Genomic DNA, 144179 nt, shown 5'->3' with positions numbered 1-144179 from the left:
GGCAGCACAGAATTTTGCATAGATGAAGACACATCTCACTTTACTACAGGTGGAGCTGGTAGCAGAGTTTATGCTTCAGGTTGACAAACACTTTCCATCATAAGATCCTGGTGTCACTTGCTAATAAATTCACCAAACTTAAGCTTCTCGGACTGAAATTTTCCATGCCAAGTGGTTGCTTCAGTCTCAACTTTATTTTTCGAAAGTTTCATCGAATGATTTAGCCATTTCTGAGAACCAGGGATGAGTACACTGTTCTGTCCAAGCTTACATTTATTTTTATAAACATTTCATTGAGAAGCATTACAAATTTGTCTTTGGAACAGGAACAAAATTTGGCAGGAGCGCTGCCATTGTTCCAGGGCTCTTTCTGTGGCATTTGTTTACCAGAGAGCCCTCTCACACATTTGTATGGTGCAGCAATCACTTGATCTCCACTTCCCAAGCAGGCCTTTTCTTGCTTCACCCAGCTTCATGTATATTTTGGGTCATGGAGACTTAACCCTGTGGTTGGATTACCCCCTCCAGGGCACTCAAAGACCAAAACAACATAAACTTCCCATTCCTTCAGGAGATCTACTGGGCATCTGTCTTCTGCAGCCCCAGGCCCCAGCCAGCCTTTTCTCCCATATTGGCCGTGTCTACACTAGCCCCAAACTTTGAAATGGCCATGCAAATGGCCATTTCGAAGTTTACTAATGAAGCGCTGAAATACATATTCAGTGCTTCATTAGCATGCGGGCGGCCGCGGCACTTCGAAATTGATGCACCTCGCCGCCGCACGGCTCATCCCGACAGGGCTCCTTTTCGAAAGGACCCCACCTACTTTGAAGTCCCCTTATTCCCATCTGCTAATAGAGCTCTTCTTTTTAAGCCCCTCTCTGTAAGCCAGGCACCTGCTTCAGTCATCTCAGTTTGGGCTGACTGGTCCTTCAGTAGCCCATTAACCCTTTCCTATCTACGTGGAGACTTGTGTGGCCCATTACAGGTGTGTCTTTTCTTGTCCAATGAAAAATTACCCCACTTTAGCCAAAATTAGTTCACAAATGCTCATACTTCGAGTGTGGCAGCTCAGGGTTCCAAAACTTATTTCTGCCACTATTATGTTCCAGCTCTGAGCTTCAAGGGGCTAAGCGAGGTACATCCCAAATTTGCTGCCTCCAGATGCTTTGGGCAGGCAGGAACTGAGAGTATAGAGCCTCTCTTTTAAAGACCACCCCATCGCTACCTGTCTGCACCCAGGCAGCACTGAGAAGGCCAGGAAGCCAGTGTGGATGGTAAAAATACTGCACCTTAGGATGGAGGACAAATCTATCCTTACCCATACATAGAATACGCACCTGCGGAGGCACCTGAAAATTCAGGGCATCGCTTGGGTCCTAGTGTCCATCCGCCAGCCTTTTTCTATCCCTGTTCTGAGCTCTGGTTCTTCCAGAGAGTCTCTAGTTAACTTAAAAGTGAAGAAGCCTGTCAGACCTACTAACAGCACACTGAACCTCTAAAAGAGCTGTCCAAGTGGTTCTGGGGTCATTTAACAGGCATTTGCCACCCCCAGGTACATGCTGCCAGTTTCTGACTTTACTGGGTCTACAGGACCTTAGTTTAAAATAGTCTTTAAAATACCTCATTAGTGTGTAGCTAACAATTATAAAATCACATCTCTAAAATAATCATCCCCACTTCTCTGGGCTGCCATTGGGCATAGGGGTCCCCGTTTAATAGTACTGCATAGGGCCCTATAAATCCTAAGGTTGGCCCTGGGTGGGGGAGTGTGTAAGGAGCACCAGGTCACCGATGCTGAAGGATGTACATTTTTACTGTCACCCAGTGATAACCCTTCCTGCCCCCGACCCCTGCCTGACTGCTTTTCCCACTGCCCTATCTCCTGAGGGAGAGCAGCCAAGCAGGGCTGCTGCGGGAAGAAGGCAGAACTCTCGCCAGCTTTGTACAGTATCTTCACAGGAGGGAGGGAGAAGCGGGGACGGGGGCACAGAAAGAATCCTGAAGCTCAGGTCAGTTCTGATCTCCCTTTTCCCACACATAAGCAATGAGGGGAGGGTGGGTTCCTATGCTCCCCTCCTCCATCAACAGCTAGCCTGGGAAGGGGTAGAGAGGCCTATTCTGTGACCTCCCAGCTTGGGGAAAGAAGGGAAAGAGCCTCATGAACTGTAGTGGGCATAGAGGTGAGACCAGGGAGGCAGAAAAGATGTGGAAGTGGAGAGTGGAGGACTGATATGGTGAAGAGTATGGGGCAGAAATGATTTGGGAACTGAGGACAGAAATAATTGCTGGGCAGAGGGACAGGCAGATGTGGCAATGATGAGAAATGCCCTCATTTTTTCAGGCCACCTTAAACATTGGTGAGATGGTGGTTGCAGTGGTAGAGGGAGTAAATTAATGACCACCTTTGAGAAGTTTGGCTTAAAGGAATTACCCAGTGCGATCCTGCGGGGTTGGATGGTGGTGTTTGTTGCATTGGATAATTCACTTAAGCCACCTTCTCCCAGTTGGTTACTAATCATTTAATCATTCATATAGTCTTCATTTTCTGGTTCTCGAGCCTGTGATCTTGGCATCTGATTTGCTGAAGAGCTGAGAACATGCAGCTCTAATTCAAACCAATTGGGTCTGTGCTTTGAATGTAGAAAGTACTCTGACAAGCTAGTTCTTTACGGCTACGTCTACACGTGAAGCCTACATCGAAATAGCTTATTTTGATGTAGCAACATCGAAATAGGCTATTTCGATGAATAACGTCTTCACGTCCTCCAGGGCTGGCAACGTCGATGTTCAACTTCGACGTTGCGCAGCACCTCATCGAAATAGGCGCTGCGAGGGAACGTCTACACGCCAAAGTAGCACACATCGAAATAAGGGTACCAGGCACAGCTGCAGACAGGGTCACAGGGTGGACTCAACAGCAAGCCGCTCCCTTAAAGGGCCCCTCCCAGACACAGTTGCGCCAAACAACACAAGATCCACAGAGCCGACAACTGGTTGCAGACCCTGTGCATGCAGCATGGATCCCCAGCTGCAGCAGCAGCAGCCAGAAGCCCTGGGCTAAGAGCTGCTGCCCACGGTGACCATAGAGCCCCGCAGGGGCTGGAGAGAGAGCGTCTCTCAACCCCTCAGCTGATGGCCGCCATGGCGGACCCCGCTATTTCGAAGTTGCGGGACGCGCAATGACTACACGGTCCCTACTTTGACGTTGAACGTCGAAGTAGGGCACTATCCCCATCTCCTGATGAGGATAGTGACTTCGACGTCTCGCCGCCTAACGTCGAAGTTAACTTTGAAATAGCGCCCAACGCGTGTAGCCGTGACGGGCGCTATTTCGAAGTTAGTGCCGCTACTTCGAAGTAGCGTGCACGTGTAGACACGGCTTACGTGTCTCAAATTAGGACCCCCAAATTAGTGGATGCTTTGGATTTTACTCCTCTGGCTATGTCTACATTACAGAAATCTTTTGAAAGAAGTTCCTCCAGTAGATCTCTTCTGAAATAACTTCTTTTGAAAGAGTGCCTCCAGACGCAAAAAAGCAATCAAAAGAGTGATCTGCTCTTTGGAAAGAGAGAATCCACACAGCCTCTGCTCTTTTGAAAGAACGGGCCAGGGACTGAAAAATCAGACACCATGAAGACTGCTCTTTCAATAAAAAGGGTCTGCAGAGCATCCATACATATTATTTTTTCAAAGAAGCTTTCAAAAGAAGGTGCTGTTCCCAAAACCAGAGTGGAAGAGCATTTTTGAAAGGAGTGCCGCGTTCTTTCAACTTAACTTCAAAAGAACGCATTTTGTGTGTAGACACTTTGCTGTATATTACGAAAGAGCCCCTTCTTTGGAAAAATATTTTGAAAGAACTTGCTAGTTTAGACGAGGCCTCTGTGTGCTTCACTTTCAATAAAATAGGAAAAATAGTATTTCCTTATCTCAGATGGGACTTTGTGAAAAGATAGTCATGTGTGAAGCAATTAGATGCTAGTTATAAGCACCATAGAAAAACTCATAAAAAATGAATTCTTTATACAGAGTGAGGTTTGTGGGCAGTAAACAAGGCCTGGGGACATTCACTGAATAATAGGGATAAAATTAAATATTGAATAGCTGCTTATGAAGGGAATGCCATCCATACTGGGCACTGAAAGAAAAAAGGGATCTTACGGAAGAAATATTATGTAATCTTGTAACTAAAGACTTTGTCATAATTCATGTGCATGAAGTGGCCAACTTGAGCTTGCATGCTTTTGAGAATTTGGCTTTGCAACATTAATGTTCTCTTGCAGTGAATTTTCTGCATGAATCAAATTTACATCTTATTGTTACCTAAACTTCACGTTATGCATAAAATATATTTGTTGAATAAAAACATCAGAGTCCATTCCCAAAAGGACACAAATGAATACTGTTTAACGATAACATAGATGCATTATTTCAAAATAAAGCTAAAATCCCAATATTTGTTTTATGTTCATATTGTAGTTCTTAATTTGGTAACATTTTAATTTAACTGATATTTCAATTCGTTAAACTCACCCAGGTTTTCTGGCCACAGTCCCAATCACATAAACCTATCAGTTTGCAAAATAGCCCACAAAGAAACTCCAACTTCATCACAATCAATTTGGCTTCTCTCAGGGAAAAACTGGAGCAAATAAATTAGTCTTTCACCATGGATTGAAAATCATCAGAGTTATGCTGTTGAAAAATGGAGGAAACAAATCTCCACACTAATGGCTGACAGCCTGGCTTGTGCCCGATGATACCAATGGTACATTTAACTCAGTAAAGCAGGCTCATAAGAACATAAGAATGGCCATACTAGGTCAGACCAAAGTTTCATCTAGCCCAGTATCCTGTCTTCTGACAGAGGCCAATACCAGTTGCCCCAGAGGGACTGAATGGAATAGATGATCATCAAGTGATCGGATCCCTCGCCAGTCACCCATTTCCTGCCTCTGACAAACAGAGGCTAGGGACACCATTCCTATCCATCCTAGCTAATAGCCATTGGCAGACTCACCTCCAAGAATTTATCTATTGCGTTTTTGAATCCTCTTGAAGTCCCTCCCACTCCACACCCCAGCAATGGCTCAGGCTCCGTGGTGGTAGAACTGTCCGCCTTGCTTGGGGTAAAAGGGGTTATTGCCGCTGCAAGCGGCCCCAAGATGGCTCAAGTCCTTACTTGCCCCGTTGGGTTATTCCTTCGTGAGTAAGAGGCTGTGATATTGTATTTTGGGTCAAGGAAGAAAATAAGAATATGGGGCACCCCTTGTCAATCATACCACCACTATGTGTTATTCCCCTCTAGCCTCTCATTTTATTGCTTTCTGGAAAGTAGCCAACAGTATAATTGCTGCTTGGGAAAGCCTCTCATTTCAATGGTAATATTCATTTCTGAAGCGTAATACAGATCCCAATGCAGCAATCAAAGTGCGTTCTTCAAATTGCAGGCTTAATTAATTCCAGTTAAGGCCACATGCTCTGCAGAGTTTATTAAATTTACAGGTACAGGAAAACAACATCTGGGCCTCTGAAGGATGTTTGAGTAAAACAATTATTTGCTATAGTTACTGCATTGTTACCCTCTATATACTGGGTATAACCTCTAATTTTTGTTCAGAAATTGTATTTATTTGTGAGATGAAGCAAAATAATCAGTCTTTTAGTTTCTTGGAAGAATATTGCTGAGCATCTTCTGTTATTTTCAGTAAGGTTTAAATATTGCTAACTGTATCACTACTAATAACCTTACCGTATAACTCTAGCCACTGTTTGTCACTCATATATACAAAAATCAATTTTCAAATATAGTGGTGGAAAATGAAGTATGTAGTCTGAATATCAACTACATCATTAACTTAATCTTTTCCTGGATTTCTTGCTAAATGAGTTTTTGACCAATTTTAATGTGTCAGATAAGATCTATTGAGGGAATAACGGTATTTCCCATGGTACTTAATAGACCATATGATGATGTGATGCAAGAAAGCATGGGCTGAAAGGGTATGGAGAAGCACCCACAAGCATGAACAAAGAAAATGCTTCCTTGTCCTTGTTGCCCTTTAGATAGCTGCTCAAACTTAATGATGCATGGATTACAAAGGCAGAAGGGAGTACTGTGCCCATCTAGTCTGACCCACTGTATAATACACCCCACAGGACTTCCCTAAATTAATTCATGTTTGAACTATGCAGCAGGCAGACAAGTACAAAGAGCAATGCCTTAAGCAGCAACCAGAAAACCGCCTGATTAGAAAATTCCTATGTTTACTAAGCATTCCTTGTAACACCTCCTGGTCCTCTACGGGAACTGTGGAGGACAAGAAACCCTACAGTCTGTCTACAACTCCCATTGTGTGTGTGTGTGTGTACACAAGGGTGACCATATTTCCCTATGCTGAATATGGGACACCTGGTAAAATTACCTGTATCCAAGAGAGAACTATACAATGCAAACATTCAAATTAATATCAAGCTGATTGAACCCCTGTTGAAAAGAAAAACTGCATAGTTGGATTCATTTTGTTTACCTTCTTATCATTCAGGCTTTAGGGTTTAAACGGGACAGGGTGACACACCCTCACCCACTCCTCCTAGACACTCCTATATACCTCTCTCACGCAGGAGGGGAATGAGCCTCTGACCCAACCCTCTCTGCCTCAAGACTCCCCACTTTCCAGGTCCAGCTAGGCCCCAGATGGATCTGCTTCTCCTGGCACCTGCAACCACATCTTTCTGAGGCAAAAAGGCGGGGCGGGGGGGAATGCAGGGTCACTTACTTATCCGCCCTAAGTTTCTGCCAGGTTCACACCAAAGTGTGGTCAGCAGCAGTCTTTAATGCTGTGTGGGAAGGAAGGGACCGGAGCTTCTTCCAGCTACCAGGGAGGATGGGGGAAGAAAGGATGACCTGGCCTGTGCTGTGTCTTTGTTGCTGAGTTCATCTCTTCTTTTCCCCTCCCTCTTCAACTCTGTGTTCCTGCCCATACAGTGTCAAAAGACAACTAACATTTTCATGCTGCTGTTGGTCAACAATGTAACCCAGTCACTGCCCATCCCATTTCCCCTCGCACCACCTGTGGCTACAGTATGGGCAGGAAGGAGTAAAGAGAGAAGTGGTGGATCCTCCATCCCTCGAGGTTTTTAAGTTCCAGCTTGACAAGGTCCTGGCTGGGATGACTTAGTCGGCGGGTTGATCCTGCTTGAAGCAGGGGGCCAGACTAGATGACCTCCTGATGTCCCTTCCGGCCCTAGGATTCTATGATTCCTAAGGATGCATTGTGCCCCAGGATCCAGAGGCCTGACTGCAGGGGCTTCAGTAAACCTGGCCAGAGAGGTGGCTCAGCAGAGGAAGGGTGTTTATGGGGTGGAGCAGTTCCATGCTCCCTGAGAGCAAGAGTCAGGGCAGAGCTGCTATAGGCCCTGCAGGTTCTACAGCAAGAAAAGGATGGAAATCACTCCTGACGCCTGACCCCCCAGTTCAGGACATAGCTGAGGTCAGAGAGATGTTGCCAGTCCTATGGCAAATTGTCTTTGGCATAGGAACTGAAGTGCAACTGACCTGGGGTAAGCGACTGGGAAAGACTTGAATATTGTTGTTATTTCTGGCAAGAAGAACCATCTATCACAAAGTCAAGCTGACCTGAGTGTCAAGGTAAATCAGCATACCTGAGGAGGTAGTCTGTGTCTCCATGTTAAGTGCCCCAAGAGTTCACACACAATGTTTGCTCAGTGAAATCTAAGTGTGAAACTCACAACCAATTTGGGTTGTGTGCCCTGCTTCTTAACAGTCTGGCCTGTGGGCTTGGTACTCACACCCCTGAATCATAGAATCATAGAATCCTAGGGCTGGAAGAGACCTCAGAAGGTCATTGAGTCCAATTCCCTGCCCAAAACTCCAGCCTCCTGCCCAAATATCACCCTAGGTAGCTTGCCAACTTCCTTTACCGTTGTCTGTATCTCCTGCCCCCTGTTGCCACTTGCAGAACTGAATGCAAGCCCTCCATCTTCTTATCAAAAGCCTCCGTATTGGGCCTGATTCTTCTCTTACTCCCACTGTCATTTTACTTCAGCATAAGTCCATTCACTCCTCCTGATTTACACCGGAAGAGGCATCTTCGACCTATGTGCTTCCTTAGGAACCACTATAATGCTCACCTGTGGACTGAGATGTGAATTTCCACGACTACCTTCTTTCACCGAAGCCCACAGCGTTCATCTACTATTTGCTAAACACAGAAGTCCCTAGAGTTCATGTGAGGATTGCACTCCTATGTACCCTCGCTTAACTGGAATTTCATGTAAATTGAGGGGGAAGCTTTTTTCCCCCAGCAGAACAAATGTACTGAAGCCAGGGAAGCAGAAGGAGCACCTGGAGCTCCTTTTGAAAGGTAAGTCCTGGGGCGGGGGCAAATGGGGAGAGTTAAGCCTGGTGGTGGGTTAGGGCCATGAGAGTTAAGCCTGGGGTGGATTAGGGGTGCAGGGCATGTGGAGTTGAGCTGGGGCCATGCAGCCCTGTGGAGGGTTGAGCCAGAGGTGTGTGCTGTGGGGTGGGGGTGAGCTGGAGCCGGGGCTGGAGCCAGGAGTGATGGAGGTAAACCAGGGCGTGGGGCGTGGGGGTGAGCTAGGGCCATGGGGTGGGGGGTCGAAGCAGGGCTTTGTGGGGCGGTGGGTGAACTGGAGTTGTTCCCGGGGGGGGGGTGAAGCCTTGGGTGTGGGGGTGTGGGGGAGCCAGAGCTGGGTGTGTAGGGTGGGTTGAACTGGGGCTGCACAGGGGGTTGTGAACAAGGGCTGCACAGGGCCGAGGTGGCGGGGGGAGCATTGAGCCAGGACTGGGGAGGGGAGGGATTATGGTACAGACAAAGACCATTTTTTTTATCCTTTTACGGATAGGGCTTGTGCCTGGCTGCTCCAGAGGTCCTTCCTTATGCCCCCAGTAACAGCAGCTACTCTCTTCCAGCTTGCCTGAGGAGATGTTTTAATGCTGCCAGGCTGCAATGTGGAGAGCAGTTGCAGGCACACAGATCTTCCGACCCTTGTCGTGGTGAGCAAGTGAAGAATAATCAGGAAGTCTGACGTGTCGCGGGTGTTACGTAAATGAATAACAAGATGTCCAGTAATGAGGCTAAATCAATTTTTGTATCAGAGTATTAGTCAAAGATTAATCATAGAATCATAGAATACGAGGACTGGAAGGGACCTTGAGAGGCCATCGAGTCCAGCCCCCTGCCCCAATGGCTGGACCAAGTACTGTCTAAACCATCCCTGATAGACATCTATCTAACCTGTTCTTAAATATCTCCAGCGATGGAGATTCCACAACCTCCTTTGGCAATTTATTCCACTGTTTGACCACCCTGACAGTTAGGAACTTTTTCCTAATGTTCAACCAAAGCCTCCCTTGCTGCAGTTTAAGTCCATTGCCTCTTGTTCTATCCTCAGAGGCCAAGAAGAACAAGTTTTCTCCCTCCTCCTTATGACACCCTTTTAGATACCTGAAAACCACTAAATCATGTCACCCCTCAATCTTCTCTTTTCCGAACTAAACAAGCCCAATTTCTTTCAGCTTTTCTTCATAGGTCACATTCTCTAGACCTTTAATCATTCTTGTTGCTCTTTTCTGGACCCTCTCTAATTTCTCCACATCTTTCTTGAACTGCGGTGCCCAGAAGGGGACCCAATACTCCAGCTGAGGCCTAACCAGCGCAGAGTAGAGTGGAAGAATGACTTCTTGTGTCTTGTTCACAGCACACATGTTAATGCATCCCAGAATCATGTTTGCTTTTTTTGCAACAGCATCACACTGTTGACTCATATTTAGCTTGTGGTCCACTCTAACCCCTAGATCCCTTTCTGCTTTCCCTTAATGCAGCACAGGGAAGAATACATAGCATTACCAGACCTTCTGGAGGACAGCAGCTGCTGCGGTAAAACTGTTGCAAAGATTTTGTGCTTACCCCCACCATACTTCTACCTTGCTGGAGGAGTTTTCCTGTATTACAATTTTTCCTGTATTGCTTTACCTCATACATCTTTCTTATCAATCTTCTCTGACCTGTTTTTCATAGACAGAAGACATCAATAATTGCCTGCTGGGTACTGGGGCAATACATTTCTAGATGGCATACATTATACACTTTGACAGTTTTACAGAGCCTTACATTATGCAAAACTAGAGCTGCACGTACATAAGGTAATTTCTCTTGACTGTGACAGGCATAGTATGGCAGATATCGCTAAGCTATTTGCTAAGCTAAAGAGCATCTGCTTTTCATACCGTGACCTGAAATTACAATACTTCACCTCTCTCTTAATTAGCAAGGATAACATTAGTAAAAATATAGTAGGAATATTTTAGCATGAGTACGATTCCAAAAAATATGTGATATCCTATATAATGTTCATATTTTTCATACCAGGGGTGTGCAACCAAAATAGCAAGAAGAGCCATTTTGTTCAAATTCAGTTACAAAATCAATAATTCAAGAGCTGCAATGCATGTGAATATGAGACAGTCCTTAACAAATAACATCAAACCATACTTTGTCACCCCTATTTGAAGAACAGTGCACACACAATGGCTGGGTCTACACTACAGTTTTGTCGACAGACGTTACTGTCGGGACATATTTCCTAGCAGAACCTCTGTTTTCAGAATGTGTCCGCACCTAATAGAGGTTCATTCTGTTGACACACTCTGTCGACAGAGAGTGTCCACACACCCCAACCCCTCTGTCACAGAGTGGGCTTCAGTGACCCAGAAGTCAGGATCTCACGGATGCCGAGCCCTTCCTGTAGCAACAGCACTGCTCGTCCTTAAAGGACGCCCTCCACCCTCCAGGGCCACGTTGCCTGCCCATATAGAGGCTTGCATACCTCTTGGAGGGACAGCAAAGCTAGTGTAGGGCTCCCAGGCCTTCTGTGTGAGAGAGTTCAACCTTTCCAGTGAGCCATGGCACCACAGCAGCCCCAGGGCTTGTGCTGGCCTCACCCATTGCTGCTGCAGCTTCTGCTGAATCTCATCCTGGCTGTCCTCCTCCTCCACCTCCAGAGGGATAAGCCTGACACCTCCCATGAGGAGGACACCCTCCTCATTGTTGCATTGAGTCACCAGCACCCATGCCTGCAGCTCATCAGGTGTGTTTGGTGATACCAGCTCAGACTGGTGGGACCAGCTGGTAAATGGGCGAGTGGGACAACCAGTGGTGGGTCCAGAATTTCTGCATGTGGAAGGACACCTTTATGGAGCTATGTGCCTGACTCACCCCCACCATCTGCAGGGAGGACACCCACCATCCTACTGGAGAAGAGGGTTGACATTGCCCTCTGGAACCTGGTGACCCCCAACAGCTATTGATCCATTAGGAACTAGTTTGGTGTGGGGAAGTCCACTGTCTGTGCTGTGCTTCTGCAGGCAAGGCACTCCTGGGGCACAGGCCCTGCCCAGGGGAGAGTGGGGTGCTAGCCAAGGGGGACCCTTGGGGAGCAAGGGTGGAGGTGGGAGGAAGGGAATGGGAAAGACGGGGGTGTTCCTTCCCTAGGGGACTGTGCTGTCTCACCCTCACACAGCTCTGCTTCACAGGGGATGGCCTCCTGGAAGGGGGCCTGAAAGGCTTGAGGGAGAGGACAGGGGCATGGGGAACAGCCCAGGGCCAAGGCCCAACCACCCCGGTCTCTCACCTGCATGTCCTGTCTCCTCCTCCCACAGGTTGTGAGGGCCATCATCTCCCTCCTGCCGCAGAGGCTCATCCACCTGGAGGATGTTGATGCTTCTGTGGCTGGATTTGATGCCTTGGGGTTCCCCATTGTTTCTGGGTCTTCAACGGGACCCACATGCCCATCTGTGCCCCGGATCACAGTGCGGCATGGTTTGTCAACAGAAAGGGATACCAGGCCATGGTGATGCAGGCCCTGGTCGACCACTGTGGACACTTTGTAGAGATCTATGTCAGGTGAGCTGGCTGGGCACATGACGCAAGGGTGTTTCGCAACTCTGGACTCTTCCAGAAGATGGAGGTGGACACCTTCGGACCATGCTGGGAGCTGGCCATCACGGATGTGGCCATGCCTCTGTGCATGGTGGGGGATGCCACCTGCCTTCTCATGCTCCGCGGCCCAATACCGGACACCTGGACCCCACCCAGCTGTGTTGGGGTATGCAGGCACCCTGTCAGCCTCTGGTGGGGCTGGCAGTGGGCCAGTGCCTGTGCCCTGCAGCAGCATGGTTGGACTGGGTGGAACACGGCACCTTGCACACATGTGCAGGTGCTGCGTTTTGCAGGGTGGCATCCTGGCCGAGCCGGCCTGGTGGGGATTGCAGCATGCCCCACCCTTGTCCACCCCTGCCCTGGGGTGTATGCCCCATGGCGTACTCACTGGCAGGTACCTTGAAAGGTCAAGCAAGGGCCTAGAGGTGACTTTGCTGGAGGAGGGGCCCAACTCTTGGTTGCTGATAATTGTCTCCTCGCTGGCCAGGGATGTGCTGTCACCCTTGTCGTCAGGCTGCTGCTCCCCTCAGTGGGGCTCTGTATCCTGAGGTGGGCCTTCCCAGATGTGTCCAAGGGGCTCATGGTGGCAGGGCTGTCCTCTGCCTGGAGGAGCTCACATACCTCATGGTAATAGGGGCAGCTTAGCCTCATGCCCCTGACTGGAAGCCTTCATCCCGGGCCTGGCCTTCATCCCAGGCCCTGCTGCAGCTTCTTTACTTTTGCCTGGACCTGCTCCATGGTCCGGGGAGGGTGTCTTCCAGCTGCCAGGGCTGTTGCGACCTGGCTGTAGCCTGGGGTGTTCCTCCTTTCGGTGGCTGGGTCCAGCATCATGGTTTCTTCAGCCTAGAGGCTGAGCAGGTCCCGTATTTCAGGGTCCATCCAGGACGGGGCATGCTTCCTTCTGTCCGGGTGTGTCCTGGGGCTCCTCTCCCCGCTCTCTGGAGGGGCCGGAGATGTCCCTGGTGAAGGGGAGGCTCTCATTTGCCTGTGCCAGATGCAGTGGGTGTCTGTGAGCAGGCTGCAGGCACAGACGCTGGCTGGGCTGCTTGCATGCTTCCTACTTCCAGGTACGGTGGTTCCAGATCTCCTGTGCTTTCAAGGTCGGCTGGAGGGGCAGAGCATAGAGCTCTGCTTGCAGTGGACAGAATGCCTCCCAGCTCCAGGTGGCTGGCACCATGGAGAACTCCTTTGTCAACAGAAGACATCCCCCTGCCCCGCGCTGTGCATCTACACTATTTTTTTGTTGACCGAAGCATTGTACCTCAGATAGATACCAGCATGATAGAACTCTGCCCAGGAAACTGCAGTTTCTCAATGGAATGCATGTGTAATGTGGATGCACCTTGTGTTTTGTCAACAAAACTTGGTAGTGTAGACATGGCCAATGATTTGTATCAGTTAGAAAGTAAAGTTACCCCCATTTCCAGGCTCTATGTGCCGCAACCTCCATCCCCACCCCCCCATTCCCTAACTTTACACCTCATTCCACAACCCCCACAGCCCCAGGTTTAACCCCTTTAGCCCAAACCACCCCACTCACCCCAGGACTTACCTGCCTCAGATGATGAGCTCCACACACGGCTGCTGCTCCCCCTGCCACCTCCTTCTCAGTGCAGCTGCGCAGCTCTGGCTGGGGCAGGCTTGGCTGCCCTCTCCTCCCAGCTCTCTGGCAGGCTGACTTCCCCCATGTGGAGCCCTATCAGCTTCCTCTTCTGGGGCTCCCTGCCCCGCCGGCTTTCCCCAGCCACAGCTGACTGCTCCACAGCTCAGAAGGCTGCTGCCGCTTGAATAAAAAAACCAAAGTGGTGGCAGCCTCCGGAGCCGCAAGTAAAGTCAGCGGCAGCAGCATTTGGAAACTCAAGCAACTCCTTAAAGACTGGCATGTAGCTCCAGAGCTGCAGGTTGCCAGCCCCTGGTCTGTATCATTAATAACAGCTAACGCTAGAGGCCTTACGGCTGCAATGGGCAACCTACGCTAGTCAAAAACAACGAGAAGTGCTGTGGCACATTATAGACCAACAGACGTTTTGGAACACAAGCACTCATGGGCAAAGACCCGCTTCATCAGATGCACTCAGGATGGCGCTGAGGGAAAGATCTGAGATGTATCTGATGAAGCAGGTCTTTGCCCACGGAAGCTTATGCTCCAAAATGTCTGTTCGTCTGTAAGTTGCCACAGGACTTCTTGTTGTTTTTGAAGATACGGACTAACACGGCCACCTCTCTGATACTCCACTAGTCAGCGGGTTGTATGAGGGGCCCCTCTCAGAGGGCTTCAATATTGTCAGAATCGAGACGGTCTCCTGTGTACTGAGCATTTGCGGGGTGTTCTGACTGAACTGCAGGAGCACTTTGATTGGCTGCAGAGGGAGTGCACGTCTCTCACAGTCAATGTTGTATGCCAGCAGCATGCGCCTCACTTCATGTGCCCTTGATTTACATGCCAGTCACTTTAGTAATGCCAGTAGGAAAAAAAAAAACTTATGCAGGTGGAAACCAGCAGAATCTGGCAACCCTGCACATGGGCAGCAGTAAACATAATGTCTCACAGGCCACACATAGAACCCTGCTGGTGCCCACTGCTGCCTTACGGATTTTCCATCTTCTATCTCAGTATATATTGTAGTGTCTTTGTCCAACACAACAGCTGCAAAGTGTTGCATTAAACATATTTTACAAGCTTCTCACCTTACTTTTTCCTCAGGTTGCATTCCGTAGCACAAATATAAAGCAGGAATTCATACAAAGGTTGCAGCTTTTATCTGTTCCACAGTTTAGAGAATTCAGTATGAATAGAAAAGATTTCAAATACAATATTGTATTTCAAAGACAATATACTGTATTTATTTACTTTTGACTATGTTCTTCTTTTGGTTACATAATAACTCTCTTCCATTTATATTTACAGTCACTGCAATAGCCAACTCCCTTATTTGAATCAATATTTTTCAAATTTTTGCTTCCAAGAACTGATTTCCCAATACATTCTGTCCAGACGAACTGGTAATTTCTGAGAAAGCATTTTACCCTCTTGGTGAGTAGTTCTGTTTGTGAGAGCTCTGGTTTATACATTTAAGATAGCTTTGTTTTCTATGTGATACCTATCACTGCCATACCAGTTCTGTGTTTTCACAAGCTGTATTTTTTTCAATTTGTCTTTCCAGCTGAGCCAAAGATGTACAGATTCAGTCCAACCACTAGCCAATCACAAAACACTCTGGTTCCGTTTAGTCAGCTGGTGTCATGAAACACTGTGAATTTTAACTTAATTGGGTCAGATGTGCAATCTCACTCCCACTGAGATCTCAATGAGATGTTTGTTAAGGACCCAGACCTTACCAGGAGCAGCCTGAAGGTCATCACTCTTCATGAGATGATCGTGAATGAAGCCTTCATGTGTTTGTACAAACTATTATCCTCGCTGTCTTTTGACAGATGCCTGAGCAGACTGATGGCCAGTGTGCTAGCGTGGCCTTTCTATTTGTATTTGATTGAGCATTGTCTCTTTCTCTAAAATGGAACGCATGTGACTCTATCAAAAGTGAGAATTCTAGAATAGTCTTAAGATATGAATAATTCAGCTCTTCTGGATGTGTGTCTGTACGTTAATCAGCTTCTACTCTGCTTCAGAGTTAGAGATGACAGTGCTCCTTCTCTGAAAGAATGCATGACCCATTTGGAAGCAGATTCTTTTAGGCTAGCTGAATAAACCTTTGGCTGACATAAACAATCACAAATGCTTCCTGATGTGAGGAAGATTATTAAGAAGGTTGTGGTGAAACTGTTGTCAAGGATATTTCCTCATGTTTTTAAGTCTGCTCAACCATCTTCTTCAATGTTTTAGGCCAAATTATGTATCAAAGATGGCTTTTGTTATGTGGGTTATTGATTTCCTTCTGGTGATGGGCAGAAACCAAGTGGTTGGGCAGCCATATTTGGCTTTGTTGTGTGTTTGATGCTGAAGTGGATATATGGACTTGTTTATGCAGTGGGGTAATATGTCCTACAGAGGTGTAATTTTTAAAGGTGCATTCTAATGTGCTGTGCATCAATCCATCCTTGCAGACCTTTCTGATGTGCACTAAAAGTTCTCTAGTGTGCTTTAACGTGGTGGGGTTTCAAACAGATAAAGTATGCTAAGTAACCATTAGTGAGCACCACCAACATCTGCACAGATCAACTAATGCATAACACATCAGTGTGCTTTGGGAATCTCACCTTTGTATGGTGCATTTCCCCACCATATTCCTAAGCAAGTATTTGAAGAGTACATGGCTAACCATGCCTGAGTGCAATGGTTGGGAAAAGATCAATAAGGATACCACATCAGTTATAGCACACGCTCCATTTACTGAGATTCTAGCCTGCTATTCCCTATATAGAAGTATAGAATATGGAAACTCTATAAGGACAAACTAGGATTACATATATACTACCATTATGATTTGGTGAACTGTATCAATAATTCTGTGCCTCAGTTCTCAGTCAAAATAATGCACAAAACACATTACAAAGTTTTAGGTGCAAACCATTTTCAAGTTCTCAGCAGACAAAAAATAGGATTATAATACTTTTAATTAGCAGAAAGTTAACAGTAATTAATATAAATCAGAAGTTAGGAAATATAGAAAAATAACCAGGTAAGCAAAGAGACATGGCCAGAAATGTAAAAACAAGAAGTTTTCAGAAGGAGATAAGGAACAAAAATACAGTAGAGATATCATCAGAAATGCAGGACAGGCAAAAGTATCCAATACATTTCTGTTCTGTATTTGGGGGAAAACTAGATCATACAGTTTCATCAGATGGTGATGATAACACTTTCCATTCCACTTGCCCCTCTGATGGATGTTGAACAGGGGCTACTAAATTTAGCCTTTTAAATCCAGATAACCTACATACAAGAGTGTTAAAAGAGTGGCCTGATGTGCTCAATAAATTATTAATGTTGCTTTTTAATAAGTACAGAAGAAAGATAACATCCTGCCAATTTTTAAAAAGGGAAAATTATCAGATCTGGTTTATTATAAGCCTCTCTGTCTGACATTAATTCCTCCTATATAATGGATCCAAGAAGAGACTTAATTACAATAGCGAAGTAAAGGAAGGTAATGTAATCAATGCAAATCAATGTGGTTATATGGAAAACAGATTCTGTCAAACTATCTTTTTTCATTAATCGTACAGATTTGGTTGATAAAGGTAATGCTGTTGACATAATATATTTAGACTTCTATAGGACACATGACTTGCTACTGCACAGCATTTTGATTAAAAAACAGAAAGATATGGAATTAAGGTGAATCATTAAATGGATTAAAAATGTGGCTAACTGATAGGTCTCACAACATAATTGTAAATTAGGACTCTTAATGGAGTGAGTATTTTACAGTATCATCACTGATAAAGTTTGCAGATAAAAATTTGGGGCGGAGTGGTAAATAAAATGGACAGGTACTGATTCAGAGCAATTTGCATAGCTAGTTAAAATCAGCGTGCATAAAAATACATGTTTTAATATGTCTAAAAGTAAATGATACATCTAGCCTACGTCTACATTACAGGGGTTCTTCTGGAAGTTCGCTTTCAAAAACCTTTCTTTTGAAAGAGTACGTCCATGCACAAAAAAGCAGATAAAAAAATTAATATACTCTTTTGATAGAGAGCATCCACAAAGTCCCCGTACTTTCAAAAGAACGTTCCAGGGATAGCAAAATCCGGTGCCAAAAGGACTACTCTTTCACAGAAAGAGCCAGCAGGGCATCTACACACTTTTTTCTGAAAAAGTCTCTTGGAAAAAGATACTTTTTCTCATCTGGGAGCAGAAGAGGGCTTCCAGAAAAGATGCTGCATTCTTCCAATTTAATACTGAAAGAACATTTTGTATATAGATGCTCTGTGGGACTTTTCAAAAGAGACCCAGATTTTTTGAAAAACAAACCCAAACTCACTAGTGTCGGCCATACTTATGGGATGGGGCACACTGTCCTGGAAACTCTAGCTCTGAAAAAATGTGGAGGTCATGCTCAGTAATCAGTTGCATCTAAGGATACTGAGGCCAAAAGGCCTAATTCTGCCCTCGGACAGAATCTTGATAGGAGGTTATTTTGCCTACTTGGCACTGGTGTGACTGCAGCTTCAATACTGTATCCAATTCTGGTGTCTTCATTTCAAGAAGGATATTGATAAACTGGAGAGGTTTCAGAGAATAGACACAGGAATGATTAAAAGGTTAGAAAACATGCCTGATAATGATAGATGCAATCTATTTCTCTTAAAAATGAGAAGGTGAAGGAATGACTTGGTTATAGTGATTTGCTACCCAGAGAGCAAATATTTAATACTGGGTGCTTCAATTTAGCGTATAGAGGCATAGCACAATGCCATAGCTGGCACTTAAAACTAGAGAAGTTCACACTAGAAATAAGGCATACATTTTTTCATAGTAAGAGAAATGAGCCGTTGGAAAAGTTTACCAAGGGTTGACGTAGAGTCCCCATCTCTGTCAATTTTAAATTCTGATTGGAGTTTTTAAAAGAGCTATACTCTAGATTTATTTTGAGTATGTTCTATGATCCGTGTTATACAGAAAGTTAGATTAGAATCACATAATGGTCCTTTCTGGCCCTGGAATCTATGTATACTCAGTTTAATTGACATTAAAAACTACCGTAACTGACTTCCTATGTTCCCTCTCAGGTTATATTTTGCACTATCAAGTTCTAGTTGTGTTTTTAGTTAAGTACGTGCTTATCTGTCGATGCAGTCTAGGGATATGTCTAAGGGTAGCTAATTTTGAAATGCCACTGCTACACACAAACATGCATTTTGAAATAGCACTTAGCTATTTGGAAATGCAGTGTCTAGACAGATAGACCCTATTTCAAAACAGAGCCATTGAATGCACTATTGGCTTATTTTGAAGTTGGCGTTTTTTCCTGTCTTAACAGCACCTATTTTGAAATAGGCGCTATTCCTCATAGAGGCCATGGCTACGCTACTCCTCCCTTTCAGAAGGGGCATGTAAATTATGGCCATTTGAAATGAATGGATGAATACGAATATGAATGGTTGAACAGGAATATTCAGCACCTCATTTGCATAACGTCAGCCACATGGCCAATTGAAAGTACTGATTTTGAACTAAAAATAGCCGTGTAGCTGGGGTTCCTTTGAAAGGGATCCCTTATTTTGAAAGCACCCTTCTTCCCAATTTTTTTAAGGAAGACCTAACCTAAGCAAGTGAGCATGTGAAAGGATGCTTGAAAAATAAGACAATAACATTTTTTCTTCTTTTTGGCTGTAGATAAGAGATGGAAGTATGAAGTCTATTCATGGTTCCACATAAAGCAAGACTAAGAGAAGTTTATACTGTCTACAGAATAGTCCCACCAGATGTTGATATATTGTTTAACATTGTAAACATTGAAGTAAATTGTGTGGATGGTATAAATATTTTATGTTTGATAGCTTCAGCTATTAATTAAATTATGAACCTCTGTGTGACTCTTTCCAAACAGTTTTAAGAGTTGATCTTTAAAACATTGACAATTTAAGCCAAGAATCAAATAATTATTACAAAGCCTGGTATGAACTCTTAAGAAGTATTTATCAAAGACATGAAAAGTGCCATGGAACATTCTTTTCCAGGCCTTGTACTCAGATATTGAGGCACCAGATTTATTATTCTGATACTATACTGAGATGAGAAGATAGGATGTTTAAATTCAATGGCAGTAATTACATAAAAGAGGGACCTTTGTCACCTGTGTGTCAACATGAAAAAAAAAGCAAGATTCATGAAAGGAGCAATGGGAAGATATGTTTTTCTTTCCATATTTTTAACAAATTACACTCCTATTTGTCACTTATCTAGTTTGAATAGCAAATAAGAAAATGGTCTGTTATATCAGATAGTTGGAGCAATATTTGCATTCTTGTTATGGATTTTATGGAAATCCACAAGTAGGAAATATGGATATTTGCAAAGAACAGTAATTTTATGTAAACTGGAATCTGTTACTAGATAAATATGTTCATCACAGCTTATTTTTCAAAATTCACATGGAAAGTAAAGAATAATCAGCAAAAAGCATTACTTGCTGAATTCTTGCAAATGGCAATTATCTCCATAACATTTTTCCGATGAATGTGACTCCTTGCGTCTCAGAATACATTCAGAATAGTTTAATTTTGGAGCCCTTACTCGATAAGTAACCTCACATGTATCAGTGTGGTGACTTATATGAAGAAATAGGGAAGAAATAGGCTTCTGGGTTGGGTATTGTCAAGGTTGTTCCCCACTCTGGCACTCTGAGTGCAGACAGTGGGGGCCCACAAAAGACCTTAAACATACTTTGTCACTCTTTTTCACAGGTAGTCCATTGTGTCTGACCATGACGGCTTGAGCTTGCACAGGCTCATCGGTTGTGGACTCGCATGTGGCTGAGGAGACCAAACTTTCAACAGCATGGGCATTCACAGTGGGGGCAAGGGAATTGTCCTGGCTCTGTTGATGTGGCTGTTGCTGTTGCTTTCTTCCTCTCACAAGCATCAATGAAGCGTACATGTCGCTGCTCTAGACTTTGCCACTCTAGACTTGTGCTTAAAAGCCTCCCAAGGTCACAAATCCCCTGCCCCTGGGAGTGGCTGCCATCACTGAACTGTTGTCTTTAAAACCCAGGAAGACACACTTGGGATGTCTCCTTTTGGGGTAACCCCAAGCTCTTAACTCTCCCTTAGGAGAGAGCTTGAAAACCAAGAAGAGAAAAGAAAAGAAACTGCAATCTCTGATAGCTGACCTTTCAGTCTTAGGCATACATATGAACACATCCTTCTTTATGACATAGGAATTACATCATTGTCTTAAAAAGGTGATTTATTAACAAAACAAAAAGATACATGTAATAAAGCATACTTGGTTGATAGGTGTTGCAGAACAACAACAAAAAAAAAGGTAGATTAAAATGCAGAGAATTACTTCCCTGAGATTCAGTTGAAAAGTTACAATGTAGCCTGAGAAGTCCACACCAAAGTCAAAGTTAAAAAAAAAAACCTGATCGTGTCTGACTACACATTTCTGTTCTATTTACATATCTGTATTCCAAGACTACTCCCGAGGCCTAGATATTACAAATTCTCCAAACCTGGCTTCAGTCTTAGTTCATCTCTGCAGAGCTCCTCTGGCCACACAAAAGACTCTCTCAGCAGGTAACTGCTTCAATTAAAAAATCCCCCCCTCTTCTCCCATTGACTCACCTGGCTGCTTGCTAACACAAAAATCACTACCTTTGGGTTTAATCTTTTACATGAAAGGTATGCTATTTTTTTAGTTGCTTTATGATTTTTTCCCTGAGGGGGAAAATAACTATTCTGGAATATCTTATTTCAAAATAATGCTGCTACACAGAAAACTACATTTCAAAATAGCTATTTCAGAATACAGTAGCCCCTTGAGTTATGCGAGGATTCCATTCCACACACCCTAGTGTAGCCCAGATTTTGTGTAAGTGGGGGGGTCCAACTTTTTTCCCAGAGGAACACACGTTCTGCAGCTGGGGAAGCAGCAGAAAGGTAAGTCCTGGAGTAGGAGGGAGCAGTTGGGGAGGGTTAAGTCTGGTGGTGGGTTGGGGCCATGGGCGGCAGGCAGTGGGGGGCTAAGCCTGGGGTGGGTTAGGGATGCAGGGGGTGGAGGGGTGGTGAGCCAGTCATGGGGGGTTGAGCTGGGGCCGTGCATGGGGGGTTTAAAACAGGATGTGGGGGTGAACTGGAGCCGTGCGTGAGGGATGGTGAGCTGGAGCCAGAGCTGGGCCTGTGGGGGGCGGGGGTGAGCCGGAGCCATGCACAGGTGGTGAGCGGAGCTGGGGGTGGGACGGGCTGAGCTGGGGCCATGCAGAGCCAGTGGGGGTTGAGCCAGGCCCGGGGGGGGGGTGGGGAGCAAATTAAGCACAACTGGAAAGAGCGCATTTCCAGGGTTTACTATAGGCATTGAGGGTCAGCCGCATAGGAGCAGGGGTCAGGTACTCTGGGTTCACTTACTCGGAGACCTTATTGCACAGTGCCTACACACATAGGCTACATCTACACATGCCCCTCCCTTTCGGAAGGGGCATGTAAATAAAGTGGGTCAGAAATACTAATGAGGCACTGATATGAATATTCATCATGCCATTTGCACGATGATGGCCAGCTGGAGCGTCGAAAGTGCTGCTTTCGAATTGCAAATGAGCCGTGTAGACCCCCGATTTCAAAAGCATCCTTCATCTCATTTTTTTTTTTTGGATTTTTATGCTGATGAGAGGGCATCATCACATCATCAGAGAGTACCTTCAGCAGCTCCAGTGCACTGGGGCAGCTGCAACAGTGCTACTGCAGCGCTATATATGTAGAAGTGGCCAAATTTTCTGTTTCAGGATTAAAGTACCTAACATCTTGTGTGCACCCTGGCCTATATTCCTAAGGACAAAGTCAAAAATGATAAATTCTCTATAAGACACAGAGGAATGGCAGAAAAGCATCAATTTCTGCTCCTTTTACGATTGTTGAAATTTCAAAGGATCCAGAATGATAATTTTCTTAAATGAACTAACTTTTGCAAAAAAATAAGAAGACTGCATGCAGTAAAGTGAAGCCTTTTCCTTTACATTCATTCTCCTCCTTCATTTGCTTTTGTTTTTTCAGGTTTTTCATTTTGTTTTCTTCCCATTTTCTGTCTTGGAGAATGATCACCAGTTACATATTTGTGACCACCAAGTATGATTATGTTTTAGAGATGAAAGTAATTGGAAAGGTTTCATTTTATATTTTTAGTTTAACAAACATACGTTTTATACATTCAGAATACCATTAGGGCAAATGTGATTACTTTAATCTTCCTCACGTTTGCAAGGATAGCCTTTATTTAGAAGCACTGTGTTTAAGTCTTGGTTTGAAGCATTGGACTGGGCAGCAATATTGTTCTGATTAATTTTCCTGGGCTGCGTCTACACGTGCACGCTACTTCGAAGTAGCGGCAGTAACTTCGAAATAGCGCCCGTCACGTCTACACGTGTTGGGCGCTATTTCGAAGTTGAAATCGACGTTAGGCGGCGAGACGTCGAAGTCGCTAACCCCATGAGCGGATGGGAATAGCGCCCTACTTCGACGTTCAACATCGAAGTAGGGACGTGTAGACGATCCGCGTCCCGCAACATCGAAATAGCGAGGTCCTCCATGGCGGCCATCAGCTGGGGGGTTGAGAGATACTCTCTCTCCAGCCCTTGCGGGGCTCTGTGGTCACCGTGGGCAGCAGCCCTTAGCCCAGGGCTTCTGGCTGCTGCTGCTGCAGCTGGGGGTCCGTGCTGCATATACAGGGTCTGCAACTAGTTGTTGGCTCTGTGTATCTTGCACTGTTTAATGAAAGTGTGTCTGGGAGGGGCCCTTTAAGGGAGCGACTTGCTGTTGAGTCCGCCCCGTGACCCTGTCTGCAGCTGTGCCTGGCTCCCTTATTTCGATGTGTGCTACTTTGCCGTGTAGACGTTCCCTCGCTGCGCCTATTTCGATGTTGGGCTGAGCAACGTCGAAGTTGAACATCGACGTTGCCAGCCCTGGAGGACGTGTAGACGTTATTCATCGAAATAGCCTATTTCGATGTCGCAACATCGAAATAAGCGATTTCGAAGTTGGGTGCACGTGTAGACGTAGCCCTGATGTGCTGTTAATTGCTTGATCTATCTATCTACCTGCCTGCCTGCCTGCCTTTATGCTGCTGCCAAACAATAGTATCTGAGGCTACGCCTACACTAGCGAGTTCTTTCAAAAGATTTTTTGAAAGAGTGGGGCTCTTTCAAAAGAGCCCAGGGAGCGTCTCCTCACAAAAAGCATTCGTTCGATAGTAAATCCAAAGAATGTGCTGCTCCTTTAGAAATCGCTCTTCCTTTCCTGTTTCAGGAGAGCACCCCCTCTTGAAAGCTTCTTTTGAAAGAAAATACGTATAGACATTCTGCAGGGCCCTTCTTTTGAAAGAACAGTCTTCATTTCCAATCCTTGGCCTGTTCTTCCGAAGGAGCAGGGGCTGGGTGGCCGCTCTCTTTTGAAAGAGCAGATTGCTGTTTTGATCCACTTTTCCTTGATGCACACTCTTTCGAAAGAAGTTCTTTTGGAAGAGATCTTCCAGAAGAGCTCCTTTCGAAAGCTCTCTGTAGTTTAGACATAGCCAGTGTGTCTTGTATGCAAAATCAATAATAGGTTCAAATTCACTACTAGGCTTTTTGAAGATTCTGGTGCTTTTCCCTTTTCAGGTCAGAACTCTGCTTTGCATAATTTTTTTTTTTTTTTTTAAATTAAGCCCTTGTAAATCTTTACACGCTTGGGAGTGTAGGTGCTTATTTGTCTCTGTATGTTATTGGCATTTATAAAAGTAAAAATAGCACTGCTGATAGACTCAGGGTGCTAGCGTGAGAGATTGAACCTGCCATCTTAGGGGCTAAAGCCCTGTATGCTAACCCATGAGCTAAAGGCCAACTGTCTCTCAGCTAAGGCTGTAGAGCAGAGATTTCACTCGCCCTAGTGTGAGGTCTCCACGCCTCTGGGTACTACATATGTTTAGAGTGAATTATGTGGGCAAGAGGAAATCATTCTAATTTAGAATGGTTAACTGCAAAACAGGCAGCTGGGAACTGGGGAGTTCACCAAAGAAGTATACACCAATATTTGTTTCTCACTTGATTTGTGGGGGAGGGAGGGTAGACAGGAGGGCACAGGGCCCCAAGTGGAGCCTCTGTGGGCTGCTGTGGCTCACTGGAGTGAAGGAGGGAGAGTCATGAGGCCCACTCACTATCCATGGTTGTCCATTGCTGCTCTAGACCAACATACTATATTAGGTAATGGCAGGTTGCAATTAATAAATATTGTACAGCACACATTAACAAATGCTGTTGCTTAAAGTCTGCTTCAGTTCAGGGCTTGGTTTAATGGAACAAGATGTGAAATATCCTGGCACACATAACACACTGCTGGCAGAATTGTGTTGTCATTATCTGTATTCTGGATCCATGCCCCTTGTAGAGCCAATTACACTTGTAAATTATTAAATTATTACAAATTCTAGCTGCTTTCTGTATTTTTCAGAACTCCTTAGGCATTTACTCCACTCCAGACAAGCTCCCAAAAGTACATCAGATAAGTAACAAAAGCTGCTAGACACCGCTACCTCCTCAAACACACCTTACTGGAATCCTTATTGTGTTTTCAAACAAAAAGAAAATGAGCAGAGAGTTTCCCAAAATAGTTCATGTCTGCTTGTTGCTTTGTTAGTGGTAGCTCTTGCAATTAGATCCTAGCTCTCAGCATGTTTAGTGAACTCCCGACTCACAGAATAAAGCAACCTCTTGAGAATCTTTCAGACAAAGCCCATTTCCAGCCCTTGTAGTTAATGGAGAAAGATTTGAAAATGTGACTCAAGTGAACTTTGAAGGTGCAACAGCCAAGTAAAATAAATAAAGCGAAATGACTCCGATGATGTTTAAATGGTCTTGTGATATTTGGGGACCCAAATCATGAATTTGAAATGTGTAGGTTTGGCAGTCCATCTAGTTAATCTCTGTGTGTTTCAATAGCCAGTCCTGTGGTTGTTGCACAGCAATTACGGACTTTTTGTTGCAGTGCTTTTTCTGCGTCGCTGGATGATGAAGGAGCCATACATGTAAAAGAATGGTGCTGCTGGAGTAACTGAACACTGTCCAGAAAGGAACCAGCACAGCCAGAAACAGCTGAATGGGACTCAGGAGTGGGAGGGCATGGATGAAAAAAACAGGTGAATTTCCCAGTGTTTTTTCTCTGAAGACCAGGAAAAGCTAGATGCACACACCCATTGGTGATGGTAAAGTGTCCTGTGTAAATAATGAATACATAACACAGGTTGAACCTCTCTCGTGTGGCACTCTCTTGTCTGGAAACATCCATAATACAACATGATTTTCATTAGCTGTCTGACCAATTATCTTGGTTGTGGCCAAGTTTCCTGCTGTCCCCTAAGGTTTGTTTACAGTCATCAGACCTGGCTCTTGGTGCTCTGTGCTGTTATTTAGCTCCAATTTACCCTTAAATGTCTTCTAGAAGCCTAGTAACAGAGGTAGCTGTGTTAGTCTGTATTGGAAATAAAACTTATCTGAAGAAGTGGGTCTGTCCCACAAAAGCTCATCACCGAATAAAAAATTTTGGTAGTCTTTAAAGTGCTACATTTTGCTGCTTTGTTTTCTAGAAGCCTATTAAGCTGTGGAAGTGTTGGTAATGGGCTAGACAATATTGACCTCCTGTGGCCTGACAAATTCTCTCATTTGGCACCAGTCAGGTCCTGAGGGTGTCAGGCTAGAGAGGTTCAGACCGTATTATCACTAAACTGAGATAATTGTCATGCTATTCTATGAGTGGATACATAGCTTGATGAAGGGAGCTAGTCCTGCCACCCAGTGTACTGAAGTGACATAGCAGGTTTTTTACTAACCTGAGCTTTTGTTCTGGTTCTAGCTTAGAATCATACAATCACAGAATCATAGAATTCTAGGGCTGGAAGGGACATCTGGAGGTCATCTAGTCCAGCCCCCTGCCTAAAGCAGGATCAGCCCCATCTAAATAATTCCAGCCAGGACTGTGTCAAGCTGGGACTTAAAAACCTGTAGGAATGGAGGTTCTACAACCTCTTGGTAACTCATTCCAGCCCTTTACCACCCCCCTGGTGAAATAGTTCTTCCCAATATCCAACCTACACCTCTCCCTCCGTAACTTCAGACCATTGCTCCTTGTTCTGTCATCTGTTACCTTTGGCAACAATCTCTCCCCATCTTCTTTAGAGCCCCCCTTTGAGAAAGTTGAAGACTGCTATCAAATCACCCCTCCGTCTTCTCTTCCTCAAACTAAATAAGCCCAAATCTCTCAGCCTTTCCTCATAGGTCATATGCTCCAGACCCCTAATAATTTTCATTGCCCTCCGCTGAACCCTCTCCAATGTGTCCACGATGTTTCTATAATGGGGGGGCCCAGAACTGGACGCAGTACTCCAGGGCTACGTCTACACTAGCCCAAATCTTCGCAATGGCCGTGTAAATGGCCATTTTGAAGATTACTAATGAGGCACTGAAATGCATATTCAGCATCTCATTAGCATGCCGCTGGCTGCGGCTCTTCGAAATTGCTGCTTTTCACTGCTGCGCGGCTCATCCAGACGGGGTCCGTTTTGAAAGGACCCCGAGAACTTTGAAATCCCCTTATTCCTATCATTGAATAGGAATAGGATATAAGCAGATAGGAATAAGGAGATTTCAAAGTTCCCACGGTCCTTTCAAAAAGGACTCCCATCTGGATGAGCCATGCGGCAGCGAAAAGTGGCAATTTTGAAGACCTATGGCTGGCAGCATGCTAATGAGGTGCTGAATATGCATTTCAGCACCTCATTACTAAACTTTGAAATGGCCATTTGCATGGCCATTTTGAAAATTTGGGCTAGTGTAGACATGGCCCATATGTTTATACTGCACAAAACTACTGTTGCAGGTAAATAAAGTACTCTGCATGCATTTGTGTTTGTTTCTTAATATCTAATTTTTTTTTTTTTTGCGTTACGCATTGCTAGATATACCTGTCTGTTATCCAGTATATTTGACTATCCATCAACCTCCCAGTCCTGGAGCTCCTGGATATGTAAGAGTTTACTGAATGTAGTAATTCCTCGATTGGAAGGTAACTGGGGAGGCTGCACAGGAATAATCTACATGTCCTGCACACTGCAAAGCTCTGTTCTGTCACCACAGCCCCATGGTGCAGGGCTTATCAGTATCATTGGTGTGGTGACAGAAAGAGGCAAGTGTGCAACTAGTAAATTCACAACTATGCAGCTCTCAAGACCTAGCATCCTTGCACATACACATGGGCTGCATCTACACTTGCAAGTTCTTTCAAAAGATTTTTCTAAAGAAGGGGGCTCTTTTGAAAGGTCCCATGGAGCGTCTACACACAAAAAATGTTCTTTCAAAAGTAAATCAAAAGACCATGGTGCTTCTTTTGAAGTTACTCTTCCTTCCCCATTTCAGGAAGAACACCTTCTTTTAAAAGTGTCTTTAGAAAGAAATGTGTGTAGATGCTCCACAGGGCCCTTCTTTCGAAAGAGCAGTTCACATTTTTGATCCCTGGCCCGTTCTTTTAAAAGAGTAGGGGCTGTGTGGACGCTCTCTTTCAAAAGAGCAGCTCACTCTTTTGATCTGCTTTTTTTATGTGAACACACTTTTTCGAAAGAAGTTCTTTTGGAAGAGATCTTCCGGAAGGGCTTCTTTTGAAAGAGCTCTGTAGTGTAGATGTAGCCAAGGGGAGTAACAGGGACACCAACTAGTATCACTTCAGTGGAGTCATTGTTTAGCTTCTCTGTCCTAAGCTGCCCTGACTGGGGATGGGTGGTTTTCCTGAAATTCCTTTCAGCTGCATGAGTGAAAATGCAAATTAACTCAGCTGAAATCTGGTGTGAGAATGGAATTTGGGCCTCTATGATTGTGTATATATTTTCTCCTTGCAAGACTTTTGCAAGCATGCCATATAGCATCTTATTTGTGGACTGCATTGTAATCAAGAAAGGAATACAAGGGAGAGGGGACCATTCCCTTTTTTCCCCTCATGTATTGGCAAGTGCAGCATCTTATTTGTCGCTCAGACTTGGTGTCATCCGGTTATGTTGACTCCTCATTCTTCCTCACCTCTATACTGAACATTGTCTCTAAAGTCCAAAGACTTTTCCTTGAGAAAAATCTCTAAAAACCCATCCCTTCTTCTCTGTTTCCACTGCCATAACTATTTTCCAGACCTTGTTAATCTATCAAATTGAGCTCTTCCTCTTTGTCTCCCAGGCTTCCTCCTCAGTTTTTCAGAGCAGAATGCTACTGCAGAAATCACTAAATCTTCTCCACCATTATGACTAAGGGCCCACCTTCTTCACCTTACTTCGCTGGCTTATTCTCATTTTCCCATCAACCTATGCATCTTGTCCTTTCCTTCCTGGCCCCACATAACTCAGCTCCTGAGCCTCTCTCTGCTTTTGTCTCCTTCCCCTTCCCAACTTACCCTGTTTCCTCCACCCAAGTGTCATGGCTATCTGTCCTCTCCAAGTTCTTTCCCCTACCTCAGTTCTAAGTCTTTCACCATGTAGCTCCATGGTTTGAAACCTTGTCCCTGAACTGACCTAGCATGCCTACACCCTCTCCTCTTACACATTTCTCCTTCAAACACATACATATTTCAAAAGCCCCTTCAGTCAAATCATCTCCTGGGTAGGCAATAAATAAATTCAAAAGAATAAATACAAATAGAAATAAATTCAAATACAATACATTCAAAACAATAAATACATAAATCAGCAAAGCAGTAAATTCAGCAGAACTGACATGGAACTGGCAAGATCCAGGCCAACTATAAAGCTTCATTCCACTGCTTGCCCTCCCCTCAGCCTTTGTACATTGAGGGATCTTTGGGACAAGGTTATTCATCTGCAGAGCTCCCCAGCATGATCATGGTGTGTTACAATTAATGTGAATAAATGACACATTGTATAAGAAGTAGCTCAAAAGTTATGATGCTAAATAGACTAATGGTCCATACAGACCAATAGATTTCTCCTAGAATTCCATAGTTTATAAACTTCCCCAACGTCAGGCCCTCCGATGGGGTCAAGGGAGACGACAAAGTAGGTAGTTGCTCTAGGCCCAGCATTTCAAAGGGGCCTGGAGCTCTGGCTGCTGCTGCCACTGCTACTTTGGCAGCAGTAGCGTTCGGAGCCCTGGGCCCCTTTGAAGTACCGCAGCAGAGTGGCTCCTCCATTTCACACAGCTGTGCGGGTGGAGGCAGGGTCCAGCACCTCAGTCTGGGCAGGGCTAAGGGCTGTGTGCCCTGGGCTCTGCCCCTTCCACCCATGGCCCTGCCCCTTCTTGGGGTACAGAGCCAGACCTCCCTCCCGCCTTGCCCCGGAGCCCATGGTGGCTGTTGGCCCTGCTGTCCAACATAATGCAGCTAGTCAGGTTAGTTCATCAGTCTGTAGTATGGTAATCTGTATGGTCATAATAGAGTGAGGTTTAGCGTACTGAAGAAGGCACATTCTTACCTTGCTTTAAGTCTGTCATTTGCTCAGCATTATATTATGCAAAAGTTGTTTTTGTAAATAAATCTGGCTGTAATTACATGTGTGTTGATTTATTAGAGTGAAGCCAGGAGCAGGAAGATAGATGGGCACGTTCGTTTCAATTGTATTGGCCACTGCTCACCATTAACCCTTCAGAATACTTCCTTTGTAAATTATTTTGCAAACATCTTCCCATTTGCTGTGTCAGGATAAGAATTTTAAGTACCATATTTTGGGATCCTATCGTAAGTTCAGGCCTCTGGGCACAGTTGTGAAAAAATATAACATCTCCATAATAGGTTGATACAAATAACAATATCTGCCAAGGACAAACCTCTGAATCTCCCGTTTAGATTCTTTTCTATCGCTTTTTAAAAAACCCTGTTTGCTGTCAGAAGAATAAAAGGGTACTACTGAGAAACTGTGTCATTATAAAAGACTCATGACAGCTACTGTCCTCCAAGTAAATACTATTTTCCTCATCGTATGGCTGGTAAATACCTTCGTGTTATGCGGTTCAGTAATTTCTTTAGAAATAGCCATTTTCCTCTTTATTATGTGTCCAATTTTCCTGCTCAGGGAGATTGCTGCTGGTCGGGACTGAAGGTTCTCAGTCTGTTTAAGAATTCTGCCCCAGCCTAAATTTCTATAAATAATTAGAAATTAAAAGCTCGGCTGTAATAATGATGATTGTGTGCAGCCATATTCACATCACCAGTTAGCAGCATTTGGTTGAGCTTATTAAATCATTACAAAAGAAATGGCTTAGCAAGAGGCAGCTGTTGAATCCTCATCAATATTAATATTTATCCCCTTTGTTGTCCAGATAGCAGTCAACTTTCACCATACAGGGGAACAATCAAAGCCAGAATGAGTCCCTGGAGAAATCAATCTATAGACAAAACGACTCAATTTAGAATTTTATATTACAGCTACACAGAGCAGCAGAAAATCTTAGAAGAATGCAGCATCCTTCTGGAAGAATCTTAAAGAGTTTTACAAACTTCAGAGGTGAGACCCTGCAACCTTACTTGTATTATCAATCTTCACTTATGTGAATAGTCCCTGCATGAGCAAGGGATGCATGACTGGTTCAAAAAACTGGTTCATCCAGAGTTAATTTACTTGTTACTGTAATCCAGCTGCCTCTGGATTAGAGGTTAGCATCTAGCAGAAAAACTTGCACATATTACTGTGCACACTGACTAGGAAAAGTCAGGCTAGCCTAGAACACAACCTACTGTAAGGCGGTAGGTGCTTGATTTTGAATATTTTTTTGGAAACACCTACACATAACAAAGCATACGAAATCCATTTAATTTCCTTTAGAAGAAAGAAGGCTCAACCTATCAGTCCTGGCAATGCTGAATCTGTGGCTTTAGGATGTGTAGCTACTTTAAACCTATTTTACATTAGTCCACCCAAAAAAGCCACCAAAGGTAGTGACAGCAATATTCCTGTATGTTTCTTATAGCCACGCTGAAATACATTTTCCATTCTCCTCATGTTCACTTTCTGCGAGTGTCTAAACATGAAGGCAGGACGATGGCAGCAGAAAAGGCTCAGCAACACTATACCTACAAGGTTTTCTTGATAGTCACTGACATCATATTACTGACAAAGTAACACTAGCAACAGGGCTACCATAATTCTTAGGTCATACTGGCCATCATTCATGTCACTAGCAGCAGCGTTCATTAGCAGGCCGAGGCCTGAAGTCCTTAGTTAGGCAACACTCCCACTGAATTTCCTATCACTGGAAGCTTTACTTGAGTAAAGAACACTAAACTGGACTCCCACATCTTCTGTCTAAGGAAAACACTATCATAATATCCAGAATATACTGAATATAAAACAAAACAAAACATTTTTTTATGTGTGGAGGCTTGGTAAGAGGTAATTTTGGGTTGTGCAATAAAATCATTGAAACATTCATGGTAGAACTAATTGAAATGAGTATCGGTGGCCTAAGACATTGCATATTATTTCTCAGCCTTTTTTTTCTGCACTATAAAACAAATCAGGTCATTAATCTACCGTGAATGAATATTATTACATGCTTTGGTAGAGACACAAAGGCAAATAAGATTCGTCACGGAGACTCTCAATCGTCTCCTCATATTCAAAGTATCTAGAGTTCTCAGGAGAGAGCCCGTCAGAAATCAGATTTACACACTGCAGCAGGTCTGAAAACACGGCCAGTGTTCCAATCACAGCTAACAGAAACGTTTTATAGAAACACACTTAGAACAAACTGACAACACTAAGGCATAAGGGAGTGGCGACGGAGCGGGCCTTAGCCAGCAAAGGCATGTCCACATGGCCTCTGTACTGCTGGCAGATCCCTCTGCCGACAGCAAAATCTCATGTGTCTATGCTAATTAGCCATATGAGTTTACAAATTGTTTGCCGTTTGCAATTTCGTGACCTGTTATTAGCGTAGCGCTGCCAGCAGCAGCACTGTGCTACATAGCAGTCTTGGAGCCCAAAACTTAAATGCAGGTTTTTTTCCCTGACATTCTCAGTCTTACTATATATGGGAGGGGATTCACGAGGATGTGTTGGTGGTGGGATGGGTCATAGAGATGTAATATAAATACAGTAAAATTACATTTAAAAAGTTATGTTACGACAAAGTTACACTGTAAGGTTAAGATCACAAAAAGTCAAGAAATGACAAAGGATGAATGTTCAATCTTATGTTTTCCTTCTCATTCATGATCATTATTATGAACTCTTTAATGACATAATCACACATTATTTGTAGTATTAAAGGCTACGTCTGCACGTGAAGCCTACATCGAAGTAGCCTATTTTGATGTGGCGGCATCGAAATAGGCTATTTCGATGAATAACGTCTACACGTCCTCCAGGGCTGGCAACGTCGATGTTCAACATCGACGTTGCGCAGCACCACATCGAAATAGGTGCTGCGAGGGAACGTCTACATGCCAAAGTAGCACACATCGAAATAAGGGTGCCAGGCACAGCTGCAGACAGGGTCACAGGGTGGACTCAACAGCAAGCCGCTCCCTTAAAGGGCCCCTCCCAGACACACACGCACTAAACAACACAAGATCCACAGAGCCGACAACTGGTTGCAGACCCTGTGCATGCAGTATGGATCCCCAGCTGCCGCAGCAGCAGCCAGAAGCCCTGGGCTAAGGGCTGCTGAACACGGTGACCATAGAGCCCTGCAGGGGCTGGAGAGAGAGTGTCTCTCAACCCCTCAGCTGATGGCCGCCATGGCGGACCCCGCTATTTTGAAGCTGCGGGATGCGCAACGACTACACAGTCCCTACTTCGACGTTGAACGTCGAAGTAGGGCGCTATTCCCATCCCCTCATGGGGTTAGCGGCTTCGACGTCTTGCTGCCTAACGTCGATGTTAACATCGAAATAGCGCCCAACACGTGTAGCTGTGACGGGCGCTATTTCGAAGTTAGTGCCGCTACTTCGAAGTAGCGTGCATGTGTAGACACGGCTAAAGAGAGCATGAATTATCCAGGAAAGGCACAGGAAAATGTAATTCATCATTTCAAGTATATTTGTCTGCTCATAAAAACCAGATCTTATCATTCGCATTCACTTAGAATTATCAAACAGTTTCTAAATAACCTACTGAAATCACTGAAGCAGCTTTCAGAGTAAGTTGCTACTCTATGGACCTAAGACAAAAAACCACAGAAGTCAAAGGAGATCGTTCCGCTGACTGCACTGAACTTTGGATGAGGCCCTGGGTAAGTACGTATTCCACAATCTGTCCTTAGGGGGGCTTTTTTGCACATAACAGTTATGCCACATTAACTATATCAGCACAGTGAATGTAGGTGCAATAACATTAGATCCAGACCTTACTGTAGTCTTACATTAGATTTTAAGTTTCAAAGATCACTCATTTTTCAGATATCTGTATGAAAAAAAGCATGTATTTTTTCCACTTTAGGAAGGTTGGTTTTTTTTTTTTTAAGGTTTCCTTAACTTATAAATCATATAAATAGATTTTTTTCCAAATTTTCCATCTGAAACTAATGGAAAGTTTCAGCACCACAAAATATTATGGAAAGCTACAAGTAATGAAAATGTAACTAAAACTCATTTGCCATCTTAACTACAGTGTTCACCACTAACTAAACGCTATGGATACAGTTACACTGACCCGAACTGCTGGCAGCAGTATGCAAATGGCCAGTCTCAAAAATGCAAATGGCCACTAATTTGCATATTCGTTCACTGGCAGAGACTGCTGCCAGCAGAAGAAGAGCTGTGTAAACATGGTTCTGGTGGTGAAACTCCCCTTTTGTTGGCAGCCTTTTATGCTTGATTTTTTCCAGGCATAAGAGGCTGCTGACAAGCGTGGGGTTTCGCTGGCAGAACCACATTTACACTGCTTTTTTTCTGCTGACAGCAATCTCTGCTGTTGAGCGAATATGTAAATGAGTGGCTATTTGAATTTTTGAGACCGCCCACTAGCATACTGCTGCCAGCAGTTTAGTTTGGTGTAACCATAGCCTTTAATAAATATGGTAGAATTGCATAATTCAAAGTTCTTGGAACTTTACATTTCCAGAATGCTTTTTGAATCTAGCCTCAGTCAATAGACATTGAAAAACTATGCAAAGTGGTATCTGGTGGTATTTGCTGTCTGGATGCAGTTTTTAAATGGACAGAGTTCCACCACACTATGGTTACAGCTACACTAGAGAGTTTTGAAGACAAAACTGGGGTTTTTGTTAACAAAACTTGTGGAGCATCTACACATAGGATGCGTTTGTCGACAGAAACTGTTGACAAAAAAGCTGTGTGGATGCTCCAGGGAGCCCTTTTGTTGACAGACTGGATGAAAAGATCAATCTGCTTTTATGTGTAGACACGATCTGTCAACAGAAGTTTTGTTGGAACAGCTCTTCTGCCAGTAACTTCTGTAGACGGATGCTTCTAGTGTAGACGTAGCCTCTATGTTAGGCAGTAATTGGCCCCTTTGTTGCCAGCATGTTCAGCAAGGTCGAAGACTGAGGCTACATCTACACAGCAAAGTTATTCTGAAGTAACAGGTGTTAAGGTTGCATGGTGGTATGTCAAACCCCTGAAGAGCAATGAGTATAGCAAAAGTCAGACTTTTAAAGTCAGGAAATGGACGGCTGCTCAGGCAACCTTAACTCTGCCTTCCTTCAGCAATGTTCTCTTATGTCCTGTTAACACACATACCTTTAAGCTGCCAACCCCACCATAGGTGGCATTTCCATGAGTCCTCTTTGCTCACCTCTCCCCAGAGCCCCCATTGACAAACTTCTCCCCCTGCTCTCCAGAGTCTTCCACCAACCGTTAACAGCTGTTTTGCTATGTTTGGGATTCTCCATTGGGAAGGGGAAGGAGAAGGGGAGAAACAGGGTTGCAGAATGCTAGAGGGAGGAGGTGGATGGGGGTGAGGGCTTGGGAGAAGAGGTGGAGTGGGGGCAGGACTTCGGATGGAAGGGAAGCCAGAACCCCCGACTAGAAGGGAAGCTGGAGCCAATGAACCCCACATTTGCTGACATGTACCGAATTTTCTCCTGCTTTTCCAATCCATGTGCTCTCATCCATACAATCGCAACCAACACTATTAAAGGACAAAAATGGGGCAAAGTTCCTCACACCAGCTTTTTTCTTTGAGCAATGCCTCAAAACAAAAAACTCATGCAGGCCGTCGGTACTATAATCATCAGGAGGCTCCAGATCCTGGTGTACAGTCCCATGCTAGCCAGATCCCCTATAAGAGTACTGTGCACATACAGATTTCCAAACCCCTTCACAGCTTGTTACAACCCCTTTACACTTACTCACAGGATACCATCTCAACCCACACTTCACGTAAGGTACATTTGCTTCCCTTTGCTCACACATGCTGCTGGATGCAAAACGTATATCTACTCATATTATAATTGTAGCTCTGTCTCAGGCTTCAAGGTAATTTACACATATCCACACATTATAAATATACCTGTACAAAACAGAACCAATTGCTCCCACACCATTTAGCATATGTACTGCTAACCTGCTGATTGCACTTGGAGTATATGCTAATAACTCCTAGTGGCTACTGCCAGCTTTAGTAGATCAGAGGGAAACTGGCATGAGTAACTTTTTTTTCTCCCTTTTATACTCCCTTTTTAACTGGACTAGCGTTAGCCGGAATCCTGTGGGTTGGCGTGAATGGGTTGTTAGAAGAGGTGAAGGTTTTCTACATTTCACCTAGTGTAGGCTTGGTAATGTAAAGGTTAGTGCGTTAACAGGGCTGTAGTGGGGTAGCTGCCTCACACTGGCCTGTAAGAGCTAAAGCAGAGAGGCTCTAGCGAGAGCCTTAGAGAGGCTGCACAGAGCCAAGCCAAGAAGGAAAATGCTTATTGGAAGACAATCAGGTGAAGGCTTAGAAGCAACCAATCAGGGTTAGGCAGGGTCCTGTGCTCAGTTCTTCTCCCTTGCCCTCCAGGGAGAGATTAGCTGCCTAGAACAGTGCAAGACAGGGTCAGGGGAGCAAACGGAATCTCAGGCCTGACTAGGGCCCGTGATACAAAGGGCTGGAGAGGTGATGTGGCTATGGATGAGTGGCCCAAAGAAATAGATGGGGTGTGGTGGGGTGTAGGAGATGCAGTGTGGTTGCTGCCTAGAGGGTCCATTGGTTGGAAGCCAGAGCAGTGCACAGGCCTGGATCATCCTGTTATACTAGAGGGGTTAAATGGTGAGCTGCAGTTGGCCCCTGAGGCAGGTACAGGTGAGGACGGCTGATTCCCCCTCAGTTGGGAAGGAATGGAGTTGGGGCACAGCTGGAAGTCCATACCCCAAAGAAGATGCCATGCTCTGGGAGAAATGTGGGTCCAAGAACCTGCAGAAGGTGGAGACAGCAGCAGACAATGGCGCAAGACACCACCCAAAGAGTGTGCCTGGGACTGGACTGAGTTTATTCGCAGAATGACCAGCAGGAAGCCATGTGGCAATGAATCAGCCCTATTAAAGGGGCACATTGGGACAATGCTGAAAGTGGGCAGAGTTAAAGTTTCATGGTCATTTCCTGGTTTTTAGATGTTTAATGTAGCTCAGCTCAACATTCTGCAAGGGGACAACACACCACAAAGCAAAACCCCACAAAGCAACCGGAAGTCTGTGATACATATTTTTTTTGGCCACTGAGTCATATTAATCATATATCTGAACTTCTCACCTCTTAAAGACACCTGATTTTAAAATATTGCACTTAAAGCAGATAATCATAATGCAGATCCATATAATACACCTCAGAGACCTCCAATAAATTGTGAGGCCTGTGAGCGTTCTAAAACAAGGGCCTTTATATTAAAGAAATTATATAACTACAGAACATCTGCTCCGATCACACTACTGACATGGATTAAACCAAGTCTTATAATGGTTTATACCATCTGATGGTTTCCTTAGGATCTACACGTTATCAGTGAAATGTGGGAAATGCTACTATCAAGGTTGCAGAGTCAGCATAATACTTATAAATTACAAGGGAATAAGGCTAAAGGTTTTGCTGTGTGTATTATTTCTCAGCTTAAAACAACGGACATTCAATAAATGCATATCTGGGAGTTAAAGTTAATAATTATGAGGTCAGAGACCTTCCAAACTCAGAAGTTACTGTACTTTCGTAGCCCATTTTATTGCCAGGAAGCAACATACTTCATAAAATTGTTCAAGTCCTATAAAATGCAATAGCTGCAAATGCATGGAGAATTTGACATCATCCCATACAGCTCACAAATTGCAGATGAAATCGTTTGATTACATAGTAGAGAGAGATTACCTTGCCAAGCAAAGACTACGTGTTACAGTCTCAAAATTCCTTCAGTTTTATTGCCAGAGAGTCCCACTGGTAGTGTAAAATCACAGAACTGAAGGATGTAAACCACGACAACCATATGATCAGAATTGGGCAAACAATAAGTCTCACATGTCAGCACCCAAAAGCATCTAAATATTGTATCATATTTCTGAAGCAAAACGTGTAGCCAAATATTCTGGCCTCTGTAGTCACCAGCAGAGGGCATGATTATTAAGGCTCCTTGCCTGCCAGGGAGATTGCAGAAGTCACAAATTCCACGGCTTTTGACCTCCGTGACTTCTACAGTGATCAACGTGACTGACCCCAGGACTGCCCAAGAACTTGCCTCTGTCAGGTCCCAGCAGCTGGTGGCTTTGGTGCCACAGCCATGAGCGTTGTGCTTATAAGGAGCACACAGTATTGTTTTAGAGGAAGAGGCAATGTGCCACATTTATTGAGAACAGAATACAGAAATCAGCATATGCATTCACTCACACACATACCAGTCCTGTCAGCTTTGTTATAGTTACCAATCTGTAGCTTGGACCAATCTAATGGCCGGCTAGATTGAGCCTGAGTGGGGGAACCAGGTTCTGTTCTTCATGATTCCAAAGCTTGAAGCTGTTGTTTGGCAGGATGAACCCAAAATACTACTCAAGATCCCCCATTTTTGTTAGAAATCCCTTCTCATGCAAGCGTATGCATTTTGCTGCAGCGTGTTGTAATCAGTCACTTTGCAATATATGTTTATTTGGAGACTGTTTTCATTGCTGTTTAACATCAGTTTGGTGACGACTTTTCTAGGTGGTGCCCCACCCTGGTTTTGATGGGATTTAGTCTCAGAGAGGTAGCTGTGATACTCTGTAGCTTCACAAATAACAAGCACTCCAGTAACACCTGATGTATTTATTAAGTAATGAGCTCTCCTGGGTAAGACTCACTTCTTCCAATAAAAGAAGAGCGGGTCTTACCCACAAAAGCTCATTACCTAATAAATAAATCTGTTAGGGTATGTCTACAAAGCAGCCTTATTCCAAAATAATGCTGCTACACACGAATGCATTTTGAAATAGTTCAGAATACAGCATCTGCACATACACAGCCTATTTTGAAATATAGCCATGCACTATGGCTTATTTCAAAATAGACTCTATTCCCTGTCTTAACAGCACCTACTTTGAAAAAGCTTTTTCAAACTAGGCATTATTCCTCACGGACTGAGGTTTACCAGTTTGGAAATAAGGCAACCGCTATTGTGTAGAGGTATTGCGTAGATGCTAGGATAGTTATTTCAAAATAACAGCTGTTATTTCGAACTAACTTTGCTCTGTAGACCTACTCTTGGCTTTTAAGCTCCTACAGAACTACTTGTTTTTTGATGGGATTTGTTATCCTCACATGTCAGGAGTGCTTGTTTCTAAATTCAGAGTTGTAAATTTGCTCTTCATTAGTCATCAAATTCAATGAACTGGTTGGTGCTCCTGAGTATCTGGCCTCTCCTCTGTCCACTAGTATGCTAAGATGGCCTTCAGGCTTCTCCCTCTGTAAACGTGCACATTCCTCATTGACACAAAGAAAAATGATGTGATTGTTCTGTAAAGACAGGTTTAGTACAAAACATTGTAAGATTAAAGTAACTATAACTATTATAAATTCTTCCATGATAAAAAAAAAATCTTACACCCAAATTAAAGAAGAGATCAGTCCTAAGGATAAGCTTAGTGAATCCCAAGGGCCCTTCTGGTTTAGTCCTGCCTTGCCATCAATAACAGACATGGACAGGCTATCTGATGCATCTTTATCAACATCACTGGTCCATTTCTTTCTGCTAGTCGGAAAAGGTGGCTGGCTGGATACACTGAAGCACATTACTTTGCATAAGGCTTATTATATTCTGATACACTCACTGAAATACTACATTATAGCTCCCTGGATCCCGACGACCCCCCACCCCCGCTTATTTTGAAATAGACTTTTCAGCCCTGAAAAGCAATTCTTGAGTGGGTCACATCACATCTTATATGTTACGTAACTACTTCAAAACCATACACTATGTTACTATCATGCTTGAAATTTCAAATTAAAACTACGTTCCTTTCCTTCAGTAAGAAATACAGCACATTATAACAAAAAATATTCCAAATAATACAAAAATTATTATGTGATGAATCATGATATTTAGGGCTGAAATCTGTGCGGAAAACCAACGTGATAAAATATTTACTTGTTTGCCATTACTTCTGTGTCAGTAGCATTCTTGCCACTTGCAGGCAAAACAAAGGAATTACCCCGTGCATTTTTGTGCTTTTGTTTCATAGGTAGGTTATGTTTCAATGGCTTTTACCTTGTAAGATAAATTATCCCACTGTTCAGTTATTAAATTCATGAGTTAGTGTACCTCAGTTTCTCTTCTATTGCAACACATCAGGCTTGTAATAGGTTTTTTCCTGCTGTGCTAAGCTTTACGTTTATTTACAGGCAATTGGTAAGAAACATTATTACTATAATGCTTTTTTTTTTTTTTTAAAGTACATGTGCTCCGAGTTTTCATGTACTTGTATTAGAGTGACAGTCTGATTACTCACAGCCACCTTAGGCTCAGTCTCTTTAACATGGCTCCTTGGTGCATCTTACTCCTGCTATTGTTCCAGAGGGCATTTTTTCTGTTTTTATTTATTTGTGTTTTTTTTATTACGGTAGCTCTTGGCTGCCCTTTATTACCGTCATGACTTTGATCTTTTTTTTTAAAAAAAGTATTAAACTTTATAAAGCATTAAGTACCATAAGGGTTAAATACTAAAAACCAAAGCCAAACAACTTCCTGTTTTTGGCAAAAAGCATCTGACAATTTTGCAACTCTGAATAAAAGATTCAAATGGATTTTCAGAGGCATTAATAAAAAAACAAAACAAAACCTTAAATTTATAAAACAGGGCTTTTACTAACCAGGAGTATTGGTGTAGGTCCTTAACATTCTACTTTTTTAAACTCATAAATAAAAATGTACGAGCATGCATTTTGGTTTTTAAAATATTTCTTACACTGCTTTATTTTTATACAGCAGTACATTCCCTTTTATATATTTTGGAGGCAATTAAATCCCAATAGAAAATCTTTATGTTCTTTTACTAAATTTGACTAAATTATCCATACTCAAATTATTTAAATCAGATAGTCTTTTTGCTTGAAGCTTTACACACCGTTCCTTTAGGAAAGCAGACATTTTGCTTTAGACTGCCTGCGAAGAAACCAAATTGGTTTTCCTATAACAGTTTGCCTCAAACATATTTTACAAGTCATTACACTGGCAGAGGCTCCCCAGGGTGTCCCGGACAGCTGCAGTGAAAATTGCAGGCATATCAAGGAATATTATCTGAATAGTGAATAGTTAAGGGCAAGAAGAGAGGTATTTGAATTCACTTGCAATTTATACAATAAATGTAAATGTAAAATATCAAAGTGCTTGTAGAAAATATAACATTAACTCTGAATATGAATTAGTAAGCACCTTCCACCTATTAACTAGAAACTATTTCTCTCACACAACACTACAAAAATCTCACCAACCACCAGTCACCTCCAGAGCCCATCACTGTGGTCAAAGGACCACAACATATTGCTTCTCATTTCTCTATGCACAGTCCAGAAACAACACAATTCCTTTTGAATAGTAACAGAGAGGTAGCTGTGCTAGTCTGTACCCCAACAAAACAGAACAGCAGAAATGTAGCGCTTTCAAGATTAACAAAATGATTTATTCGGTGATGAGCTTTTGTGGGACAGACCCATTTCACCAGATCAATCTCATTTCCAATACAGACTGACAATTACAAGTACAGAGGACCAAAAAGAAAAAAAAATTGCAATAAAAACTGACAAATCAAATACATAGTACTGAAAAGAGGGGGATGAGGAGCAGGGGTGTGGATATTAATTGTTCTGCTTGAGATAATTATGAGCATCAAAGGAAGGAAAGCAGTCCTTGTAATGCGTGAGGTAACTGAGGTCTCTGTTCATACCACATGTTAATGTGTTGAATTTGAATATGAACTCCAACTCGCAAATTTCTTGCTTTAATCTGTTTTTAAAACCTTTTTGCTCTGGGAACAAATTCACAGGTCTTTAACAGAATGGCCCACTCCATGCAAGTGCTGACTGACCAGCTCATATGCATTGAGTTTCTTGTTGTCTGCTCTGTGTCCATTTATTCTTTCGAGAAGATTTTGCCCAGTTTGTCCAATGTACATAGTGGCAGGGCATTGTTGGCACAACATGGCATATATAATATTGGTGGAAGAGCACGAGAACGTGCCTTTGAGCTTGTAACTAACTTGTAAAATGTAAGAATAAATGGACACAGAGCTGCTCTTGTAAATTTTATCTACCAATATACTTTTTAAAAAATTAATGCCAAGGATGGCAATTTATGAATTAGGAAGATGGCTAGTTATAGGTTTACTTTTTTTAGAAAAGCAACCTGTGCACAAGGCAAACAACTATGTCAAACAATTGCCTGAGTTAACAGACTTCGGATTTTTCTTGACTATGGCAGACAGAGGTGGAAAAAGTACCCCAAGGATCACTTGAGTAAAAGTGCCGGTGCACTGAGGGGGCAGGGAGGGATGTATTTAAGTGCAAGACACTGGTGTCTCTCTGGAAAACTAACTGAGTGAAGTACACACTCATACACTCATGCACAAATGCATGTCACATCTTTATTGTGCTCAAGTACCCAGAAGTGAAAGCAGCTGTACATTTACTCAGGTAACGTTTGAGGTATTTTTTTTCCCACCGCTGATCAAAGACTAAACATCAACCCCCTGCACCTCTCAGTAGCCTGTTGGTGTCTCTAAGAAACAGAGTAACAGGTTACCTGTTTTTTTTTTTTTGGAGGCTCTCAGATTCAATTTCCACCAGCAATTAAATTTAGGGAAGCCAGTGCAAATTCAGTTTCCATGGAGCACCTGCAGACTCTGATGCTGAGAAACTAGAGTGATATGTATCAATAAGCAAGTGCAGCTCAACAGCATGAGGCAGGGACTGGAAAAAGCACAGAACTTGGAATAACTTACCTACTGCAATGGTTTCCTGTTATGATTAGTTAGTTGTTTTGTTAAGTACACTGTAAGTGTTCAAATTCACCAGAGTTTACACACCATTCATTAAGGCTGTGTCTACACTTGCATTCCTCTTTCGAAAGAGGTATGCAAATAAGGTCAATTGAAAATGCAAATGAGGTACAAATTTGCATAGTGTACACTTCATTTGCATAATCTTATTTCGAAATAGCGTCTTTGAATGAAGAAAACCAATATAGACACTGCTCTTTTGAAAGTAAACCCCATCTTCGAACGAATCTTTCTTCCCATAAAAAAAGGGAAGAGGGATTCTTTCGAAGATGGGGTTTACTTTTGAAAGAGCAGTGTATACACTGGTTTTCTTCTTTCGAAAGCTCTTTCGAAATAAGAATATCATAGAATCATAGAATCATAGAATGCTAGGACTGGAAGGGACCTCGAGAGGCCATCGAGTCCAGGCCCCTGCCCTCATGGCAGGACCGAGTACTGTCTAAACCATCCCTGATAGACATCTATCTGACCTGTTCCTAAATATCTCCAGAGATGGAGATTCCACAACCTCCCGATGCAATTTATTCCACTGTTTGACCACCCTGACAGTTAGGAACTTTTTCCTAATGTTCAACCTAAACCTCCCTTGCTGCAGTTTAAGTCCATTGCTTCTTGTTCTATCCTCAGAGGCCAAAAAGAACAAGTTTTCTCCCTCCTCCTTATGACACACTTTTAGATACCTGAAAACCGCTATCTTGTCCCCCCCTCAATCTTCTCTTTTCCAAACTAAACACTGCAACTTACTGCACAGTACTTACACTGCAGCATAAGACAAGCTGTAGAAACAAGTCATTGTGTGAATGAACTTTTCTACTGTGCTGACTTTACTAGAGTATTTATGTAGCCTGGTGTAAAACTAGGCAAATAGCTAGGTGAATTGATGTACCCCCAGAAGACCTCGGAGTTCCCCAAGGGTGCAGATATGAACATTTATACCTTATTTGCATTTTTGATTTACCTTATTTGCATGGCTCTTTCAAAAAAGGAATGCAGGTGTAGACACAGCCTAACTGATATTTAACTTTCTTCAGATTTGTTTTCCTTTGAAAAATAATTTCTCTGAAAAACCTTTATTAAAATGTGGACAACTTTATACAGATCCCAGCAAAAGCCATGTTTGCTACAGCAAGCAGTTGTAGGGCTGAGAAAATTCTCTCTTTTATGTTTCATGTAAAACAATCTTACTTGCCTTCCCCTAAATCCTCAAGCCTGGCCTGTGCATACTGTCTTGATTGTAATGGACAGGAGTCATTTGTGACTGTGGCATTTAAGCTGTGTCTACACGTGCACGCTACTTCGAAGTAGCGGCACTAACTTCGACGTTAGGTGGCGAGACATCGAAGTCGCTAACCTCATGAGGGGATCGGAATAGCGCCCTACTTCGACGTTCAACGTTGAAGTAGGGACCGTGTAGACGATCCGCGTCCCACAACGTCGAAATTGCCGGGTCCTCCATGGCGGCCATCAGCTGGGGGGTTGAGAGATGCTCTCTCTCCAGCCCCTGCGGGGCTCTATGGTCACCGTGGGCAGCAGCCCTTAGCCCAGGGCTTCTGGCTGCTGCTGCGGCAGCTGGGGATCCATGCTGCGGGCACAGGGTCTGCAACCAGTTGTCAGCTCTGTGTATCTTGTGTTGTTTAGTGCGTGTGTGTCTGGGAGGGGCCCTTTAAGGGAGCGGCTTGCTGTTGAGTCCGCCCTGTGACCCTGTCTGCAGCTGTGCCTGGCACCCTTATTTCAATGTGTGCTACTTTGGTGTGTGGACGTACCCTCGCAGCGCCTATTTCAATGTGGTGCCGTGCAACGTCGAAGTTGAACATCGACGTTGCCAGCCCTGGAGGACGTGTAGACGTTATTCATCGAAATAGCCTATTTCAATGTCGCTACATCGAAATAAGCTATTTCGATGTTGGCTTCACGTGTAGACGTAGCCTTAGTGAGCAAAAAAATGGCTTTAGAGTCCCTCCCAAACATATTACAAAGCTGCCTGAGCAGTGGTCACAGCACAGTTCCCCCTCCATTGATTTCCATGAGACAGCAAGATCTGGAAGGGGATGGTGACTGAGGTAATTAGCATGCTCTTTCCAATATCTTTCTGGGAATGTCATTCTGGAAGGCTCTGTGACTCTCCTAGCCCTACACGTTCATTGTTTAGAAATGCAGAGACTTGTCTTGCACCAGTGGGGCTGAGAGCCACCACAGCCCCAAGACAGAGTGTGGGAAAAAGGTGGGATCTTGTGGGGAAGGAGTAGGAGCTCAGACTGTCAGCTCTTAGCACCAGCCAGACCATGGTGCATGCCCCCAGCCCTCAGAGCCTCACAGCATGGCACTTGGACTGCATTTCAAAGAGGCCTGAGGCTCCAGCTGTCAGCACTGCTGCAGTAGTGTTCGTGGCTGGGAGCTCCAGAACCCTTTGAACCTCTGGACCCAGGTGCAGTTGTCCCCCTTCCCCCCACCCATTGGCAGGCCTGCTTTGCACTCTTGCACAAGCATACCCAGTGAGAAGGAATCTCTCCTCATTCTTTCCAGCCTTGTGCAGACACCCAGGGCCAGCCATAACCAACTCCCTAATGTACATGTTATAGTGACTATCAGCAACTTTTAATGAATAATCTTTGGTCCAAAGGATGCAATTTAAAGCTGCAATTAAAACGATGATTAGTATTAGAATTCCTGGTGGAATTCAGGCAGTCTGGCAGATATTCCATTCAGCAGTCACATTATTTACTCTGTGTGGCTACCCTGGAGAGTCAAAGTAGAATAGTGTGGCGTGTGTTGTGTAGGAGACAGGCATGGTAATATAAGTCCTTGCAGAATCTCTGCCTATCTTGGAACCCAGCATCAAAGAGGCATTCCATGCCGGGCCACAGAACGGAGGCGTGGGTGCAGGGCAGAAGAAACTAGGGGCCAATGGAGGACTGTGCCAGTGGATCAGTGACCATGCAGATTCTCTGGCCATTTCCACAGTGGTAGGGTAGGTGCAAAACCCACTGTGGTTACCGTAAGCCGTGAAGCCACTTCAGAGCAGCTCTGGTGCAACCCAACAGCCTGTGATGGAGGATTTGTTAGCCTGTGGTGCAAACAGGTTTATCTCTATAAGAGTTAGGTACCAGGGCTGTTTGGAGAAAGGGTGGTTCTTAGATGTTTGCATTTAACTGTGACCTTTTGGTGGAGTACTTTGAAGAAGAAAGGGAATAACTTCATTCTGTATTTAGATATTTAATCATCTATGATTTGTTTTTTCTCATTCTCTTCATCCAAACTCTAAATCTTTAATTGGATAGCCATGCTCCGGAGTATTCTTTCACCCCATAAAAGAAAATCACTATTTGTACTAAAGAATTAACTCATTAGCTTTCACTGTGCTTTTCTTTCAAATTACCTCAATACTGTGCTGTTAAGTACCGAATGGGTCAAATTCTGAGAGGGTGCTTAGCACACTTGTGCTCAATGAAATCTATTGTCATCAGAGAAATATACAAGCCATTACACAGTTTTTCAATCTGTGGTCCAGCCAGTTGTTGAATGATAGTTTTTCATGAGAGCCAGCAGAAGAGGATTAGGGCTATTTTGTTGTTACTGCAAATTCTAGCTAAACAGACCTATGCTGACTACTAGAATATGCTGTTTAGTTCACTTGGACATATTTCTTCACTTGGGGTTTTGAGTGCTGAGCGCTTTTGCTGTATGCTATTTAAAGGCTGTTATCTTCTATGCTTGAGAAGCTATGTGCATTGTAGTGATGTCTGAGATAATCCATAAATTGTATTAGGTTCTCTTCCTGCAAACAGATTCACTAATGCATATGCCCTGAGTTCTCCTGAGCCAATGGGACTTTGTTGCCGGTGAAGGAATATATCCTAGTACATCTGTTTGTAGGAGAAGGGTCTTGTTTGTAATCACGATTTAAAATATTTATTATTAAAGGTTCTGGCAAATTCCTTACTTACTGCTCAGAGCACTACAGGAGAAGGAATAAGGAAGATTCTTATAATTATTTTACTGAGTGAAAAACCATTTCACCTTCATTTGGCTCATAAGTATCCATCTTTGGGGAAATGGAAGGTTAGAATGTCAGATAATTTTGTGATTTATTACCTTTTTATGCACAACGTAGTCTAAAATGTTCAGTTGAGACACAATACTGAAATGACTTAAGGTGTCAAATGTACTTACATGTAATCCATCTGGGTAATTATTTTTCAACTACATAAACCTGATTCTAGTTTCAATATCTTTTCCCCTGGAATATGATAAGAGAAAGTGAATGAAAAATGATCACATAACGGCTTAATTTCCTTTTATTGCTGTACTTCTGTCTTTGTTGCCTAGCAAATAGTGCTTGCTGTGGATTTTTGTAGATTAAAATTCCACTTTTCTGCTGTTATTACACACCATTTTTAATATTTCCATTAAAATCAGTAGTAAATATTTCAAGATTAAAGTGTGACATATTTATAAGACTGAGTTCAATAAATTGATTCTCCCAAGCAGCAATCCTTTTCTTCAGTCAGTCCCTTCATCCAGTTAAAATTAAAAATCATAAACCATTTTAATAGAATCACAAAAGTAAGATGGAAAAGTCCTAGATGATTATTTAGTTCATTCTATCTTCCAATACAGGGATTGACAAAGCCTGGGCCTAATAGCTAAGCTGAATGAATAAGGAAAGAAAGGTGACTTGGAATGGGATTCACAGAAGTCAGCCTACTAGCCAGTTCCATGCCTAAAACAGACAACAGGACATATCAAGTGGAGGAGTGTGTGATATTCATAAATTCAGGCTCCAGGAATGCACCTTCCTCCACCTGGGATGCCAACCACCAACCTTCTCTTGGGGTTCATAGAATCATAGGGCTGGAAAGAACTTCAGGAGGTCATCTAGTCCAGACCCCTGCTTCAAGCAGGATTAACTCCAACTAAATCATCCCAGCCAGGACCCTGTCAAGCTGGGACCTGAAAACCTTGAGGGATGGAGAATCCACCACCTCTCTAGGCAACGCATTCCAATGCTTCACCTAGGGTTAGGTGCCTATGCTATTTTAACAAGTAGCCAGGGGAGATTCCTCCATGTAGCTTTTTGCCCCGTGGCTAGGACACTCACCTGGGATGTGAGAGCCCCCAATTAGGGTCCCCCACTCCACTGAAGAGAAAAAATGGATTGAGAAGCAACATTGATGCCTTTGAGGGGAATGCTCCTGCTAGTAGGCTATAGAACATTCTGAAGTGGGGTTCCCTCAGGAATAGTCTATACTAGAAGGGCTACTTTGGGGCAGAGAAACCAAAAGAGCTGTGCCACCGAAGCGTGTCTGGTGAAGATGCTCTGTGCCAATGGGAGAGTGCTCTTCTGTCAGTCATGTCAGTGAGAAAGTGTCTCATGCTGGTCTGTCTTTTTCACACCCCCGAATGACACAAGTTAGATCAACTTAACTGGCTGTCTCCCATCAAAGCAGTTCCACTGTGGATTAAATAATCATTGGGCTAGAGAGAAAGCAAGCATGGAATTGTTTAGAGGATGTTGTATGGCCTGTGCTATACAGGAAGTCAGACAACGTTATCAAAGTAGTTTCTTGCTTTGGGATCTATGCATCTGGGGATCTATGCATAAACTGATTCTCTGTAGCGTGGGTTGATTCAAGGATGCAACCAAAAATTATAAATAAGAGACTGTGGACGTAGGACTGAGTAAGATAGGAGAAGTATTGTTTGGACAGAAAGATGAGAGCGGAAAGAGCAAATCTGTAATGGAGGAAATCAGTGGGGTTATGGGATATCATCTACAGGTATTCTGTGGCTCATAAATGAGATGGGAAAGTGGGTGCTGAGAGTAAGCCAGATCCATGGGCTAGTAAAATGGATAGAATGGGAGAGGGGGTGTGAGTCATCTCAGCAGTTAGCACATTGGTGTTGTAAACCCACAGTTGGGAGCTCAGTCCCTGAGGGGCCTGTTTAATGGTTTGGGGCAAGTATTTTTCTTTTTTAAATCTGTCATGGATGGTGATAGGTCCTGTTAAGAGGACAGGGGACTGGACTCACTGACCTCTCAAGGTCCCTTCCAGTTCTCTGAGGTATGTTGGTATTGGGACTTGTGGTAAGAGAGGGAGAGAGGGAGAGAGAGAGGAGCAGGGGAGTCAAAGATAGAAGTGAGGCCAAAGTAGACAGAGTGAACATCTAAATGTTTGTCTACATATGAAAAGTTACTGGCATAATTAGGAATATAATCACACCAGCAGAGCTCCCTGGTTGGACATTCATTCTGAGATAAATAGATTCACACAGAGAATTATACTGATATAACTGTCATGCTATAATTATGCTGGTATATTTCCCCTTGTAGACAAGCGCTTTGTTTACTGATGAAACGGATGAGAAAGCTGAAAGTGGGAGGCAGAGGATGATAGAGAATTCATGGAGGCTAGAGAAGAGATAGAGGAAAGATGTGATGGAGGAGTCGGGGTGGGAGGCAGATTTGGCTGAATGAGACTACAGGTGGCCAGAGAAAGAGAACACAGCTCTTACTGGATGCATTTTTTCACTGAAAAAAATCAAGCAAATGGCTATTTTGCTAAATGAGAGAGTTCATCCAAGGTTGATGATGGCAGTGAGGCATGGGGCTAATGGGATGGATGGACCATTAATTTGAAAACTGATGTCATCAGGTATGAGGGAAGAGCCAGAAGAGGGGAAAAGGCATCAAAATCAGAGATTAAAGGTATTTTGGGAAGAATTACATGAAGTATTTATTAGTATGCAGCAGCTTTACTTTCCAATGATGTAAGGGTTTAAAGTACATGGACGCTAATTGTAATGAATCATCTAATGGAGATTCTCTTTTAGTTCATACTGTAGAAGCCTCAGCTTTTTTAAAGCAAAATTCATGTACTGCATGCTAGATGTTGCATGTACTGTGTGCAGGGAACTGATGTGGTATCTCCATCTATATGCAGCAATAGACTGTTACAAGCTACAGAACATTTTTTCTGAAAGAACTAGGCCAAAACTGCTGCAGTGTTTCTGTGGCTCTGAAAGATGTACATTTTTAATATAGCTCTCAGTTTAGCCACCAGTTCAGATTAGTGTTACTCTGTGAAATTTGCTATTGGCTAACTTTACTGTAGGGTAATAATTTCTAAATAAATTAACAATTACTTGCTTCATGAAGAAAGCACAATAAAAAACTAAAGCCAACTTTTTAATGTGTCATGCACTGCTTTTACAGCTATTTCTTGGACAATGTTCAAGTGAGGTCTCGTAACAGATTGACTGAGAAATCACCATTTATCACATCCCTTACCATCTGGTATACCACTTCAGTGATATAGTCATCCTCACTATCATCATTTTATGGAAGCCTGGAGAGTTTTCTGTGTGCCTTTGAAGGGAAAAAATGTGTGGCATGCAATGCAAACAACATGCTCTGAGATAATGTCACTGCACAGCCTTCATATTAAAGGCAAAATTTTCAGTCCTGCCCTCTAGTTTTGTTCCTAGACTTGTATATATGTATCTGCTATTGTATGCAAATGTCGCATCTGCATTTATATGTCAGGTAGTTAGAGGCATAAACACCTATCTATTTAAGAAAGTATTGAGTTTGCCTATCCAAATAGGTGTGCAAGTGAAATTGGCAGGTTCAAATGCAGAAGATCATATAAGGCTGATTGAAAATTTTTCCCTGAACAGACATTGTACCAAAACAGCTAAAGAGCCATACTGGCTTATTTTTGACACTGAACAAACACAATATTTTTATAATCCTATTGGCTGTGTCTACACTAGCCAAAAACTTCGAAATGGCCATGCAAATGTCCATTTCGAAGTTTACTAATGAAGCGCTGAAATACATATTCAGCCCCTCATTAGCATGCAGGTGGCCGCAGCACTTCGAAATTGACGCGGCCTGCCACTGCATGGCTCATCTAGACGGGGCTCTGTTTCGAAAGGACCCCGGCTACTTCAAAGTCCCTTATTCCTATGAGCAGATGGGAATAAGGGGACTTCGAAGTAGGCGGGGTTCTTTTGAAAAGGAGCCCCGTCTGGACGAGCCGCAAGGCTGTGAGCCGTGTCAATTTCGAAGTGCCGCAGCCGCCCGCATGCTAGTGAGGCACTGAATATGTATTTCAGTGCTTCATTAGTAAACCTCGAAATGGCCATTTGCATGGCCATTTCAAAGTTTTTGGCTAGTATAGACATAGCCATTCAGTTCTTATGTAATAAAAACCTTTTCATCTTTTTTTGGGGGGGTGGGAATTTGATAAGGGTTTGTTGGTAAAATAACATGAACAACAATTTGGCTGTCTTGTTGCATTTTTGTTAGAATTGTAGCTGCATTGGGGAAATCAATACCTCAGATAAGAAAACAGTCACACTAGGAAAACATTAAAATATACATAGGCACAGTATATACGATCTTGCCTTGAATTTTTCATGAGTAGCCTTCAGCAGCAAAAGTCAGAATAACAGGTCATTTTCCCGTTATGTTTACTGGGCAGGGTGGTGGTGGGGGCAGCAAAGGAGCTACCACTGTGCCAGCAAGCATGTATAATGCAGAAACTTATTTAATAATGAAAGGCAATAGGTATGAGTAGTGTAAGTCCTCACTCTTGCTTTCCAAGCAGATAACTGATAGACAATTGCCCAAAGCTGGAGATATTTCTCATTCTGTGCCTTTTCCTTGTTTTATACAATATGACTTTAGAGTGGCTGGCATGCGCTGACCCTCCTTCCAAGAAATGGCAAGCTGCTTTTCTGGCATGCTCCCATTTTCTGATAGGCAGAAGTAGAATGCATCCTAAAATCTTGTTAACTTACATTTCCTCTGTCACACCATGTGTTGATACTGTATCATTTAATTTTTCTACATAAAATAAATCAGTTCCAGTTGCTGAAAATGCTGTATGTTGAATTGACATTGTTTTGGGGGCTCATCTGTGTGGAGCAGGGATGGAAAAGCACCGCTGATCAGGGGAAGGTGTAGCATTGTTTTCACAGACCATATACGAGGGAGTGGAGAAAGGACAACCTGGGCCCAGCTAGCCTCACTCCACTTTATCTGCAACCAATACCAGGCCTGGAGGGAGGAGAAAAGGAAGGGTCCTCATTCAGTCTGGGGCTGACAAATAAGAAGGTAGGAGCCTGGTTTAGAAGTCTAAAGGCACATAGAACCTGTCTTCATGGGAGCAAGTAAGCCCCTCCTCCACCCCTCTGGGGAAAGGTGGGGAACCTATTGGGCTGTCCCAACTAAGGGGAATGTGAACTCTGGGGGCCAGGCCCCATACCTAAGGACTTGAGTAGGGAGTGGCTCTGAGCTGCTGGTCCAAGAACACAGGGAGACAGGGGACTGTGCCTCCCTTTTTTCCATCTACTCAGTAACTAGGCACTAGGCTACTTAGCCTCCAGGGACCTGGCCAGAGAATATGGGTAATTTATTTGGACCAAGATTTTCCAAGCTGGTTGCCTTCTGTTAGGCTACTAAATATATATTTAAAAAACTCAAATAAAAATTATCTTAATTAAATGAGTGAAATGAAGGTTGCTGGAGACTCATTTCAGCTGAAGATTAGGACATAGCTCCTAACTGTGTATTTAAGCATATAACTACAGGTTTCACCTCCTAAAACCATCTATCTCTGATCCAGCAATATCTGTGGTCCACAGATTTGCTCTGACCCTGGCCCCGCAGCAGCCCCAGGAAGCTGGGGCCACGACTGGAGTCCTGGGGCAGCCTGGCAGCAGTGGAGGGCTGGGGACAGACCTGGTGGCCAGGGGCAAGCCTGTGGGTCCAGAGCCCTGCGGCAGTGTGGGGGGAGGGTGGGGGGGATGACGGACAGGCCAGGTTGCCTATTGTGGGCTTGAAGGCCTGGGGTAGGAGACCTCCCCTGGTCTGGCAAATTCTCTTGTTCAGGATCAGTCAGGTCCTGACCATGTTGGCCCAGGGAGGTGCAACCTGTACCTTTAGGTACTTAGTTTGGAAAATCTTGATTCTGGTGTCTGCTTTATATGATGATCAAATATTTGGGAAAGTCACATTGTTCAAAACACACTTTTTATACTGTAGCAGAATCAGATGAAGTAGCCATAAAGGGAATTTAAAAAAAATGCTTATCTTGCCTCTAAAAACAGAAATGTTTCTAACATATGTCTCTGCAGAAAGGTGCTCTTCAGAATTGCTTGTACTAGCACTGATCCACCTTGCTTTCTCCTATGTTCAAGGTTAAGTTTGCTTATTCTTGAGGTGAGTAATGACCTTCGGGGAAACAATGACATGGGAAACTTAGGAAGAAAATGTCTGTTCTCAATTGACGTTACATTGAAAAATAACAGAAATTCCCAGTGTAAGCATTAAGGCTACATAAAGTTCTGAGAATGGGGCTCCTGAGTAAAATTAGTCTTTCTTAGACCTGCAGTGTGCACTGCAGGCTTTTATCAAACAGATAGAAGGAGGAATAGAAAAGAAGCATGTGATTCTCGTCATTGACATGGTCTATTGGAAGAGAAGCTGCCTTTTGCTCTTTATTCTTGTTTCTTTAAATTTTTCATTCCTGCCTCCTGTTTGTATATTTCCTGCAAACAAAGATACCCCTTATAAGTGTATAGTTTGGGATTCGATATACTCAAAATGCCATGGATGAAGATATACTCAGTGCATGACTGTCCAATTTACATGCAGATAATTTCAGATGCCTGTATGCTGGTTTTAGTGAATGGCCCTTTTGTTTAAACATTTTGGAGAAATTATTTCAGCAAATCTTGTTGAGAGAAAGAATATAGTAGATCTTTGGCTGACTCAGTCTGCTCAATTTAGAAGTGATTTCTTTTCAAAGTAATAAAGATCACACCTACATGCATCATAGGTTTTACTACAGCTGAATGGCCTTTTTGAATGTTGAATATTGTATTGCATCATCTCCTGATAGGATGTTCTGAGAGGTTGAGTTTTGCAAACCAGCTGGGCATAGCAAATTAAAAACATTAGAGCTGTGTCTACACTTGTATTCCTCTTTTGAAAGAGGCATGTAAGTGAGGGAAACTGAAAATGCAAATGAGACTCAGATTTACATATGCGGCACCTCATTTGCATTTTCTTCTTTTGAAAGATGAAAAGCAGTGTAGATGCAGCTCTTTCAAAAGTAACCCCATCTTCAAAAGAACCCTTCTTCCTATATTTTTTTAGGAAGAAGGGTTCTTTTGAAGATGGGGTTACTTTTGAAAGAGCTGCATCTACACTGCTTTTCTTCTTTCAAAAGAATATTCAAATGAGATGCCAGGTATGTAAATCTGTGCCTTGTTTGAATTTTTGATTTCCCTCATTTGCATGCCTCTTTTGAAAGAGGAATGCAACTGTAGACACAGCCTAGTAGTTTTATGCAGCTGTCCCCAAAATGTGCAGTATGCAGTGTTTAGGGGTTATATCTTGTCATCCGACCAAGGCACCATTTCAGAAGGGTAGGAGGGGCAGCAGACATCTGTACCAGGACGCTGATTGTTCTTCCTATTCCCCCTCTCCCCACACTGCACAACAAGCAGGAAAATCCTAAGAGTGGCCTGGCTTCAGGGGGAACACGGTGCGGGGAGGGGCAACTGAACACTTACTGCAGGCTGTAAGTACGCACGCTCTGCTAAGCAGCTGGGTGGGGAAAGGATAGCGCTGAAGTCAGGATGTTCCCCTGCTCCCATGCCCAGTCGAAACTGACATGGCTCACAGCCTTGGGTGGGCTGGATCTGGCCCCTTGGACTGATTTTGCCCACTCCTGCTTTAGATTGTCTGTGTACCTCTTTTGGAGGAGGTTGAACTCCAAGCCTGGCAGCACTGTTGGTACTGAGAGTCAGTCACCAGGGACAGGAACCCAGGCCTTCCCTTTCTTCACTGAGTTCTCAGTCCCGGCCCTTGTGAACAATAGCTCAGATATTTACCACTGCTAACTCTCCAAGACTGTCCTGGAGTCTCCAAGAAATTAAAGATTAATCTTTAATGAAAGATAATGCCATGTGATGAATCCTTCAGGAACTTACCTGACCACAGTTGGCAACCTAATCAGATACGTGGCTGAGGGGCAGAAGTCCTAACACCAGTTCCCTGGGGGCACTTCCTACCTTGGCTTTGGTGCCTCCATGAACGCCACTGGTGAGTTTCTAAAATCCCTCCGGAGTTCTCTCTGAGTGTGCTCCAGAGTGTCTTCTTCCAGCAGCTACATATCGTCATTCTCAACCTCTGCAGAGTGAAGGATCTCTGGCAGCTTGTCAGTGGGTCTGATCTCATCTACACAGAGACCCAATGGCATCTTTGCAAGAGCCTGCAGAACACAATTTCTTCTTTCTTCTGTTCACCCAGGCAGAGACAAGTCTCCACTGTGGGCTTGTCCATCTGATGTAGCGGGGTGGACCCTTCTAGATCCTGAGCGGTTCTTTAACTCACCCATGTGGAGGCTCATATATCTGATCAGAATATCTAGATGATTAAGTGTTTTTTTAACATTTTTACTGTTGACTTGAATTAACCTGGTTTGATTGAAACTGGAAGAAAAGCCAGTGAAGAAAGTAATAAATTCTTAGTAAACTTTACCATCCAGAACTAGTACCGCATATTGTAAACATTATTTCCATCAAATTTTAGTTCTCAGAAATTTGCATTTGACCCAGAATCTGACAAGTTCCATTAATTCTGTGACAAATTATTCCAGAATAGTTTCTTCCCCTCCTTTTTTTAGTGATCTGTTGATTCAATGCACAACTACTAACTTTATTTAATCACTTCAGTCATTCCTACAAGGATTTAAAGTTTTAGCTCTATTTTCTGGGTGTCTTCCTTCAATTATTTCATTTTTGAACACACCTAAACTACATGAAACAGCCCAAATTACAAAGTAATTAAAAAAGAATACTATTTCAAGTTCCCAGAAAGAGGGAACGATTTCCCACTCAAGTGATTTTAAAAAATTGTGTGTAACTTTAGCGGAAAAGAAAAAGTCAGCTGAAGGAATCTCACAGTATTTGACAAACCGCCACTTAATCACACATGGGCAAAAGTAGATGATGGACATGCTGCATTAACCATGTCACCAATGCAAAACCTGCTTCTATACACAGATACATGATATATATTAACTTTGGCAATATCTGAACACCTTGTCATTCACATAAAGTTGCTGAAATTGAAACTGAAATGGGTGACTCCTCTTCTGGCTACGGTGCTTTTAGTACACACTAAAAAGTTGAAGTATGAACATAATTTTTAAAGTTTCTTAGAGTTATTCCCACTCTTCAGATAAATTGTATACATTTTTAAATTCAGAATGCTTTAGGGTTGTTTGAAGTGATTTTGTCATGGAGAACAGTCTTCCCTTTACTACAAAATAGCTAACAGCTTATAGTCGGGGAAGCAGCATGTCCAACCAAAGTATTTAAGACCTAACCAAGAGGGACCCCGCTTGACCACTAGTACTGGAAGGGCTTTTCATTCTCCAGATGCAGTCATTGGCTTCTTAGATGAGAATGCCATAAGGGAGCAATTCAGAACCAGATCCTACAATTTGGTGCATGTGGCTGTATCTCTATGATCACATGGATTCCCAATGAAGTCAGCAGGTCTTCACTCAGAGTGTGAAAATGTAATACACGTGGTGGATTGGGATCTTAGTTTCAACTGTGGCCAACATTGGGGCTGGGGAGGAGTGAAGAAAGGGAAGAAAGGAATTTGGCTGATCTGCATGTTTATTGACAATTAAACTGACATCACCAAACAAGCAGTACATGGTGGTAATAATTTTCAGGCACTACCAAACTGGGGTGCATTGGAAAACAGTGTGTGAAGATATAGGGAGGTATTACTATGAATGTAAGACCAGGGAGGTGTATAAAATGATTAGGAATATTAATAGGAAATGGAAACTGAAGCAGCTGGCGATCAAAGATGAGAACGTAGAAGTGCCCACGAACAGAGAGAAGATTGTGCAGAGATGGACGAGATATTGCACCGACCTATACAAAGCGCAGCTGGACCCAAGTGTCTCAGAGAGACTGATTGAAGAACTGGAAGAGATATTCTCCCCCGAGCATCGAGAGCCAGACCGATATTTCGAAGGAGGAAGTAGAAAAAGCAGTGAAATGACTAAAGAACAACAAGAGCCCTGGAAATGATACGGGAGAGATGATCAAATGCAGTGGAGAAAGCACGATTCAGGAAATACACCAACTATGTAATACAGCATGGAAAGAAGGGAAGGCAGCTACGGAATGGACAAGATCTGTGCTACTGACAATACACAAGAAAGGAGGTACATTGGACTGCAAGAACTACAGAACAATTGCCCTAATGAGTCATCTAGGCAAGGTGCTGATCATGATACTGACGGAGAGACTAAGATCACAGACAGAAGAACATACAGCAGATGAGCAAGCGAGGTTCAGAAAAGATAGAAGTACCATACAGCAAATATTGGCCCTAAGACTGATAGCAGAGAAAGCTCAACAAAAGAACAAGAACATATACACTTGCTTCATCGATTTTCAAAAAGTATTTCACAGTATAGATCAGAAAGTGACTTGGGTGGTGTTGGAGTCATACAGAGTGGATAGCAGACTGATATGGTTGTTGAAGGATATCAATGACAATGTGGAGGCAGCGTTGAGAACATGTGGGGAATTGGGAAGGTGGTTTAAAACAAGTAGAGATATGAGACATGGAGGTCCAATATCACCAAGTATCTTCATCACGCATCTGGAGAGTGCGATGGACAAGAACAAGGAAGAGGTAGAAGGGATATCTGTGCACAGGAAAAGAATTAATAACTTGAGGTTCGCGGATGATATAGTTATCGTTGAAGAAGATGAGGAGAAGCTAGCGAAAATCGTGCAGGTGCTAAACAGTGAAGGGAAGCAGTACAGACTGATTATGAACATCAATAAAGCAAAAACAATGGTATTTGGAGATAAGGAAATAGGAAGGAAGATCAGTGTAGATGGTATTGAAGCAGAAAATGTAGAGAAGTTCACACATCTGGGGAGCAACATAACATATGATCTAGACTGTAAGAAGGAAATAGCAACTAGAATAGCAAAAGCAAGAGCAAGTTTGAAGGCGATGGATAAGATCTGGAAGAGCAAAGCAATTAGCTTCGGAATGAAGCTGAGTGTCTTGGAAACGTGTGTATTCAGCAGCATGTTGTACGGATGTAAGACGTGGGTGATAACAAGATTCAAAAAGAAAAATGGTGGCATTCGAAAGGAGTTGTTATAGAAAGATTCTGAGAATAGGATGGATGCAGAAGGTCACCAATGAGGAATTATATAGAAAGATACAACCAAAAGAGAACCTGCCGCAGAAGGTTATAAAATGGAAACTACAACTATTTGGGCATATTTGCAGAATAAACGATGAACGAAAAATCAAGACCCTGGTATTTGGCATAATGGACGATTCAAATAGGATAGGCAGGCCCCACAGAGAATGGATGGATAGTATATTAGGTTGGTGCAGAGCTAGTCTACAGAAAATAAGCCACTCCTCACTGGACAGGGAAAGATGGAAAGGAATAGTGAGACAGGCATCAGACACCAATGGGCGCTGAGCCCCTGCTTGTTGATGAAGATGATGATGATGATTGTTATCCTAAGAGACCCAGACTATCCCTTGCTGCTGTGGCTCATGAAACCATACACAGAGAGCCTGGACCACAGTAAGGAAAAGTTCACCAACAGGTTAAGCAAGTGCAGAATGTGCTTTTAGGCATTTAAAGGCCAAGGTCTGGAGCCTATTGACTTCATGAGACATCAGTTAAAGCAATATTCCTATGGTGGTGGCTGCATGCTGTGAGCTCCATAATATTTGTTAGACCAAGGGGGAAAGGCTTACCGCAACAGGCAGGGGTTGAGGCAAAGTGCCAAACTGCTAATTATGAGCAGACAGACATTCATGCAATAAGGAGACCACATCGAGGGGCACTACAAATCAGAAAGGCTTTGAAAACCAGTTTCATGAATGAGCAGACAATGATATGACATTTATGCATATTGCTCTTAACAAGGTGGCCACTGCAGTACATGTTTTGGCCTGTATTTTATCCCAGTTCCCAGAAACATTTGGCACTAATAATAAAGACCCTGTTCTTCTAATATCATACATTTTTATTTCAGAAACTAAGGCAATAGAGACAGTAAAGAATTTCATGGTATGATCTGTGATGGGAAGAGTGAGGGAGGGTACAAAGGAAAGTGGCTTACTAAACACTCCCTGTTTATTAATCAAAGTTATGAGAACATCAGCCTTTGTTTGAGGAGGCATCCCTGAGAGTTGAGTGAAAAAGACACCTGTGACTTTCCCCCATGTGTTCTTGCATACCTGGGGGAGAAGGCTATGGAACTTGGGGAGGAGGGAGGGTGTGGGGGCAGGCGTGTCTATGCTCTAGATACTTTTCCTGCACCTCTACCTAATGCATTAGCAGCTCCTTTTGCTCCCCCCATGAACCTCAAAATGTCATCCTGTTTTACACTCATACTCCCTACATGACCTTCTCTCCTTTTGTTTGTTCTCATCCATGCTTTCCATTGCACGCTCTCACTTTGTGCTAAATGCATCTGCTCATTGAATGCTTCATCCCAGGTATGTTTCTTTCGCCTTCTGATTTGAGGTAGATGAAGTGATGGATGGTCTTTGGGAGTGTTTTTTTGGAAAACAGAACGATGGTTGTCTTTAGAGAAGAAACATTGTAAAACCAAGGATAATGCATGAACAACGACTGAAGCAGTGCTCTGAACAAAACAGTTGTGTTATGTACAAGGTCAAATGAACCTAATTCCCTAGAAGGCAGGAAGCTATAATGCACAGAGCAGAGTGGCTGCACTTACTTTGAGGGAGCAGACATGGTAAACAACAAGTTTTACTCGTCTCCACTTTGAGAATGTGAGACAGAGTGCAGGCACACGTTACAAGAGGATCAAAAGAGTGCTCCGGTTTGTCGACAGAGTGGCCAAACTGCCCAGTTGCTCTCTTGACAAAACAGGCACCCGGAAGCACAGCAGACAGGACTGCCCATTGTTCCGGAAGCCCTGTATGTCAAGAGAAGGCCTTTCCCAAAGCGTCCACACAGCTTTTTTGTCGACAGAATCCATCGACAGCAGTGTTATGTCTCATGGCTGAGAGACAGAACTCTGTCGGTGAAAGTGCTGAGTTTTGTTGACAAACTGTGTGTGGATGTTCCACCAGTTTTGTCGACAAAACTTGCTAGTGCAGCTGTAGCCACCATGCATTCGTGCATTTGCTATTTCCTTCCAAAATGAAATACTATGAACTTGTGTTTATTTAATTCCATCTTGTTGATTTCAGAAAAGACCTTCAGTTTGTCAAGTTAGATTTGAATTCTAATTCTGTCCTCCAAAGTACCCTCTCAGCTTGTAGTCATCTGCAAATCTTGTAAGCATACCTCCATTCCATTACCCAAGTCATTAATGAAAATATTGAATAGCAGTGGATCCACTACTGACTGCTGAGGACCCTGTAAGAACTATATCCTCCCAATTTGACTGCAAACAGTTGATGACTGTTCTCTAAGTATGGTCTCAAGCAGTTGAAAGTAGTTTCATCGACAACACATTTCCCTAGTTTGCTTATGAAAATACAATGTGGAAGTGTATCAAAAGCTCTTGTCCCAATCCACGAGGCCAATAACCTTGCCAAAGAAGGAAATCAGCTTGGCCTAGAATGACTGGTTCTTAACAAAATCATGTTCACTATTACTCATTACCCTATAATAAATAGTCTAGATGCTTATAAATTGATTGTTTAATAATTTATTCCATTATCTTCCCAAGTAGCAAAGGTAGGTTGACCGGTCTGTAATTCCCCATATCCTGTTTGTTCCCCCTTTTTAAAGACTGACATTATGTTCACCCTTCTCTAGTTCTTAGGGACCTCACCTGTCTTTCAAGAATTCTTAAAGATAATTACTGAGTTCTGATATTGCTTGAGCTACTTCCTCGAGTACCTCAAGGATGAATTTCATTAAAATGTAGAAACTTGAATACATTTAACTTACCTAAATATTCTTAAAACATATTATGTCTTTCCCCAATTATTATTAATTTTGTTGGTTATCTATTATTATCATCAGACTGTCTTTTCTGGGATTTGGATCAAATTCCATCACTTGAATTGAAAATAGTCAGAACTTTAGTGAATTAGAGAGCTCTGAGATTTTCTAACACTCTTAGGCTACGTCTACACGTGAAGCCAACATCGAAATAGCTTATTTCGATGTAGCAACATTGAAATAGGCTATTTCGATGAGTAACGTCTACACGTCCTCCAGGGCTGGCAACGTCGATGTTCAACTTCAACGTTGCGCGTCACCACATCGAAATAGGCGCTGCAAGGGAACGTCTACACGCCAAAGTAGCACACATCGAACTAAGGGTGCCAGGCACAGCTGCAGACAGGGTCACAGGGCGGACTCAACAGCAAGCCGCTCCCTTAAAGGACCCCTCCCAGACACAGTTGCACTAAACAACACAAGATCCACAGAGCCGACAACTGGTTGCAGACCCTGTGCCTGCAGCATGGATCCCCAGCTGCAGCAGCAGCAGCCAGAAGCCCTGGGCTAAGGGCTGCTGCCCACGGTGACCATAGAGCCCCGCAGGGGCTGGAGAGAGAGAGTCTCTCAACCCCTCAGCTGATGGCCGCCATGGCGGACCCCGCTATTTCGAAGTTGCGGGAAGCGCAACGACTACACGGTCCCTACTTCGACGTTGAACGTCGAAGTAGGGCGCTATTCCGATCCCCTCATGGGGTTAGCGACTTCGACGTCTCGCCGCCTAACTTCAAAGTTAACTTCGAAATAGCGCCTGGCGTGTGTAGCTGTGACGGGCGCTATTTCGAAGTTAGTGCCGCTACTTTGAAGTAGCGTGCACGTGTAGACACGGCTTTAAGCTGTGTCTACACTAAAAATATAACTTCAAAGCTGAGTGTCTACACACACCCTACTTTTAAGTTAAACTTTGAAGTAGGACACTACTCCATTCCTGGGAATGGAGTAAGGACTTCAAAGTTGGGCTTCAAAGGGAAAAAGTGTGTAGACTCTCTGCTGGCTACTTTGAAGTAGTGCCTAACTTCAAGGTTAGGTTCTAGTGTAGACTCACCCTTAGTATTTAATTTCTCTGCCTGCTGTTGTTCACCATATCATCTACTACTTTCCTGCTTTGCAATATAACTAGTGATTCTGCCAATAAAAGACAACATACCCATCTTTGAAGGGATTTATTTAGGGCCTGATTAGAACCATGCCAAAGCAGCAGATTGGAGGTAGTAACTATGATAACGAGTATTTTTAATCCGCTGCAGGCCATGTTTCTGTCTTGAAGACAGACAGCTGAAAAAAAATTAATGTTATCCAAAAGCTGGGAGGTCTGACACGAAGTACTGAGGTTCACCATAGTCATAACCCCAACTGAAACAAACTGGATGTCATAATTGGACATTGGAAATGTTACAATTAGACAGAAACACTTAAAGTATGTACACTTAATTATATTATTTGAATCTGAAACGCATGATAAATTTATGACCATAATAAATCTACCATCCAATTTTCCCAGCCATATGGTTTGTCCTATATGAGAATACTTCCTATTCTCATTTAACTGTAAACTCTTTACATAGGCATTGTTGTTTATTCATCCACTGCAGATTAAATTTCGAAACACTGTGTTTCTGGAAGCAGCTATTAAATATTTATATCTAGTCAATGTTTTACAAGTAGCATTCATGACCCTGAATGCATGAATAACTGAATAACTGACATGTTCGTTTAGAGTTCACAGTTTAGTAGAACAATGAGAAGCAGGGTAGGTTTTCCCTGACCTGCATTCCTGGAGCTCAGTGCCTTGTTCATACTGTTACATACTGCAGGTACATTCTCCAGGACCAGTGCCCCATTTTTTTGAGTGCCCCATTTTTGGGGCACGCAAATGATTACCTATATGGCAAACTGCAAATAGCATGGCGGTTTCAAGTACATTCAAAAATGAAGGTATTCACTGAACTGAATATGAAAACAAACAACACAACTGATGTAGTTGGTAGCATTTTTCAAAAGCGCTTAAGTAACTTGGCACTGAAGGCCTACTGAAAGTCAATGGGCTTAGATGGTAAAGTTTGAAAATGTTACCTTGGGACATATAATCTATTTCAGGTACATATGTCGTACATCACTGTTGTGTTAAGATGCCACAATCTTTAATGGAACTATCCTCAACCACCCATGTAAGGTAAGGAGGTACTGTCATTCCCCTTTTTACAGGTGGGAACTTTGTCACTGCAGACAGATTTTTCAAATGCGTTTAGGCACCTAAAGCTTCAGAAAGTTCACTCACTGAATGATATTACCTTATGGATACCTGAACATTGATGCTACAGCACCTTTGTTCTGCAGGGACAAGCTTTAGGGATGAGAGTAATTAATTGCAAAAAATGTTTCCAAATACTAATTAATGAATTAAGTGTCAAGCTAATGGGTCAGATAAGACTGATTATCCCTATTTCACTGATGTGGTAACTGAAGCTGATTAGTTTAGGGTGCCATGAGAAACGTATGGCAAAATGAGGAATACAATCAAGAATTTTTGTCTTCTAGTAAATTGCTTTATACATACTACATTATACTCTCTTTTCTCCCTCACCTCCCCCGATGTAGTCTGACTGTCAACAGATTATCTGGAACACTCACACACTAGCATCAATTTCCTGTAATTCCAAAAGCGTATAAGTTTCCATGACACCACAAACAGCTTCAACAAAGGAACCCTACATTCAACTATATGTAACTTTAACATCCTCATGGCAAAGATGGAATCTGCTCTACAGGCAGCTCTGGCCTGAAAAAGGCATGCACCAGAATGTAGCCTGGAAAGTCTCTTCCATACCAGAGGCACTCAAAGGGAACACACATGCAGCGGAAAACTACAATAAATGCACACAATTATTAAACAAACATGGACAACACAATTCCATAGAACATTTGATGATCTCTCAGGTAACTTGGTGCTGACTAGATGGTAGCCTGGTCCTCTTCTTAAGGACAGATGGTGGTCCTGGGGATTTTATGTGGGGTTTGAGTGAAAACTGGGTTAGAATGTGGCTATTCATTGTGACTATTCATGTGAATGCTGATAGGATAGTCACCTGAACCTTAACCTGAAGCCACTTTACAGACTGTGAGACTTGTCCAAACAGTTGAGTTATCTTATAATGACAGGCATAAAGCTGATGATACCACTGTTTTTGTGATTAATGAGGTGATTTCTGTGTGTAATATTTTGGACTCATGGTGCACAATTAATTTTGATGGGTCAAGGGATGGATAAGATTGTACCGTCTAATAATGTCAGTTTCAAACCTGATGAGCTCATTAACTGCAGAATTGTGAAGCTTATTGCTGCTGACAGGAAGAAGATTAAAACCTGGGCTAATGAGTTTCTTTGTGCTTGCTCAACTCTGAACATTGGATGGGGTTATTACTATTTGTGTTCTTGAGCCATTACTCACTTAACTGGTTAGTCTACAGTCCAGTATTTGCTACAACATTTTTTTAAAAACTGAAATGTTTTGTTTTATTTTAAAATTGGGTCAGAAAGTGTGCTTCTGTGGCTTTAGGAGAGGAAGGCTGGCAGCAGGGGAAAATAGCTTATGCCATGATTACTTAGGTCCCGGGCAAGCAGTCACGGAAAAGCCAGTTCATTTTACCAACAGCGATTGTAATGTGGTGTGATTTATATATAAAGCTGCCCACCCCAACCAAATGTACATGCACGTGCTTGAAAGTGCAGTGAGTTCAGTGGTTCCAAAAGGGAGTAAACTTTTTGTTAGGTCCATTTTTTCTGCAGAGCCTTTCTGGCTGCACTGTGGACATCGGGGCCTCTGCGTAGTATGCACAGTCTTTAATAATGCCCACGAAAGATTAAATCAGTATGTTTATTTCTGTGAATTCTCAGCTTTGGCCATCATCGCTTACTTCACAGGATGTTAAGTTTGAGAAGTTTTCTGGTCAGTTCTGGGTCACTTAGAGCAAAAACTGAGCTGTCATGGAAAACGCTATAAAACTGGCTACCTAGGAGTGACTCATTTCCAAGGGGATGTGACTGACGGCAAGAATCAGTGACAGTCTGAGAAACATGTCCAGCTTTTCTAATGCAGATTTAACACGAAGTTTAGTGTTGTATTCCCTGATCCAGAAAATAAAAGCAGACTTTGAATTTGTTTTTTTTTAATAAATCCTCTTTTGTTGTGCTCACTTTTAATTTGGTGAGGGGAAGAGTTGGAACTGCTATGAACTGCCCTCCTCCCTATTGCACGTTGGTTAAAGTCAAGGACCAGGGTTAACCATTCATTGAAAAAGATAATAAAATCCAAATGAATGCCGTGCCGTAGCCCAGAATCAGCTACATGAAGCACTCTGACTCTTTATTGAGTAGTTCAGTGAGGTGCACCAGTTGTGGGCAGACAAACTGTGTCATTGGTTCAGAGCCTGTCACACTGAGAAGCTCTTAGCCCCACTTCACACTTGTGCCTTGTGAGGGATGCATGCACAGCCTGTCCAGACAGCCACAGCCTACTTCTGGAAAATGTGGGAACCAAACATGTACTACAGCATTAAATGAAACACAGGTTAAGATGAGAGAAATGGCACTCACCAACCCTGGTTTGCCTAGTACACCTTACCTAGCAGTGTAGGCCTATCATGGGCAAACATGGAGGCAGCAAGTCACTTCCTGTCCAGCCTATTCCACAGGCTACCAGAGATGCCTGAATTGTCTGAGTCCTCCCAGGAGGAGCTCTCTACACTTCCAGCCCAAACAGCACAGTTCCCATCAGAGAACCACGCTCTGCACAGACAAACCTCCCAGCTCCATGAGGAAAATATGATGCTGCAGGCCCAGCTGGTCTGCATGCCTCAAGCAACTATACATTGAGAGCAGGTAATCTGGCCTCAGGATAAGAACAGAGCCTTACAGGTATGAGCTGTGGTCACATACCTGGATGCACTCCCGACAGGTGCCTTCCCCGAATGTTTCAATGGGGACTACTGAAGTTAGCCACTTCTATCTGCTGTTTCTGCTTCAACCCCAGTCCTGCCCTGTTGATTAACCAAAATTAGGACTCATTTGTTAGCCTCCTGGCAGGCTGTGTTGGACTGGGCCTCACCCCTACTGGAACCAGCAAGCTCTGTGCTATTGAACTGGGGTGCCTTTCTCCATTTTTGGGCCATAAGCAACAATACCTACCATAACCACTAGGCAAAGGCAGCCCTGTGAACATGCCAGCAAGGGCAGGGACTAGCTTCTTCCTACACCACTCACTTTCAGTGTCTAGTCTCTAACACTGAGTGGAGCAAAGAAGTCCAGCTATCCCAGTTCTTGTGAGGGCCATGTCGGGAGGTTAAGGGTGAACTGGCCCACGTGGAGGACCCAACCAATCTCGATGCTTTCATCAACCTAGTCATATGTTTTAACAATAGGCTCCACTAATAACATGAGGAAAGGAATGAGTCTGTCATACGTGCTGGCTAGTGCCCTTCAATACCTGTCTCCAACCTGGACCTTGAACCCATGCAGATGGATAACACTTGCTGTTGTGTGACCCCCCCCAGAGAAAAAAGCATCATCATCGTCATCATCATCGTCATCATCATCATCATCATCAGTTGTGTTTGTATTGTTGTGGATCTGGCTGTGCTCTTGCCAATTGCTCCAAATTATGCAATTTGGGAAATGACCATCCCCAGGCCAGTAGAGGAGGTTGGCCTGGGCAACACCTGCAATAATTCCCATCTGCTTCTTACTGAAGCCGTCCCAGGTGTGGTGAACACTCCCTGTTCCTTCATGTCCAAGTCTGATTCTGTTTAACAGGGGGTCACGCTGAATTTCATCATAGTGGGCACTGCTGGACTCTGGGGCAGTGGACAAATTCATAGATGCTGACACTGCCCAACAGCTGGGCATTCCAGTTTAACTAAAGACTGCCTGAACCCATTGGAAACTGTAGATGGCTTGCTTCAGTCATAGGGGACAGTGACTGAAGAGGTGCTGCCTCTGGAAGATGTTATTTGACACCTTTGGGAAGTCCTCCAGTTTGGGATGTTCCTCTCACTACACTTTCCCTTAATCCTTGTTATTTCTTGGCTGGTGGCTAATGATCCACACATCTGCTAGTATGAGCACCAGGTTCGATTTTCCTCCAAGTTCTGCCCACAAGACCACCTATATGCAACATATATGGACCCCCAGAACAAGCAACAGCACCCAGTCTACAGGCTAGACTCTAGATTTGTGGATTCAAAGCCAAAAGGGAATACAGGCTGTAGCTCTCTCCTGTAGTAATTTGTTTGAATTAGAACATTTCTATGGAAGTTTTTCTAAATCTTGATATAAAAATCGCTAGTGATGGAGAATTCACTTTGACACTTGGCAAATTGTTCCAATGGTTAATCACCCTGACAGTTGAAAATGTATCTCTTATTATCAGTCTGATTTTTGTCTAGTTTCAAATTTCAGCCCCTGTATTGTGTTGTATCTTTCACCGCTAGACTGAAGATACATTTTTAAATATTTGTTCCCTATGTAAGTACTTATAGACTGTAATCAAATAGTCCCCTAACCTTCTCTATAAGATAAGTAGATTAAGTTGGTTGAGTCTGTCACTATAAGATGTGTTTTCTGCACCTGCGATCATTCTCTTTGCTCTTCTCAGAAACCTCTCCAATTTACCAAAATCCTTCTTGAATTGTGGCTATCAGAAATTGACACCAGTATTCTAGCCGTGGTCAAACTAGTGCCAAATACAGAGGTAAAATATCTTCTTTGTTACTCGAGATTCTACTTTCTACACACCCAAGGATTGCATTAGACGTTTTTGCCACAGCATCACACTAAAAACTCACCACAAATCTTTTTTTTCAGAATCACTGCTTCTCAGGATAGTATTTGCCATTCTGCACGTATGCCCTACACTCTTTGGTCCTGGATGTATATATTTACATCTAGCCCTATTAAATCCACATTATTTGCTTGTGCCCAACTTACTAAGTGATCCTGATCTCTTGGAACAATTGCAGATACTCTCCATTGTTTATCACATACCCATGTTTTATCATCTGCAAAATTTATGATGATTTTGTGTTTTATTGTACATCAGTAATGAAAATGCTAAGTAGCTGATGGCCAAGAATCCATTCTGCTGGACTCCACTTGAAACACATCCATTCAAAGATGTTTCCCCACTTATGATTGCAAGAGTCTTACCCATGAAAGCTCATGACCTAAGAAATTTGTGAAGTCTTGGAAAAGCTACTCCATTATCTTCACTGGGATTGATTTCAGAGTGACTTATAAGTACGCATGTCATCCTAGCTATCTCTTTAAAAATATTGGCACATTAGCTTCCTTCCAGTTTTCTGGCACTTCCCTGGTGTTTCAAGACATTGAAAATCAGCATTAATGGTCCAGGGATCTTCTCAGCCAGTTGTTTAAAACTCCAGTAGGCAAGTTATTTGTACCAGCTGATTTCAATGCATTTATTTTTAGCAGCTTGTGTTTAACGTCCTCCTGAGATATGTGTGGAATGGAGGGAGTGTTATATGACATAGCTACATTATCTGTTCTTTCTGAAATAGAGAAAAGAAATGTTTATCAAACATGTCTTCCTTTTCTGCATTATTATTGACTATTCTGCTATTTCCATCTGGAAATGGACCAAAAAAACCTCATTGTTAGGTTTCCACCCTCTACAAGTGGCCTTTGCCATAGCTTCTATTAACATACCGGCTTGCGGGGACAGCAAACTGAGGACATGGTAGAAAGATACATTTGAATGAGGAAGTTCCTAATGAACTGCTGACTTTAGGGAGCTGGTAACAAAGAAACATTTTCTTGTTTCCCAAGTAAATAAAACTGCTTGGGTATGTCCACTTTGCACATTAAACCTGGGCTTGGAGTCAGGTTTGAACCCAACCCCCTCTTCTGTCCACAGACACAGCAGTTTGACTCCTGTCCCAAGATCCTGCTGGTAGGGCTGGTCTGAGCCTGAGCCCCATTGTGACTTGGGCCCCAGCCCTGACACATTTGCAGGCTGGACACAGGTCAAACTGTAGACCAAGTCAGATAGTCTGTGTAACAGCAGCACAGATAGGTATGCATGTCTGTAACCCCCAGGCCCAGCAATTATAAACTCTAGTTGCTGATGAAGTATGGACATTCAAGCACAGGCCTGGAAACCCTGATGTTAATTTGCAGTTTCATTTTACAACTATTGTTGTTTCCAAGTATGGGGATGAAATATACTTTAAATCTCCATTGTATGACTCCAATTTTAAGTTCTGAAATCAGTGAAGTTACACTTGTGTAAAACTGGAGTCATAAAGTGGTGATTTAAATAGTAACAGAGAGGTAGCTATGTCAGTCTGTATTCTAACAAAACAACCAGCAGTCATATAGCACTTTAAAGACTAACAAAGTTGTTTATTAGGTGATGAGCTTTCGTGGGACAGACCCACTTCTTCAGGTCAATAGCATTTCAAGTGCAGACTGACAGTTATATAGTACAGAGGTCAAAACAAACAAACAAACACACAAACAAACTGCAATAGAAACTGACAAATCAAATACGTAGGACTGAGGGAGTGAGGGTGAATGGTGATTTAAAGTCCAAAATAGTTTGTTCTTTGTGTGGCATGGTTTCCCTTTTTCCACTTTATTTCAAAATGTTTTATAACTTGATCAGAAAGCATAGAAATGTCAGAATATAACTGTGTTCATAACTGCTCCATTTCTAAGATTTTTTTTCCATCAGTGAATGCAGAGAAAGAACCATGAATTAGGCAGGTAGAAGGTCATTGGTTGTATTCTATGCTCATTTGTTTCAAATGCAGATTGTCACTGGGTATATCCATTCTCCAGTTAAACACCTACTGCTAGGCCATGTCAGTTGACTCTGCCTCACAGGGCTCAGACTATGGGCTATAAAATTGCAGCACAGATGTTTGGATTCAGGCTGGAGTCTAGGCTTTGAGACCCTTGAGGTGGGAGCCTAGGCTCCAGACCTCATCTGAACATCTCCCCTGCAATTTGCAGGACTGTAGTCTAAGCCTCATCAGCCCAAATGAGCTGACAGGCCAGCTGTGGGTGTTGAACGGCAGTGTTGACATAGACTTTAATTAGTAAATTTTTGACTTGCCGATCAGTGTTGTGCAATCTCTGAGGCCCAAGAGACGAAGATGTGCAAAGTTAAATAAAAAATTGCATGGGATCAATTAAACCAGTTCAATCACAGCATTAACACCAAATGGATGTGCTTAGTTAAAAAATACTTTGTGTGGCACACCCAAAGACTTAAGAGCCTGCTGGGATTACGGGGATTTAAAAGACATATTTTTCAAAAAATCCACTAATCTGTCCCGATAAAAACACACAAAAGTGGGAACAAGCAAACAAAGATAGTGTTATTCATGTCCAGGGGTGCGGGTGGGGCAGCAGACAGGCTTGCAGGGTCCCTGGGCAAGGAGCTGGGAGAGACAGCTCCATGCGCCCAGAAGGGGCAGGGCCCTGAGTGAAAAGGAGGGGATGCAGCAGCCATCCCTCAGCAGCACCTGGAGTGTGCCGCACTGTGCTGCCTCCACCCATGGGTCAACCTTCAGTCCTGCATGGTGTGCCGCATGGTGTGCCACATGGTGTGCCACATGGTGCTCCAGTAGCGACTTAAAGGACTGTGGCAGCAGCGGTGACAGCCAGGAGTGATAGCCAAGCTTTGGAACTTCTGGGGCCCTGGGCAACTACCCCTTACCCCCTCACTCCCATCAGTAGGCCTGTTCATGACCGTGTAAAAGTGGTGATCTATAAACGCAGAGAAAATTACTCAGCCTGTTTAGAGCCCACAGCTAACAACTAATCCGGGATGCATGTTGATACTGAGCACTGCACTGTCAAAAAGAATATTATAATTTTTAAATCTTCTGATCATGACTCATACTCATTAAACTTTTCCACCTAAGTTTTCTCCACTGGAAAATGAGGGTAATAATGATTACTTACCTACCGGAAATGTGGCAGCGATAAAATAGTTTATATTCATATCAACTGCTTTTGAAGCATCAAAAGCACTCAGTACATGCCAAGTATATTTTTAGGCCATAAAGCTGACACATGTTGGCTACGTCTACACGTGCACCCAACTTCGAAATAGCTTATTTCGATGTTGCGACATCGAAATAGTCTATTTCGATGAATAACGTCTACACGTCCTCCAGGGCTGGCAACGTCGATGTTCAACTTCGACGTTGCTCAGCCCAACATCGAAATAGGCACAGCGAGGGAACGTCTACACGGCAAAGTAGCACACATCGAAATAAGGGAGCCAGGCACAGCTGCAGACAGGGTCAAGGGGCGGACTCAACAGCAAGTCGCTCCCTTAAAGGGCCACTCCCAGACACACTTTCATTAAACAGTGCAAGATACACAGAGCCAACAACTAGTTGCAGACCCTGTATATGCAGCATGGACCCCCAGCTGCAGCAGCAGCAGCCAGAAGCCCTGGGCTAAGGGCTGCTGCCCACGGTGACCACAGAGCCCCGCAAGGGCTGGAGAGAGAGTATCTCTCAACCCCCCAGCTGATGGCCGCCATGGAGGACCCCGCTATTTCGATGTTGCGGGACGCGGATCGTCTACACGTCCCTACTTCGATGTTGAACGTCGAAGTAGGGCGCTATTCCCATCCGCTCATGGGGTTAGCGACTTCGACGTCTCGCCGCCTAACGTCGATTTCAACTTCGAAATAGCGCCCAACAGGCGTAGACGTGACGGGCGCTATTTCGAAGTTACTGCCGCTACTTCGAAGTAGCGTGCACGTGTAGACGCAGCCGTTGACAAGCACTGTTAAAGAAACAGGGGAAGGCGGTGTTTATTAAGGGCAAAAATATATCAGGCAGGAGAAAACAGTGCTTTTCATGACTGTGCTAGAGATAAGTATGCCTTTATAATACTTTGCACTCATACAAAATTTCCTCTACCTCGGTAGCAAGACTGACCATACAGCCTAAAATATTTTCTATCCTTAATTTCTGTGGTTAAAGTAGCACTCGATACTTGAAGAAGAGTGATTCTCAGATCCCTCAACTTTACAATAGGGAAATATTATTATTTCTATTTTAAAGAAATGGACCTGAGGCAGAGCAAGTGACTCACCCAAAGCACCAAGAAGCCTATGGCAGAGACAGCAATAGACTCTGTATGTTTTGCTCCTAGTCCTCTGACCAGAGCAGTCAGTTAAATGTGTGTATTTGCAGATAAGCAATAGGATGTGTGACTGACCCAGACCAGTGGTCTACAGGAGCTTGGTGGAAGGTAAATATACTGGCTACTAGATGAATAGTTTTTCTGTTCATCAAGTGACAGAGCTGTTGCACAACAATCAGGAAGGTACTAGAGCCAGGTAAGTTAGGCAGGCACCTGAAGTCAATTAAGAGCTTGCCAGAAGCAAGAGAGAGGCTAATCAGAAACACCTGCAGCCCATTAAGGACTTGCAGGGACTAGTTTAAAAGGCTTTTCTTTAGGGATGGCAGGTGCTAAGACCTGCAAGTGAGGAGCTGTTCTGTGCAGGAGCTGGAAGGTTGTGGTTAGGTACCAGGAGGAAGGTACTGGGAGGGGCTGTTTGGGGAAGTGGCCCAGGGAAGGGCTATAGCTCTGGTAGTGAAGGAGAAACTTAGTTGGACCAGGGCCATAGTATATGGTATCTTATATTGCTAAATATTTATATGCTATTGTCTTTCTCTCTACATTTATACTAGCAATTAAGTATTCAGCATCTACTAAATATAGAGCATGATTCATCCATTAACTTCTGTAGAAAGGTAATTTACATCCCAACTCATTACCTTAAAATTAATAATTTAGTAAATCCCTTTCTCTTTGTTGCAACAATGACTCTCCTGCTCTCACACAGAGGATCACTTGTGTAATCAAGTCACGAAGTTATATGACTAGGTAGTGATTCATTCTTTGACGTAAGAGAAGAATTGGCTGCATCTTGTAAGCAATCTATCATCTTCTACTCATTCCATTTTGACTATTCAAGTCCAGGATTGCCCTTGCAACAGTATTTATACTATAATACAAGGAACTCTGCAAAAATAATTCTGGTTGACATTTGTAGCTAAGCCTCATACAACGATTTGTAAAAACTTCCATGTCAGATATGTTTTGAAACAGAGGGGTGGTATAAAAGCTGGAAAAGCACAGTCAAGCAATATAGTTAATCTACCCTGCTATGTATGACTTGACAACTTGCTATCAGCCTACACAATTTCCACCACCCATTAGAATTTTGTTTTCATTTGGGCTATGTCTACACTGCTTTCCGCTTTCAGAAGCGGAATGCAAATGATCATCATCATCATCATCATCAATAACCGTGGGCTCAGAGCCCATTGGTGTCTGATGCATCTCACTATTCCTTTCCATCGTTCCCTGTCCAGTGCAGAGTGGCTCAAGTTCTGTAGACTAGCTCTGCACCAATCTAATATATCATCCATTCTCTGTGGGGTCTGCCTCTCTTATCTGAACTGTCCATTATGCCAATAACAGGGTCTTGATTTTTCATTCGTCGTTCATTCTGCAAATATGCCCAACTAGTTGTAGTTTCCATTTTATAACCTGTTGCATCAGGTTCTCTTTCGGCTGTATCTTTCTATATAATTCCTCACTGGTGACCTTCTGCATACATCCTATTCTGAGAATCTTTCTATAACAACTCCTTTCGAGTGCCAGTATTCTTCTTTTTGAATCTTTCGTTATCACTCATGTCTCGCATCCATACAACATGCTGCTGAATACACAAGTTTTCAAAATGCTCAGCTTCGTTCCTAAGATAATTGCTTTGCTTTTCCAGATCTTATCCATTGCCCCCAAACTCACTCTTGCTTTCACTATTCTAGTTATTTCGTTCTTACAGTCTAGCCCATATGTTATGTTGCTCCACAGATGCGTGAACTTCTTGACATTTTCTACTTCAATACCACCTACCTTGATCTTCCTTCCTATTTCCTTATCTCCAAATACCATTGTTTTTGTTTTGTCGATGTTCATAATCAATCCGCACGGCTTCACTTCTTCATTTAGCACCTGCATTATTTTCACTAGCTTATCCTCATCTTCTTCAATGATAACTATCTCATCTGCAAAACTCAAGTCGCTAATTATTTTCCCATGCACAGATATTCCTTCTACCTCTTCCTTGATCTTGTCCATCGTTTTCTCCAGATGCATGATGAAGATACTTGGGGATATTGGATCTCCTTGTCTCATACCTATAATAGTTTTAAACCAACTTCCCAACTCCCTGCATGTTCTCATGGCTGCCTCCACATTGTCACTGATATCCTTCAACAACCATATCAGTCTATCTACTCTGCATGACTCCAACGCTACCCAAGTCACTTTCTGATCTATATTGTCAAATGCCTTTTGAAAATCAATGAAGCAAGTGTATGGCTTCTTGTTCTTTCATCAGGCTTTCTTCTCTATCAGTCTTAGTGCCAATACTTGTTGTACGGTACTTCTATCTTTTCTGAACTCCACTTTCTCGTCTGCTATGTGTTCTCCTATCTGAGATCTTAGTCTCTCCGTCAGTATCATGATCAGCACCTTGCCTAGATGACTCATTAGGGCAATTGTTCTGTAGTTCTTGCAGTCCAATGTACCTCCTTTCTTGTGTATTGTCAGTAGCACAGATCTTGTCCATTCCGTAGCTGCCTTCCCTTCTTTCCATGCTGTATTACATAGTCGGTGTATTTCCTGAATCGTGCTTTCTCCACTGCATTTGATCATCTCTCCCAAGATCTTATCATTTCCAGGGCTCTTGTTGTTCTTTAGCTGTTTCACTACTTTTTCTACTTCCTCTTTCAAATATCAGTCTCGCTCTCGATGCTCAGTGGAGATATCTCTTCCAGTTCTTCAATCAGTCTCTCTGAGACACTTGGGTCCAACTGTGCTTTGTATAGATCAGTGCAATATCTTGTCCATCTCTGCACAATCTTCTCTCTGTTCATGAGCACTTCTTAATTCTCATCTTTGATCGCCATCTGCTTTGGTTGCCATTTCCTATTAATGTTCCTAATCATCTTATACACTTCCCTGATCTTACATTTGCTGTAATACCTCTCTATATATTCACATCACTCCTCTACCCATTTCTCCTTATTCTTTATGGATGCTTTCCTCATCTCGTTGCATGGCATCCTATATTGCTGTTCTGCCATCTCAGAAACATCTCTTCTGATCTTCAATGCTCTCTTCTCTTGTACCAACTTCAATGTCTCCTGAGTAATCTGCTTATTGATCTTCTCTTCTTCTGGAACAGTCTGCTCAATTGCTTCTTCTATTGCCATGGCTGTCCCTGTGACTCTGTTATCTAGGTCTTTGTCTGCGATGATATTCTTAATCTTCTCTTTGAGTGCTGCTCCATATGCATTCCCTGTTTCTTCCTCACCTAGGCTCACCACGTTTCTTCTTTTCTTAAACTGTCTCACACTTTCTTTTGAGTTTTACCTTGATGTTTGCGATCACTAGACTGTGGTCTGAGTCCATCTCTGCTCCTTGGAAAGTTCAGCACTGCTGTACTGATTTTACCCATCTTCTTCTTATCAAAATCAGATCTATCATGTTCTTGGACTTCCCGTCATTCGATCACCATGTCCACTTCCTACAGTCCTTTTGCTGGAATCTTGTGTTGCAGATCACCATCTCGTGCTCCATAGCAACCTCTAGTAGTTTCTCACCTTGTATGTTTCTTTCTCCCTATCCAAACCTTCCCATGACTCTCTCCCATCCTTCGTTATTTGTTCCAACCTTCGCATTCTAATCTCCTTCAATGATCAACACATCTTTCTTTGGCATCTCCTCCACCATCTTTGTCAAGTCTGTATAGAATAGCCCAATCTCTTCCTCTGTACAGTCTGACGTGGGTGCATACAGCTGAATGATTGAGATGTTGAACGGTTCCTTGCAGGATTGGGACAGTTGCCCCACTGCATAGGAACACTGTAAATGTTTTGTGAAACATAGTACATTCACCCAGAAGCTAACTAACTTTTCTATCGCTGCTGGTCTGTCCATTGCAAAGGTTTGAACTCACCCCCTTTTGCTCATTTAGCTGACTGGAGTTGAATAGTATATTCCACAAAACCTGAATGAGCACAGAAATTTGAGATGTGGATTTCAAACCATAGCTTTCTTGGGCTACGTCTACACGTGCAGCCAACATCGAAATAGCTTATTTCGATGTTGCGACATCGAAATAGTCTATTTCGATGAATAACGTCTACACGGCCGGCAACGTCGATGTTCAACTTAGACGTTGCTCAGCACCACATCGAAATAGGCGCTGCGAGGGAACGTCTACACGCCAAAGTAGCACACATCGAAATAAGGGTGCCAGGCACAGCTGCAGACAGGGTCACAGGGCGGACTCAACAGCAAGCCGCTCCCTTAAAGGGCCCCTCCCAGACACACACGCACTAAACAACACAAGATCCACAGAGCCAACAACTGGTTACAGACCCTGTGCCTGCAGCATGGATCCCCAGCTGCCGCAGCAGCAGCCAGAAGCCCTGGGCTAAGGGCTGCTGCCCATGGTGACCATAGAGCCCCGCAGGGGCTGGAGAGAGAGCATCTCTCAACCCCCCAGCTGATGGCCGCCATGGAGGACCCGGCAATTTCGACGTTGCGGGACGCGGATCGTCTACACAGTCCCTACTTCGACGTTGAACGTCGATGTAGAGCGCTATTCCGATCCCCTCATGAGGTTAGCGACTTCGACGTCTCGCCGCCTAACGTCGAACTTAACTTCGAAATAGCGCCCGACGCGTGTAGCCACGACGGGCGCTATTTCGAAGTTAGTGCCGCTACTTCGAAGTAGCGTGAACGTGTAGACGCAGCTTTGTTCAAATACAGCTGCATGGCCATTTCCCTCCCAATGGGTGGGGTCTCAGCCTCGGAATATTAGTGTTTAAAAACTGAAACTGAGGAGTAAATATGCTAGCAGCTAGCAACCAAAAATTTTTATTTTATTCAAAACAGCCACTCGAGGGAGACAATGCACCAGACAATACTAATTGAAGTTACAAGGAAACTTAACACACACAAATTATGTAAACAATAAAGTTATATATTTAAATATAAAAAGATTATGTTAAAGTTCTTGGTATATTTTCCTGCACATCTACTTTCAAACTGACTGTGTTTTAGATTAAGAAAAATCCATACTGTTTGTAGTCACATAAGCTTGCCCATATTTCACATATATACTATCTTCAGTTGCTAGGAGGCTATCTACTGTAAAATTAGAAATGTAAAATATATAGATAAATTTATTTTACCCTGAGAAACTTCTCTCTCTCCTTAGTGGGCAACTGGTGCACAGGTCTGTGATCCCTTACATCTGGGTTATTCCAGAGATGCATGTACCACTTTTGATTAAAAAATCAGGTAGGTAAATAAATATTACATACTAATAACCGTTCCTTCTCTAAAGTGAGCTTCTGCTTCTGTTTCTATGTAAGACTTAACCCTAGGTGGCCCCTAATTTGCATTCAGTTCTCGCTGGAAAGGAGGTATCTCAGATCTTTCTTTTTCCGTTCCAGACTATTTCTGTGGAGAGATGGAAAAATCTTGAAATTCCGTCACATTTGGATCTTACTTTTGCTACGTGACTTCATTCCCTTTTGTGTGTGTGTGTGTGTATGTGTGTGTGTGTGTGTGTAAGTAATTAACTAACAGATAAATTAAAGTGGGATGGCTAATATTTTGTAACGATTATTATTCAGAATATATAGCTTGTCTCCTTAGTTTGCAAACAGAGAAAGGAGTCTGTGTTTGGAGGATGATGAAGAGGAGGAACCTAGTTCCAACTTCTCAGAGCATTCTCTTCAGAGAAGGAAAACACTTCTGATAGGAATGTATGGTTTACCTTTTCATTTATTTTAAAGTGACATGGTCAGCTTGAGGTCTAGTCAGGTTTTAAAATGAAATTAAAGTTAGTTTCTGGTACCTAAGAAAATAGGGTTAAGTAGCAGGAAATGAGTAGAGTAGGATGAATATCTTTTTGCTGTATAAAGTACATCTTAAATTTACAAGGCTGAACATTTGCCATCTAGGATTGTGCTGCAACTAGATTTCAGTTTAGCAATGCATTTAAGTGCTTTACTGGTTAGGGGCTGTTATTGGTTGTGTATTTATTTTAGATTTAAAATAATCATAAAGATGCCTATGGTTATGCAGGGCTCTTTTCACACTAACCAGATCAAGTCACAGTTGAATAATATCTGGGAGGTTGCTGGGTATGAAAATATCTACAGATAATAGAGGGGGATCCCTTGCCACCTGTTCTCTGATAGTGGGGATGCACTGCAGCAGCACACCCCCTCCGAAGCCTACAGCAGTGAGGTCCCCTGAGTATTGCCTCTGCCCATGCAGCCTGCTTCGCACTCCCTATTGGGGTTCAGAAATCCCCAGCGGCTCAAGCCCCAGCCCATGCTGCCATGTGGGGAGGAAGGTGGGGGCCTGGCTCCCTGCACCCCAGCCCACCCATCTCACCACACTCCCTGTCTGGGTTCAGCAGCCCCTGGTCAGTGCTGCCATGTGGGGGAACTGGCACATGGTGGGGGGACACTCTCTCCTTTCCCCCTCCACCATCACCCCAGCAGTGGTGGTTGCCTAGCAGCCCTGGAGCCTCCACAGCCCTGGCTCAAGGAGGGATGGGGAATGGTGGATGCAGCAGCCTCATCTCTGCTCCCCACCCTCATCCTAGTGCCAGTCCCTTCTTAAGACATGCAAGGGACATGCATGGCTTTGGGATAGCACCTGGTGGGAGTTCCAGTTACTTGAGAGTACCGGTTGATTGAACACTGGGTAACAGAGACAGAGAGGTAGCCGTGTTAGTCTGTACTCCAACAAAACAAAGCAGCAGAAATGTAGCACTTTAAAGACTAACAAAATGATTTATTCAGCGTCAAGCTTTCATGGGGCAGACCCACTTCGTCAGCTCAATCTCATTTCTGAAACAGATTGACATTTATAAGTATAGAGGACCAAAAAAAAAAAAAATGCACCAAAAACTGACAGATCAAATACACAGGAGGGAGATGAGGGGTGGGGGGATGTTAATTGCCCTGCCTGAGATAATTACAAGCATCAAAGGAAGGGAAGCAGTCCTTGTAGTGTGTGAGGTAAGTGATGTCCCTGTTCATACCACATGTTAATGAGTCGAATTTGAACTCCAACTTACAAATTTCTTGCTCTAATCTGTTTTTAAATTCCTTTTGTTCCAGGACATAAATTCTCAGGTCTTTAACAGAATGGCCCACTCCACTGAAGTGTTCACTGACTGGCTTATGTGTTCTGAGTTTCTTGATGTCTGCTCTGTGTCCATTTATTCTTTGGCGAAGATTTTGCCCAGTCTGTCCAATGTACATAATGTCAGGGCATTGCTGGCTCATAATGGCATATATAACGTAGCTGGAAGTGCACAAGAGTGTGCCTTTGATTTTGTAACTAACATGGTTAGGTCCAGCAATGGTATCCCCAGAATAAATATGTGGACAAAGTTGGCAGCAGAGTTTGTTACAAGGAAATGTTCCAGGATTAGTATTACTGTGGTGTAGCCTGTGATTGCTGGTGAGGATCTTTCTTAGGTTAGGAGGCTGTCTACAGCAAAGGACAGGCCAGTCACTTAGGGCCTTCTGGAGCATATCATCATGATCCAGAATAGGTTGTAGGTTTTTAATGAGGCATTGCAGGGGTTTGAGTTGGGGGCTATAGGTGATCACAAGTGGTGTTCTGTTATTGCTCTCCTGGGGCCTACCTTGAAGTAGCTGGTTTCTGGGTATTCATCTGGCCCTGTCAATTTTTTTTTTTACTTCCCCCAGTGGGTAATTAACATTTATGAAAGATTGGTAGAGTCTTGTAGTTTTTGGTCTGTCAATAGGATCAGAACAGATGCAATTGTATCTAAGGGCTTGACTATAGACAATGGATAGTGTGGTGTGTGCTGGATGGAAGCTGGAGGCACGTAGGTAAGTGTAGCAGTCAGTAGGTTTCCGGTAGAGAGTGGTGTCGATGTGGCCATCAGCGATTTGTACTGTGGTAGCCATGAAATGTGTTTCACAAGTGGAGTGGTCAAGGGTGAGATTGATGATGGGGATGCAGGTTGTTAAAATCTCTGTGGAATTCTTCCAGAGTCTCTTTACCATGGGTCCAAATGATAAAGATGTCATCAATGTAGCATAAGGAAAGGAGGGGTAACGGGGGATGAGAGGTAAGGAATTGTTGTTCTAAGTCAGCCATAAAAATGTTAGCATATTGTGGGGCCATGGTCTCCAGATTAGTGGCACTGCTATGGGCACTCTCATGGCCCTGCAGTATGCTAACATTTTTATGGCTGACTTAGCTCTAGTTCCGTTACCCTTCCTTCACTTATGCTACCCAGAAGGCCCTAGGTGACAGGTCTGTCCTTTCCTGTAGACAACCTCCTAACCTAAGAAAGCTTCTCACCAGCAATCACAGGCTACACCACAGTAATACTGATCCTGGAACTTTTCCTTACAACAAAACCTGCTGCCAACTTTGTCCACATATTTATTCTGGGAATATCATCGCTGGATCTAACCATGTTAGTTACAATATCAAAGGCACATTCTTGTGCACTTCCAGCTGCATTATATATGCCATTATGTGCCAACAGTGCCCTGACACTATGTACATTGGACAAACTACAAAATCTTCACAAAAGAATAAATGGAAACAACGCAGACATCAAGAAACTCAATACACATAAGCTGGTCAGTGAGCACTTCAATGGAGTGGTGGCATTCTGTTAAAAACCTGAGAATATGTGTCCTGGAGCAAATAGAATTTAAAAACAGATTAGAGTGAGAAATTTGTGAGCTGGAATTTGTATTCAAATTCGACCCATTAACACATGGTATGAACAGAAACTTCACTTACCTCACACATTACAAGGACTGCTTCCCTTCCTTTGATGCTCATAGTTATTTTCAGGCAGGGCAATTAACATCCCCCCACTCCTCATCTCCCTCCTAAGTATTTGATTTCTCAATTTTTATTGCAGGTGTTTTTTTGATCTTCTGTACTTATAAATGTCAGTCTGTATTGGAAATGAGATTGATCTGATGAAGTGGGTCCATCCCACTTAACACTGAATAAATCATTTTGTTAGTCTTTAAAGCGCTACATTTCTGCTGTTTTGTTTGGTTAAAAGAGTTTACTGTAATCATTCCATCAGGAACTCACCCAGCCATCCACCCACAGAAATTCCTTTCCTACCTTCATTCTCATAGGAAGTGCACCCTCCACCCTCACAGAAAATGTCTTGCTTGCTCTCCCTTCTGTCATCATGGAGGAGGGAAGCAGTTTGAGCACCACTGCTGAGCACAACAGTTGCAGTATGGTGAAATAAGACAAGCAATCCCTATAAATATGTATTGGAACTTTACAGGGTCCCTGAATCTATATTGTTTCCCAGTTCAAAGCTCAGCTGCAAACATTCACAAAGTACAGGAATGGTGAGTTCACATCTGTCAATACTTACCTATAAAGGAACAATAAATAACATAATCATCAGTGACAGTTCATTAGATGACAAACAACATTTAACCTATTCAAAAGAATTATTTCCCCAGCACAAAAGTTACTACATCATTTTTATGGGGTTTTGTCAACTGTCCTTAAATATATGTTTTTATTTTGTAATTTTCTTAATATCTAAATCACAGAATGTTTTATATAGCCAGGACTATTACTGGTATCCACTGATGTTCAGCTGCAATTGCTTGTGTTGAATCCATTTATATTTCATAATACACAAGTACGTTTTATTCTCCATGTCCAGAACTGCTTATAAACCCACAATGAACTGCTAATTTCTTGTAGTTCCTCAGTCTCACTCCATGCTAAAGAAGTGGTGCTAACATTTGTATTCTGGCTGTTGCCTTTACCTAGAAGATCATTAGCACTACAGGTGAGATCAGTTATAAGGATATCTTTTAAAAAAATCAGCCTTCTCCAAATTACTTGATGTGATGCAAAAGTCTGATCTCAGAGCCACATTGTAGCTAAAATCCTGTTTTATTTACATAGTAGAGCTTTCAGGGCCCTAGTGACCAGCCTGAATTTCACATCTCAGGAGTTTCACATTGCACCAAGGAGTAAGAGGTGATCTTCTTTGGGGGGGGGAGTGGTTTCCTCCTGGATTCCTTCCAGCCACCCCAAATTCAGACCCAAAATTCCTGAGAACCAGCAAAACTGGCTGTAGCTGGGTTCAAACAAGAACTAGCTGCATTCATGTAGGGTAGGTCCATCAATGACAATGCTGGGAATGGACAACAGGGATGGATCACCGGATGATTATCTGTTCTGTTCTCTTGGGCACCTTGTATTGGTCACTGTTGGACGACAAGGTATTGGGCTAGATGGACCTTTGGTCTGGTCCAGTATGGCCATTCTTATGTTCCTATGTTCTGAAAGAAAAATCAGACCTAGGATTTTCATTTGCTGACTGACTGCTTCAAAGTGGAGCTATGGGCTGGGTCTACACGTGCCCCTTCCTTTCGAAAGGGGCATGTTAATGAGCAGGTTCAAAATATGCTAATGAGGCACTGCAATGGATATGCAGCACCTCATTAGCATAATGGCGACCGCGGCAATTCAAAAGTGCGGCTTTTTGAATCTCAAGCCGCCCTTGGCGACGGGACCTTCCGAAAGGACCACCCCCCCAAGTTTTCAAAAGCCCTTCTTCCGATCACAGATAGGAAGAAGGGCTTTCAAAAACTGGAGGGGTCCTTTCGGAAGGTCCTGTCTCCACGGGTGGCACGCGATTCGAAAAGCCACACTTTTGAATCGCTGTGGCCGCCATTATGCTAATGAGGTTCTGCATATCCATTGCAGCGCCTCATTAGCATATTTTGAACCTGCTCATTAACATGCCCCTTTCGAAAGGAAGGGGCACGTGTAGACCCAGCCATTATGTTCTCGTTCTTATAGCACCTTCATCACCAGAGTTTGAATGTCTCTGCTGTTGGCCAATAAGCATATGGAGCACATTCAGCCAAATAACCTGCTTGTTATTTCCCCTGTCTCCAAGCAAGTGGATGGACAGGGAACATCCAACCAGTGACTCTTCCACTGGCCAAATAAACCATAGTGATCCCGCTGTGATCTCTCTAACTGCCATTCACAGAATACATAGCAAGGATATTTCAGTTATGTGGCCTATGCAGGACTGGTGGTGGTGGTGGGCAGCAGTGGGAGGGGGAGAGGAACAAAATCTGTAGTGCTGAAATGCTAACCAAAATACATGAATTCCCTTTAGACTCAGCATGTCGGTAACGCTCATGGATATTTGGACCAATCTGGTGCACGCTAACTTTTTGGGGGCTGTTTTCATTTTAACGTAATATATTTGAAGTGTGGTCCTTCATATCTCTGTTGCAGATTTCACTCTAGCTCTTATCATAAAACTTGCCCCCGCAGAGATATTGTGTGGGATATGGGTGCAGAATGTGAGATCAACAGTATGGACTCAAAACAAAAAAGCAGCCCAGTAGCACTTTAAAGACAAACAAAATAACTTATTAGATGATGAGCTTTCATGGGACAGACCCAATTCTTCACATCTTAGCCATACCAGAACAGACTCAATATTTAAGGCACAGATAACTGAAAATAGTAATCAAGGTTGACAAATCAGAAAATATTATCCAAGTGAGCAAATCAGAGAGCAGAGGGGTGGAGGGGGGTGGGGAGTCAAGAATTAGATAAAGCCAAGTATGCAACAGAGCCCCTATAATGAGCTAGAAAATTCCCATCCCAGTTCAAACCACGTGTTAATGGGTTGAATTTGAATATAAAAGAGAGTTTACAGCAGCCTCTCTTTCCAATCTGTTGTGAAAATTCTTCTTCAGTAAAACACGGACTTTCAGGTCATTAGCAGAATGGCCCACTCCATTACAGTGCGGGCTAACAGGTTTGTGAATCAGGAGTGGTTTTGTGTCTGTTTTATGCCCATTAATTCTTTGTCCAAGAGAGTTTGAAATCTGTCCAATATACAAAGCATCTGGGCATTGTTGGCACATGATGGCATATATGATGTTAGCTGAGGAACATGAGAAAGTGCCCGTGATTCTGTAAGTAACCTGGTTAGATCCAGTGATGGTATCTCCAGAATAGATATGTGGACAAAGTTGGCAATGGGCCTTGCTGCAAGGAAAAGTTCCAGGATTGGTATTCCTGTGGTATAGACTGTGGCTGTTGGTGAGAATCCTCATAAGATTGGGAGGCTGTGTGTAGGAGAGAACAGGCCTGTCACCTGGGGCCTTCTGGAGCATGGCATCCTGATTAAGGATAGGTTGTAGGTCTTTAATAATGCGTTGCAGTGGTCTTAATTTGGGGCTGTAGGTAATGATCAGTGGTGTTCTGTTATTGGCTTTTTTTGGTCCTATCATGGAGTAGCTGGTCTCTGGCTATTCATCTGACCCTCTCAACTTGTTATTTTATTTCTTCTGGTGAGTAATTCAGGTTTATGAATATTTGGTAGAGATCTTGTAGTTTTTGGTCTCTGTCAGTAGGATCAGAGCAAATGTGATTGTACCTAAGGGCTTCACTATAAACAATGGATCTAGTTGTGTGTGCAGGATGGAAGCTAGAAGCGTGTAGGTAAGCATAGCGATCAGTGGGTTTCCGATAGAGTGTGGTACCATTCAGGCCATCCTTCATTTGTACTGTAGTGTCCAGGAAATGTATCTCTTGCATGGAGTAGTCGAGGCATAAGTTGATGGTGGGGTGCAGATTGTTAAAGTCTTTGTGGAATTCTTCTAGAGTCTCTATACCATGGGTCCAAATTATAAAGATGTGGATTCAAGAGAAGAATTTTGCCAATTGTTTTTGAGCTAGTGTTTCTCTCATTCTGCAAATAATTTTTCTGTGTTCATTAAAATCCAAGTCAGTTGAGTTTGTACTGTATTTATCTTAAATGTTAGCAAGTTGCCTGATCTAATGAACATAGCAAGCTACATTGCTGAGGTTCTCTTCTGGGTTATAGTCTGCCAGGTTATATATCGCAGGAAGTGTCGCATCACAAGATCACTTGTAAAGTGATGTGACATTTAATCTGGGATGTTGTAACACCAATTAACCACAAATAGCTTAACATGATAGAAGTCTTTATAATAAAAAAAGAATCTTTTCCTGTTGGAATCTCATTGGCTTAGAAAATGACTAGGAGACATAAATGATATTCACATCTCTTAACTGGTTCCATTAACAATTATTTTGTTAGCCTGCAGGTCAGCCAATATCACTTCAACGAAAGTACAATTTGTGATGCAGTTAGGAGCTGAAGCAGCACTCCCTGAGAGCACAGCACTGCAGATCTGGCTTGGGCCCATCACAGCTGCAGCCAAGTGTTAAATCGGTGTTATATGGAAAGGATGACTAAAATATTCCTCTAGCAGTGTTGCCATGACAGGAGTGAAGCACAGCACCTGATTGAAGAGCCAAACATTGGGTGACTTCAGAAGCTCTACAATAACAAAATAGGTAATTGAATACAAGTAGGACACAGTTAAAATGTTGATGAAAAGAAGGTGTAAGCTAAAGCTGGTCAAATAATATTCAAATAATTGTTTTATTAATTCAACGATAGTTCTAGAATAAAATTTCAATATCTATTTTTTCCAGTGTTATCCCTGCCTACAGAGTTGGTTAAGTACTTTGTGAATGTATCCATCTAATGATTTATTTGATTAATTTAATGACATTTTCCCAAATATAATATTCAACAAATAATTCCTTTATTTATGTTACTTCCAGTGAAAACTCAAAAGATCTCAAATGCTACCAGCAAGATATAACTCTTGCTTTGAGACCCAAATCTTGTGTTCTTATGATTTCACAAGCATCTATAAAACATGTTTTACTCCTTTCCCTTCTCTCATACTTTGCAAGGTGCAAAATATTCTACGGCTAGTTTGCTCTCAGCAAGCATGTTTTTATTTTATGGGTAGTCATGGGCAACTCCTGAAGTTGATGGGAATGGTAGTTGACTTCCACTGAGGCTAAATCAAGGAACAATTAAATTACCCATTGTTTAGTGATAGATGAAACAAGGAAAGCCACCTCCTAAAAATTAGATTAAATGCAAATATAGAGGCTGGAGATTGATTTAGTGATTGAGCTGTGGGTTTGTGCAGAAAAAAGAAGTGGTGAGAATGTGGCAAGAAAACTTACCAGACAGTCAAAGAAGTACTTGCAGCACAGCCTTGAGAAAAGATAGCGTCCTGGTAGGAGATTTTTGTGCAGAGTGCTGGCTGAAAGGCAGGCTTGGAATTCTGAGCAAGTAAACTGCCTCCTGTTTCACCCAATTGTGTTTAGGGAAACAGGACATTGTGTGCATTCTTTGTCAGTAAACAGAACTTAAATAAATACCTGACTCTACCATCAGCCTCTTTTCCCAATAGAAACCCACAAGACAGCAAATACTACTAATCGCACTGGCTTAAAAGGGGTAACAATATAGATAGTTATTGTCGTATGTATCAGAAAGACTTTATAACAGAACAGGAATGTTTCCTTTTAATCAATGATCAGAAAATGCCCAGAGTAAATATTCTACCATGCTGCTTACAACTGCAGTCCCACCCCTGCCAGATATGTGAGCTCCATTCTCCCTTCCCAAGTTGAACTCAGACTTCTCGGAGTCTGCATTCTATTACCTTAAGCTTAAGATGATAGTTATTTTATTGAAACAAAAGAGTTGTGAGAAAACTGAGCTGAGTTATCTGTGCTGGAAAATGGGGTTTTAACTGGTAGCCTAAAGGAGTGGCTCTGTCAGCCAAATCACAGATGTGTCATTTGACATTTTAAGGATGAATGATCACTTTCTGAACTGATGGCATGGACTGACACAAAATTAGTGCCCACAAATGTTTATGCAAATAGGTTGAAATGGACCGAGTTGAAATTCTGGATTTTAACCAGAAAACCTTGGGAGGTTTTGACATCCAGGCCTCAAGCCTCATACCAGGCCTTTGACACAAGGCCTTATGTTTCATGGAATATTCTTACCTCAAATGATAGCATACGACCACAGGTAAGAGCATTGACTTGAAAGCTAATCCCAGGATCACCCAGAAGGCAGTATCAGTGAGTGGTGCACCCCATCATTGCCCCATGTAAAACTGTCAGAATGATCCTACAAGGTGTAGGTATTAAACTCTCTTTTATCTCTTGAGTGCTGTTTTCCTGTGAAGGAGAGAAGTATAGATGGGACTTTGGCATATACGGTTGGGCTTTGAGAACAGTTCGTCTGCAGTGTCATTTGGAAGAAAATGTTACCTGTACTGCCTAATGGAAGGAAATAGTGAGATTGGCATCTGACACCAACAGGCGCTGAGCCCAGGGTGTTAGTTGATGATGACGATGATGATGACGATGAGGTACTGCCTAACCTAAGTAAGCCGCTAAACTGCTTCTGCCTCCCACAAAGGTTTCCATGACATTATCACAGAAATCAGAGTGAGGAGGAGTGAGGGAAGCAAAAAAAGCTCATGATTATAAATTATTTAGCCCCCTTTCATATTTCCATTACAAGCTTCCTAAATAAAACATCATCTTTCATTTAGCAGAGATTTACTTCCTCTGCTGGGCTGAGTTACATCATCCTATTGCTTTGACAAGTGTGAATTATCATCAATGGTTTGTGTCACCTGCTCACTCTGATGTGGGTGGCCTTGTTATTGACATGGTGTAACAATTAAGCAAGGCCTTGAGCCCATCAGCAAATAACTTCCTCTTTTTTTTCTGTTAAGACAAAAAGTCACGACCACACATTCTTACATTCTTCTTCCACATTTTTTTCAGCCGTCGCTACTGAGAACAAACCTGTGTGTCAGTAGTATGCTCAGCAATATGCTTGGTCTCCATAGAAACCTTGTAGAAAAAGAATCAGCAACTTCTTCATTGCTCTATGGCTGATGTATGGAGGTTTTTCTTTGCAAAGTATTTTTATTAAAGTAAATCTCTTCTGGCTAATAAGGTGAATTGATGTTGTTTATTTCTTATCTAGTACAATTCTCCTCTAAGTTTTTTCTAGTTTGATTTGTGGAAATGCTTGGAAGAAGGATTTCTCTCTTTAATTTCACTGTACGTCATTCTTGAACTTGTTTTGATCTAAAAATTCTGGACCATGGTTGTTGCTTGATTCTAAAATGTATTTTACTAGTGTGGTTCAGCAGAGCCCAGATTCCAGAATCTTTCAGGCATGCTACAGGACTTTTCCAGGACTTTAGAATATGAGCTGGGTAGTCACCCTGGGGGATGGGGCATACACTGTCTGGTTTCAGATAGCAGCTATGATGGAATGGCACATGCCCAGTTCCTCTGTGGGAATGGCTCAAGCACAATCCAGCCATGTATGGGACCTGTGAGAGCGAATTTTCATGAGGATACCTAACACAAAGGCTAGCTCCTTTCCAAATTTTGTCCTGCAAAACATGGAGGTCTCAAAAGGTCTCAATTTTTTAATGGAGGCAAAAACCACATATTTCCCTCGTAGTCAGAAAAGGCTGAAACATTTTGGATGTCTTTTTTAAGTTTGGCAAAATTGTTAAAAATCAGGTTTTTACTATGAGAATGGCTTGACCACCTTACTAATAGACTGTGCTACCAGCTCTGCTTATAATTACTAGAAGATTATTTGACAAACGGAGCAAGGCCCCATGCTCCCTGTGATGAAACCTACAGCTATTTCTACATAATGAGGCTGCCAGTAAATATGTGGGTAAATCATTAATGTAATCTGAAAAGTTAGGCTATACACAGTCTACATCATCAATAAATTACACAGCCATATAGTACACTCATCATTATCATCAACAACCATGGGCTCAGCACCCATTGGTGTCTGATGCCTCTCTCATTATTTCTTCCATCTTTCCCTGTCCAGTGAGGAGTGGCTTTGTTTCTGTAGACTAGCTCTTCACCAGTCTACTATATCATCTACCCATTCTCTGTGGGGTCAGCCTCTCATATTCAAACTGTCCATTACGCTGAACACCAGGGTCTAGATTTTTCGTTCATTGTTCCGTCCTCCTCTCTTATCCAGTCTTGGGACTGGCATGGAATCCTCAGAGGCTTCATGGCGGAGTTGTATAGTATGCTGCTTGATTTCAAATCCTCAATGAGCCTGGCTTTTAAGAAGCATCCAACCATACTCCGGCAAGTAATATCCATTTCACACCCCAGAGCACAGATTTGGCACAGTGGCTACCAATCTCCATTGCCTTTCCTCTCTTATATTCTGCATTTGATTGTGTCTTGGTAGATTTCATATACATCTCTAAGGTAACAGATTAATCATCTGAATTTACCTTTTGTGTAATTTTCGTTTATATTCTTGAAATCGTGAGGTGGTATTACAAAAATGTGTAACCCATATAGCCACAAATGTGTACATTCCCTATTACACCTGGGTGGACCATTTCGGATTAAATGAAATTCCGTCAAAGTTGAAACATTTTACAGATTTTTTTCATGAAGTCATGTTAGAGCATCTCACTCCATGTATAACTTTGTTTACAATAAGCACTCCTTTTGATCTGAAAACTGACATTCTGACACAAATCTGCTTTCACTAATGGGCTTTGGTTTTGCCTCAGTACAGAACAAAGATATGTCAGAATCTTGAAAATTGATGTGAAATGGAATTGTCATCCCCTGGACAGCTTCATTACCATAGATCCACATGAAAAATACATGATACTGGCAGATTTATCAGGCCTTGCTCAGGTCCTTAATTAAGTTTTTTTTTATTTAAATGATAGTAATTTTTGAAAACACAGTGCTCTCCTTGCAGCCTCTAGCACTCCCTTCTCCCATTCACCCTCTAACTATGGCAGCTTTTAAAAGGCCTGCCACAGGCCTTCAACAGAACTCTGAGTGGAGCCACCTGGTTTTCACTGGCCTGAACCAGTTTCCTGCCAGCTGCTCCTGGTTGCCCTGCAGCAATGCACCTCTCATTTACAAGGGAATTGGCCCTTCTCTCCCTTTTTATGCTGTTTTACCCGCTGCTGTGGCAGTCCTCTGGCCTGACTCTGTCAACACTATGGGGTTAAGAATTACGTTGGAAACCAGTGTACCCATTCCCATGCTGGGCTCCTGACCTATGTTACTCACAGAAGTGGAAAGATTGGAAGGAGAGGAACCATCTGGTTACCCCAGCATTCCTGTCCTTGTTCTGGTGCATCCATTGTGGTGGTGTGTGCACGTGGTGATGAGGGTAAACTTTCACCGGAGGAGGTAGTGGTGCAGACTTTCTACCACCCATTTCAACATGAGACATTCCCTCTCTACTAAAGCATAATTTTGTTCTCTGGGCAGGAGCTTCTTATTGAGATACAGGGCTGGATGTTCTTTTCCCCAGGCATTTGCAATAATATCATCCCGAACACTACTTCAGTGGCATCCATCTGTAAGACAAAGTCCTTTGCAATGTCAGGGAGATGAGCACTGGGTCACTACAGAGGGCATGTAAATGCCTCCTCCATCGCAGGGGTCCATTTCACAACATTTGGGCCGCACACCCTTTTCAGATTGGTTGGGGGTACACCCACAAGGCAAAGTGAAGAATAAATCTTGTATAATACCTGACCAGTCTCAGGAAGGCCCTTACCTGCTTCTTCCAGGTGGCATGGGGCCACACCTGTATCACTTGCACCTTGAGTTGGTGCCTGACCATGTCCCATCCCATGATGTGACCAAGGTATTTGGCTCAGGCCAGCAGATTACATGCTTAGCATGGTTTGCTGTAAGTCCTGCTCTCCTCAGGGTATCTACCACCACTTCCACTTTCTCAAGGCGTGTCTCCCAATCTGGGCTATGGATCACAAGGTCATCTAGATATGCAGACACATACTGGGTGTGCAGATGGAGTAGCTTGTCCATGAGCCTTGGGAACACTGTAAGCCACAAGGGAGGATATTGTACTGGAAGAGGCCCTTGGGTGTTGAAAGGGCCATCTTCTCCTTGGCTCCTTTGGCTAGGGAGATCTGACAGTAACCCATGGACAGATCAAGGGTAGACAGGAGCTGGGCTTTTCCCAATCTGTTGATTAACTCATCATTCCATGACATAGGTTATGCATCAAATTTACATGCTTAATTTAACTTCCAAAAGTCTTTACAGAATTTCCTGCTGTCATCGGGCTTGTGTGCCAGGATGATGGGGCTGGAACACCGGCTGTGGAACTCCACGATAACACTTAGCTCATGAGCTTGCCCTCACCTCAGCTCAGACCTCTGTCTTTTTCGCCCTGGATTCTGTAGGGCTTGACATATACCTTCACCCTTGGCTCTGTGATGTTGTCATGATACACCGCAAACATCTGACCGGGCTTTTCTGAAAATATGTCACAATTTCTCTTGATCATAGCCATAACTTCATCCCATTGGTCCGTGGCCAATTCTGGGGATATTTCCACCTGTCCTGTGGATTTTCCTGTCTGGGTGGTACTTGCAGAATTGCCAGCTGCATGTCCCTGTCCTGCCAGGGCTTCAACAGGTTCTCATAATAGATTTGTTCCAGCTTCCAGCAGTTGGACTGATGAAGTTTGTAACCTGCCTCCCCAATGGCTTCTATTACCTCCTATGGCCACCATCACCTGGTCAGGAGCTGACTGTCTGCCATCAGCACCAATACCATTACCCAGTCTCACATTTGGAATTTTCAGGTCGTTGCTCGGTGCTCATAGTAGGTTTGCTGGGACTCCTGCACCTTCTCCGATGAGGGCCCAATATGATTAAGATATAATTAAGATGAGTCACTGAGACTAAACACCCTCAGAAAGGTACCACCTTCTGGGGAAGCTTTCACATGCTGGTTCAAACTACATTTTCAAGAGGCCAACAGACAAAGAAGAGTCTGGTATAAAAGGTTGGGTGTAAATTGATTTATCCTTCATTCTGATCCAGCAAGGAGACAGAAACTTCTGTCTAATGACGGTCCCAATCCTCACTGAAGAATCAGAAACACTTTGGGCAGTGAGGGTCCCATAAGACTGATGGATGACTTTTTGAAAACACAGTGCTTTTTGAAAACAAAGTGGGTGTAAATCTGGGTATAGTTTTTCTTATGTTGGCTCCGTAGTTTTTTACCTTAAGAATAAACATGCTCGATTAGAAAGAGCCGTGTGATATTTTTCAGCTTCTGACAATACACTGTTTTTAAACTTTAGACAGAAAGCAAAGCACAAATGCTGACCTTCAGGAAGACTATCTTGCTGGAGAAATCATAGTGTATGTGAAGCCTTAAAACTATAGTATGAGGGAGAGATGTGTGGGTTTCTGTCTTAGAGACACATCTGGGAAGTGGATATTTCAGTGGGGTGCCCTTGTGGTAGAATAAAGGTTCAGTTGCCCTGAAACTGTGACTTGTCTGAATATGCACAAATATTAGTTAATACAATTACCTACCAAAGCAGTTTAAATCTTACAGGTCTCCTAGCTATGGACATGGCTTGAGAAGGCTAATAATAAGGATAATGTTATGATAATATGTTCTTGCTTTCTTCTCTGGATATGAACAAGATGGGAAAGAAATAGTCTCTTTCCCTCCAGAAGTGAATGGGGGAGTAGCAAGATTCTTCAACCCCTAAGGTGAAAGGATGAAGTAGTAAGATAACATCTTTAGTGTTCTAACCTTTAAATCTTGCTCAGTGAAAATGCTGACATTCTTAGCCCTCTTCTTGGAGATTAACGTAAGACACATCTGAATAACGTAAAGAACCCATCTCAAAGCACAAGAGATCAACTTTGATATCCTAGATCTGTTCTTCAGAGAGAATCCAGGCTATGCATGAACAAGTATTGGGCTGATCTATGTTCTAATATTCAAAAGGCATCTGATTTGGGTGACCTGCAAACCATGTATGATGGAATGAAGAAAGCACTCGGACCAAACATTACCAAAGTGGCCCCACTGAAGCACTTAAATGAACAGGTGATCACAGACAAAAAGCTGCAGATATCCAGATGGCTGGAATGCTACTCAAATCCTTATTCCCAGGAGTGTACAATACAATCTGAACATGACAACCTTATCCCAACTCTTCCAGAAATGTCTGAGCTAGATGCAGAGCCTACAGAGAAGGAACTTTCTCAAGCTCTTGATGCTCTCTCCAATGGAAAAGCACCTTGAAACAACAGAATCCCATCTGAAGTCCTGAAGGAAAACAGGTCTGTGCTCTTCCCCTTCCTCTATGATTTACTCCTGAAATGTTGGAAAGCAGGAGATGTCCCACATGTCATGAAGGACACAAACATCATCATTCTCTATAAAAAGAAAGGTGAAGAGGGTGACTGCAACAACTACAGAGGCATCTTGTTACTAAGCATCACAGGCAAAGCATTTGCCCATGACACCCTCAAATGCTTGCAAAAACTTGTGGACCTACTCTATCCAGAAACACAATGTGGCTTCAGGGCTGGCAGGTCAATAATGGACATGATTTTCTCACTTCAACAACTACAGGAAAAATGCAGAGAACAAGGAAAGCCATTATTCGTAGCATTTGTGGACGTAACAAAGGTGTTTGACAAAGTCAGTAGGTCAGGACTAGACAGAATATTAACCAAGATAGGTTGCCCACCGACCCTACTCAAGCTCATAACATGAAAGCAACAGTGCAATATGATGGATGTACATCGGAACCATTTGCAATGAATAGCAGAGTCAAACAAGGGTGTCTTCTTGCCCCTACCCTCTTCAGCATATTCTTCTCAGTTCTACTAAATTGCGCATTTCAAAACTTATGCAGCGATGTATTTCTCCACACAAGATTAGATGTCTCTCTCTGCAACCTGGCAAGACTCAAGGCCAAAACTAAGGTCAAGAAAGTCCTCATCAGGGAACTCATCTTTGCAGATGATGCAGCTCTCATCCCTCATAATGAAGACATGCTACAGTCACTGATGGATTCTCTGTCCAGAGCCTGCAAGCTGCTTTCCCTTGACATGAGCATGAAGAAAACTGTTGTATTCACTCAAGGCATACCTCAGTGACCTAATGTCATTCTGGAGAACAGCCCCTTAGATATTGTTCAACAATTCTGTTACCTTGGATCTACTGTCACCACAAAGATATCCGTGGATGAAGAGCTGAACATCAGAAACAGAAAGGGAGCTATTATTTTTGGCAGACTTACGAAATGAGCATGGAAAAATCCTAAGCTCACAGTGAAAACAAAGATACTAATCTACTAAGTATGTGTATTGAGTATCCTGCAGTATGGTTCCAAGGCATGGACCACCTATTCAAACCAGGATTAAAAAACTGAACAGCTTCCATCCTTGCTGCCTCTGCAGAATTATGAATATCAACTGGCAAGATAAAGTTTCTAATGCAGCTGTTCTGTCTAGATTTGGCATACTTAGCCTAATAGTGATCCTCAACAGCAGAAGACTATGGTGGCTTGGTCATGTGGGAAGAATGGGTGACGAATGTCTTCCCAAAGAAATCCTCTTCAGTTAACTGTCATGTGGGTTGAGAACAAGAGGAAGACCAAAGTTAAGATTCAAAGATACATGCAAAAAAGCCATGAAAAAATTCAACATTGATCCAAAATCCTGGGAATCTACATCAGATCATAGAATCATAGAATGCTAGGACTGGAAGGGACCATGAGAGGTCATTGTGTCCAGCCCCCTGCCCTCATGGCAGGACCAAGTACTGTCTAGACCATCCCTGATAGACATTTATCTAACCTGTTCTTAAATATCTCCAGAGATGGAGATTCCACAACCTCCCTAGGTAATTTATTCCAGTGTTTGACCACCCTGACAGTTAGGAACTTTTTCCTAATGTCCAACCTAAACCTCCCTTGCTGCAGTTTAAGCCCATTGCTTCTTGTTTTATCCTCAGAGGCCAAGAAGAACACGTTTTCTCCCTCCTCTTTATGACACTCTTTTAGATACTTGAAAACCACTATCATATCCCCCCTTAATCTTCCTTTTTCCAAACTAAACAAGCCCAATTCTTTTAGCCTTTCTTCATAGGTCATGTTCTCTAGACCTTTGATCATTCTTGTTGCTCTTTTCTGGACCCTTTCCAATTTCTCCACATCTTTCTTGAAATGTGGTGCCCAGAACTGGACACAATACTCCAGCTGAGGCCTACCCAGCACAGAGTAGAGCAGAAGAGCGACTACTCATGTCTTGCTCTCAACACACCTGTTAATGCATCCCAGAATCATGTTTGGTTGTTTTGCAACAGCATCCCACTGTTGACTCATATTTAACTTGTGGTCCACTATGACCCCTAGATCCCTTTCTGCCATACGCCTTCCTAGACAGTTGCTTCCTATTCTGTATGTGTGAAACTGATTGTTCCTTCCTAAGTGGAGCACTTTGCATTTGTCTTTATTAAACTTCATCCTGTTTACTTCAGATCATTTCTCCAATTTGTCCAGATCATTTTGAATTTTGACCCTATCCTCCAATGCAGTTGCAACCCCTCCTAGGTTGGTATCATCTGCAAACTTAATAAGCATACTTTCTATGCCAATATCTAAATCATTGATGAAGATACTGACCAGAACTGGTCCCAATACAGACCCCTATGTTATACTTTTCCAGCAGGATTGAGAACCATTAATAACTACTCTCTGAGTATGGTTATCCAGCCAGTTTTGTACCCACCTTATAGTAGCCCCATCTTAGTTGTATTTGCCTAGCTTATTGATAAGAATATCATGTGAGACCGTATCAAATGCCTTACTAAAATCTAGGTATACCACATCCACCACTTCTCCCTTATCCACAAGGCTCATTATCCTATCAAAGAAAGCTATCAGATTGGTTTGACATGATTTGTTCTTTTCAAATCCATGCTGGCTGTTCCCTATCAGTTTATCACCTTCCAAGTGTTTGCAGATTATTTCCTTAATTACTTGTTCATTATCTTTCCTGGCACAGAAGTTAAACTGACCAGTTCCCTGCATTGTTCTTATTTCCCTTTTTACAGGTGGGCACTATCTTTGCCTTTTTCCAATTTTCTGGACTCTCTCCTGTTTCTCCTGTCTCCCATGATTTTCCAAAGATGATAGCTAATGGCTCAGATACCTCCTTCAGCTCCTTGACTATTCTAGGATGCATTTCATCAGGCCCTGGTGACTTGCAGACATCTAACTTTCCTAAGTGATTTTTAACTTGTTCTTTTTTTATTTTATCTTCTAAACCTACCCCTTTTCCACTAGCATTCACCATGTTGGGCATTCTTTCTGCAGACTTCTCAGTGAAGATCGAAACAAAGAAGTTGTTAAGCATCTCTGCCATTTCCAAGTTTCCTGTTACTGTTTCTCCCTCCTCACTGAGCAGTGGGTCTACCCTGTCCTTGGTCTTCCTCTTGCTTTTAATGTATTGATAAAAAATCTTCTTGTTTCCCTTTATGCCCACAGCTAATCTGAACTCATTTTGTGCCTTTGCCTTTCTAATCTTGCCCCTGCATTCCTGTGTTGTTTGCCTATATTCATCCTTTGTAATTTGTCCTAGTTTACATTTTTATATGGTTTCTTTTTTTATTTTGAGATCATGCAAGATCTCCTGGTTAAGCCAAGTCAGTCTTTTGCCATATTTCCTATCTTTCCTGTGCAGAGGAATAGCTTGCTTTTGGGCTCTTAATAATGTCCCTCTGAAAAACTACCAACTCTCCTCCGTTGTTTTTCCCCTCAGTCTTGCTTCCCATGGGACCCTACCTACCAGCTGTCTGAGTTTATCCAAATCTGCCTTCCTGAAATCCATTTTCTCTATTTTGCTGTTCTCCCTTCTACCCGTCCTGAAAATTGTGAACCCTATGACTTCATTATCGCTTTCACCCAAGCTGCCTTCCACTTTCAGATTCTCAATCAGTTCCTCCCTATTTGTTAAAATCAAATCTAGGAGAGCTTTCCCCCTGTAACTTTTTCAACCTTCTGAAATAAGAAGTTGTCTCCAATGCAGTCCAAGAACTTATTGGGTAGTCTGTGTGTCACTGTGTTAGTTTCCCAACATATATCTGTGTAGTTGAAGTCCCCCATCACCACCAAATGCTGGGCCCTGGATGATTTTGTTGTTCAAAAAGCACCTCATCCATCTCTTCCATCTGGGTAGGTGGCCTGTAGTAGACTCCTAGCAGGACATCACCCTTGTTTTTTGCCCCTTTTAGCTTAATCCAGAGGCTCTCAACACATCCGTTTCCTATGTCCATCTCCACTTCAATCCAAGTGTGTACATTTTCAATATACAAGGCAACACCTCCTCCCTTTTTCCCCTGTCTATCCTTCCTGAGCAAGCTGTACCCTTCCATACCAACATTCCAATCATGTATTATCCCACCAAGTTTCTGTGATGCCAATAATGTCTTAGTTGTATTTATTTGTTAGCACATCCAGTTCTCCCTTCTTATTACCCATACTTCTTGCATTTGTATATAGGCATCTAAGATATTGATTTAATCTTGCCTCCCACTTTTGCCCTGACCCTTCTTTTTCTCTGCCATTATAGCTGATGCTCCCTCCCATTTCTGACTCATCTCCCAGGTCTCCATCTTCTCCACTTACCTGTGGGCTTTGCTCCCCTGTCCCTGTTGAACCTAGTTTAAAGCCCTCTTCACTAGGCTAGCCAGTCTGTGTCCAGATAGGGTCTTCCCTCTCCTCAAAAGGTGAACGCCATCTCTGCCTAGCAGTCCTGCCTGGAATAGCATCCTGTGGTCGAGGAAGCTAAAGCCCTCCCGGTGACACCATTTATGCAGCCAGGCATTCACCTCCAGGATGCACCTGTCTCTGCCTGGGCCCTACCTTTGACAGGAAGGATTGAAGAGAATACCACCTGCGCCCCAAACTCCTTCACCTGTACTCCCAGAACCCTGTAGTCACTCTTGATCCGCTCAGTGTCACACCTCACAGTATCGTTAGTGCCCACATGGATGAGTAGCATGGGGTAGTAGTCGGAGGTCTGGATAATCCTTGACGACATCTCCGTAACATCTCAGATACAGGTCTCCGGCAGGCAGCATACCTCCTGAGATGAAATGTCAGGGCAACAGATGGGCACCTCTGTCCCCCTCAGAAGAGAATCGCCGACCACCACCACTCTAAGTTTCTGCCTCACAGTGGTGGCAGCTGACCTCCCAGCCTTAGTGGTATGAGGCTTCTCCTCTGCTGTACAGGGTGATTCCTTGTCTCCTGTATCAAGTACAGCATAAGAGTTTCCTAGTACCATGGTGGGAGGGTTGGGAGCAGGGGTGGAGCACTGCCTGCTGCCAGAAGTAACCAGCTGCCAGTGTCCATCCTGAGTCATCTGCTCCTCCACCAGTGGTGGGTCATCAGTCCTGTGTACTGGGACAGCTACCTCAGCTGTCTCCACATGAATATTATCCAGGAATTGTTCATGAATTCAGATACTCCTCAACTTAGCCACCTCCTCCTGCAGCTCTCCCACCTGCTGCCTGAGAGATTCCAGCAGCAGGCACCTTTCACATTGGATGCTCCCTCCAGCCTGGATATCAGTAAGTGGGAACTGCAAGCCACAGTCCTTGCAAAACCACACCAGGATCTGGGCAGAGGCATCCATAGTCAGGCAGTCTGTCTGGCTACAGGCACAGGCAGAGGAAACAGAAGCAGTGCTGGCACAGGTGTTGCGGGTCTTCCTGACCACTGTAGAGCTGTGTCTACACGTGCACGCTACTTCGAAGTAGCGGCACTAATTGCTGGGTCCTCCATGGTGGCCATCAGCTGGGGGGTTGAGAGACGCTCTCTCCAGCCCCTCAGCTCACTGGTGGCCGCGTGGAGTGGCCCCTTAAAGGTCCCCTCCCCCTCCCTTCCTCTGCAGGAAGCTGAGGCAAAGTGCAGGCTGCAGCCTGCACACGCGGGCAGCCTGCACAGCCCTCAGCCACCCAGCCAGCGGCGATGGCGAGCCAGCAGCCCCCCAAGCGCCCCCAGGGGACCCCCCCCCGAGGGGAGCCAGGGCAGCCAGCCCAGCCAGAGGGCCAACCAGTCTGGGAAGCGGCAGCGGGGCCCCTCCTGGATGGAGGCCGAGCTGCGGGACCTGCTGGGGCTCTGGAGCAAGGAGGAGGTGCTCCAGGTAATGGGGAGCAAGAGGCGAAACGCGGATGCGTTCGCTCAGCTGGCCGACGGCCTGGCTGCCCGGGGTCACCCTGCCCGCACTCCGGATCATGTGAGGAGTAAGGTGAAGGAGCTGCGGCAGGGTTATGCCCGGGCCCAGGATGCGGCCAGCCAATCTGGGGCCGCCCCCGTCACTTGCCCCTTTTACAGGGAGCTCAGGGACATCCTGGGCTCCCGGCACACCTCCTCCCCTCCGGCCACCCTTGACACCTCGGCTGACGAGCCCCAGCAGGCCCTGCAGCCAGAGTCCGACCCGGAGGCAAGCCCCGCACCCCGGGGGCACCCCCCGGAGGCCATCCCTGGGACATCGCGGCAGGAGGAGGAGGAGGAGGAGGAGGGGGGCTCCTCCTCTGCAGAATCCAGCCTGCAGATCCTCCTCCTGCCATCCCGGAGCAGCAGCAGGGCCTCCGACACCCGGGGATCTCCGGACCGTGGGAGCGGACCCACAGGTAGGTACCCCTCTCTGGTGGACACCCCTGGGCTTGAGGGGCGGGGGTAACAGAGATGTGTCCAGGGCCCCCCACACGCTCACATGGCCATGGCCCCAAGGACACCAGGGCCATGGCCCTCACAGCACTGCAGCCATCAGCCCCTGCCCCCCCCCACCCTGCATGACAGTGCCATGCCCCATCCCCGGGCCAGGGGGGAGCGGAACCTCGAGGGGCCCCCGGGCGGAGGGGGTGGGACACCCCGCAGCAGCAGCAGCATGTGATGGAGTGGGGGGAGTGCCAAAGGGAGACTCAGGCTACATATGAGCCACAAGAGCCGAAGAGCTCTCAGGGCCAAAGGAGGATCCTGGCGCTACAGCTGGCAGGTGACACCTCTGCCCTGAACCAACAGGAGGGAGGAGCCGAGCTGGCTTGGAATTGGGGGGGCAAGGGTGGGGGCCACAGGTAGAGGCTACGGGAAGGGAGAGCTGGTAGGCAGCCAGCCTGAGGAGGGGGAAAGCTGCATCCCAGAGGGGCCCCCCTTGGGGTCTTCTCCCCACGACGGGTTGGAAGGACTGTCTCTTCCGACAGCTGGTGCTGTCACTCCTGCCAGAAACTGGCCATCTGTGGCCTAAGAAACCTCTCCTGCTCTCAGACCCTGCGGGGTGAAGTGAGAGTCGCTCCCACCAGGGGACGGGCTGCAGGGCAGGGGGACCCCTGAACCCCATCCATCACAGCAGCATCTCCCGGGGACGGGGATGGGGAACCTGCAGCACAGGGCGGGGGGGACAGAGGCCACGGCTCGGGGCCCACACTAACGCCTGTCTCCATTCTTCTTTCCCCCCCTCCTCTCCTGTGTCCTGCACCTGCACCTGCACCCTCAGAAGGACCGGAGGAGAGCGCCGGCGAGGCCTCAGTTGTCCCGGAGAGCCCTCCGGGACCATCGCTCCAGGGCAGCCCCTCGGCCGAGGAACGACCAGCCCCGCGGAGGGCTAGACGGCGGACCCCGCGCCTACTACCGCTGACGGCGACGGACCCCCAGCTGCTGGCCATCCTCCGCCGGCAGCTGGAGGTATCGGAGCAGCACCTCCAGCTGCAGGAGCGGGCGCTGGCCTGGTGCCAGGAGGCATGGGGGGCCTATATGCAGACCTTTAACTGGCTCGTGGACTACCTGGCCCCCCATGCCGCGCCGGCCGAGCCATCGCCCGCCCTGCCCGCTCCTGCAGCCCCACCACCAGCTGCTCCGCCCGTCGCCGGCCCGTCCGCCATCGCCCCACCACCCACCCGCGAGGGCCAGAGCGCCGAGGGACCCCTGGAGCCACCTGAGACTCGCCAGCACTGATACCTTCCGGTCCAGCCCGCTCCCACCCAGCCGCGGACCAGACTGCAGGAGCAGCGGGGCTCCCGGGCGGGCACGCCCAGTGCTGGGCTATAGGGGCGAGGGGCCCGGGACGTGGCCCCCCCCTTGTGGTATATAGTTGGACCCTGTTTTTTTGGTGCCCCCGTTTGCCCCGTCCCCCCCATGTAAATAGTTCTCCCCTTTCTCCTCCCTGGTTTTCTTTTTATTATGTATGCCACACAGTTGTTTCTTTGGTTTGTTTTATTTGTGTACATATTGCTTTGGTTGAACGTTTGTACTTAGTTTTCTGTTTGTGCTTCACATATTTATTTACACCCCAAAAAAAAGGTTCGGCCAGAAAAAAAAAATTACGTTCACCCACAAGTTCGTGCTGTCATTTGTCCAGGACAAGTAGGAGTGGGGGGCGGTGGGGTGCTCCATGGTGTGGGCGTTGGGGCAGGAGTGTGGGGGAGGAAGGGGCGGGCAGTAGGGGGCCTGGGCAGAGTCCACCCCGCGGCCTGTTGGTCGAAGTAGGCCCGCAGGGCCTCCCGGACCCGGGTCCCCTCTGGGTCCACCTGCCGACTGGGGGCAGCAGGTGGCTGCACGTGTGCCCTGCCAGCCTCCGCGGCCCAGCCCTGCAGAAAGGTCTCCCCCTTGCTCTCCACGAGGTTGTGCAGGGCACAGCAGGCACCCACAATCTGGGGGATGTTGTTGGGGCCTGCATCCAGGCGGGTCAGGAGACATCTCCAGCGTCCCTTGAGGCGGCCAAATGAGCGCTCCACCACCTGGCGCGCACGGTTCAGGCGCTCGTTGAAGCGCTCCTGGCTAGTGGAGAGGTGGCCCGTGTAGGAGTGCATGAGCCACGGCCGGAGGGGGTATGCCGCATCTGCGATGACGCAGAAGGGCATGGTGGTGTCCCCCAGAGGGATCTCCCGCTGGGGGATGTAGGTCCCCGCCTCCAGCCGGCGGCACAGGCCCGAGTTCCGAAAAACCCGGGCGTCGTGGGTGCTGCCAAGCCAGCCCAAGTAAATGTCCTGGAAACGTCCCCGGCTGTCCACCAAGGCCTGCAGGACGACAGAATGGTAGCCCTTTCGATTGAGGTATCGTCCTCCACTGTGATGCGGGGCGCGGATGGGGATGTGAGTCCCATCCAGAGCCCCGAAGCAGCTGGGGAAGCCCAGGGTGGCAAAGGCGGCGACAGTGGCATGTGGGTCCCCCAGCCTCACGAGCCTGTGCAGGAGCGTGGCGTTGATTGCACGCACGACCTGCAGAGAAAGCACATGGGACAGCCCCAATGAGGGGTGAGCAGGGTGTGCATGGCCCGGCCCTGCCCTGGCCCCCCTGCTCTGCCCTGCTCTGCCCTGCCCTGCCCTGGCCCCCCTGCTCTGCCCTGGCCCCCCTGCCCTGCCCTGGCCCCCCTGCCCTGCTCTGGCCCCCCTGCCCTGCCCTGGCCTCCCCCTGTGGGTTCTCTTACCTCCATGAAGACAGCCCCGACGGTGGCCTTTCCGACACCAAACTGCTGCCCCACGGATCGGTAGCTGTCCGGAGTGGCCAGCTTCCAGACAGCGATGCCGACCCGTTTCTCCACAGGGAAGGCACGCCGCATGGCAGTGTCCCGGTGCCTGAGTGCGGGGGTGAGCCACTGGCACAGATCCAGGAATGTCTGCCGGCTCATCCTGAAGTTCCTGAGCCAGTGGTCGTCGTCCTACTCCCCAAGCACCAGCCGCTCCCACCAGTCGGTGCTGGTGGGGTAGCTCCACAGCTGCCGGCGTGTGAGGCGGGGGGTGGAGCGGGGTGCTGCAGGGGTAGGGGTTGAGCCCTGCTGCCTTGGGGGCATCTCCTCCCCTGGGGCAAGGAGGTACTCAGCTGCCTCCCACATGGCATGGGCCAGGGCAAGCCCTGCTCCTGCCAGGAGGGCTGGGTGGACCTCTAGCTGCTGCTGCTGCTGCTGCTGCTGCTGCTGCTGGGGGTCCATGACTGCAGCACCCAGGGTCTGTGTGCCTATGGCTCCTCAGACCGCGTGCTGTGCAGGCTGAGTGTATGTGGGAGGGGCCCTTTAAGGGAGCGGCTAGCTGTTGCCCCGGAAGCGCTAGTCTGCCCGTTGACCCTGTCTGCAGCTGTGCCTGGCATCCCTATTTCGATGTGTGCTACTTTGACGTGTAGACGTTCCCTCGCTGCGCCTATTTCGATGTTGGGCTGAGCAACGTCGAAGTTGAACATCGATGTTGCCGGCCCTGGAGGACGTGTAGACGCTATTCATCGAAATAGGCTATTTCGATGTTGCGACATCGAAATAAGCTACTTCGATGTAGGCTTCACGTGTAGACGTAGCCTAGGTGTCCATCTGTTAAACTCCCCTGTCTGCTTCGCTCCCCTGGTTGCTCTGCCTCTCGCTTATGAAAGCCTGCTGGCCTAGGTCAGGCCTTACCCCTCGGTAGTCACACAGGGGAAGGCTTATCCTGAGGCTGATCAAAGTCAAACAAGGGAACAAAGGGGAGGAACTCAGTCCCAAGTGCCACAGAAACTGAAACTGAAGGCACCCACCTGAAATCAGAATCACAATTCAAAATTCAAACAGTCATGCACACTCACCCCAAAAGCTAGTACTCTCACCTGGTAGCTTCTTCAGAAGGATCGCCTGCTCTCCCTCTTAAACTCACCTGTCTGCAGCCCCCTGTCTGCTTCGCTCCCCTGGTCACGTATAAGAAAGGAAAAGGGAAAACAGGTATGAGGCTCCTCCCGAAGGCGATCTCCCAGGCAAACTCCCTGTTAGCTGCTCCTGTTTGCAGATCAAAATACCTGGTGATGTTTGCTACGATGGGGGCACATCATCCTTCAATAGTATATGTACAAGCCACACAAAAGAACTTCCTCTTGGAAGGAAAAGCTCTCAGACTCAAGAATTCGGAAATAGACTGACATGCAGTTATTGCAATAGAGTGTGCAAATCTAATATTGGACAGATAAGCCATGAGGGAAGCTGCAGACTCAAACAGTGCCCATAGATCCTCGCTGCCACTGCTGACCACTCTCTCTCAAGACAAAAAGGGGCCATAGATTTAGTATAATTTTGCACCTGGACAGTTTAACTCTGACAGATCTCCTAGCTATGGGGATGGTTTGAGAAGGCTAAAAATAAGGGTAATGTTATGATAATATGTCTTGCTTGCTTCTCTGTATTTGTACAAGATGGAAAAAAAAATAGTTTCTTTCCCTCCAGAAATGAATGGGGCAGTAGAGAGATTCTTCAGCCCTTCAGGGGAAAGGATGAAGTGGTAAGATGACATCCATAGTATTCTAACCTTCAAATCTTGCTCAGCTTCTCATATCTCAGCAATGATTCAGACAGGTCAAGAAAGCAGCAAGGACAATCTGCACAGATAACTTAGTTTCATGCTTCTAGTAGCATGTGGAGAATGTCAATCAATCAGTGACTCAGAAAGAGAAAGTCTATCAATGCAGCTATCTGTTGGATAGCCCAGAGAGACCAGACTATGACACATTTAGTTTTCAAAAACATGTTCTGGGAGGCTAGCATTTGTTCACATCGTATCTTTTAGACTGAAAAGACAGAAACAGTCTTAAATATTGGTCTCTAGAAGGGCATTCTGAGATAAGACACCATTGGTTCTCTTTTGAGCAGCGGGTTGGACTAATTGACCATTAGGTCTCTTACAATCCTACTTTTCTCTGATTCTATGATTTTCTCATTGTTTACACAATACACAAATTTAGCATGGAGTATCCAAAATGTAAGTGTGTGATTAGTACTTGGAAAGACTGGGCTAATCATTTTAAAATAGTGATCCCGCAGAAACCAAACAAAACCAAACCAATACCCCCAAAAAAATCCCTGACTTCACAAACATATTTGATTATTTAATGGATTCTACTGCTTAGTCCTCAAAATATTTAATTACACTTTGTTGTTATTGAACATTTAAACACTTTACAATTTTATTGTTATAGTGGAGTCCTAGGTCCTCTAAAGTTAACGTTGTGACACAATTTCTGTTTAATAGGTGACTCTTCTAAGCACTCTAAAATGTGCATGGTTTTCCAGATGGCCTTGAAAATTGGTGTGTCTCAGGGAACTGCAGGTTAAGAGCAGAGACCCAAATTTGGTGTCATTAACACAAAGAATTCCTACCCTCTTGGGAAAAGATTATTGAGAACATTATTCAATAGAAAGTTAAGATTTGCAGGTGGGCTCCAGCATGATGCACATGTGTCAGAGGTATTGCATTATGCATGTGCAGAAAAATTAGCCAAGAGGCTTGCCAGGAAGTCAGATGTGTGAGACCCAGGTCACTCAGGCTGCATCTACACTACAGTCCCCTTTCAAAAGGGGCATGCAAATGAGGCAAATTGGAAATGCAAATGAAGCACCAATTTACGTACATCACACTTCATTTGCATATTTATACTGTCGAAAGAGCCTTTCGAAAAAAACAGCAATGTAGATGGTGTTCTAAAAAATTAAGAAGGGTGCTTTTGAGAATGGGGTTTTATTTCAAAAGAACACCATCTAAACTGCTGATTTTCTTTGGAAAGTCTTTTGAAAATATGATTATGCAAATAAAGTGTGAGATATGTAAATCAGTGCTTCATTTTAATTTCTGATTTGCCTCATTTGCATTCCCTTTTCAAAAGAGGACTGTAGTGTAGGTGCAGCCTCAGAGCACTTGATATGACCATTAAGTCTGCAAAATCTGGGCCCTTTAGGGGACTTCAGTGATTGGGTCATTGCATGTTGCACAAAGGGAAGTCTACCGATCTAAGGTGTGACAAGAACATTTGCCAAACTGTTTACAGCTGTTAAAATGTACCATGGGAACGATCAATTGTCTGTGAACTGCCTGGTTCTGATAAGGGGATCCCTGAACAGTTCCCAAAGCCATTCTGGGAAACCTTTGGAGTTTATAGAAAAATAGCCGATGATACATGTCTGCATCATTTGGATTACAAACATTCATCTGTAGTTTGTTTTATCTGCTTTAACCTTGCAAAAACTCTCATTTATTTTTCTTAGTTAATAAACCTTTAGTTAATTTACTTGAGGAATTGGCTTCAGCACTGTCTCTGGTGAGATTGGGAGTGTGTCTTAAGCCGGGATAAGTGACTGTCTCTTTGGTACTGAAAGAATCTAATGTGTGGTGAATATTGATTTTAGTAACCTTTCCTCATTAAGTCCAGTTTGTTTGTGGGGACAAGATCATCAAGGGACAGACTGTTACTCCGTGTTCAGAGTAACAGAGTAATCCAGGACTGCACATTGCTTATTGGACTGGTTTGGGATGTCTGCCCTGTTTTCTGACTGTCTAAATTGAGATTATGACAACTGTCACAGTGGCTGGTATGTGGCTCACAATTAAAGGACAATCTGTCCCCAAACATTTATTTTCAGGAAAAATAATCTGCAGAACATTGAGAAGGTGTACACACTCTATTAGAATATAAGATAAATTACACATTTGGATACTTGCAGGGAGGGCAGACGGAACTAGAAGTGGATGAGGGAAAGTGGAATGGATGGTAAAGTAAGGAGAGAAGTTGGGAGGGTGAAGTTGGGGGGAGAAGAGTGAGGATTTGGGGAGAGGGGAGCAGAAAGTTGGGACTCTAGAAAGAATGGTATAGAGGTGAGTGGCAAGGCTGAGTAGTGGGCATAGGGTTGGAGGATGCCCTCAGACCTACAGTCTCCTCTCCCATGTCTGTATTGAGATCTAGGGTACCTTCTGGGGGATCTGCACACCTTTGCCTGCCCCTCCCCACAGAGGAGCTCATTCCATCCCATCTCCTCTGAGACTGAGGGGGATGGAGCTGAGAGTGCTAGATTCAAGGTGATTCTTAAAGCTGCTGCTGAATCTTCACCGTATTTTCCACTGACAAATATTTGATTTTTTATAACTGAAAGATTTTGAAATGAAAAAATGTACATTTTTGCAATTCTCATTTTGCTTTCCTTTTAAAAACCCAATAGCAAGAAGAAAAATATTAAAAAGTCTTTGTTTACGCTCATCTATTTCTCACCCTTTTTCCCACCTCTCTCTGAAAAGGGGGATAGCAGAAGTGGAAATGTGTGTGTGTGTGTGTGTGTGTGTGTGTGTGTGTGTGTGCGCACGTGCATGCACAACAGATGGGGAAGAGAGAATTTTTTTAAAAAAAAAGACTCCAGCACACTTACTTTTTTCCAGTGGTGAAGCAGAAGAAGGAGGGTTGAAGGGGGAGAGGAGAAAGTTAGGGAAAATGCTTCTCCTCAACTTCCTCTGTGTGTGTGTGTGTGTGTGTGTGTGTGTGTGTGTGTGTGTGTGTGTGTGTAAGTAAAATGGGGGAGGTGATAGGATAGAGAAAGAAAATGAAATCTCCCCTTCTTACTTTTCTCCCATTGTTCTTCACTAGAGCAAAAGTAAACAAGATGGATTTTTCCCCTCATTTTCTTTTATTACATTCCCTCCCCATGGCCTTTTCTACAGGGAACAAAGAGAGAAGGAGTAAAAAACTGGAAGATAGAAATTGTTGTACAAACTCGAAACAAAAAATTGTCAGTGATGGAAGATCCACCATGACCATGTGTAAGTTAGTTCAGTGAATAATTATATCCACTGCTAAAAGCGTATGCCTTATTTCCAGTCTGAATTTGTCTAAGTTAAACCTCTAAGACATTGGATAGTGTTATATCTTTCTCAGCAACATTGAAGAGCCCATTATTAAATATTTATTCTCCATGTAGGTACTTAGATTGCAAATGAGTCATCCCTTAATCATCTTCGTTAAACTATCTAGACTGAGCTCCTTAACCATAAAATGGGGGGAAGGTATCTAGGTGCTGATGCTGGTGGAAAGTATCTGGTGATTATAGTGGCTCACAAACTGAATAAGTCAACAATGTGAGGCAGCTGTGAAAAAGGCTACTGACATTCTGTAAGGTATTAACAAGGGTGTTGTACGTAAGACATGAAAAATGATTGTCTCATGCTATTCTATGCTGGTAAAGCCACAGCAGCAGTAGCGTATCCAGCTCTTGTCACCCCACTTTGGGAAAGATGTGGTGAAGCTGGATAAACTCTGGAGGAGAGCAAGAAAAATAAAGAAGATTTAGAAAACCTGATTTATGAACATGTTTACACTTAAGAAACATCAACTGAGGGACATGATGGTAGTCTTCAAATATGTTAGAGGCAGTTACAGACAGGTTGGGAATCGAGTGTTCTCCGTCTCCGGTGAAGGTAGGGAAAGAAGATTATTGGGTTAACCTGCAGCAAGGGAGGTTTAGGTCAGATACGAGGAAAACCTTTCTAACTATAAGTAAGCTCTGCAATAGGCTTTGAAGGGAAGTTGTGGAATCCCCATGACTGCAGGCTTTTAAGATTATGTTAGATAAATATCTGCAAGGGACTGTGTAGATTTACTTGATCCTGTCTCAGAATGGAGGGCTGGACTTGACTTCCTGAGGTCCTGCACAGCTTTATATTTTTATTTGATGTATGGAGATTTCTTCAGGATACTTACATTCTTAAGTACATAAGAACACACTCCTGCCTAGGACCTGAGACCTGTGGTTTTCAGAAACACCTGTGTTGTGATACTATTTTAACAAGTATAGATGTGGGACAATTGGCTATAATGCCTTCCTGTTGTGACCCTATTGTACAAACCTGGGATGAGGGGAGAAACTAAATCAGATGCAAAGAAGATTGAACAGGAGCTCAAAAAGTAGGACAAATGACAAGGAACAGAAATGTCAAGCTGCAGGGAATGATTACTGGATCTACAAAGGGATCTAATTGTCTAACTGCCATTTCAGTAACCTAAGAATGGCCCTAAACGATCAGGTGAGTGGTCCACCAAGCCTGGTAGCCTCTCTCTGACAGTAGTTAGTACCAGAGATGTAGGGGAGTGTATAGAACAGGACAGCTGGAGTGACCCACCCCTGTTTTCTCCTTCCAGCATTTGGCAGAGGATTAGAGTCTCCCTCATCATGGGGCCATGCCCTTGACCATCTTGCTTAAAAGCCATTGATGAACATAGCCTCCATGAACTTATCTAAAATCTTTTTGAACCCACCTAATACCTTCGGCCATCATGATATCCCACGGAAATGAGGTTTAAATTATCATAAATTGCTCACATTTAAAATATGCAAATGGCATAAAATCCAGACCCATGATATAGAGTTAGTGCTTTAAAAAGGCCAGTTTCAGAAAGATGAGAACAATTATGAGCCAAATCAGCTTGGTGGAAAATTTAAAAGAGCAAAATTGTTGATAACTGGGAATTATTTAAGAACATCTCACTATATATATCCCAAAAACCAGACTCCCAACAATTGGAAGAAGGCTGTATTTGTTCAGAAGTGACCTGGTTTAGAGGGAAAATGAATACAATTATATAATGTGTGTATATCATCTACCTAGCTCCAAAACAAACGAAGGAAAGGGGAAGTTGAGAGGAATGAATCAGAAAAAAAATTGTAATAGAAGCAAAGGGCCACAAGGAAAAAAATATTTATGGCCAGCGGACTTCAGGGCAATAAGAAGTTTAAGTACATTAGGGACAAAAAGAATCCTAACACGTAGGAATGGCAATTAGTGGGTCAGCTCAAAGGTCCACCTAGCCCAGCATCCTGTATGCCGACAGTGGCCAGTGCCAGGTGCCCCGGGGGGTGGTCTGAAGACAACGATCAAGTGACTTGTCTCCTGCCATCCATCTTGAGCCTCTGATGAACAGAAGCCAGGGACATCATTCCTACCCCCTTGTTAATAGCCTTTTAAGGACCTGACCTCCATGAACTTATCTAGCTCTTCTTTGAATTCTCTCACAGTCCTAGCTTTCACAGCCATCTTTGGCAAGGAGTTCCACAGGTTGACAGTGTGCTGTGTGAAAAAGAACTTGCTTTTATTAGTTTTAAACCTGCTACCCATTAATTTTGTTTGGTGTCCTTTAGTTCTTTTATTATAGGAACAAGTAAATAACTTCACTTTATTCACCCTCTCCACACCGCTCATGACTTTATATACCTCTATCATATCCCCCCCCTCAGTCTCCTCTTTTCTAAATTGAAAAGTCCCATTCTCTAACCTCTCCTCATACGGGACCCGTTCCAAACCCCTAATCATTTTAGTTGCCCTTTTCTGAAACTTTTCTAATGCCAACATCTTTTTTGGGGTGAGGAGACCACATCTGCACGCAGTACTCAAGATGTGGGCGTACCATAGTTTTATAAAGGGTCGGTAAAATATTGTGTGTCTTATTTTCTATCCCTTCTAAAATAATTCCTAACATCCTATTTGCCTTTTGGACTGCCGCTGCACACTGCTTGGAGGTTTTCAGAGAACTATCCACAATAACCCCAAGATCTCTTTCCTGATTAGTTGTAGCTAAATTAGGCCCCATCATATTGAATACATATTTTTTCCAATGTGCATTACTTTACACTTATCCACATTAAATTTCATTTGCCAAATCACTCTGTTTGGGGAGATCTTTTTAAAGTTCCTCACAGTCTGCTTTTGTCTTGACTATTTTGAACATTTTAGTGTTGTCTGCAAACTTTACCACCTCACTGCTCACCCCTTGCTCTAGATCGTTTATGAATGAGTTGAGTAGGACTGGTCCTAGGACTGGCCCTTGGGGAACACCACTCCTTACCCTTTCCCATTCAGATAATTTACCATTTATTCCTACCCTTTGTTTCCTGTCTTTTAACCAGTTCTCAATCCATGAAAGAATTTTGTCTCTTGTCCCAGGACAACCCTAAATTTACACAAGAGCTTTTGGTGAGGGACTTTGTCAAAGGATTTCTGGAAATCTAAGTATACTGTATCTACTAGATCCCCTTGTCTGTGTGTTTGTTAACCCCTTCAAAGAATTCTAATAGGTTAGTAAGACACGATTTCCCTTTACAGAAACTGTGTGTTTACTTTTGCTTAACAAATTATTTTCTTCTGTGTCTGACAATTTTATTCTTTACTATTGTTTCAACTAATTTGCCCGGTACTGATGTTAAACTTACCAGTCTTCCAGTCCTTGGGTACAGAAGCTGATTTAAAGGATAGGTTACAAATCACAATTAATAATTCCGCAATTTCATATTTGAGTTCTTTCATAACCCTTGGGTGAATGCCATCTGGTCCCAGTGATTGGTTAATGTTAAGATTTTCTATTTGTTCTAAAACTTCCTCTAATGACACTTCAATCCATGACAGTTTCTCAGATTCATCACCCACGAAGGACGGTGCAGGTTTGGGAATCTTCCTAACATCCTCAGCTGTGAAGACTGAAGCAAAGAAGTCATTTAGTCTCTCTGTCTAGGGTCCCCACTGGTTGTTTAGCAGGCTTCCTGCTTCTAATGTACTTAAACATTTTGCTACTACTTTGCGTTTTTGGATAGTTGTTCCTCAAAATCTTTGGTTTTTCTTATTACATTTTTGCACTTACTTTGGCAGTGTTTGTGTTCCTTCTTATTTACCTCACTACGAGTGGACTTCCACTTTTTAAAAGATGCCTTTTTCTCTCTCATTGCTTTTTAGGTGGTTAAGCCATGGTGACTCTTTTTTTAGGTCTCAGACTATGTTTTTTAATTTGGGGTATACATTTAATTTGGGCGTCATTATTGTGTCCCTGAAAATTTTCCATGCATCTCGCAGGGATTTTATTCTAGTCACTGAACCTTTTCAACTAACCTCTACATTTTTGTGTAAGTCCCCTTTTGGAAATTAAATGCCAGAATGTTGGATTGCTGAGGTGTTCTTCCCACCACAGGAATATTAAATGTTATTACACTAAGATCACTATTCCCAAGCAGTCCTGTAATAGTTACCTCTTAGACCAGATCCTGTGCTCCACTCAGTACTAAGTAGAGAATTGCCCCTCCCCTGGTGGGCTCCTGTACTAGCTGTTCCAAGAAGCACTCATTTAAGGCATCGAGAAATTTTATCTCTGCATCTTGTCCCGAGGTGACGTGCACCCAGTCGATATGGGGATAATTGAAATCCCCTGTTACTATTACTATTATTATCACCTCTTTAATCTCCCTTAATGTTTCAATGTCACTATCAATATCCTGCTCAGGTGGTCAATAATATATCCCTACTGCTATATTCTTATTAGGGAATGGAATTACTATCCATTGTGATTCTATGGAACATTTTGATTCATTTAAGATTTTTACTTCATTTGATTCTACATTATCTTTCACATACAGTACCACTCCACCACCCGCACAACCTTTCTGTCCTTCCGATATATTTTATATCTTGGTATGATCGCGTCCCACTGATTTTCCTCATTCCACCAGGTTTCTGTGATGCCAATTATGTCAATCTCCTCCTTTACTATGAGGTACTCTAGTTCACCCATTTTATCAGTTAAATGTCTGGCATTTGTGTAGAAGCCCTTTCAAAAATTGTCACTGTTTATTTGCGTTCCCTGATGCATTATATTCTTTTGTATGTGAGAGGTTCTTGGCTGATCCGGTGCATATTATATCATCTCCCCTCCTCTCTTGCTGACTAAAACGTAGGGAATCTCTATCAATGGACTCTCCTCTAAGAGAAGTCTCTGTCCGATCCACGTGCTCCTCCGCACCAATCAGCTTTCGCCCATCTCTTAGTTTAAAAACTGATCTACGACCTTTTTAATGTTTAGTGCCAGCAGTCTGGATCCATCTTGGTTTAGGTGGAGCCCATCCTTCCTGTATAGGCTCCCCCTACCCCAAGAGTGTCCCCAGTTCTTAATGAAACTAAACCCCTCCTTCCTACACCATTGTCTCATCCATGCATTGAGACTCCGAAGTTCTGCCTGCCTACCTGGCCCTGCGTGTGGAACAGGAAGTATTTCTGAGAATGTTACCATAGAGGTGCTGGATTTCAGTCTCTTTCCAAGCAGCCTAAATTTGCCCTCCAGGGCATCTTTCCTATCCCTCCCTATGTCATTGTTACCTGCATGTACCACAACCTCCAGCTCCTCCCCAGCACTACACATAAGTCTATCTAGATGCCTTGAGAGATCTGCAACCTTCACACCAGGCAGGCATGTCACCATACGATTCTCTCAGTCATCACAAACCCAACTATCTATGTTTCTAATGATCAAATCACCCACTACTAACACCTGCCTCTTCCTGACGAGAGGTGTTCCCTCTCTCAGAGAGGTATCCTCAGTGCAAGAGGATACCATAATATCCTTTGGAAGGCGGGTCCCAACTATGGGATGATTTTCCTCTGCCTCTGTTGACCGAACTCTTACCCTGAGCCTTTCATTCTCCTTAACAACACAGAGGCTGTCAGACTGGAGGTGGGACAGGACTACCGTGTGCTGGAAAGCCTCATCAACAAATCTCTCCACCTCCCTTAGCTCCTCCAGTTCACCCAGCCTTGCCTCCAAAGCCCAAAATTGGTTTCTGAGGGTCAGGAGCTCCTTGGACCAGGTGCACACATATGTCACCTGCCCACAGGGCAGGTAATCATACGTTACACTCGACACAATAGACAGGATAGCCCCCACTCTGCTGCTGGGCTTCTGCCTACATTTTCTCCTAATAATAAATTTGATTATATACGGGGCTTTTATTTAAATGTTTGCGATATAGTTTTATAAAGTTTTACATCTAAAGGTGGTCAGAAATTACTCGCGCCTTCTCAGCACGCCCTCTAAAAACTCCTTCCTGTTAGCAAATGCACTGCTCACTTACCAGCAGGGTTTATAAAGTTTTAGCCTCCTTGATAGTCCCTCCCTCTGGCTACATGTTGACCAATGAGAAGAGAGTTTTTGATTTCAAATCCTAGTTAAGGCTCACAGCTTCCAACTGGCAGCCTGAGCACACGGCCTTTCAAATAAACAAACACAGCTCAATGCTCAAAATTCCAAACAGACAAACTCAAGCCCCAAACCCCCCAAACAAACACACAGACACACACACACACTCCAGACAGCCACTTAACCCAAGGTGCTGTAAATTACTCCCTCTTTCACCAGGGCAGTGTCTACACTTGAATTCCTCTTTTGAAAAAAGGAAGGATTCTTTCGAAAATGGGGTTTACTTTCAAAAGAGCAGTATCTACACTGGGTTTTCTTCTTTTGCAAGAAGCTATTTTGAAATAAGAATATGCAAATGAGATGCCTGATATGCAAATCTGCACATCATTTGCATTTTTGATTTCTCTCATTTGCATACCTCTTTCGAAAAAGGAATGCAAGTGTAGACACAGCCCAGGAGAGTGCCTCTCAAAACTCTATCCTGTTAGCAAATGCCCTGTTTGCAAGCCATAATATATGGAGATACACATCTTGTAAAACTCAAGGGGACCTTGGAAGGTCATCAAGTCCAACCCCCTAGCCCTCTTTGCAGGACCGAGCACCACCACCCCCACTTTTTTTTTTAAATCTATTTGCCTCAGATCCCTAAATGCCCCCCTCAAGGATTGAGCTAACAGCCCTGGGGTTAGGCAGCCAATGTGCAAACCACTGAGCTAGCACTCTCCCCTTTAGTACTAACCCACTGCAACTCCAAAAGTATAGAATTATCAACAAAAATGCAGAAAAGGAACATATATTCTATATATTGTTGTTCTCTATTTGAGGAAGAAAAGATGATGTGGTCGTATGATATTGACACACACTTTCCATTTCATCAGTATCTCTGGTGGTTATTAAACAACTGCTACTAAAGTTAATAATTTTTTAAGTCATCAGATCCAGGAGTTTAATGGCCAAGCAAAGCAGCTCTTCTAATACGGAATTTTTAATAAATCTTGCTTTATGTAGGAAGTTCCAGAAGAAAACTAAAACTATGCCAATATTTGAAGATAGTGGCAAAAATAGCAATTTCCTGCAAAATCTTGGAGAAGCCATATTTAATTAAGTTAAACATATTTGAATTAAGTTTAAGTATCTTAGGAATTCATTACATCAATAAATGCAAACACTTGTCTTACTGTCCAATTGTGTGTAATGTCTATTTGGATGAGACCTAACTAATATAAACACTACAAAGTGTTATGAGCACCAATGGACTATTTGAAACAAGGTGAACTTTTTTGTGTTGCGTTTCCCAGAAATTCTCTATGGAAAGATTTACGCAGATGTAAACTCCTACAGCTCTGCAAAACCTTGGCCTTTTCAGCTTCCTGACGGTGAGGGGACCTTTTGTCTGAGGATAACCTGTAACATGAAGACAGATCTAAGACCCGAATTGCCTCTCGGATTCATAGGTGTGTTTACTCTATGCCAAAGTGGTTATAAATCTGTAATGATAAAAAAATCCCTCCTGGTGGGGTTTGCAGGATTGTTCACTGAGGACTGGTCCTTAAACTGTGCTGCCCATTGTAGCAGGCTATGAACAGACCTTTCCTATTAAAGGCCAAGGCAAAACAAAACAAAACAAAACACTGAGTACTTTGTCTTTTTTCACATCACCTGTCACTCGGTTGTTTTCCCTATTCAGTAAGGGTTCAACACTTTCCCTGACCTTCTTGTTGTTAACATATCTGTAAAAATCCTTCTTGTTGTCCTTCCTATCCCTTGCAAGCTGTGCTTTGTCCTTCCTTACTAAATCCCTGCATGCTTGAACAATATTTTATGGTCCTCACTAGTTATCAGTCCTAGTTTAATTTCCCGTAAGCTTCCTTTTATGTTTAGCTCCATGAAGATTTCTCTGTTGAAGCCAAGCAGGTCACCTGCCATAATTGCTATTCCTTCTGCACATCAGAATTTTTTTCTGCACCCTCATTAAGTCTTCTTTAAAATACAGCCAATTCTCTGGACTCCTTTCCCTCTCATATTAACCTCTGAGGGGATCTTTCCCATCCGTGCCCTGAGGGAGTCAAAGTTTCCTTTTTTGAAGTCTGTGGTCCATGTTCTGTAGATCTCCTTTCTTCCTTTTTGTCAGGATCCTGAACTCAGCCATCCCATGGTCACTGCTGTGCAGGTTACCATCTCCCCTACCAATTATTTCCTGTTTTTCAGCAGCAAGTCAAGAGGATTACGCCCCCTTGTTGGTTCCTCAACACTTGAACCAGAAAATTGTCCCCAGCACTCCCTAAAATCTTCCTGGATTGTCTGTGCACTGCTGTATTGCTCTCCCAGCAAATGTCAGGGTGAGTGAAGTTCCCCATGAGAACCAGGACCTGTGATCTTAAGACTTCTATCAGTTGTCCAAAGAAAGATTATCTATTTCACCCTCCTGGTCTGGTGGTCTGTAGCAGACTCTTACCACAACATCACCTTTGTTGCTCTTACCTCTTATCTTAATCCAAAGACTCTTAATAGGCTTTTCTCCAATTTCATACTGGAGCTCTGAATAGTCAAACTGCTCTCTTACACACAGTGCAATTCCTCCTTTTCTCCCTCCGTCTGCCTTTCCTGAATAGCTTATACCCCTCCATGACAGAGCTCTAGTCATGGGAGTTAACTCACCATGTCTCTGTTATTCTAATCCCATCATAGTTCATTGACTGTGCCAGAACTTCTAATAATGATTTCTGTTGGTGTCCCAGGCTTCTTGCATTCTTCACCTTCACAGGATGGGAGAGTGGGTAGCAGTGACTGAAATTTGGGGGTTGTAGTGAATAATTAGCTGAACATGGCACTTTAATGTGTGACACTGTCACCTAAATAACCAATACAATCCTTGGATGCATAAATAGGCGGCTCTTGAATAGAAAGAGAGGCCTCATTCTACTTCTGTACAGTAACTCCTCACTTAAAACATAGTTATGTTCCTGAAAAATGCTACTTTAAGTGAGATGATAATAGATGTATCTAATTTTCCCCACAGCATTAATATAAATAAGTAAGGTTAGGTTACAGGGAATTATTTTTAACACACAAAAGACAGTATAGACATATATTGTATAAGGTTTAGACAATTTTGTGGAAAGAATTTAATACTGTTCAAAACAATTATGATTGTGAAAGTTGTGGAGATGGAAGACGGAATATTTCCCAGGTATTCCTTGCTACTAAATGATGAACTAGCACTCAGCTGAGCAGTCAAGTGTTAACACATTGTTGTTAATGTAGCCTTATGCTCTGCAAGGCAGCATGGACTGAGGCAGGCGGGAGCAAACACACTAGATGTATGGCAGTGGCTGCTAACACTCCTCTGCAGAAACTGAACACGATGATGAATAGCTATCCCTCTGGAGTGCACCACTCTCCCCTCTGGATGGCACATGCACAGCTGCACAGGTGCTGACTTTCCCAAGTGCCAGATGTTGTGTCTGTGTGTGAGAGAGAAAAAGACATACACACTGTGGCTATGTCTCCACTAAAGCATTTTGTTAACAAAACAGGTGTGCCACACAACTGTGACTGTATGACCATGAGTCATCAGTTAACAGCAGGTGGGATTTTGAGCTTCTCTTGATGGGACCTCTACCTCTTTCTTGGGTTGGTCTTCTGCTGGGCTCAGCTACTATTATTCTCTGGCCATCAAGGTGCTGGTGGTAGCTGGTCATCCAGACAGGCTGGCTTCAGGGCGTGATTCCATTGCACAAACACATTCACACTTCCCTCACTCACAAAAAGGAAGGTTCGCCCCAGAGAAAACAGTTTCTTTTACAAAAGAACAGCCAAGATTTCTTACAGACATGGTGGTATCTAGAAACCATTTCTTACTAACTTATAACACTTAATATAGACCTAGCAGTTGCTACAGAACAAAGCTTCTGAAACAAAGCTACTTCTATAAAACAAAGCTCCTGTTACAAGGCTTGCAGAAAGTTACAGGACTTAAAAGCAGCAATGACAGAAAGTTACGGAACCTACAGCTGCATTGTACTGGACTTTATACAACACCTCTTCACGGCTCTGCACCCCATTTCAAGTCCCATGCCCTTTTAAGGAAATCAGCAAGCTTTGAGTGGAAGCAGCATTTGAATTTTAGCTTCTTTCCAACCAGCTCCCACCGTAGTCCTGAGCCCTGTTGTATGCTGGTTTCTGGAAATGGGGTAGAGAGTGGGGAGCGTGATCAGAGACTGGAAACTTCCTGATATCAGCACCTCTCCCCCCCACCCCCAAATAGGAAGCAGGATGCTCTCGGGAGCAGTTCCAAGGCAGATGGCAGGAGCAAAACAGCCAGGGGAACAGAGGTGAAAGAAAGGGAGATAGCTCAGTGGTTTGAGCATTGGCCTTGTAAACCCAGGTTTATGAACTTAGACCTTGAGGGGCCCTTTAGGGGTCTGGGACAAATAGATTTAAAAAAAATTTGCCAGGATTGTGATAGGTCCTGCCAGAAGTGCAGGGGGAGGAGACTGGACTCAATGACCTCTCAAGGTCCCTTCCAGCTCTATGAGAAACACATATTCTAAATGTGGCTGAGCAACTTCTCTGCAGAAACTTAGGAACTTACAGGGAACATAGGGGAGTTGATGTGGGGGCTGCCAGCCCACCCTGGTTCCAGGCCCTCACGAGAAAAATCCTCCAAGGAGTGGACAAAACAGGCAGCCACACAACGTTATAAAGCAGCATTGTGCAACTCTGAACAAGCACATGCTCCAGTACAGTGTTTCCTGAACTTAAAAACATTCATGTACCCTATTCAGGACTTCAGCCTTATCAGCATCCCTCCCTCCCATTGGTTACCTCCTGATTTCGAGTCATTTATTTTCAGCCGTGCACCCCCCTGATATTCTTTTGAGTACCACCAGTGGTACATGTAGCACACTTTGGGAAACACTGCGAAACAACATTAACTGGGACTACGTTAAGTGCAGAGTTACTGTATTTTGTGTCGGTTCTGCTGCAGTTGAAATACTGTATCTGGTGCTGGAGTCCATAATTCAAGAAAGATGTTGATAGTTTGGAGAGGTTTCAGAGAAGAGCCATGGAAATGTTTAAAGGGATTAGAAAACATGCTTCATAGGGATAGACTCAGGGAGCTCAGTCCATCTGACCTAACTCAGAGAAGATTAAGGGGTTTTTTACTTTCAGGCTATGTGTACCTACAAGGGGCAGGGATATTTAATAATTGGCTGTTCAATGTAGCAGAGAAGGCTAAAAAAACAATCCAACCACTTGACACTTCAGCTAGACCAATAGAGACTGGAAATAAAACATAAATTATAGCAGAGAGAGTAATAAATTACTGGAACAGTGTGGCATGATTCATGGTGGATCTTCTTCCATCGCAGATCATTTTTAAATCAAGGTTGGAGTCTTTCCTAAAATCTGGGCTTTGGTAACTATTGGGTTGGGAGTTCCGTGGTCTGTGTTACACAGGATGTCAGATTAGATGATAACAGTGGTCCCTTCTGGCCTTGGAATCTATGGAAGTCCCACATTTAGCACTACCTTGATCCCCTAATCCACAGCTCTAACACTTATGGGGTTAGAGCATCTTCATTTCTGCCAACAAAGTCCCCGACCTGAGTTTCTGTGTGTATGTATGAGGGAAGCCACACAAATCATGACGCTGCCGATAGTCTCCATTGCCCTATGCTCATGCGGGATTTTCAAACTAACTGTGCCTCACCTTTTTGACCTGTGGGACTTGGTATAGTCACTGTACTAAGAATGTGCCTGACAGTTTGGGCCAGCCCCAAAAAAAGATTGAGGCTGACCACATTCAGGTGTGTATCTTAGACCAAATGGTTTGGTGATGAGGGTACTCCCCTTTGATCTGGCAGACCTGCTTTCAAATGCCTACTGTGCTGTTTTGGAGAAAGGGATTACCAGGTCTCCCATATCACAGGTCAGTGTCCCAACCTAGCCATTGTACTCTTAGCAGTGCTGGAGTTGCAGAAAGGCTCTCTCTTCCTTGTTTTTATGAGAAAGAATGTGGCTTGGCAGCTATCTTCAGCAGAAGGTTCATGGCTTTGACTCCTGAACAAAGATAGGCATCCAGAATAGGAGCTTACCATATTTTCAGTACTTTTCCACGATGAAAGACTGCAGTCCAGTGCTCCAGCTTTGATGATGTTTTGCCTAAGCTTCAACATAACAATATTCATTTTTTATATGGTGGGAGATGCTATAAGAACTGTGGCACCTTATAGACTAACAGATTTATCAGAGCTCATGCTTATGCAGTGATAAACCTGTTAGTCTATAAGGTGTCACAGGATTTCTCATTCTTTTTGCAGATACAGACTAGGATGGCTACCCCTCTGATATTATAAGAACTGCATGCAATATGTGTGTCACATGAGGATGGTCAAGCCTTGCTTACCAAGTTGAGGAGAATTAAACACACATGCAAGAGGATATCATGGTTGTACCTGTGTGGCTTTGTGTCCTGTGCAGATGCAAATTTTGTAATTGCATCTGCATCTGTAGACACAACACTGAGCTGTGGATATTTGCGGATGCAGATAACCACAGCTAAAAAAGCTATCTATGGATTTGCAGGGCTCTAGTGACAAGTTACCTCCTGTTTCTGAAGCTGATAGGATCTGGCCATGAGTTTTCTCACCGCTGGCCATGGTGCTAGAAAATAGGACTGGGCTGGCCTGAGAGTTGCCAAGTCAGCCTGGGACAGAGGAGATCATAAAAGATAGGTTTCCAAGTAGCCAGCAGGTGAATGGAGAAAGTCCAGAGCACTCCAAAGCCTAACTGGTTCTTCGAAACTCCCCCTTCTAGGTTTCAGCTATTTTATATTTTCTTTTCTACATTCTGGGAATTAGTCAATCATTTCAGGCCACTCTGTCTCCTTCTGTTTGTACACTCATCACACAACTGGCCCCTAATTCTGATAATCGCCTTTAGGATACTACAGCAATAGACACACTTACTAATAATTCCTCCGGTGTTCTGAACATGCATCAAGCCACACTTTAAACCCAGAAATTCAGCGATAGTTGTAGATATCAGAGCAAGTAGTGTATTTTAATCCTTGCTCATTTGAGTTTAACTAATGTAGAATCTGACTGATCAGCCTCCTGGAGGGGAATAAGGGAGCAGAACAATATTTGTGCATTTAAACTCAGTAACAGGCTTCAGCTTGTACACAGGAGAGACTGATGGGCCTAGCCTGTGCAAATGAGATTAATTCATGTTTGAAGGGCTCTCAGTTAAGTCTCTCCTCCCCCAAACTGGTTGAAATGACAGAAGACCAATCAGGAATTTAAAATAGAAGAGCCCTATCAAATCCTTCTGAAAGTGAGCTCCTGCTTACCCAGAAGCAACATTATGAATATGCATTCTCCCTGTACCACACTCTGTCCTCGGATTCCCAGTAAGTCTCATGTACTTAGCCAAGGAAGAATTTAGCTCTGGATGATTCCATCCCTTCCTCTGTCTCTGATTTGTGCCTCAGACTTGTGAAGGGGAAGAAAACAAAACAAAACAGCAGATGCATGCTATTTGAATAAAGAGCATACTAGAGACATGCATTTAAATCCTGGTACAATGTCTTGCATTTTTATGATACAACTGCGAATTAGGTTTGCTTTGAATTTGTAATTAGAGAGTAGAACAGATGGTGAAGGCTTAATTTAGAATGTTCATTAAATAACATACACTGCCAAGTTACTGTTCCCTGTAACAGAGCTTTTCCCTGTGCTGAAATACACTGAAAGAAAGTAGGCCTTCAGGAAATGATCACAACAATTGGAGAGAGAATTTCTCAAATAAGAGTCTAATAAAGCAAACTTACAGTGTGTTGTTTATTATCCAACACTCTTACAAATAACCTGTCTCTAATGCTTACCTGTCACATTTATAAATAATGGCTTGCCCTTTTATAACAGCATTTATTTAAGGGCTGGTCTACATTAGACAATTAGGTGAACCCTGTTACTTCACGAGGGTGGAAAATTAAGTCATCCCAAGCCCCTCTTAGACACAGTTCAGTCAAGAGAAGGTTTCTTACGTTGTCCCAGCTACTCCTTCTCAGTGAGGTGGATTTACTACAGTGATGAAGACACCTCTTCTGCTGTCGTTAAATGTCAATAGGAAAGCAGCACCCTCTCTTTCTCTCTTTTGGTGGTCACTTGATAATGAGTAGGACCTGGAAGCAGCACCGTGGTGTAATGGCAATGTAGCAGTGATGCCCCTGTAGCCTAAGCTAGACACCCTGAAATTCACAAAAGCTTTTCTAAGCCTCTTTGTGAGTCTAGTCTAACTGCCTTCTTAGCTGCATGCGTGCAATACGTAAGAGTCACTGATATTCATAAAAGCATGGTACAGCTTCCATCTAAACCTGCACGAGTGTAGAGTCCCAGGAGCACCTGTTCTGGCACTGAGCACGCACAAAACTGCCCAGGTCTTGACATTTTCCCACAGCTAGGAAGCTGCTTGTAACCCTTGCTCATGCCCAAGCCCCAGCAGAATCATCAGACTAGGCATTCTCCTATACATATACTCTGAGCACATGCTACTTGCATGAGGGAGTGATGGAGGCAAGTATCTGGTTGTAACTCGACTTGGTCATGAAGTGGAAATACCCTTATACGATAATCCCTTGAGGTATGCAAGGGTCCCGTTCCACACAACCCTCATGTACCTTGAATTTTGTGTAAGTTGGAAAGGGATTGGGTTGGGGCCCTGGGAGGGAGCAGGGGGGTTAAACCTGAGGTGGGATAGGGTGGCAGGGGTGGTAGGAGGGGGCAGTTGAGCTGGGGCTTGCAGGGGGTTGGACCCAGGCAGCATGGGGTTGGGACAGGGCTAAAGCCCTGCCAGGGGGTTGGAGCCAGGGCTATGGGGGTGGTGGGTGGGTGGGGGTGAAGCCAGAGCCCTGCATGCATCCCTGGGGCTATGAGGGATTGGGGGATGTTGAACGGGGCGAACAAAGGCAGGGGGTCAGCTGGGAGGTGGGTAGAGCCTCATGTTCCTGCAGTGACTCACAGCTGGAGCCCCACATGCTGGTGGCTGACAGGCCAGCGCATGCCGGGGGGAGGGTCAGCTGTGGATGGGGGGGCTGACCTGGGCGTAGGGGGAATTGAACGGATGTGAACCGGGGCGGGGGTGGGTTGAGCTGGCAGGGTAGAGCCCCTGTGCATGCCAGTGGTGGCTGACAGCCAGAGCCCCAAGCATGGTGGGGAATGAGGTGGGGCTGTGGGAGGGAGGGGTTGAGCCGGGTGGGTGGGGTTGAACAGGGGGTGCACCAGGCTGGGGGTGGTTGAGTGGAGAGGTCTGGGAGCCTCTGGGAGCCAGAGCCTCAGGCATGGGTCAAAGATGGAGCCCCCTGCATGTGGGGGTAAGGTGGGGCCATGGGGGGCGGTTCAGCCATACAGGGGAGGGGTTTAACAGGGGTGCACCGGGGCAGGGTGCTTGAGTGGCAGGCAGGCTGGAGCCCTGCATATGCTGAACCAGCCTCATGGAGGAGTAGTCTGGAGACACATGGGGGTTGGGGGCAGGTTGCGGGGGAGGTCGAGGCCCTGGTGTGCAGAGTGGTTGGAGCCACATCCAAGGAGCTTGGAGGGGAGACCCAGGTGCGTGGCTGGAGCCCCCTGCTGGGGGACTTGGGCTGGGGCACGCGGGGGTGTGTGAGCTGGACGTTGGTTGTAAGTATGAATTGTCGTAAGTCAATGTGTTCAAAGTCAGGGACCGCCTGTAGTCTCATGGCTATGGCCATTACCTGGCATGTGTGAAACCACAGTGCAAATCCCTGTTCTTCCTGATTTGGAGCAGGGACTTAAACCCAGATCTTTCACATCCTCCAGGTGAAAACTCTGGAAAAGTCCCCACTCTGCCCTACTGAGAGTAGCAATTGGGACGCACATCCCCTCCCTCTTGGGGATGTGAGAACTGATCACTGGGATAGTCTCAGTGGAATTAAGCTTAATCTTCCCAGCTGCAGTCCTTTTCCTTTGTACAAATGATTAAATCATCACTGAGCTAGCAGGGGAGTGAATAAAAGAAGATTTCAATGTGAAAAACTGAAAGCAAATGGGTTAATGCCTGGACTTGGTGCATTAAGATACCTAGTCACCCAGAACCAATTAGCTGCATCAGAAAAAGGGCACTCTCACAATCCATTTGGCCTGGACACAAAAGCAATAGACACTGAGGGGAAGAATCAGGTTTTATAACAGCAGCTAACAACCATCACTTTCAGAGCGAGGATTAAAAACTAGGATGCCAGTTCCTAACCTCTCTGACCCACAGAACTCCACTCAGTGCTCATAGCTAAAAATATAACCTTTGTCCGCAAACATTGCTACAAAGCCAATAAGTTTTCCTTTTTCGACCATCTTAGCTGGCTCAACTCACTGCTGCTGCCTGTGCTTTAAGATATCTTGATATAACTAATGGCTTGGCTCCCTACCTTCCTGGATTGCTCTTCATCACCCTCCCTCCCCACCAAACCCCTCTTCTCACTTCCTCTTTCTCTCTCTGTTTTAGAAAAGCTAAAAGTCATCATTTATAGAAAACCTGGCAAAAGATAAAGCAAATTGAAAAGAGATCAAAAAGAAAAAAAAAACAAAGAAGAAAAGAAAAACAAAGGTAGTAACTATAAATCCGGTCAATTAATTATTTTAATCCTTCAGGAACGCAGCTGCTGAAGTTACTCCTCACTTTCTTGAAGGTATGGTTGCCAAGCAACAGAAATGCAGATTCTGCTCATCCTAACCACTAACTAATATTTAAAATATGGGCTTTCCTTGTTTATATACGTAGCAATTTTTATAAAGTAGTGAAAAATCCTTAAGTTACTAAATTAATGCAACAAATCAGACAAATATATTAATTTTAATAGATTTAAAAAAAAAAGGGAATAAGATTTAAATGTTTAACCCTTTTGTTTGGCTTAGTATAGCTATAAATAAAATTATGGTGGCATTTGTTTTGAACTGTAAATTGCCCTGTAGATCATGTGTGCTGTCTTGTGGTGTATAGATCACATGAATTACAGGTTGAATATCTCTAGTCCAACACCCTCGGCACCTGCCCAGTGCTGAATGAGAGAATTTACCAAACTGTGGGAGGTCATTATTGTCTAGCAGCTTTATCAACACGACTCCTGCTTACTGGAGTCTTAGAAAACAAGAAGTTCTGTGGCCCCTTACAGACGAACAGATATTTCGGAGCATAAGCTTTCACGGGCAAGGACCCGCTTCGTCTGACGAAGCGGGTCTTTGCCCACAAAAGCCACAGGACTTCTTCTTGTTTTTGAAGATACAGGCTAACTCTGCTACCCCTCTGATATATGGGGTCTTAGAAGACATTTAGGGGTAAATTACAGCTAAATAACAGCACAGAACACTGAGAGCCAGGACTGGTGGCTGGAAACAAACTTTATGAGGCCTTAGGAAACTTTTACGCACCTATGATAAGTGGTCATCTGGCTAATTCAAATCATGCCTGATTATGGATGTTGCCAGATGAGAGATTTCTGGATTAGAGAGGTTCAAGCTGTATTTTATTATTTTTATTTTGTTGCAACAAAAGTCATTTTTATAATTTTTAAAATATAAGCGGTACAACACTATTTTAGTCTTACGGTGGGGTATAATCATCATAATAGTATAAATACTAATTTTTTCAAAGTTCGAAAAGGTCTCATTTATTCGTTTGCCTCAGCAAATAATGCAACTGCAAACACATGTTCTCTTTTATTAATCGCAGTTTTGTTTTAGTTTTATTTTTTATTAAAAGAAAAATTGTAAGGTGAAGCCTCAACTTTAAGGCAAAGATAATATTAACAAAACATCAATTTCTTGTTTAAATCTTCATAAACTTTTTTGTACTTTTAAATATGGTTATAATATGTCAGGTAAAAGTGATTATAAAACAACTACTTACGCATAAAGCTAAACAAATATTTTCAGCAGTTTTCTACTTTTGGCTCCCAATCACTACACAGTACCATGAAAATTTAATACTCTCAAGGAATTTGCATAAATCTGTATTTAAAATTCATTTTGGTTTAATTTTTATTCTCCTTTAAGTTATATTAAAGAGAAATAGTGGTTGATAAAAGTTTGTGCTTAACAGTTAAAAGTGGAATTGGTATCATAAGAAAATTAACTCTAAAAAGCTTAGTGTCACTTATGTTACTAATGCTTTTGCTAAAACAAAGTGCTTGGCAAAGAAAAGCAATGTACTTCTCACAAGATTTGTAAGCATCTATTTCAGAAGTATAAAATATTAGTAATGATCCTCAAGTAAAAATAAATGTCTATAAAAGAACTGCAAAAATAAAGCCTGTGTTATAAAAAGCTTTGTCTCCATTACATTGTAAACACACTGAATTATAGTAAACCCTCGATTTTATGGACCCTGATAGAGCAGACTTCACAAATAATGGACGTCTGCCAGGCCCTCCTTGTTCCCAAAGCCGTCTCAATTGGGGCCTGTAAAATTGTAAATCCTGTCACCCAAAATGTAAGGCACTTACCAGAGCTGCTGGAGACGCCACTGCCTGGACTGCCGCCGCCGCCGCCGGAGCTGCCACGCACTCCTTCCCCCTGGGGTGCTTTTGGAATCCGTGGCCCCATGGCTAGAAAGCATGCCCCCATCTGTGCCCTGCCAGGACTGGAAGTGAACCGAGTCAAGCAAGCCCCTTGAGATCTCTGTATAGTGCTTGGTGCACAAAGGCCATCCTTGAACATAACACATCCCTATGGAGTCCCACAGAGGCACTTTCCTGAAATTCCTGTGTGTTGCACAACTCATCTTGTCTATAGTAAATGTATCTCCCCAATGTATGGCCTGCATGTATGTTTTGCTGCAGTGTATGCAACAACGGTCTCTTTGATGACCTCTGTTTGATGACCTTTGATATCTGTTAGATTGGCACAGATCAGAAGGAAGAAATGAATGGGGGGAGGTATGTTACTGGAGCACCTGCAAGCTGGCCTCGTAGGCGGGGTTCAGTTAAATGCATGGGAGGAGACTCATGCCGGAGGAGAGGAGGGCAGATCAGGAGGACAGGAGAGTGCTCAGAACGTGTAAAGTCCAGACCCAAAAAGAGATGCTGAAGCTCATGATGCTGCGAACAGAGATCCTGAGGCGCATGGTAGAGAAGCAGAGAACCCAATGTAGCCCACACTAAATCACGTGCCCTCCTCACCATACTCCATATATTCCTTCCCCTCGGCACCCCAGAATGTGAGGGTTCGGGGGGTGGGGGGATCAAGGGCAACCTTCCATTCAGCAGGTTATGCTGAGAAATTCCATGCCTCCTGCCCGAGGTGGTGCCACCCTGGCTTTGCAAACCTCTGTCCTAGTGTAAACGTGCCCTTAATCTGCTTAAGGATACATCCCACAGCTCAAAAACACCCAAAATATGAGTATACTGTGAAGGACGCCAGAAAAAAATCAATGAAAAATAATACAATTCTTTATATGCTTAAAACTGGTCATTTACACCTCAATTTACCATCTATGAACAATTTAGTTGACAATCAGATAAAAACACTGTCAGTCAGTTTCAACTTAACTACTATATAAGCAAGTGTATTATTGCTGTGTACCAATTACAATGTGCATAACATTGCCAAACTGTTCAATCAAACTCGAGATAAAAATCAAACAAATGGCAGCAAGCAACATGAAGGCAAGGAAAACATTAGTAAAAAAAATCCATCGCTTATAAAGTTACATATTAAGTACCATTCCCAACCCATTAGGGCACATTTCTAAAGAAAAGTGAAAGCAATTGGTGGCTATTGCCTTACTAATAGCTAAGGAAAAAACACTTAGGCATAATATTGTTTAACCAGTGAATTCACTCTGGGCTGCAGCAGAAGCAGTAAGTTTGCACTCCCACCTTTGTCCTTTAAGCCTAATATTAATGATAATTCAAGTAATTACCACTCCTATAGTCTTAAACAATGTGCTGCTGCAGGTAGTAAACTCTTAAAAAAACACAAACACCTTAAATTATAATGCAATTAAAAATGCTTACATAAAAACAAAAAAAGCAACATTACTTTTTCTTTGGCTCTGCCATTTTTAAAACACTTCTCAGGGCTGTAACAAGGGTGAGGTGACTGAAGTACTCACTTCAGGTGCTGCAGCTCAGGGGGTGCAGTTAAGATGCTGGCGGTGCCATTTTTACAAACTGGCTGGTGGTTCTGTCTGAGCCACATATGGCTCTTTGAGAGCCATATGTGGTTCATTATGCTGCCACCTCCGGCTGATTTCTCCTCTGCTCCCTCCTGGCTTTGCCCCGCCTTGTCACACTGATGGAACTCAATTTAATTGGTTTAACAGGTGGCCATTAAACCAATTAAATTGAGTTCCATTAGTAGTATAGCAAGCCAGCCAGGGACTCCCTGCTCTGCAGGTGAGGGCAGGAGGAGCCAGGTGGAGGAGGTCATGGCAGTGGCAACGGCTGGCAAGGAGCAGCAGCAGTGGCAGCGAATGCACCACTCGGCTCTGCTGTACTTGTGAGGTAGGGTGGAGGAACAGGTTGGGGAGGGAGGAGGGACGGGTCATGCACCATGCAAGACTTTTCATTTCTTTTTGGAACTTCGTAAGTAAATAAACCAGACCCCAGGCAGGGTTGTGATTGAAACAGAGAAACTGGGTGGAGTTTAAGGAGTCCAGAAGAAAGGGAATACAGAACATGACACTGCAGAGGCACCTCAGGCGAACAGTGGTTGCTTGGGTGGTGGCTGGTATGGTATGGGAAAAGACAGTCTTATTTCCATTGAGCAATCACTTTGCATGGGGACATATATATTATTATCAAAACACATTTTGTACTCTAAGGGCAGCACTTATTACTAAAAGTGAATGCTCCTTTCTAGCAGGGGTGCTGGAGCTATTTGTGGAGGTGGGGTGGTGAGGGCCATTGAATCGATGCATTTATGATCGACTTATCTGGATGCCCTCACTGAGGGAAGTTGACAGGAGAAACTCTCCTGTCTACCTCACTTAATCCTCTCACAAATGAGACATACGGGGTCGACTGTCAACCCCCGATAGATCAGTTTTGCACTTCCCTACTAGGTGTGCAAAATCAAACTCAAAAAACCTCTCTCCCAGCCCTCTCTAGGATTGCAGTGGCTTAGGTTGGGGGAATGGGGGGTGAGGTTTGGCTGGGGTTGAGTGTGGGGTTTAAGACAAGGGGCGGGGGGGCTTGAGTTCTGGTGGAGGTTGGGGGTTGAGGGCTTGAGTTCCAGTGGGGGTGGGGAGAGGTTGGGGCTGAAGTTCTGGCACCCTTTATTCTAGGGAAAAAACCATTGAAAAGCAGGAAAATGAAGATAAGACCTGGCCTCAGTTAAAAATAATAAAATTAAATAAAATTAGTTTAAAAACAAAAAGCTCATGCTAAATAAAATAAGTAAATAAGTAAGAGGCCAAAATATCAATGTCTCAGCCAATAATAAAAAAAAACACACAATGACTATCTACCATATATTTGAGTTTGTCTGTCTGTCTGTTTGTCCAAGAACTCACCCTAAAAGGTAAGAGGAAAGACCACCAAATTCGGCATACAGCTTCCTCTTGTCATAACTTAAAGCAAAGTAAGGGTTTGGTTGTGCCAGCAAATGGAATGTGCCCGGAATAGGACTGCTTCTTATAAACCCATATAGAAAATAAAATCACCAAGCAGGTGAAAGGGGCTAGCTGGGGGTGCACCCAGCCCCATCGGAACTGCCCTGCTCTGAGCCTCTGACCTGCCATGTGTCCTATAGGTATGTCTGGAGGGGAGTTGGGGGGCTGAAGCTCTCTCCCACCAGTTTGTATGGGAACATTGCTGGTTGTCCTTCTTCATCAGGAAGTGAGGGAAAAGTGCTCGGTTTGTTGCATTCCTCACTCTGGATGGGGAGTACAGGGGGCTGACAAACCTGGACCTACTCCAGCCAAGGGACATATGCCCCTCATGCAGTGGTGACCATGGAAACTGCAGTGGCCATGGAGAGGTGCTTCTCAGTTGGCCCCAAGCTCCTGTGGTGGGAGAGAGGGCTAGGGTAGTCTTCTCACCCCTGAGCAGCTGGAGTACTAAACCTCTCATCCCCAACCCCACCTCAGAACAATGGGTCAAATGCAGCATGCATGTTTTCATGTCATTTGCCAAAAAGATCCCCAAAATTAATTAAGTTAAGGAACTGAGCAACACCAGGTAAATCTTCTAGTTTTCAATAAAATAGAAATAAGGTAAAGAACAAGGTAAATTATAGTTAGTGCATGAATGTACAGTAACAGCAATAAAATGTGCAAGGCACATAAAGAAGATGGTTTCTGCGTAATTTTTGAAATTGTACTGTAGCTTGCGTCAGTAGTAAAATCAGAATGGTTACAAGAGTAATAAAGGTTAAAAATTCTATAGTGGCTAAACTTAAATAAATTTGATTCAAGGTAAAACTTTCAGCACATGTTCCCAACAATATTGCTGACCAAATTCTCAAATAAGGATCTGTCCCCAAATGGCTGTTTGCTTTGTCTTCTCTGGTGTATAAGAGAAAGTGAGATGGACAGTATCTGGTAGTCTCAGAGGAATAGCTGTGTTAGTCTGTAGCTTCACAAAATACACTAAAGGCTAACAGTTTTATTTATCAGATAATGAGCTTTCATGGGTAAGACTCACCTCTTCAGATTCTGGCTCTCTGGGACAGTTTTGCCTCTCACCTTTATAATCCAATTACCTCTGCAGTGCAATTTCCTGTGGGTAACCCCTAGATAAAAACGTGTGTTCCAGCTGTGAGGATGGAAATAATGTAGTTAGAGTGTGAATACAGTGCTGCATTTGCTCACAGCTCCCTGTTCAGCTTTTATGGGTCCCTGTCTTAGGAGCCAAATGCCCCCTCTGCAATAACTTTAGACACCTTTTCTTTTCAAATTTCTAATATGCTAGAAATTAAAACTAGATGGAATACAGTTTCTTTAAAATACTAGTAACCAAGAATGGGAAACTCAGCACATGTAAGTATTAGTTATACCAAATATCGCCACGTTGCAAAAATGTTAGAAATATTAAACAAATCTCATTGGGTCAAGTGTTTTATATGGAAAAGTTTTGACCACTTACAGAGCCCTTTGGAATTTTGGGAGTAGGATGGAATGAAAACATTTTATTAAAAATATTTCCCATTTTCCAAAGAAAAATCTTCCTCAGCAAGAATTTTCCAGCCAGCTTTACTGAGTCCAGGACATCATAGTTTTCTTCATTTCTCCTCCCCAGAGTGTGTGTGTGTGTGTGTGTGTGTGATGTTTACACCAGCAGAAAGTCATCCCTTCAACACATTTCAAAGAAATAATGTCCTCAATAGAGCTGACAGGAAAATGCAATCCCGACCTGTTGAAAACCTTGCAGTCTGGAGGGGCAGGGGAAACACCACTAAAATCTTTTCTAACATTGAATTTTCCAACAAAATTTTTCAATTATGAAAAAATGACATTTTTCCTTCAAAAAATCATTCCAACAGAGAATTCCCACTTGCCGTAGTCATTTTGGGCATGATTAGCTAGTTCATTCTCTGCTCTTCTCCTTGATCTTCTCTTCTCCCTTCACCTCTTCCTTTTCCAGTTCCCTTTCATATTGCTTCTATTATGGCTTTACCTCTTTACCTTCCTCTCCTTCTTCATTGTCTTTAGAAAACAATTCTTGCTACTCTCCCTGTATTGTAGCACCCTGGTTATCCTACCACGCTGTGCTGAAATGTGATAGCTTGATTCAGACCTTGTTTTATTCCCACCCCTCACCCCCACAATTCTTTAGTTCATGTATATGCTGCAGTTGTTTGATATTGCCAATTGGTGGGAGACATAGCAAGAGAAACAAAGAGTTATATGGCTATGTCTAGGGTTTTCACAATACCAGTTTATAAAACAAAAAAATCCCTGAAACAAGTCCAGTTCATGTCACAAGAGGTTACTGAATTTTGAATAGTATTTGCCAGCCTTTATCAAAAAAGGTTCAGAAATAGGCACAGTAGCAGAAAAAATTGTTACTATTCAGAGCAACTGTATCTGCATTTCCTATGGACTGGTTCACCAAGGGCACCCAGCCGAGGCCAGCATTTCTCTTGGGTAGAAGCCCACATCTCGCTCCATCCTGACCAGGCTTGTTTTTGAGGCTGCCCAGCTCCCTGCTTATATGGTGATATCCCCACCTAACCAGACTCTTCAAATATGCTTTGCACTTCATACAAACAAAGTAATCACCAGAAGTTTAGAAGCCAGCACATTTATTCTTAAGAGGAAAACATTAAAGAGAAGATATGTTAAACACAATAAGTTAGACTGCTTGGAAGGATTGGGTCTTCCCTTCAACAGAAGGAGCAGAGTCAGTTCAAACTCAGGCTATTTGTCCAAAAATCTTTTCTTTGTATTCTGGTTACTGGAGAATCAAGGTTGAAGAAGTCTATGCGAGCCTTCCCATGAGGTGATACCTCTCTGGAGAGATTACAGCCTGGACCATTTGCCTTAATAAACACCCACACATTTTAGTTCCTACAGCTGTTGCGGTAGCCCTCCCCTGTGGAGTAGAACACAATCATTAAGGTTCCTACTTCACTTGTGATAGTGCAGCTACTGAAATATTAGGCGTCCACCACAGTTTTGACAGTGGGAGCCCTCACTCTCTGCCCTGGGTGACTAAAAGCATAAGATCATGGAAAGGTAATCAGGACTTCTAGAATAAGGTCCATTATTACTTTTCCACAAATTTCAGTGGCTTTTCTGCAGCTCAGCTGAATTTTTGTGATCATTCTGCCTGCAGGTCAGATAGAGCCTTAGCAATCATACATAAATCATTCACTTAAAACAATGGATCTGAAGGACTGCATGAGGTTGCAATATTTGTCACATCTCCTCAACAAAAACTTGTATATAATCCTGGCAGACAATAATGTGTAAATTTAATCCTGTCTGGTTTTTTGAGGATATTGCAGGAAATTGTCAGACCTGCCAATCTTATAGCTTGGGAAATTATAATATAGGTACAGTTTGTTTGCATCTGTATTAGCATGAAGGGAAAGATGCAGAAGATGAATGATTTCTTGAAAGAATTTAGGTGAAAAATCCATCCTTTCTGAATTTTCTGGCTTTCAGTTTGAAAGTTGATGGCTGAGGTCACATTTAGGAGCAAAATACAGCAGGACTTCCAGAAATACCTAGATACGTTCTGTGAATGAGAAAAAAGGGTTACAAAATATTGGAACATGTATTTTTAAAACCCTTAATATATTATTTCTTCTTTACTCTTTTGCATTTATCTTAAGAAAAAAATTACAGTATATGCTACATTTCAGGGTTAACTGCGCATTTTACCTCCCTCCTGGCCTTTGCTCATTTAGGCTACGTCTACACGTGAAGCCTACATCGAAGTAGCCTATTTCGATGTGGCGACATCGAAATAGGCTATTTCGATGAATAACGTCTACACGTCCTCCAGGGCTGGCAACGTCGATGTTCAACATCGACATTGCGCAGCACCACATCGAAATAGGCGCTGCGAGGGAATGTCTACACGCCACAGTAGCACACATCGAAATAAAGGTGCCAGACACAGCTGCAGCCAGGGTCAGAGGGCAGACTCAACAGCCAGCCGCTCCCTTAAAGGGCCCCTCCCAGACACACTTGCACTAAACGGCACAAGATCCACAGAGCCGACGAGTTGCAGACCCTGTGCATGCAGCATGAATCCCCCGCTGCAGCAGCAGCAGCCAGAAGCCCTGGGCTAAAGGCTGCTGCCCACGGTGACCATAGAGCCCCGCACGGGCTGGAGAGACAGCGTCTCTCAACCCCCCAGCTGATGGCTGCCATGGAGGACCCCACAATTTCGACGTTGCGGGACGCGGATTGTCTACACGGTCCCTACTTCGACGTTGAACGTCGAAGTAGGGCGCTATTCCGATCCCCTCTTGAGGTTAGCGACTTCGACGTCTCGCCGCCTAACGTCGAAGTTAACTTCGAAATAGCGCCCGACGCGTGTAGCCGCGATGGGTGCTATTTCGAAGTTAGTGCCGCTAATTCGAAGTAGCGTGCACGTGTAGACACAGCCTTAATGTGCTACATTAGTTTAATGGCACACTTTACCTCCCACACTCATTTAATGTGCTACAGGTCTCAGAAGTTCCCTCTTTTGGGACAGACACACATCTCTTCCTTTTGTCCTGGGGGTTAGAGACTGGAAGTGCTGCAGCCTTTTACATTGTGATATTCCCAGCAAACCACTCTCTCTAAGGGCCAACATTTGTGCTTTGCTTTCTCTCCAGGGACTATGAACAGCATAACATAATTGCTGGTAATATCACACAGCTCTTTCTAAGCAAGTGAATATTCTTAAGATAAAAACATTAGAAAGAATATATATAAAACTCAGTAATTCCTGAGGGTTCACAGTGTGTGATTCACTGATTACAGCCACTTCAAACTAAGGCACACAGAAGGCAACAGCTCAAGGACAGAGAGCCTGAAACATGGGTGTGGAACCAAAAAACCACAAGACTCACTGCCCACCGTGCAAACTTTGCAAGAATATAGATAATGTTACAAAAACACAGGCTTTTCTACGTGGTAGAAGGCACTAGGGTTTTTCACTAAACACATCCCAGTAGGGGGTACAAGAAAGTCCTGATGCAAAATACATACTGGTATAATACATGTGGTATCAACACATCCTGCCTGAAAAGGTCAAAGGGAGACACTGACCCCTCCTTGAGAGGAAGGTCAGGAGAGCAGGATCGTGGCTGCAGATATGATGTTTCAACCCATAGGTACAAGGCATAGGGTATGATGTAACTTGTTCATATCAGTGTATGGAAGAGGGGTCACAGAAAGTACCCTCTGCCCCCTCTGCCAGACAGAGGTCTGCTACTGACTGAGCTGGTCCATTGTCACCAGTGTACATGTTGAGAGCCTAGTGGGTGCTAGTACTGTGTTTGTCAGAAATCAATCTGGCCAAGAGCCTTTGCCCACCTAACCAAGTCTGTCGTCTTCTGGGCAGTTGGATCTGCTGGGCTGGCTACCTGGCTCTAGCAGTGACCGCACAACACGCACACAAGCAGCTAACAGCAGGTGTAATTTTGTCAGAGCCCCCAGAAACCATGGAAGGAGGGTGTGATGGTTCTGGTGTCCACCCACCTGTAGGTAACACTGAAACCCCCCGGTGGGTGGCACATTCTGCAGTGATCAGCCTAGAACACAAGAGGGAAGGTCCTGTATGGTACTGATGACAGAAAGTGATTAGTTTTGAGAGAGGCTGGGCACCTGCAGTTCCTACTGGTTTCCAAGGGAGATGCAGGAACTCAGCGCTGCTCAGAACTGGCCCATTGTGATGGAAGTGGAACATTCTGCAGTAAGGGCAGTAACCAAGACAGAGACCAAGACAAGCAGGGGAGGGAACCTGGGTGTAAGCTTTCCCAGGTGAAGGTTGCCCAAGTCCCACTTCATCCAAATCACTGGTGAGGAGCCGGTCATGACCCTGGAACAAATGGTGCTCAAATGGTAACTCCAGATCTCCAGTGGAATTTGACTCATTTGATAGTCTTTAGAACCAGACAGGGACCTCCCCCTACAGCTCCTTGGTGGGGATTTGGGGCTGCTCACTTTGCACACTCTGCCCAAATGAGTAGGTGGTGACAATGACCCACAATTTGGCTGTGATGCAGTGACTGTTGGGTCAGTCACCACAGGCCACAGCATTTCACACCAGGATATTATCTACAGCACATTACTCCTGCCTGTAAGTCTGAGGACAGGGACCAAGGCAAAGCAGTAGGGTATTTTGGGACCCACCTGCTTCCACTGTTAAATAAGGGAAGTCTTTGCCCATGACAGCTTATGCTCCAAAAAATCTGTTAGTCTATAAGGTGCCACAGGACTTCTTGTTGCTTTTATGGATACAGACTAACATGGCTACCCCTCTGATACTTGTAAGGAAGAAGGAAAGGCTGGGACTAGGCGGATGTGGAGAGTGAAGTATCAATACGGGAGGAGAGGGGGAAATTGATGTTAGTGAGAAAGAAACACTAGAGAACTGAGGAAGGGACAGAGAGGGGAGACAAAGGAGACAATTAAAAAGGAGTGAGCAAAGACAAATGGAAAATCAAGATGCTGGTATTTGGCATAATGGACCATTCCAAAAAGAGAGGCAGACCCCACAGAGAATGGGTAGATGATATAGTAGGTTGGTGTGGAGCTAGTCTACAGAAACTAAGCCACTCTGCACTGGACTTGGAAAGATGGAAGGAAATAGTGAAAGAGGCATCAGACACCAATGGGTGCTGAGCCCATGGTGGTTGTTGATGATGACGATGATGATGAAAGAGGCTACAAAAGAGAAAAAAGGTGAGATCCTGAGCTGATTTCTTTGCCATCAGGTAGATTTCTGATGGCCAGGTGTAACTATTAGGGCTTAACTTAGGCATTTGTATAATTCAAACTGGAAAGGGTACAAGTGGCCATAGCTGAGAGATGGTCTCATCTTTGAAAAGATTACATTGCAATTACCTATTTCTGCTGATTTGCTCATTGCAGTTCATCTGTTAGATGCTTGTGTTGCACCAGTTAAGAAGAGAAGCTGAATATTCCTACCAAGAGGTTAGAGATTCACCTTCTCATAGCAATGGAGTGGAAACTAATAAACCTGACAGTACTTCAGGTGGAGGAAGTGAATCTGTCCTTTGCTGTCAAAGGCTACTAGCAAGTTTTGTAAGAATAAAGCAAAATACTTAACAAAGCTACTGAAAGTTTAGAAAATTATCTACTTGTTCTTGTAAAAGATAAGGAAACAGTAATTTATACCTACTAGATTTTAAACACAGTGGACTAGGCTTTGTTTGTAGAGAGAAAAAAATAGCCCAATCCAGCAGTTCATCACACAGAAGGTATGCATTCTACTCACTGTTACAAAACTAATCCATTGACAAATCAATTGAATTTGTTGCCTGACAAAAATACTGTCTGTCAAACACAGATCTTTTTAGCAGGTTTTATTTCAAGATGCAAGGATGACAGATGGCTCTAATTTACAGAAAGGAATTATCTGATCTAGCTACTCCATCCTTTTCAGAAGGTAAGAACTACACTATGCATTCCCACAGCAGTCAGCAGTTCTGGTCATATTCTCAGGTGAAAGAAATGGTAACAGATGAAATTGGCATCTCTCTAAAGAGTGCAAGAAGTTTCTGTAATGAATAAAGCAACAAAAATTGGGAGTTACTTGTTCAGATGTAAGACAAGCAGCCAGTAATTCTAACCAGTGATTGTGATATCTCCTCATTTTTAACTTTCCAGATAATGCTGTTGATTGCTCCTCCAAAGAGGCCGCAGTGATATTATCTCAAAGAAAAAGTGAAACTATCCACAGCATGAAAAGGAGCTTTAGCCCTCTCTTACATGTCCAGAGATGTTATTTCATGGATTGTACTTTTGTAGGATTGGCCATCATTAATTATTTATCAAAGACCAGGAGGAAATAAGTGGAACAGATCATTTCTATCAAGTGATAAGGAATCCACCTCCTCCTAGCCCAGGGCCAGGAATAAAAGGGGCCATTTCTATTTTTCAGGTGAAATGAAAGTCCTACCATTCAAGGGAGGAAGATAAAAGGCTGCTGAATTCAAGGCTAAAGTCAGAAAGGTAACTATACTTCCCCAGAGGGAAGAAAAAGCATCCTGCCCTAGTTCAGAAAGAGCAAGGCAGTCAATTTTGTGCTTCAGGTTTTAACCCATGTAGCTGGCTGTACCTGTAAGAATTGAAGTTGTGCAACAGAATATCATGACAAGTAGGAGAGCACTGAAAAGCTTCTAGAAGCCTATTGTTCTGGCTATTAAGGAACCATCTGCATTGATTACTCTTCATAGCTTGTAACGATAATAATAAATAAAATTCTGTCTACCACTGATGATTGCAGGGTTTCCTAGTTTGAGATGTGTACAGACTAGGTAGCCATTCCAAACAGGAAGAAGTGAAGGAAAATGGCTGTCCTTGACAAGAGATATGAAATAACAGACTCCAGATATCCTTGCGCATGTTCAGCAGTGTTGGTTTTACTTTCGGGCAGAAGAATTTCAGTTGACCTAACTTGTTCTGCTAGTTGCAAATACAAATATGAAACAATTCAGCAGAACATCACAACGGTGAGCATTTATGTGTCCCCGGCTGTCAGTGACTTTCCTGCTACAGAAACACTTACAGACCAAATAAATCAATCAGTCTGGCACAGATTGATTGATATAGCAGATCTCATATTTCCACACGGAAGGAGACCAGAGGACCATTGTCTTCAAGAAAGGATTAATGCAATTGCAATGAGCTCAGCCAGGCATATGCATTGATAAGAAAAACTAACCCCCTTCCAACTTTTTAACATTCACATGGAGATGAATGGATCATCTTATACTTTCAAATGTAGGAAATGCAGCTGATCTGAACACTGAGGGTGGGAAACTGCAGGAAGTTCCTAAAAGTCTCTCACTGCTGCCAAGAGGTAAGGAACACACTGCAGAACAATGAAGGATGAATGAACAGATTATTTTTCTGTTTCAGGTGACAGAAATGCAGCTGATTTGACCTCACAGTTTGAAAGTAGAAGCACTCACATTATTAATAATAAAGGATGATGTGGCCAAATGTGCAGAGAGGAAAGAAAAGTTGCCTTCCATGACTAGAATGGGAAGTCAAGACAGTCTCATCACTAATAAGTTTCAAATCAACCATGCAACAGATGGACAAGGCTGTGAGGGTGGTTCTGTTGTTTAAGATGCTTCATGATCTACTCCCTTTAGCAACATTTATGGGCCTGTAAAACCAATGAGCAGCCAAATTACTTGTCAAACTTTGATCCCTACATCCAAGGGTGTGCTTTTGAAGAATTAACTTGTGAAGCTATGACCCTCAGACCCTCCATTCAACAAAGCAACAAAATTGGTGCTGAGGAGATGAGAGAGAAGCATTTGGTAAGTCTAACTAATGAGCATACCATCAGCTCAACAAAATTGATAATGTACATTGCATCAAAGGGTTTTCTACAAGTTTTCTCATATCTCAAGCTCTAAGGGGAGCCAAGAATGGTGCCCGACACAAAGAGCTTTGTCTTTCTCAGGAGATGTGGAACCTGCTTATCACTTTTAAGTGCTTTGGTTATACTTTCTGATGAAGGAAACACACCATTGTGGATGGTATTCAAGAAGCAATTTTCAAAAGTTGCATGGCCCCTAATGGGCTAAGAGAAACAGCTGGTTCCATCTGCTGGAATGTAGGCAGAAGAGGGCTACACTGGACAAGAGGAAAACATGGGAAATTGGCTAATACCGGGAGACAAACAAAATCTCTGTCAGTGGAGAACAGGATATGTACCCATAAGCCGTGTCTACACATGCTGGCTACTTCAAAGTAGCCGCGCCAACTTCGACGTCAGGCGGCGAGACATCGAAGTCGCTATCCTCATGAGGAGATGGGAATAGCGCCCTACTTTGACGCTGAACGTCGAAGTAGGGCACGTGTAGCCGATCCACGTCCTGCAACATCAAAATAGTGGGGTCCGCCATGGTGGCCATCAGCTGAGGGGTTGAGAGACGCTCTCTCCAGCCCCTGAGCTCGATGGTTGCCGCGTGCAGCGGCCCCTTAAAGCTCCCTGCCCCCTCCCTTCCTGTGCAGGAAGCTGAGAGAGTGTGCAGGCGGCAGCCCAGCCACGTGGCCTGCCTGCACGCCTCCCTGCAGCCCAGTGACACCCCCCACAAGGGGAGCCAGGGCTCCCAGGCCAGCAGCCAGCCAGGGAAGAGGCAGCAGGGCCCCTCCTGGACGGAGACCGAGCTTTGGGACCTGCTGGGGCTGTGGCGTGAGGAGGAGGTGCTCCAGGTAACGGGGAGCAACAGATGGAACGCAGATGTGTTCGCTTGGCTGGCCGAGGGCCTGGCCACCCAGGGTCACCCTGCCCGCACTCCTGACCACGTCAGGAGTAAGGTGAAGGAGCTGTGGCAGGGTTACGCCTGGGCCCAGGATGCGGCCAGCTGATCTGGTGCTGCCCCCGTCACTTGCCCCTTTTACAGGGAGCTCAGGGAAATCCTGGGCCCCCTGCACACTTCCTCCCTGCCGGCCTCTCTTGACACCTCGGCCGATGAGCCCCAGCAGGCCCCGGAGGCGGAGTCTGCCCCGGATGCAAGCCCCGCACCCCAGGGGCCCCTCCAGGAGCCCACCCCTGGGATGCCAGAGGAGGAGAAGGAGGGTGAATCCTCCTCCAGCGATGGGGGGCTCTGGATCGCCATCCCGTCCCGGAGCTCCAGCAGGGCGTCCACCCACAGGGTGTCCCCCGACCGTGGGAGCGGACCATCAGGTATGTACCACCCCTGTGCACACCCCCAGGGTTGAGGGGCGGGGGCAACAGACATGACCAGGGCCCTCCACATGCCCAGATGACCATGGCCCCAAGGACAGCAGTGGCATGTCCCTCAGAAGAGTGCATCAGCCCCTGCCCCCACAGCATGACAGTGCCATGCCCCATCCCTGGGGATGGGGGGAGCGGAACCTAGGGTCCCCCGGGAGGAGGGGGTGGGACATCCATCAGTAGCAGCAGCATCTCCCGGGGACGGGGATGGGGAACCAGCAGCAGAGGGGTGGGGGGAACGTAAGAACATAAGAATGGCCATACTGGGTCAGACGAAAGGTCCATCCAGCCCAGTATCCCGTCTGCCGACAGTGGCCAATGCCAGGTGACCCAGAGAAGGAGAACAGAAGACAATGATCGAGTGATTTATCTCCTGCCATCCATCTCCTGCCCTTGTACTGAAGGCTAGGGCACCATACTTTACCCCTGGCTAATAGCCATTTATGGACCTAATCTGCAAAAATTTTTCGAGCTCTTTTTTAAACCCTAATAGAGTCCTGGCCTTCACAGCCTCCTTCGGCAAGGAGTTCCACAGGTTGACTGTGCGCTGTGTGAAGAAAAATATCCTTTTATTAGTTTTGAACCTGCTACCCATTAATTTCATTTGGTGTCCCCTAGTTCTTGTATTATGGGAAAAGGTAAATAATTTTTCTATATTCACTTTCTCCACACCATTCATGATTTTATATACCTCTATCGTATCGCCCCTCAATCGCCTCTTTTCCAGACTGAAAAGTCCCAGTCTCTCTAGCCTCTCCCCATATGGGACCCGTTCCAAACCCCTAATCATCTTAGTCGCCCTTTTCTGAACCTTTTCTAATGCCAATATATCTTTTTCGAGGTGAGGAGACCACATCTGCACGCAGTACTCAAGATGTGGGCGTACCATAGTTTTATATAGGGGGAGTATGATATCTTTTATCTTATTATCTATCCCTTTTTAAATAATTCCTAACATCCTATTTGCTTTACTAACTGCCGCTGCACACTGCGTGGATGTCTTCAGAGAACTATCCACTATAACTCCAAGATCCCTTTCCTGATCTGTCGTAGCTAAATTTGACCCCATCATGTTGTACGTGTAATTTGGGTTATTTTTTCCAATGTGCATTACCTTACACTTACCCACATTAAATTTCATATGCCATTTTGCTGCCCAATCACTCAGTTTGCTGAGATCTTTTTGTAGTTCTTCACAATCCCTTTTGGTTTTGACTGTCCTGAACAAGTTGGTGTCATCTGCAAACTTTGCCACCTCACTGCTTACCTCATTTTCTAGATCATTGATGAACAAGTTGAACAGGATCGGTCCCAGGACTGACCCCTGGGGAACACCACTAGTTACCCCCCTCCATTGTGAAAATTTACCATTTCTTCCAACCCTTTGTTTTCTGTCTTTTAACCAATTCCCGATCCATGAAAGGATCTTTCCTCCTATCCCATGACCGCCTAATTTACATAAAAGCCTTTGGTGTGGGACCGTGTCAAAGGCTTTCTGGAAATCTAGGTATATTATGTCCACTGGGTGCCCCTTGTCTGCATGTTTATTAACTCCTTCAAAGAATTCTAATAGATTAGTTAGACACAACTTCCCTCTGCAGAAACCATGCTGACTTTTGCCCAACAATTCGTGCTCTTCTACGTGCCTTGCAATGTTATTCTTTACTGTTGTTTCTACTAATTTGCCTGGTACTGATGTTAGACTTATCGGTCTACAATTGCCAGGGTCTCCTCTGGAGCCTTTTTCAAATATTGGCGTTATATTGACCGTCTTCCAGTCATTGAGTACCAAAGCGGATTTAAAGGATAGGTTACAAACCACTGTTAATAACTCTGCAATTTCACATTTGAGTTCTTTCAGAACCCTTGGGTGAATACCGTCTGGTCCTGGAGACTTGTTACTATTCAGCTTATCAATTAACTCCAAAACCTCCTCTAATGTCACTTCAATTTGGGAGAGTTCCTCAGATTTGTCACCTAAAAAGGCTGGCTCAGATTTAGGAACCTCTGTAACATCCTCAGCCGTGAAGACTGAAGCAAAGAAATCATTTAATCGTTCCGCAATGGCACTGTCTTCCTTGATCGCTCCTTTTATATCTTTATCGTCCAAGGGCCCCACCGCTTCTTTAGCGGGCTTCCTGCTTCTAATGTATTTAAAAAACATTTTACTATCATTTTTTGAATTTTTGGCTAGCTGTTCCTAAAATCTTTTTTGGCTTTTCTTACTACATTATGGCTACGTCTACACGTGCAGCCAACATCGAAATACGCTATTTCGATGAATAACGTCTACACGTTCTCTAGGGCCAGCAACGTCGATGTTCAACTTCGACATTGCTCAGCCCAACATCGAAATAGGCGCAGCGAGGGAATGTCTACACGTCAAAGTAGCACACATCGAAATAGGGATGCCAGGCACAGCTGCAGACAGGGTCACAGGGCGGACTCAACAGCCAGCCGCTCCCTTAAAGGGCCCCTCCCAGACACAGTTGCACTAAACAACACAAGATCCACAGAGCTGACAACTGGTTGCAGACCCTGTGCCTGCAGCATAGATCCCCAGCTGCCGCAGAAGCAGCCAGAAGCCCTGGGCTAAGGGCTGCTGCCCACGGTGACCATAGAGCCCTGCAGGGGCTGGAGAGAGAGCATCTCTCAACCCCCCAGCTGATGGCCGCCATGGAGGACCCAGCAATTTCGACGTTGCGGGACGCGGATCGTCTACACGGTCCCTACTTCGACGTTCAACGTCGAAGTAGGGCGCTATTCCTATCTCCTCATGAGGTTAGCGACTTCGACGTCTCACCGCCTAACGTCGAAGTTAACTTCGAAATAGCGCCCAACGCGTGTAGACGCGACAGGCGCTATTTCGAAGTTGGTGCCGCTACTTCGAAGTAGCGTGCACGTGTAGACGCAGCTTATGACACTTAATTTGGGAGTGTTTATGTTCCTTTCTATTTTCCTCACTAGGATTTGACTTCCACTTTTTAAAAGCTGCCCTTTTCTCTCTCACTGCCTTTTTAACATGGCTGTTAAGCCATGGTGGTTCTTTGTTAGGTCTCTTAAGCCGCGTCTACACGTGCACGCTACTTCGAAGTAGCGGCACTAACTTCGAAATAGCGCCCGTCGCGGCTACACGCGTCTGGCGCTATTTTGAAGTTAACTTCGATGTTAGGTGGTGAGACGTCAAAGTCGCTAACCTCATAAGGGGATAGGAATAGCGCCCTACTTCGACATTCAATGTCGAAGTAGGGACCGTGTAGTTGTTGTGCGTCCCGCAACGTCGAAATTGCCGGGTCCTCCATGGCGGCCATCAGCTGGGGGGTTGAGAGACGCTCTCTCCAGCCCCTCAGCTCACTGGTGGCCACATGGAGTGGCCCCTTAAAAGTCCCCTCCCCCTCCCTTCCTGTGCAGGAAGCTGAGGGATCGTGCAGGCAGCAGCCTGCACACGCGGCCAGCCTGCACCTACCTCAGCCCCCCACCCAGCTGCGATGGCTGCCCGGCAGCCCCCCCAGGGGACCCCCCCCAAGGGGAGCCAGGGCTCACAGCCCAGCCAGAAGGGCAGCCAGGCTGGGAAGCGGCAGCGGGGCCCTTCCTGGACGGAGGCCGAGCTGCGGGACCTGCTGGGGCTCTGGAGCGAGGAGGAGGTGCTCCAGGTAATGGGGAGCAAGAGGCGGAACGCGGATGCGTTCGCTCAGCTGGCCGACGGCCTGGCTGCCCAGGGTCACCCTGCCCGCACTCCTGACCACGTCAGGAGTAAGGTGAAGGAGCTGCGGCAGGGTTACTCCCGGGCCCAGGATGTGGCCAGCTGATCTGGGGCCGCCCCCGTCACTTGCCCCTTTTACAGGGAGCTCAGGGACATCCTGGGCCCCCGGCACACCTCCTCCCCTCCGGCCACCCCTGACACCTCGGCCGACGAGCCCCAGCAGGGCCTGCA

This window comes from Carettochelys insculpta, chromosome 2 (assembly GCF_033958435.1).
Source record: "Carettochelys insculpta isolate YL-2023 chromosome 2, ASM3395843v1, whole genome shotgun sequence".
In the NCBI taxonomy this organism is placed as follows: Eukaryota; Metazoa; Chordata; order Testudines; family Carettochelyidae; genus Carettochelys; species Carettochelys insculpta.
Note: the sequence above shows the minus strand (reverse complement) of the source record.